At 34.8% G+C, this 144,179-nt stretch overlaps 1 protein-coding gene and 1 long non-coding RNA gene across 12 annotated transcripts; one reads left to right on the forward strand and one right to left on the reverse strand.

The window, feature by feature from the left end:
- The first annotated feature begins 13,421 nt into the window (after positions 1 to 13,421).
- LOC149558733 (uncharacterized) lies at positions 13,422 to 89,384 on the forward strand. 10 transcript variants are annotated; one of them, XR_016365062.1, is made up of 4 exons: positions 13,422 to 13,690; positions 13,828 to 13,945; positions 16,644 to 16,699; positions 88,912 to 89,384. It is a non-coding gene; the product is annotated as an uncharacterized LOC149558733 (long non-coding RNA). The 10 variants fall into 10 exon arrangements; XR_016365060.1 differs by lacking the exon at positions 16,644 to 16,699 and adding an exon at positions 37,268 to 37,382; XR_016365064.1 differs by lacking the exon at positions 16,644 to 16,699 and adding an exon at positions 41,265 to 41,317.
- Positions 16,430 to 102,213, reverse strand: HK5 (histidine kinase 5). Of its 2 annotated transcripts, XM_089832826.1 has the most exons (13): positions 102,037 to 102,213; positions 97,652 to 98,655; positions 96,416 to 96,472; positions 93,673 to 93,900; positions 91,065 to 91,158; positions 90,417 to 90,623; positions 79,285 to 79,415; positions 78,189 to 78,238; positions 70,066 to 70,439; positions 69,788 to 69,891; positions 40,720 to 41,529; positions 37,886 to 38,065; positions 16,430 to 17,215 (listed from the first exon to the last, which is right to left on the reverse strand). In XM_089832826.1, exons 2-13 carry the CDS (start codon positions 98,360 to 98,362, stop codon positions 17,090 to 17,092), a joined length of 3,072 nt encoding a protein of 1,023 aa, XP_089688952.1. In that variant the 5' UTR covers positions 98,363 to 98,655; positions 102,037 to 102,213; the 3' UTR covers positions 16,430 to 17,089. The 2 variants fall into 2 exon arrangements, with proteins under 2 accessions (XP_089688952.1, XP_089688953.1); XM_089832827.1 differs by lacking the exon at positions 102,037 to 102,213 and having other exon boundaries at positions 97,652 to 98,798.
- Positions 102,214 to 144,179: the final 41,966 nt, after the last annotated feature.

Raw genomic sequence — 144,179 nt, forward strand, 5'->3', positions numbered from 1 at the left:
TTGTCTTCAACTTGTTCTCGAATGAAGTGATGTTGAAGTGAAATATGTTTGGTTCGTGCATGATAAACTGGATTCTTTGCCAAGGCATAGTAAGCTCGTGTTTAATTCCACATGATTTCAAATAAGAGTGAAAAACATTATTCACATATTCCTTTCCATTATCAGTTCTAAGAATTTTAAGTTTAAAACCAGATTGCCTTTCAACATATAACTGAAATTCAATGAATATATCAAGAACTTGATCCTTGCTATGCAAAAAATAGATCCAAGTTCGTCTAGAAAAATCATCAACAAAGGTAAGTGCATACCGAGAACCTTGGATGGAGTTATTCTCCATGGGGCCCAATAGGTCACTATGGACAAGATGCAACTTATGAGTTGCCCACCATGATTTTCCACTTGGAAAGGGCTCCCTATGCATCTTACCACTCATACAACCTGTACAGGCAATCTTAGAAGGAATAATGTGAGACAAGCCATCAACCATATTGTGCTTTTGCATGAAAGTAATATAATCTGAATTTAAATGGCCAAGTCTTTCATGCCATATATTGAAATCAATAGAAGTATGTAACGAATATCGTGAACTAGCAAATTCATAGAATTTAAACAAATTGTCATTATCCATTTTAGCATGAGCAATCACTTTTTGAGTTTGAGGATCTATGACATAACATGTATCTTTGTAGAATTCAACTTTATAGTCCTGACATAACTGTGAAACAGAAAGCAAATTAGTTTTCAAATCAGGTACATATAATACATCATGCAATTTACCATTAGGAATAGTTACATCACCTAAACCTTCAACTTTACAAGTCTGATTATTAGCTAACTGAATAGGAATGTTAGCAATATCAGGTTGTAGAGAATCAAAAATTTCTTTATGAGAAGTTACATGTTGTGATGCACCACTGTCAACAATCCATGCTAAAGGTCTACAAAGATTAAAGCTACAAGTAAAAGCATGACGAGAATTAGAACCAATAGAGTTACCTTTTTTATGATTTGATTTTTGATTATTGTTACTATTGTTCATAGGTTTTTTATCATTTTTCTTTTTAAAACAATTATTGACAATATGACCATCTTTGCCACAATAAGAACAATGAGGTTTGGAATTGGAATGATTAGTATTACGATTGTTATTATTGTTATATTTCGCATGAAATTTATTGTTGGAATTATTTGAATTAGTATTATATTGTTTGTTGTTATTATTATTATTATTGGAACAAAAATTATTATTTGAATTTCTAGACACAAATGCATGTTCAATTGATTTAAGGGTACCAAACTGAATTAGCTTAGCTTCTTCCTGTCTTAATAAAGTTTGAAAAATAACATAAGTTAACTGAGAAGTTAAAGTAGGAATAGCAAGCTGTGCATGAATATTAGTTATAAACTGTTGAAACTGTCTAGGAAGACACTTTTTAAGAATAAGATGAATTAAACGAATGTCCTCTAATTGAACACCTAAGGCAATAATTTGGCTTTTAAGAAAGTCAAATTTTAACAAAAATTCATCCATACTCTTAAAATCTGCATACCTGAGATCTTCAAGTTGATCCTGCAACTGTATTTTGTGGTATTCATCTCCATTGTCATACTTGGTTTGCAAGATGGACCATGCATCATGAGCTTTAGAACAGTGAGCAATTAACACATATAAATCTGGAATAATGGAAATACCAATTAAACCTAAAGCTTCTTCATTTTTAGATTTCCAAGTATCTTTCTCGTCTTGGGTAGCCGCTGAACCAGGTTCAAGAGAGGGATCAGTGGCTATTTTGAAGAGGTGTTTAAAACGAAAAATGAATGAGATATGAGTTTTCCAAGAATGATAATTAGAATAACTAAGTTTTATTTCTGGAATTAAGGTTGACATTTTTATGAATAAAAAAGCCCCCCCTAATAGAAATATGACTTATACGTTAACTTGAAAACGTGATAATGGAACTGAACAAACAATAATAATAATCCTGCAACAAAACGTTAGTACAAGGATAAACCTGAAACAGAATCCTGCAGAAGCGTTATTAGGATGATAATAGCCTAAAAAAGACAACGAATCTAATTTTCTATATTTAGGATGCCTATATTAATGATATGCCAAATAAAAAACAATGATGGAATGCAACAGAATTGCATGCAAGAGGGAAAACGCTTCTAATGATAAAAATAGCACCTAAAACGTTTAAGATGCAACACTTGGAACAAGGTTAAAAAAGGAATCTTCAGAAAAAATAATAATGAAAGTGACACGTATCAAAATGCGTCACATGCATCAACTCAGGAATGCTAAAAATAAACAATATTCCTTAACAAAGCTAAGAAACTGAAACAACCTAAAAAAATGTCTTACTTTAGGGAAGACTTCTTCTCACCAGAGGAGACTACTATTTCAGTATTCTTGCAATGCATGGATCTTGCACGCAAGTATGCATGCGGTAAGATGCCTATCAATGGTCAAGAACCACCCACGGCGAAGGCTGGTACATGTAGGTTATATGTAGGTTGGAGGGTCGTCAGAACTTCGCAATCATTGAGGTTGGTTAAAAAGGTTAATCAGAGGAGGACGGTTAATTAGGGAGCGATTTGTGCTACAGCACCAAAGGCCGAATCAGCAGTAGCAGATATTCTGCGTGAATCAATGGCCTCGGACGTTTGGCCTTGCGGACTGTGCAGAGGAAGTTTATGAAGGGGAAATCAATCAACTTATTCAATCTGTCGGCCCATCTATTCAAATCGACTTATCCTCAGCTGGACTCTACGGATATGAAAATGGGCTGGCTGGGAGGGTAGAAAGATGTACAAGATTAAATTTTGTACTACAAGTTGTGCATTGGATCCGAGCGTCAGGCTGGTGGGCACTGCACTGCTGGGCATGGGCACGGGCACGGGTACAGGCACGGAGGAGCCTTGGCGCTCGCGTGTATAGAGCGCAACAGGATTGTAGATTGCCCCGCCTACGTTCAGATCTGAGCGGGGCTGCAGAGGCTTTAGATAAAATATTAAATGATAAGAAGAATCATTAGAGCAAATATATACAATATTTATAAAAAATTGCACAATTTAATATAAATAAGTGGGCTGAAGTAATACTTCTTGTTTTGGCGGCATGCCTTCCAAAACAAGAAAAAAAAATTGAAATTTTTATAAGAGAACCCTTTGGCGGCAAGCCTTCCAAAGAGGGTTAGTAAGCACTAATAAAAATGATACTCTAAAAAACTGCACACAAAAGATGTTAGAATGAGCAAAAAATTGCAACACAAACTTCTTCTCTCAATGACGTCTCCAAATAAGGTGTGCTCCAATGAATGGAAACCTTCAACACAAAACTTAAAACAAGGATTAGATAGCCAAGCTCTGATACCATGTAAGAAATGATAATATTGAGCAAGGAACGAGAAACAATCCAAGTAAGTTAAGTGTGAAACAATGTTACCATAAGATAAGCAAAATCCAAGAGCATACACCAAGATGGTTCAACAATGGAGACAAGGATTTATACGGGGAAAGCAAAGAAAACCCCTTGTGAGTATTATGAATGAAGGCAAATACCTAGAGAAGAGAGAGAGTGTGTGTTGGAGCAAAATAGCTCAATACAATAACATCAAAGTGATAAGAGTGAAGAAGAAAGGAGGAGGAGCATCTCTTATATAGAGATGAGAAAGGAGTTGCATTTGTAACTCCCATTTCTATGAATGCCACATTCATAATAGGTGTGTGCAAAGTGTCACAATCCTCTTAAGGAGGATAAACTAAATAAAGGAATAAAAAAGAGTTGTCCTTACATGTGGAATAAAGGACAAACAATGACATGTCCTCCACATGTGTACAATAGGACAAACTACATTTAGGGATCCTTGGAATATCCCAATTAATACATCCAAGGAAAGATTAACCTTTCTAAAATGCTTTAATTAAACTACTATTTAACAATCTAAATGTCATATGATTATTCAAATACCATAACTAAATCATTTACTAAATAAAACACACCACAAAATCCACATAATTGCGACCCAAGGGAAATAACCCAAATCCAAAATTAATCAATATGCACAAGGATAGAGTCATAAGTTTGGATAGCAAGTCAGACAAATACATGTCATCCTTCTCAACACAATAGTTAGGCTTAGGTTGGGATTCAAAACTAAACATTTTCTCCCCTCTCTTACCATCGAGATATTGTGATAAGACACACTAATCCTAACAATTTAGGGAAATTGATGGTTGTTACCTGCAGTAATGCATAAAAGATAAGCATGTACTCACATATATCTAACTAAATAGGTAATAATATTGAGTGCTACATAATGTAAATCCTAACTTGCAAGTGGCTATGACTCTCTTCCTCAATCGTATCAAACATAAATGTAAAATAGACACACACACACACACACATGCAAGTATGAGGTAAGTCCAACTAGTAAATCATGGGTAAAAATAACACTATATTCTAGCATAAGAATCTCACCATCATGAAGATAATAGTAAACATTATTTGAAGACACAACATAACATCGTCATGAAAATAATTCTAACCATTAGCCAAGAGCATATAAAGTATCATCATTGTAAGTAAGTAATAATCACTATCCAATGTGATTAGTTACTTTATATATCAAAGTATTAAATTTAAAATATCACTAAAAGCTAACATGATCACAAAAGGGCCTAATAAAGTTTAGCAACAAAATCTAAAATGAAGGGAAAGATACGAATATTATAATATCTCTTGATAACCAAAATTTTTATCACTTGTTAAGAACCCACTTTCACCTATTAATTGTAAAATCACATGTTAGAAAATACCAAAAGATTTATACTTTATTACATCTTGCCAAAGGCAAGATACTATTGCATCCATTCAATTTAATTTTTAATTTAAAATGACCAATCATATGATAGAATTTAAAAAGTTACAATAAAATTTCAAATGTTTACAATTTTTCTTTGTTTTCTAAGATTTTATAATTCACGTATTTCATTGTATTTCACTAATCGTATTGGCCTATCCTAATTTTGATAGGGATAAAATTTAATTTCTTTCAACCAAAATATAAAATATATGTCATGTCATGTCATTAATGACACTCTATGTCATGTATTAATAACAACTTTACCTTTTTACAATTACCACGTATTAACTAGATTTTTTCACAATATATTAAACTAGCAATCAAACCTTAGTGTGCAATAGGTACATCGTAGAAGTATGGCAGTAATTTAAGTATTTCTTCCTTTGCATGTCTCCTCTCGTCTTCTCTATATCTCCTTATCTCTTTATCACTATACCTTACCGTCTATATATATATATATATATATATATATATATATATAATTTTTATTTTTATTTTTTATTTTTTTTTTTCCTCTTTATCTCTCCCTCTTTATGCCAACCTCTATATCTCCCTTGATCTCTTTCTATCTTTACCTCTTAATTCATATTTAACTCAATCTATTTTTCTCCCACCTTCACACTTTATATTCATCCCTATCTCCATCTTCTTCTCTCACTCCATATCTAGACACGTCCCCCTCTCTCTATCCATCCACTCTTTTTAAATTATCTCCTCCCGATACTTTTAAACCTCTTCATCTCCATATTTCTACCCCATCTCCCCTCTATTTCTATCTCTATCTCTATCTCTATATCTCTATCTCTATCTCTACCTTGTTATCAATCTATCCATCTCTATCCCTATATATCTCCCCCTTTCCACCTCTCTCATTCACTCTTCATTATATGTTTATATCTTTCATATGCACTATCTCCCTCTATCTCACTTTTCCTCCTCTTCATAATCTCCATCTATCTCCTCACTCTCCTTATCTTCCCCATGCACCTCTCCCTCTTCTATCCCTATCTATCATTATCTCCCACCCCACTCTCTATATTATGCACACACATTTTCTATCCATATTTCTTTGTCCATATAGCCCTCCCTCTTGTTCTCTCTTTATATATCACTCCATATCTCTATCTTCATCTACCATCTCTATCTAATCCTTACTCTTCTATCTTTATCACTACTTTCTTCTCCATATCCCTCTCTTTTATATCTATTCTTACCTACCAAATATGTGCATTAATTGCACATGTAATTGCTACATCATAATATACAAAGAATGGTAGTAGGAATAAACACATGCCAAATCAAAGACAACTTTCATTTCCCATGACGTATTAAAATAAGACCTTTCGTGTAAGCTAAAAAGAAGGCAATTCAAATATCATAATTTTTTGCAATATAGAGTCAAAGCTTCAGCTCAACAAAAATATATAGAGAAATCATCTGCAATAGACCATTTTAACATTTGAATTTTATCGTGGGTAATTTGTTTTGTTTACCTTTAGTGCATAGGGCATCCATAAAACTATTTTTAAAGGGTTCATTGGAGTAGACACTCTACAAATATATTTTACCTAAATTACATGAGAACAAGTAACCTTAATCCAAAACTTGAATTCATGTATGATGTGTGCATGTCATGTGTATGTAAGGTGCATATAGTAGGAAGAAAATCTGAGATGTTCATATATCAATATAAATAGAAAGAGGGAGAGAGAAAGAGAGAAGTAAAGATATGAATCTATAAAGGGAGAGAGATATGAGTTGGGATATATATATATATATATATATATATATATATATAGAGAGAGAGAGAGAGAGAGAGAGAGAGAGAGAGAGAGTATGTGTGTTTTCTCTATATTATATTAATATAGAATCTTCATATTATTTGTAAAAATCAAAATAAATGGTGTAATAACAATTATTTTAAACTTTACTTTTAGTACCTTACAAGCGGGTGCTCACCACATAATTCACATGTGAGCTCTTTATTTTAAAAAAATGAGAAAAAATAATAATAACAATGATTTAGACTTTAGAACTCTAAATGAAATGAGAGGTTTATTAAGTTGGAACAAAATCATATTAATATTTTTTCCTCTTGATCCATGTTAATATATTGAGCATTAGTACACAATCCTTCTAAACTTTAATGAAACTACCATGACATTTAAAAATAATAATTAATAATTCATATTATATAAATATAATATGCAATGATGACATGTGTAAATATAACTACATGTCATTTCAAATGTTAATTTTATTTAATAAAATATATTGTATAAATATAATATATAAAATGATATAATTAATAGTATAACAAATATTATGTATAACATTTTTAAATATAATTCAATTTATACTATTATAAAGAAATAAATTTTTAAAATTATAAATTTTATTACATTTATATTTAAATATTTCTATCATAAAATTGTGTGTGTGTGTGTGTGTGTGTGTGTGTGTGTGTGTGTGTGTGTGTGTGTGTGCATATGCAAAAGAGAATTGTCTCAAAATTGCAGAAATGAATGGCAACGTTTGAACTTAGTTCTATGCATGCTTCATGTTAGGGCATATCAGTCAATGATTGATCGATAATTGGGAAACCTAGCTGACTGCAAAAGAAAAATTTTGTTGAGATTAACAAAAGACAGGTAAGACGAAAAATTATTTGAATGTCTATGATATATTCAATGGCAAGAAGAAGAAATATTTGATGGAATAAATTTAGCTTTCCTTCTTTTAGAATAAAATGCCTATGGCATAAATATGTCATTATGACAACTTTATGTCATTCATTAATAACAAATTTATCTTTTTACAATGGGTTGATTATTTTTATTTTTATTTTAAATTTTGATTTTGCATGTGCATTTTTACAATATTAAAATTAAATATAATTCAATTAATAAGAGTCATTTATTGAAATACTATTTTACAATTTTTTAATTAATAGAAAATAAATTATAGAGTTGTTTTTTTAATTTATAGATAGTCAAAAAAATTACGAATAGACCTTCTCTATTAATTAAATATTAAAGATACAAATCACAAAAAAAAGGGGCGAAGCATACAAGATAACCCCGCAAGTTCACTCGGCACGTGGCTGGATAAAACAATTATTGATCAAAAAAATATTAAAGCAGTAAAAAGAAAGCATCCAAGCTGCAAGACCAGTGCCAACCAAAGGAGGATCTTTATCATCAGAACCCCAAAAGTCCGTGGGGTTGGCAGGTGGCTCATGGGGAGCCCAACCATTAGCAGGGGCAGCAATAGCATCAAATTTTTCTTTCTTTTTTCCCTTCAGCCTAGGCAAAGAGATAGCTAAGTCCAACTGAGGGAAAGCCCATTTAGGGTCTCTATCCATAGAGGGTCATCTCGCATCGGGAGCAGCAGGAGGAGCCACTAGGGACCAGCTTGAACCTATCCTTCGTGACAGTGAGGCCGTGCAATAGTGACCACTGAAACTGCCACTGGGATAGCAGCGAGAAGGTTACAACCTGAGGATATGTGAGTGACATGTTGAACTGCTCCAACTTCTCCAGTGACTGCTTGAAGGAGTATGATCACCAGATAAAGTATCTAACAGTACCTAGGTGACCATACAAGAGGCATTACCCTAATGAGTCAAAAACTCTTGGAGATGAGCGACCTCCAACGCCACCTTATTTGTCTATAATTGAATTTGCATTTATGACATTATTAGAAATACATGCTTTAGCGTACATAGCAACATGTTTATCAAGAAAGTTGAGAGAGAATAAAACAACATTACGGTCTTTCCAGATAGTAAACAAAATTTTCATTCTGAAAGCATGCCATATCTAAAATACTTAAAAGGAAATCTGGTCGAATCTCCCAACACAACCATGTGCGAGGTGAAGGCCTCTAGGTGGAAAGACTTAAAAAATTCATGAATCTAGAGCCAATAATTCTAGGCTTGCTTGCAGAACCAAAAAATATGTAGGAAGCTTTTCGGCTAGCCACAAAAAGGACATCTAGGGTCTAAGACATCGAGATGTTTGAGCTAAGGGCCCAACGACAACCCCTGAAAAAGGAGACGCCAAGCAAAGTGACCTATTTTTGGCTCTATAATAGCTTTCCAAACTATGGAAAATCTAAGACTCCAAATCTTGTGAGAGGACTGCAAATGCCAATGCTAGTTGAGTGTTTCAACCATTGGAAGTTGGGGAACCAACCACCAATAACCCAAGTTGGGTTTATAATCGGTCAAAGGAGTGGTAGAATACCGCTTCCAGTCCTTCCACCATGGGCAAGACGAATGAATCCCAAGCTTGTGCAACATATGGGGAGGCACCGCAAAAACTAGAAGATCAATTGTCTGTCGATCTAGACAGATAAGCTTGAATTGCACCTGCAGGTCCTCCCATGAGCGAAGGCTCATAGTAACTCTAGAAAAGAGATCTTTGGGTGTCTTGATTCCCCTTCTAAATAAGCACAACATGCTAGCTCCTTGAATTTTAGCCAGAGGAACACCTTGAACAGAAAATAGAGGAGACTACCACAAGTTTTGATGGTTCATAGAGAGCCCATCTCTGAATCCATTACCTGCCCAGCGAAGCCAAGGCTTGATGGTTTCCTAGGCTTTCCAAATGCTTTTAGCAACAAAGGTGCCTTGAATTTGCACTAGTTCAGTGGTCACAAGAAGGGTTTGAAAGCCAATCCCCTTCCAAGATGGACGGTTAACCAAAAAGCCTGAAGAAATGTCATGTCGCAATAAAAATTTACAAGCCTCATCGCTAGTGAGAGCTCGAATGACCTACTTGGCACAAAGGGCAATCCCTTGCTTGCGAGTGGAAAGTAGTCCAAGACCACCAGAGTCTTTGGGTAGACAACAAAAGTCTCAGGTTACTTTGTGAAAGTTGTGATGCATAACATCAAAGGCCCAAAGGAAGTCCCTTAAGAGGTGTTCAAGCTTGAGGTATAAAGCTTTAGAAGGGGACCAACACGAGAAGCAGTAAACATGAGTAACAACCAACACTTTGGAACAAATCTAAAACTTTCTTGGAAGGGAAAGAGGTTTGGTGATCCAATAATCCAACTTCTTCTCAATCTGAGCCAAAACAACATTCCACAGCTCCACAAGGGAAGCTTGAAAAGCAAAGAGAATGCCCAAAAAATGAAAGATTTCTCCATGTTGTACCCATTTCCACCTATAGCGTTGCAAACGTTGATGGCCTAACAAGTAAGATTGTCTATAGCAAAGGGTCTTGTGCCATTGAATAACATACCCAGAAGCAAGGTAGAAAGTATCCAAGCATTGCAAGTCATTGGCAATATTGCCTTCATGTTCTAGAAGGGTGAGAAATGAGTCATCTGCAAAATGACCATTCACAAGCTACACAGCGGAATCAGGGAGAGCTATACCACACACAAGGCCCCGAGAGATAGCGTCAACAAGAAGATAGTCAAACCTTTTAGCAACCAAGACATAAAGAGAAGGCGCTAAAGGACATCATTGATAGATAGACTTGTAGAGTCTGAAGGCTTCAGATTATCAACCATTTATGGTAATACGATGAAATGTCCCTTTACTAATTTTTTATGATATTTCCAGCCTCAAATCAGAACTTTAAAATCAAACAACCAATATTACAAAGATCTGTCAATTCTCCAATAAAACCCAAATCGGGTATGTCCAAATTAGTGCCAAAAAAACTTCACAACTTCACAAATTGTTAATAAATCTGAAAATGGACATTTTTACAGAAATTTCAGCAGCATAACAGCCTACAAAATGACATTTCCAGATTTGTACAGCCCTTACACAACAGATCAGAAATGTAGAGCAAAAACTATGTTCAATCGGGCTCCCGAAATTAACACCAAAATGCCCGAAACACCAAAAAAACACTCATAAATTATCTCAGAAGTTTAATCACGACCCAATACATATATTCAGCTCTATTTTAACATCATAAAGTCTGAAATACAACAGCAAACCAAACTGATATGAAAACACTCAACTGAAAACCCAAATTCAAACCAAAAACAATCCCCGAAAACACCCAAATCGGCACTATTCCGCACAAGGGCAAACTCTGTATGAGCATGCACATGGAATGGCTTCAAACTCCCGTCCTTAGCCTTCCTGGAAACCTGCAAACTCCCGTTCTTGGGTCTCCTTCTCCACAGGTTTGGCAGCCTCTGAAGAACAACAAGAAAATTAGCAAGAATCAAGATGTAGAATGAGCCCAAAATGCCTCCAAACCCTTTTTAAAGAGGGCATAACCCTAACTCACGTCCAAGAGGGGTTAATAAAATATAATTTAATAATAATTTTTATTTATTAGTCCATTGGTTTCCAAAGATTAACCCCTTTTTTCGAAATTTCACCTTTTTGGAGCCTGCCTGCCTTAACAAAGTTTATTATTATTTTTTTTAATTATTTGAATAGGGGACATGACATACGACCAGAGGCATCTCCAAAAAGCATCTGAACTAATTGCAAAAAGACTAGGCCAAACCCCAAGGTTTGAAGCATAAAAAAATTGAAAGGCCATTCAATCCAGTCATAGGGTTTGGAAAAGTTAATATTAAGAAACAAGGTCTGTTGTTTGGACTGATGAGGCCACTCCATACCTTCCCAAACAACAATAATATTATCTAGAATATATCTAGATTTGATAAAACCAGTTTGTTCAGGACAAGCAAGCTGCAGGAGTAGATGTCAAATTTTAAGGGAAAGAGCCTTGGCAATAATCTTGTAGGAGACGTTCAACAGAGTGATGGAACTCCATTTGCATATGTCTTTGGGATCACCAGCTTTAGGTATGAATTTGATATTACCCTTATTAATTATGTTGCCTAAGGAATGAATATTATATGCTTCTTGATAGACCTGATGCAGATCAGGACCAATGTCCTCCATAAAGCTTTGTAAAATTCACAAGGGAAGCCATCACATCTAGGGGCTTTATCATCAGCCATGGAGAAGACAACTTCCTTGAGATCAACAAGTGTGAGCTTCTGCTCATAGAAGACATATTACTCTAGAGCAAGCCTATCGGGAGTGGTGGCAATGCAAGCTTGTAAGGCATGGTCATGTGCAATAGAGGGCCCTTGTGTAATGAAAACCTTCTCATACCGATGCACAAAAGTCTAAAGGATGCTAGGTAGGTCAAAAAGGACCTATTGGTCTTCCCTAGTACGCTTGATGCCCATTGAAAAGTGGTGAGCCAACACAACATTGAAAAATTCCTTAGAAGCCTAATCACCAACCTCTAGCCAATGGAGACAGGCTTTAATATGAGCTCCCCAAACAACATAATTGTGTACAATTTGTTTCTGGTGTCGAAGATTAGCAAGTCGAACCTGTAATTCTATATCAAATGGATTCATGTAGAGAGCTTCCAAGGTTGTATGAAGATCTTTAGTGGTGGCTTTATAAAATCTTGGGTGATACATGGCCAATTGTCTCCCATAAATGCAAAGAAATCATGCAGTACAGAGGATGAGATCATTCCACTATTGGATCCACCCAACAAAGGTGTGGGGCCTAGGCTCAAGGTTCCAGACTTGAAGAATCTGGGTAACAATGGGTGGATGGGACACCAAAGAAGTATTGAGAAAGAACTGAGTTTTGCAAGGATGATGTTGAGCTCTGTGCCAAGGGATAGAAAATAGGATGGGGTAATGATCTGACAAAGTCACATCTGGGAAAGGGGTGACAAGTAAAGCAAGTTCATGTGAAAAGGGGGGAAAAAAAAGACCACGTTGAAAGCATAGCCTTGTCTAGTCTCTTTAACACCCTGTCAAACCCAGATATTGTCAACTTTATACTAAATGGTCTTACAAAATTCACACATTTAATTATTGATTAGAATTCATTAAATTTCATAAGATTTCAAATTAGTGATGTTTCTATCGATATGTTTCTGAAAGCCCCCTCTATAGGGTTTCAGTCTAATCACTCACAATTTTCCTCTCCCACATTACAAAGAGATAGGAACTTTAACGCATTGTGTCACTTATTTTAGAATATGGCATCTTTTAAGATAAGATACTTTTGTAAATATCTTAAGTACTAAGTCAGAGATTGATTGATTTATTCGGAATTGATAATTGAACACTTTGAAGACACTAATAATCATGAATTTGTATGAGGAAAAAATGAAATGTAGAAAATCAATTTGTGGGAGTTCCATAGACTATATTTAGCAGGGAAATGTTTAAATTCCATACACTATCTTTTGCAGGTGGATGTTTTAAATATTTTGTTTTTATTTACACAATCGAACACCCTAGAACGTTTTTCCGGAAACCCACCCTTCAAATACTATGGGGGCAAGCAAGTTCCTGATTCTCCCCGATACTTATGGTGATGGGGAGATAAAAACCTGGGAATGTGTCCACATGTATCTTTGCTAATGATTTAGAATATCATATGTTGGTAAGCCCATACGGTCGGTGGTGGAGGGATGGCGCTTGATAAAGACCACACATCACGACATTATGAATAGACAGATAAATATAAAAATAAATCAGGATTTACATTGAATTTTGGATGGGGAGAAAATTCTATACTTCCAAAATAATGATCAACATAAATTCCAAAAACAACACTTAGGATGGTACAACCACTAAACACAAATCTCCAAGCAATTAGAGGAACTTACCTTCTCCAAGCGTGGATTCACAGACACCACCAGATTAATTCCCATATTAAGAACTTTTAGCAAAGGCAACTATTTTATGCCTTATTTTAGAGCCAAATTAAACAATACCAAGAACGAGACCATATCTTCCAATGCAGAAATTATGGGCTATAGCTCCAACTCGCAACATGTTTTCTGATATGTTTTGTAAGTCATGGGTTCGGTTGTATACTAATTTTGTAATTGATGTTTGTATTTGGCCCTAACCCGAAAGGCCTTACAGCTGGGCATATTGCATGTAATCAGTTATATTTTATGAACAAATTATTGTAATTTGATATCAGATCTTGCATTGTTATTGTGTTTCCACTGTGTTGTTATATTGTTGAGGGCTAGGACATCTCCTTTGGGTATTCTTCTACCTTGCGCTACATCAAATTGGAAGATTGCGAAGCTTGAGAGGTTAGTTTGCAAAACTATCTGATATTAGATCGTAAAGCTCAAAGTGCTTCTTCACTGTTTATTGATATAAAATTTAGAATGTATTTGACCATTTCAGAGTTCCTTATAGGGAGGCTCGTACAATTTTCAGAAATAGGGGAGCCTCTATAATGAGGTATGAATTATAGCAAAAAACGACAAAGTGCTGTATATTGTTCTAATTTGTGGAGAACATAGACTATCAGTCTGCGCAGAACTCTTGTTATCAGTTGCTGCCTCTCCCACTAGTGTTTACACCCAAAGATCTACTGTCCAAACTTTCATTGATGAATAGCTTACAGTTATTATTAATTTTCCAAATTGTTTTTTGGCGTTACTGTCATATTTGATTTCTGGGCATGAATTTAAACTCACACAATCATGCCCAGAAATCAAATATGACAGTATTTATGAATTGTGGAAATCTGATAGCTCCGTTTTTGGCGTTGTGAAGCAAGAAACAAACGTTCTTGAAAGTGAAGTTCTCCATCTTTTAAGAAGTCGCCTAAAAATGAACTAGCATATTCGGATGAGCATAAAGTATTCATCATTGTTATGGGCAATCGTAGGATTAATCAAGTACACCTTTTTCTTCCACGAGAGGTCCTATGTTATTAGATTTCCTTGCATTATCCAATTATTGTGGCCTGGTCTCGTTTAGTCTGCCGGCCATTGATGTAACTAGAATTGAACTAGTATTCCTGGATGTGCAGTGATTTGTCCTTTTAAGCGGTGCGTGGAAATGAACTGGAATACTCGGATGTACATTTCCAATAATGCAGAGTTAAAAGCGTGCTACATAAAATTGCCGCCAATGTTAGGACTATTTAAGTATATCTCTTCCTAATCCTTGTTTGCAGCCCGGTTCATGGAAGCGGGCGCCTATTAGTTTTATTTCTGTCACCAGAGGCTTATTGGTCATTAATTACCGGAAATGTTCTACAGCGAGTACCTGGATATCTATAATAGTTGTCCAGCCTGGATAGAGCTTTGGACTTTCCTCTAAGAACATTCTCAAATCCTGCATGCCCGTTCCTTGATTACAGATGAAGATACCATTGTTTTCTCCGGTCCAAGCATTGGTACCAATGGTATCCTTTCTTTGTCCCCTGCTCTAATCTTCACTGGTTCACTGCTTCATCAAGAGGTCCTCCTTTCACTGGGTTATTTGTATTTTGTGGCCAGTTTTTGTGGTTCAGGTCAGACTGCTTTACGTTTACATTTGTTTTGTTTATTTTTCTCTACTAATTTGATGCTTGTTAAAGAGTTGAGCAATTTCAAATGAATTAAACATCACAAAGAGAGTAGACAAAACAGAGTGCATATAATAAAATGACAGAGATTACACGGTTCACCAATTTGACTACATCATGTAGAAAATGTGATTGCCGTTACATCAAAAGATCAATCTTTTAATGCCAATAAAACTATTAAACTTAGAGAATCCATATGAGGCAGTTAGCCCCTTGTTATTAACCCTGAGGAAAGCGTTGCTGACCATTTTGCTAACAATTTTCACCTCAGCATTACCTGAAGGGATTCAAACCTATGACCAAGATACCACTTCTTACAAGTGTAATTGCCATTACACCAAAAATCGAACTTTCATGCCCAATACAACCACTACCACTTATAAAATCCAGAAGAGGCAATCAGTCCCTTGTTATGAACCCCAAAAAGAGTGCTGACTATTTTGTCAACACATTAATCAGCAACAATTAACTTAACCAATTTGGCCACATTAATCGGCTGCAATACAAGTTCATCATATATATAATAAGTTAACAATCTCCAATATATAGAAGTGATTTGGGGGACTATAATTGAAGAGGTGCGAAATGTGAAGGGGCAGAAAACCTTGGATTGTACGTACATAAAATACTTATATCAATATTCTCAACAACGCTTACATTAATTTTCTAAATTTTTCATTTATTTTTCAATCATGAGACTTTTTCAAGGTCATGTATGGTCTTTATAATAAATTATTTTATTTCCTTTGCTTAAAAGTAAAACTAATTGGAGCCATACAAAGTGTGTACCGTGATTTTCATACCATGATCGTGTCGTAACTCTCATATGTAAACATGATTTCCATTGGCTTCTGTCATTTGTGAACTTCAATATATAATTTCGTTCATTACCTATTTTCTTGATCTGATAAGGACAAGCAGATTCTGAACACGTCAATGTTATGGAAACACCATGTATTAAATGAGCGGCATAATTTAGCACAGATGAAGACTTTTCGGTATTATACTATTATCTTGTGGATTTATTTCATGAAAGAAACTCAGAAAGTAAAATGCATTGTTTATCCATTTATTCTTTAATCCATCAAACACGATTATGCAAGTTAAGTTGAATTATGCTGTAGGCTTGCTATTATTTGAGGATTCATATAGTTCTTGGTTAAATTTCTTCCGACTTGCTCTCAAGTTTCAATCTACAATTTGTATTTTACTATTTTGCTTTAAGACATTTTTCTTCTTCTTTTGTCAGTGTAATATGAAACACTATTTTGGTCCTCAGTTGTCCTCAACATTGCTTATCGATTTACAAAGCTCTCCATCTTTGTTCTTGTTGCATCTAATATTAAATGTTATGCAACATACAGACGTTCTAATGATTTTTACACAGCCTTTCCAATATTCACTTATCTTTTGACTTTTTGATGAAGGCATCCATCCGAGTCCAAATATGGTACATAGAACTACAGGAGCCAAAACAGAAAAGGTAGGTCTCGGACTTGCCTCATATTATCATTTGATACTCTCATGAAATTGAAAAGATTATATACAGAAACTATATTTAGAGGACACTGCACTCTAATGGTTAGGTTGGTGATTGGCATTGGACAATTGTGAAACTTGTGATTGGTATTACACATATTATCGAGAAAGAATGCTTGAATTGGAACAAGGTACACTCCGATGTGATGGGAAAAATGGACTACACTTAGCTTTTTACATGGACAATCATGGTACAATGTGACAACTTTTTAGGCCACGTGAAGGTTGAAATACATACAAAAAAGGAGACAATTTTTGTCTACTGCATATAGAGGTTGCACCAAATAAATGCAAGCGATCAGTATACTCTTATAGGCTGCTTTCAGTACTGAATCTATCCAGGGACATATTGGCAGAGTGTCTCCTTCAGTTTCTGAAATGTCACAGGTTTTGCAATGAAGGAATCCATGCCATTTGCATAGCATTCAGCAATACCTTCAGCCAAAGCATTTGCTGTCATCTGCAACAAAAAAGGAGATTTCCTCGGAATTTTAAAAACTTGAATGGTTACTGTCAATTAAGGTGGTCATCATTAAATACTGAAAATTAAATTATTTCACCAGAAAAACATATCATTTCTAATTCTAGCCAACAAGAGCTGTCTATGAGTAAGCAGTAAGTGGACATGTGAAAAGCTCCCTCTGTATAAGAAAAGCAACACTTGATGTTATAATTAGACTTAGAAAACATAAAAATGATATTAGAATAAAAAATTTATTAAAATGAAGTTAAATTGTAAAATTTATGTCACACATACAAAAGAAAGTCGGAGCAACAGAGAAAGGTAACTATAAATATAAGTTGAAGGCTTTAAGATTTAGAATTGAACGTGATCTTTAGTTGTGTTTCTTTGGGAGTAGCTTTATTTAGATAGTCTGCTATCTTAATGTTCTTAGATTTATGCCTTAGTTATTTAATTTTAGATTTCTTTTTGTGAAATTTATATTTCCATTACATTCTATTGAATCGGGAAAGAAAAAACCAAAATGTGCCACAAACGTGCAAACATGTTTTTGGTGGTGTTTAAATATGATAAACTGCAAAGAAGAGTTTATGGAGATTCCAAATGCATTTTCTGTATTTCTGCAGGTGAAAACAAACCACTCTGGAGTTTCCTACAACATAAAATTAAAGAAACAGACTGAATGAGTAAGATGAATTAAAGCTATTAATGGTTTAGCTATCTTACCATGAAGAGCAACTTATTATTTTCTAATATTGGGGCATATGATCTGATGTAAAGATTTCAAATATGGGAAAGCTTGTTTTGGTCTCAGGAATGGGGAATGAAACAGTTAATATGTTCAGATTTTTTTCCTTGAAATAACCTTTAAAAATTACTCCTTAAACCCAAGATAAAAGACAAACAGAACTAACAGTTGGATAGATTTTCATTAAATGGATAATCTTCCTCTGAATTTCAGAGGTAGAACTCTCTTATGATTTGATTGATTTTTGGGCTATGCTTTTAACTGGAAAGTAGGAATGGCAAAACCATGGTTGAAAATCTTGGCTTCAGCAATATCTCGGCCGACCCAAAAAATTCAAAATCTCGGAACCAGCAAAAACTCGACGGAAAAATCAGCAATAAATTGAAACTTTTATCAAACATACGAAAATATATAATTTCTTAAAATAATTTTAAAAACACACACATATACACCACATGTGTAAGGGAACAAATGGTACATAGAAAGAAACAGATACATTGTTGCAGCAATCGAGTACCTCACAAAGTGGGTAGAGGCACGAGCCCTACCAGACAACTTTGCACTAAGTACAACGAGATTCATCTACGAGCAGATCATTACGAGGTACAGAATCTCGATACAACTGACAAGCGACTATAGGGGACATTTTGTCAACCATGTCATCCAGCTACTCACCACGGAATTCAAAATCTACCATTTCTTGTCAAGCCTGTACTACCTGAGAGCAAATAGATAGGCAAAATTGACAAATAAAATCTTGGTTGCATGATGCAAGAGCATCCTGGGTTGCCTTGTTATCCTGCTCATTTTGTTCACTCTTCATTAACCGAGTTACCCAGTATACGCCAAGTGACTCTTCATTAACCTAGTTACCCAGTGTTCGCCAAGTGACTCTTCATTAACCTAGTTACCCAGTGTTCGCCAAGTGACTCTTCATTAACTGAGTTACCCAATGTACGCCAAGTGGCTCTTCATTAACCGAGTTACCCAGTGTACACCAAGTGACTCTTCATTAACCTAGTTACCCAGTGTATGCCAAGTGACTCTTCATTAACCTAGTTACCCAGTGTTCGCCAAGTGACTCTTCATTAATCGAGTTACCCTGTGTATGCCAAGTGACTCTTCATTAACCTCGTTACCCAGTGTTCGCCAAGTGACTCTTCATTAACCGAGTTACCCAGTGTACGCCAAGTGACTCTTCATTAACCGAGTTACCCAGTGTATGCCAAGTGACTCTTCATTAACCTAGTTACCCAGTGTTCACCAAGTGACTCTTCATTAACCCAGTTACCCAGTGTACGCCAAGCGACTCTTCATTCGCCGACTTACCCAGTGTTCGCCGAGCGTCAGCATTTGGACGTGATTTCTGCGAGTCGACTTGCGGGATTTATTTTGTTCACAACATTTATGTTAAGATATTTTCTTGGGATGTGTCCAGACTGTTGTTGGGTTGGCCTTCCTCTTATGTAATGTTCTAGAATAATTTGTAAACCATTTTGGCAAGTATATATAGAGTGTTTAAGCTTAGGTAAGTTTTGGAGAAGAAGGTTAGAGAGCAGAACTGAAAGTGCAAATTTTCCGTTGGATCTTTGAATGTGAATGTATTTGTAATTGAAGATATTTTGATGAATCAATAAAAGTACTTCACTCTTCTTCCTCCTGTGGTTACTGTTCTTTGTGTTCGCTTCCGTTGTGTTAACTCTTGCACGGTGGTTTTGATAGCTGGGTGAGCCTTTGGCCCTAGTTATTCACTCTTTGCTTGCGTCAGTTGGTATCAAAGCTTGAGGTTTGTCCTTGTGGAGATTGGATCATGTAGAACCCTGACTTGAATTTGATTGTAGGGTGGCAGATCTACGGATTTGACCTATAACTTGCAGAGGGTTACGATCTTACAGGAACCTGATTTGTAAAGATGGTTCGTGGTAGAGGAAATAATGTTGATAATGCTATACTGGATCAATTGAGACAAATTGCAGCCAGATTAGATGCTATGGAGACAACCCAGAGGAGAGGAGCGCATCTTGATGATGTAAGTGATGATGAAGCAACAACACCAAACCATAATCCAAAACTTGAAGAAGATCAAGATGAGGAAAGATTGTTGCAAATATTGTCTAGGGCAAATTCAAAGCCTACTGTAGAAGTTGTTCCTTATGATGGAAAATTGGACACCAATGTTGTGTTGAATTGGATCTTTGATATGGAGAAGTTCTTTGAGTATGAAAACACTCCTAATAATAGAAAGGTGAAGATTGTAGTCACTAGGTTGAAAGGTCATGCATCACTATGGTGGGAGCACTTGCAAACTGATAGACAAAGGAGAGGAAAGGAGAAGATCAGAACTTGGCCAAAAATGGTGAACAAGGTAAAGAACAAATTTTTTCCTGCTGATTACCAGGTTATCTTGTTGAGAAAGATGCAAAATTTGAAGCAAAAAGACATGACTATGAAAGAGTATACTGAGGAATTCTATAGACTGGACATCAAATCTGGACATGTGGATGATGATGTTGAGAAAATTGCAAGGTACATTAATGGATCGAGATCTGGAATACAAGATGAGATAAGTTTTGTGAAGTTGGAAAGTGTGGAAGAAGCATACCAGTATGCCTTGAAGGCTAAGGAGATCTTGACAAAGAAGCATGAACAAAGGCAAGGAGGTAGAGGTGGCAGATTCAAGAGAGGCAGAGGTAGAGCTTATAGTTAAGGTGGCCGATCTGAAAGTTCTGTGCAAGATAAAGGCAAATCTGAATGGAAGAATGATGACAAAGGCAAGACCGAATGGAAAAGTGGTAATTCTTACCGAGGAGGCACTAGTTCTTATTGAGGAAGAGGTAATTCCTATTCTAGAGGTGGATTTCATGGTAATTGTTTTAGATGTGGTAAAGAGGGACATAGATCTTTTGAATGTAGATCCTTTGAAAGTAGGCAAGGTAACAGAAATGTTGTGATTCAAGAAGATGATGAGGATTCACCAAGTGGACCTGAGGCTGGAGAAAATTTAATGGTGAGAAGAACCTTATGTAATAGTGGAGGTTATGAGGAACTTGTTTTAAGGAGAAGTCTTTTCAAAACAAGATGTAAGATGGCTGAAAAATGTTGTAAAATGATCATTGACAGTGGAAGTTCTACAAATCTGGCATCAAAAGAGCTGGTTACAAAGTTGCAGTTACAGAGGCTGAAACATCCCAAACCTTATCATGTTTCATGGATCAAAGATGAGCATAAGATATTGGTAAGTGAGCAATGCCTTGTGAAATTCAAAATTGGACATTACTTTGATGAAGTTTTGTGTGATATTATGCCCATGGATTGTTGTCATATTTTGTTGGGTAGACCTTGGCAATATGATAGATATGTTGTACATGATGGAAGATTGAATCAATATACTCTTTGGGTAAATGGGAAGAAACAAACATTATTGCCTTTGATCGAAAGTCCAGATGAGGTTAATTGTACTGCTGTAAAAATTTGCATGGTTAATGGAAAACAAATTTGAAAAAGAAATGAAAAAGAATCAAGTCTGTTTTGCTATAATTCCAAGAAAACCGAGTTTTGTCAATGGAGACCGAGTGCAAGAAAATAGTGTTAACTGAGTGCTAGTCAGTGGTGACCGAATGACAGATGGTAGTATTGACCGAGTGCCACAAGAAATTGCAGAGTTGTTGAATGAGTATAAAAAAATTATTGCTGATGATATTCCTGATGGTTTACCTCCAATAAGAAGTATATGTCATTGTATGGATCTAATCCCTGGACCTAGTTTGCCAAACAAAGCACCATATAGACTGACACCTGCGGAGAATGAAGAACTTAACAGACAAGTGCATGAGTTGTTGCAGAAAGGTTTGATCAGAGAAAGTTTGAGTCCATGTGCTATACCTGCTATATTAGCACCTAAAAAGAATGGAGAATGGAGAATGTGTACTGATTCCAGCGCCATTAACAAGATAACATTGAAATATAGGTTTCCTATGCCAAAGATGGATGACATAATGGATTGTTTGAGTGGAGCAAAGTATTTTACCAAGATTGATTTGAAGAGTGGCTATCATCAGATCAGAATCAAAGAAGGTGATGAATGGAAGACTGCTTTCAAGACAAAAGATGGTTTGTATGAATGGTTGGCTATGTCTTTTGGTTTGACTAATGCACCTAGTACTTTCATGAGGTTGATGAATGAAGTTCTGAAAAGATTCTTGGGTAAGTTTGTGATTGTTTATTTGGATGTTATTCTAATATTCAGCAAGACTAAGGAAGAACATCTTGAGCATATTAGACAAGTATTGCAGAGGTTGAAAGAGGAAAAGTTGCTGATTAATCTGAAAAAGTGTTCTTTTATGCAAGAGGAGATTGTGTATTTGGGATTTGTGATTTCAGCTGATGGATTGAGGATGGATCCTGAGAAGGTTAAAGCAATTTTGGAATGGCCTACACTTGAGAATGTGGACGAGGTAAGATCATTTCATGGTTTGGCTAGTTTTTATAGAAAGTTTATAAAGAATTTCATTGTTGTTTGTAATGCTATGACTGAAACAATGAGGGGAGATAAAAAGGAATTCAAGTAGACACATAGAGCTGATAAGAGTTTTGAGACTTTGAAACAAAAGGTTGTTGAATTACCTGTATTGGCTTTACCTGATTTCAACAAAGTATTTCAAGTTGAATGTGATGCAAGTGGTAATGCAATAGAAGCTGTATTAAGTCAAGAAGGTAAGCCTACTGCTTTATTTAGTGAAAAGTTGACTGATGCTAAAAAGAAGTATTTTGCGTATGATCAAAAAATTTATGCCATTGTTCAAGCATTGAAGAAGTGGAGACATTATTTGATTCCTAAAAAGTTTGTGTTGTATACTGATCATAAAGTTTTACAATACTTGAGAAGTCAACATAAATTGAATCAAAGACATATGAAGTGGGTTGAGTACTTGCAGAGTTTTACATTTGTGATCAAGCATAAGAGTGGAGTTACTAACAGAGTTGCTGATGCATTGAGTAGAAGACGTTCTTTGTTGACTGAAATGAAAGTTGAAGTTCTTGATTTTGATGAAATGAAAGAATTGTATGATGCTGATCCCGATTTTTTTGAGGCATGGAAAGAGTGCAGAGCACCAAATCTGATAGACCACATAAGTAAGTACGATGAATATTTCATTCAAGAAGGTATGTTGTTCAAAGGTATTCAGTTGTGTATTCCTAGAAGTCCTATGAGGTGGAATTTGATTAAGGAAAAGCATAGTGGTGGATTAGCTAGACATTTTGGAATTGATAAGACATTGAGTTTGCTGAAAGAGAAGTATTATTGGCCACAAATGTATAAGGATGTTCATAAATTTGTAAAGAGTTGTGGAGTTTGTCAAGTTGCAAAGGGAGTGAGTCAAAATACTGGTTTGTATACACCTATTACTGTTCCTAAGAAACCTTAGACTGACATTAGTATGGATTTTGTTCTTAGATTGCCTAAAACAGTGAAGGGGTATGATTCTATATTTGTTGTAGTGGACAGATTTTCTAAGATAGCTCATTTCATACCATGTAAGAAGACATCAGATGCTGAGCATGTTGCTGAACTTTTCTTTAAAAAGATTGTGAGATTGCATGGATTACCAAGAAGTATTATTTCAGACAGAGATAGTAAGTTTGTTAGTTATTTTTGGAAGACTTTGTGGAAGAAGATGGGTACTGAGTTGAAGTTCAGTTCTGCATTCCATCCACAAATAGGTGGACAGATAGAGGTTGTGAATAGAAGCTTGAGAAATTTGCTGAGATGTTTAGTTGGGAATAAACCAAGTAATTGGGAGATGGTATTGGCACAAGCTGAATTTGCATATAATAATTCTGTGAATAGGAGTACAGGGAAGACACCTTTTGAGATTGTTACCGGAATGCATCCTAGAGATATATCAAATTTGAGAGATGTTGCTGGTGAAGAAAAGAAAAGCGCTGCAGGAGAAGAATTTGCTGATTTTATGAAGTCTTTGCATAAAGAAGTGAAGTTGAGGTTGGAACAAAATAATCAGAAGTATAAGGAGAATGTTGATCAGTCTAGAAGACACCATGATTTTCAAATTGGTGATGAGGTGATGGTTCATCTAAAGAAAGGAAGATTCCCAGTTGGAACATACAGTAAGCTGAAGATGAAGAAATTTGGACCTTGTAAGATCTTGAAGAAATTTGATAGTGGTAATGCTTATAAAGTTGAGTTACCTGATGACATGGATATATCTCCTATATTCAATATTGCTGATTTGTATAAGTATCATGAGTCAAATGATGAAGTTGTTGTATTAGAAGATTATCCTAAGAAGCAGATTGAAGAAGTTGAACAGATATTGGATCAAAGAGTTGGCAGGAGCACCAGAGGAAAAGATTACTATGAATATTTGGTAAAGTGGAAGAACGAGCCTATTGAAGATGCTTCATGGATTTCGCAATCTGAGTTGGATTCCACTCAGATTGTGACATCTCAATGATTTAGGAGAATCATTCCTTTCAACCCCAGTTGTCTGATGCAAGAGCATCCTGGGTTGTGTTGTTATCCTGCTCATTTTGTTCACTCTTCATTAACCGAGTTACCCAGTGTATGCCAAGTGACTCTTCATTAACCAAGTTACCTAGTGTATGCCAAGTGACTCTTCATTAACCTAGTTACCCAGTGTTCGCCAAGTGACTCTTCATTAACCAAGTTACCCAGTGTTCGCCAAGTGACTCTTCATTAACCGAGTTACCCAGTGTAGGCCAAGTGACTCTTCATTAACCGAGTTACCTAGTGTAGGCCAAGTGACTCTTCATTAACCTAGTTACCTAGTGTTCACCAAGTGACTCTTCATTAACCAAGTTACCCAATGTACGCCAAGTGACTCTTCATTAACTGAGTTACCCAGTGTATGCCAAGTGACTCTTCATTAACCTAGTTACCCAGTGTTCACCAACTGACTCTTTGCTAACCAAGTTACCCAGTGTATGCCAAGTGACTCTTCATTAACCTAGTTACCCAGTGTTCGCCAAGTGACTCTTCATTAACCGAGTTACCCAGTGTACGCCAAGTGAATCTTCATTAACCGAGTTACCCAGTGTATGCCAAGTGACTCTTCACTAACCTGATCATAAAGTTTTACAATACTTGAGAAGTCAACATAAAGTTTTACACTACTTGAGAAGTCAACATAAATTGAATCAAAGACATATGAAGTGGGTTGAGTACTTGCAGAGTTTTACATTTGTGATCAAGCATAAGAGTGGAGTTACTAACAGAGTTGCTGATGCATTGAGTAGAAGACGTTCTTTGTTGACTGAAATGAAAGTTGAAGTTCTTGATTTTGATGAAATGAAAGAATTGTATGATGCTGATCCCGATTTTTTTGAGGCATGGAAAGAGTGCAGAGCACCAAATCTGATAGACCACATAAGTAAGTACGATGAATATTTCATTCAAGAAGGTATGTTGTTCAAAGGTATTCAGTTGTGTATTCCTAGAAGTCCTATGAGGTGGAATTTGATTAAGGAAAAGCATAGTGGTGGATTAGCTAGACATTTTGGAATTGATAAGACATTGAGTTTGCTGAAAGAGAAGTATTATTGGCCACAAATGTATAAGGATGTTCATAAATTTGTAAAGAGTTGTGGAGTTTGTCAAGTTGCAAAGGGAGTGAGTCAAAATACTGGTTTGTATACACCTATTACTGTTCCTAAGAAACCTTAGACTGACATTAGTATGGATTTTGTTCTTAGATTGCCTAAAACAGTGAAGGGGTATGATTCTATATTTGTTGTAGTGGACAGATTTTCTAAGATAGCTCATTTCATACCATGTAAGAAGACATCAGATGCTGAGCATGTTGCTGAACTTTTCTTTAAAAAGATTGTGAGATTGCATGGATTACCAAGAAGTATTATTTCAGACAGAGATAGTAAGTTTGTTAGTTATTTTTGGAAGACTTTGTGGAAGAAGATGGGTACTGAGTTGAAGTTCAGTTCTGCATTCCATCCACAAATAGGTGGACAGATAGAGGTTGTGAATAGAAGCTTGAGAAATTTGCTGAGATGTTTAGTTGGGAATAAACCAAGTAATTGGGAGATGGTATTGGCACAAGCTGAATTTGCATATAATAATTCTGTGAATAGGAGTACAGGGAAGACACCTTTTGAGATTGTTACCGGAATGCATCCTAGAGATATATCAAATTTGAGAGATGTTGCTGGTGAAGAAAAGAAAAGCGCTGCAGGAGAAGAATTTGCTGATTTTATGAAGTCTTTGCATAAAGAAGTGAAGTTGAGGTTGGAACAAAATAATCAGAAGTATAAGGAGAATGTTGATCAGTCTAGAAGACACCATGATTTTCAAATTGGTGATGAGGTGATGGTTCATCTAAAGAAAGGAAGATTCCCAGTTGGAACATACAGTAAGCTGAAGATGAAGAAATTTGGACCTTGTAAGATCTTGAAGAAATTTGATAGTGGTAATGCTTATAAAGTTGAGTTACCTGATGACATGGATATATCTCCTATATTCAATATTGCTGATTTGTATAAGTATCATGAGTCAAATGATGAAGTTGTTGTATTAGAAGATTATCCTAAGAAGCAGATTGAAGAAGTTGAACAGATATTGGATCAAAGAGTTGGCAGGAGCACCAGAGGAAAAGATTACTATGAATATTTGGTAAAGTGGAAGAACGAGCCTATTGAAGATGCTTCATGGATTTCGCAATCTGAGTTGGATTCCACTCAGATTGTGACATCTCAATGATTTAGGAGAATCATTCCTTTCAACCCCAGTTGTCTGATGCAAGAGCATCCTGGGTTGTGTTGTTATCCTGCTCATTTTGTTCACTCTTCATTAACCGAGTTACCCAGTGTATGCCAAGTGACTCTTCATTAACCAAGTTACCTAGTGTATGCCAAGTGACTCTTCATTAACCTAGTTACCCAGTGTTCGCCAAGTGACTCTTCATTAACCAAGTTACCCAGTGTTCGCCAAGTGACTCTTCATTAACCGAGTTACCCAGTGTAGGCCAAGTGACTCTTCATTAACCGAGTTACCTAGTGTAGGCCAAGTGACTCTTCATTAACCTAGTTACCTAGTGTTCACCAAGTGACTCTTCATTAACCAAGTTACCCAATGTACGCCAAGTGACTCTTCATTAACTGAGTTACCCAGTGTATGCCAAGTGACTCTTCATTAACCTAGTTACCCAGTGTTCACCAACTGACTCTTTGCTAACCAAGTTACCCAGTGTATGCCAAGTGACTCTTCATTAACCTAGTTACCCAGTGTTCGCCAAGTGACTCTTCATTAACCGAGTTACCCAGTGTACGCCAAGTGAATCTTCATTAACCGAGTTACCCAGTGTATGCCAAGTGACTCTTCACTAACCTAGTTACCCAATGTTCGCCAAGTGACTCTTCATTAACCGAGTTACCCAATGTACACCAAGCAACTCTTCATTCGCCAACTTACCTAGTGTTCGCCGAGCGTCAACATTTGGACGTCATTTTTGCAAGCCGACTTGCGAGATTTATTTTGTTCGCGACATTTATGTTAAGATATTTTCTTGGGATGTGTCCAGACCGTTGTTGGGTTGGCCTTCCTCTTATGTAATGTTCTAGAATAATCTATAAGCTATTTTGGCAAGTATATATAGAGTGTTTAGGCTTAGAGTTAGGTAAATTTTGGAGAAGAAGGTTAGAGAGCAAAACCGAAAGTGCGAATTTGCAGTTGGATCTTTGAATGTGAATGTATTTGTAATTGAAGATATTTTGATCAATCAATAAAAGTATCACTCTTCTTCCTCCTATGGTTCTTGTTCTTTGTGTTCGCTTCTATTGTGTTAACTCTTGCAGGGTGGTTTTAATAGTTGGGTGAACCTTTGGCCCTAGTTATTCACTCTTTGCTTGCATCATTGCAATAATATACAATTCTTGCGCAGTTGAAGGTGAAGATTGGGAGGAAAAGTTGCCATCGACGTTATGGGCATACCGTACCTCTTACAAAGTTACCATGGGACACATTGTTTCAGTTAATGTATGGTCAGGAGGTCATGGTACCAACGAAGTTCATGGTACCGAGTCTACAAATAGCGATAGAAAACAAATTGGGAGACATGGATAGTCTCAGGGAAAGGCTGTATAACCTGAATAAGCTAGATGAGCGAAGATTACAAGCACAATGGGCCACCGAAGTTTCACAATGCAAATACGACAAGCACTTGAACCTGAACAGGCTCTAACCAGGTCAACTAGTATTAAAATAAAACGGACGTAATGAAATCAAACCTGGCAAATTTAAGGTGAAATGGGTCAGACCATATAGGATTCATGAAGTGAGTGATAACAGAGCAATCAAATTATGGACATTGGATGGGAAAGAGGTGGCCAATGCAGTAAATTAATCGAAGTTAAAAATCTATCACCAGCAAAATGAAGTTCCAAGAGATAATGGCACCCGGGCGAACAATTCAGAAAGAATGTAAATAATAATAATATAATTAATACTAATAAAAATTATATTACTAGTAATAAACTATAGTCAAATAATAGAATTTTGATTGGAGAGCAAGATATTAATACCATAGAAAGTACCATACAGACATAAAGCAAGCAGAAGGCGAAGGCTAAGATACCATACGAACATGGAAAGCTAAGATATTCTATGGACATGGAGAAAGCTACGATACTGTACGATCATGGAGAAAGCTATGCTACTGTACGGACATAAAGAAAGCTAAGATATTGTATGGCTACCAAGTGCATCATATGGAGGAGAACTCATTTGGTAAACATTGTACACCGTATAGCCTTTCAGGAGAGTGGAAGTGAAAGTCGTATGACGTGTCACAGTAAAACAATACAAGGCCACAAATCACCATATGGTTTTGGATGAACCACCGTATGGACAAAAGAAACTATAGGACCTCAAGGATAAAGAGAAAAAACCACTAAACAACCTTTTGGGAAAGGGAAAAGTCACCAACATCATCAGAATATACCATACAAAGTGCCAAGGGATAAGGTGTGCACAAAGGACATAAGGAGAAGACCGTACGGCCATAAGCGCAACCACAAGGGGTCATCTAGAATGTATGAACCGTATGGTATGAATGAATTGTATGTTATTGTTATGGGCATAGAATGTGGAACATAAAGCAAAGGAGGTAATGAACAAGGTTCCTAAGCATTGAAAGCCCATAAGAAGGCACAAGAGGGAAAAGCACTGCATGGCTCACATAAAGGATAAGCTAGACCGTATGGCCAATGACTAAGAGATAGAACACATCATACGGTCAAGAGGGACATCATTATAGGCACCATGCATGCATAGGGTATTCTACCAAGTAAATAGTCTCAAACAGTAGCATAAAGAGATAGATGTCGTAGGGGTCAAGCACCACATAGAAAAGACTTCAAGAAAGAAAAGAGGTTAAAGGGGACCATACAATCTGGCAAAAGGGCGAATAGGATGTTGTACAACAAATAGAGTTACGATCGCAAGAATGATATAGGAAAGCAATCCTCATATTGACAAGTCATAATAGATACACCATAGAGAGAAGCATGTGCTTTAAGAAGGCAACGCATTTGTTTGAAAATCAATTTGTGGAGCTGTACCATTCAGTAGAAAGTTGTATGGTAAAGTTGTGACGAAGTGAAAACAACAACCCTAACCATTTTTCTTCACACAAAAGGACAAAACAAGAGATAGTTATGCAGTCAGTCAGGACGAGAGCTTGGAAGAAGTTAGACAAAGATTCAGTAACCAACATGAACATCAACAAGTGTGAAGACATTGCCATCAAGTGTTCGGGTTGCAGGAGGCACGAGCACAAGGCCAAACAAAAAGAAGGGCAAACAAACAGCACAACTGACGGCTGCACCAATGCATCTCACACCACAAAATATTTCTTTTGAAGGCCTGAATGGAGTCGAATGCAAGAAATGGTGTCAAGATGCACCTGAGGACCATCTAGTGAAGAATAACATCCGAAAGGCACAGGTAGAATGGGCGATACAAATGCCACTATTTTGCATTCAGGATTACGAGGGCTTTCTACACACGATGAGAGAGACCGATGATCAGTTCACCAGAACCAATTCATTTGCCTATCTCGGGCGTGACTTGGTAATCTCATCCAGGGCACCAGATTTCATGCGAGTATTTGGAATACCCGACCATGCACGGGGGGAATAAAATTGATAACAAACCAAAGAAGTTAAATCGAGAGGTGAAGGTGCAGCTGATACAGCTTGTATGTGGTGACTTGTCACAGGCAAACAAAGAAGCTCTGATGGACACTTTGAAGGGCAGAGGACTAAAGAAGTCCAACATTCAAGAAGGGCATTGGCATTGCCTCATGGACCTGGTGAAGTGTCGGCTCACAGGATCAAGCCGTGCATCTAACATCTCATTTCCACAAGTAGTGATGATGAAAGAGAGAGTGTACGACTAGGCCACACTACTACCAAAAAGAATGTATGAGTTCATGACGCTTCAACACAAGATATTCTATATGCCTCACTACATGATTGTGTTATTCTTGGATGCGAGAGCACAGATGATTCCTCTCGACAAGTTGGAGGTCAAGCCTGGCCCACTCGCACCAGGTGAGCCCCCTATTATGCATTGGAGGCACTTAGACACACTTGGCGGCCAGAAGGCCACGATCAGGCAAAAGCAACCTAGACAGGATGTAGGAGATATGGATAGTGGTCGGTAGGAGACATCTTCTGATGATAGTGGGACTGACAAAGAGGAGGAAGAGGATGACGAAGAGGTGGAAGTTATTAAGGCAACACCATTGCTATTTCCATGACCTACACTTTCGGCGACAACACATTTGGTTCCTATGGGTATGTACAATACACACATTCCAAGATTTGGACAGCTCAAGGAACTAGGAGTGATGACCCCTGTCACAGTAGCGACTCAGCCAACTGTAGTGGCCCCGACCATTCCGAAGGTCATGGCTATAGTTCAAATAGAGTCCCACTCATCACCGACGATAGCCTTGCCAGAGGAGGTCATGGAGTTACCAACACAAGAGATTCCTGAGAGCTCGAGGACACCACAGGTTAGACTACAGGTAGTGGGATTGGATGTGGTGGTCACGATAGACGATACATTATTGGCTACCAATGAGGGTACTACAACTTAAAACTTGAGTGTGCAGAACTTAAGTGAGCAAGACTTGAGTAGGTACTTGGGTAGGAGATTCAACATTGGACCCTTAACACCGACATCTGCCACTCTCTCACCTATGAGAGAAGTATCTCAAGCGATGGATCCTCCAACCCCACCAGAGGAGAGTCATCCTACAGTTACAGTTGAGCCACCACCCCCACCTCTAACAGGGAGTACTACGGAGAGGGATGTTAGTAGCAGTAGAATCAACAATGGCAACGTAGCACCACACATCACCAGGCCCCTTGGCAACTATAGGAGAGGATGTGGAAACGTACTTAGTAAACATGGTGACTTAAGGTCACCAAGTGGTAGTCTCAGCACAGAAACGTGCTTTGGAGGCAGTGGCATGGGAGTTAGAGCAGGTTTTGTTATTCATGCAGGTTGGCTTTCCAACGGACTTCTCAGTATGTTTCGAGGCGAGAGGATGGCTAAACGTAGAGACCCCAGAGATGTGGCAGGAGTGGACTACTAAGGAGCCTATAGTAGAGAGCAGAGTTGAGCACCTGACGTGAGAGATAGTACAAGTGTATCGAGAGGCGTACTATACGGAGGAGTGAGGCGGATTAGGTAGCAGTAGTGATGGCTCGAGAGGAGACAACTACAAGATTAGCTGTAGTAGAAGCCAATTTGGCCGCACAGCAGGCAACTTAGGAGAAGGAGAGGGCAACACTCATTGCTGAGAGGGAATCTGAGAAGGCAACATTTGTATCTCAGTTGAGGGATGCAAAGAGGGAGTTAGATGAAAGAGGTAGAGCTCCGAAACATTGTTGAGATGATGAAGAGAGCACTAGAGCTTCAGATGCTAGCCAAGGTGGATTTGGACACCCGGATGCAGTAGGTACACGAGTTGCCAACATGGCTGAATGAGTTACGGGCACAAAGGACATCTACTACACCAACCCTACCAGGGACGCATTCTTCTCTTAGTCTGTTATGAGTCTTGATGTACTTAGTAGTTTAGTTATCTCTATTGTGTCATTCAAAGATGACTTTTCTTTTGTGAGGGATGATGTTGTCAGTAAAAATATGTTATAGCCGATGGGATAAGTTAGTGTCTAAAAGAGTGTGTGACGGTTGAGTCACCACTTCGAGAGATATATGTACATCGTCCGAATGGAATTATGAAGCATCACTGTAGTCGTGATTGTGTATCTACTTATATGAATAAAGTACTACTGTATTTTGTGTTACATTCTAATCTCTTAATGCAATAACTATCCATTTCCCCTGTACGGTAAATATTGTGCACATTACGTGGTAGGGTTGTTTCTTTATGCGGTAGGTTAACTACAGAATGCTCATTCCTTCTCTATTGGTGTATCTGCCACTAATAGTTTACGTTTAAATAGTTCTTTGTTTGATCCTTGTCATGGGGTAGCGCACGTTATCTGTCTCTGCCAATATATTAACTACGAGTGTGAATACTTTTGCAACTACACATGTTCACTGTCTCCATGTGCTCGATGTTTCCTCTTTCGCAAAGTGACGAGATTCAATGTATGCGTATGAAGTCATGCTCTATGACTGACGGAATAAAATTAGATTGTGATGACAATGAACAATGAATAATTTGCACAGATCATTATATGATACCACTGTTGTACCAATTCCTTACAACTCGTGAATATGCAATTCATGAATTGACAAGATTATGCATATAAATTAATATTGAATATACTAATCAATGTCTCTCCTTTTAACCACTAGTCTGGGTAAGGGAGATATTTATTTATATCTGATTTCTAGTAGACACGTACTGTTTAATATCTGACCCTCTTATTCTCTCATTTCCACATGTCCTACAAACAAATTATATATGCATTTCACAAACCACCTTCTCTCTATGGTAATTCCAATCGAGTGTATTGTCTGAAGATATCAACAGTGAATGTTGGCCCACGTTTCACATTTTGTTGTGTTTTCAGACTTACAAGTCTGTGCTGCAGGAGATTTGTCGAAGCTTCTGTTGTGTCATCTTCACATGCGTCTATGTTTTCTCTATTGTATTGACTTACTGCTTTCATGGTGGCTTATTAGATAGATTCTTACATTTGCAGCCTGACTCTCATACCATGTTGAGGTTTCAGATCTCTGCAAATGTATTTGCACTGCCATGCTTGGTATGTGTTTTCCAAGGACAGTGATCTTTCACTTAAATTGTGGATGAGACATGGACAAAGATGTCCCTTCATTATTATTTAATTAAAATAATAATTGATTATTTTAACCCCACACACACACACACACATATATCTTCAATTGGTCTCATCAGTTTATCCAACTAAAGTGAACAAACATTAGCAAACACTAGTGAGTCTACTATCAGTTAAAATCAAATCCACAAGAAAGGACCATCTTAGCCATAGAGTGCCTTGAAAGGAGAGATTCCAATGGATATGTGGTGAGTGGTGTTGTAACAATATTCCCCCAACTGTAAACACTTAATCCATGTTCTTTGTCCTGTAACATTGTTCCACAAATAGCTCTCGACACACTTATTAACTATTTTTGTTTGTCCATTTGTTTGTGGATGGTAGCTAGTGCGAAGTGTTAACTCTATCTATGTCCAATGAAAGAGATCATGCACAAACAAACTAAGAAATCTGTTGTCTCCATCAGTCATAATTGTCTTTGGCAAGCCATGAAGTTTGAAAATCTCTTTGAAGAACAATTCTACTACTTGTGGGGCTTTAAATTATGAAGATACAACATGAAAGTGAGCATATTTTGTAAGACTATCTATCACCACATATAGACAATCCTTACCTTAAGACTTTAAGCAAAGCTGTGATAAAATCCATCAATATACTTTCCCATTTCTGATTTGGGATGTGTAAAATCTGTAACAATCCCACTAGAAAAAATGCTCCACCTTCTTTTTCTGACACCCTTTGCATTCCCTTACATGCTGCATTACATCCTTCTTTAGCCCTTTCCAAGAGAAATATTCTCTTGTTTGTATGTTTTGTAGAAATTCAGATGGCCTACTAATGGATTCATGGCAAGCATTCAAGATTCTTATCTTCATTTTGGAATCAGCTATGAGATACAACTGTCCTTTGTATAGAATCAGCTCATCAACCACCTTGAACCTCTCATCTTGCACCATTTCCAACAACTCTTTAATTTCCTTGGGATGATGGTAGGGAGTGACCATTACTAGTTTTGCTCCTCCTTCAAGCTCAATGATATGTTGAAAAATCTGTTAGGAAGCAATCCTGGTGGCATGTCCTTGAACACTCTACTATGTTTATCTAAAATAGTTTAAATCTGCTCATTAGCAGTCCCTTCATTCGTAGCAGCATTTTTGTTTGTTAGAACACATTCTGCTGCCCGTGCTACCTGCCTTATACAAAAAACTCCCTCCATTCATTTAGGTGATATCTCCATTGTTCCATTGCAGATCAATCCATGTAATGATACCCTTCTCCCATTATGTTGGAAGAAGATTTCCTTCTTCCAATGGCGGGTACCATATTTATCAATTTTATGCAACAATTGGCACCCCAAAGAAACTATCTACATGTACATATTAATCAAATAGAAGTCATTACACAATCTATTATTATCAATCACCCATTGTCAGTTCCATTTGAGGAACCTTTCGAGTGCAACAGAGAATAGTTCTGCTGGCCACCTTTATGTCAAATCCCTCATTGGAATTGCATTCAGTCCCAAGTTCCTTACTACCTCCTTATTATTAATCACCCATTGTTAGTTCCATTTGAGGAACCTTTTGAGTGCAAGTGAGAGTAGTTCCGCTGGCCACCTTTATGTCAAATCCCTCAATTGGAATTGTATTCAGTCCCAAGCTCCTTACTACCTCCTGATTAATGTAATTATAAGTGACCCCACTATCAATAAGACAATTACCATTTGTCCTTTCAAAACCTCTTTTATGTGGAAAGCTCTATAGCTTGGTTCCCTTGTGAGGACAGCAAGCGTGCCTTGTGTGGAGTCTTCTTGATTTTTTGCTTCATTTTCAGAATCGACCACATCACGACCAGCGTCTTCATCAGAAATAACTTCAATATAATGGATCTGTCCTCCAAACAATGACACCTTGGCTGCCCTGATTCCTTACAAGTTAAACACAATTTCCTTCTTACTAATTCGTTCCTACTCACATCCGCTAGCTTGGTGTTTGCTGCATGTTTCTTGGGAGGAGTTATTGGTTTTTTTTATTTGCATAGTGGTGCTGTCCTCTTGCTGTTGAAGCTTTCCTCAGCCTCTGAATTTTCCAAATCAATTGGTCATTTCAGAGCTTCCTGGAAGGTTGTCGGGTTTAGGACCTCAGGTAATCATTTAAGTTTAGAGCCTTAGGGAATCCTTTAGGTTTAGAGCCTTAGGTAACAACTATAGAACCTATTTAACACTAGCACATGCGTATCACTCGAGATCATAGAAGGCATATAGTTCATCTTATTGCTTATATTTATTATGGTAAAATGGGTCATGATTCTATCCATTGATAAATTCTTCATAGAGAATTATGTGGGAAATGCAATCACAATTCTTGTACTTCTTGATTTCCTACATACATATACACACAACTAGTAAAAAATAATATTGAATGTGTTATTCCACTCAAGTGGAAATAAATCTATTAAACACTAAAAAGCTCTTATATTCATTATAAATCACAAGCAAAAGCAATGGGATTTGTCACTTTACAGTTTGAACTCTAATACATGTGATAATCTGGGTCATAATTTCCTTAAGATGTGCACCTCTTCTTAAGATGGGAACCAACACTCAAGGAATATCTCCTTAAGATGGACTCCTCTCCTAAAATGAGCATCTCCTATTAAGATCCTTGTGTTCACAATTTCTTAATCAATGCTCAAAATCTAAAATGCTAAAGTGTTTCTAAGATATTCCATTTAGCTTAAGGATGTCAACTGTTCTAGACAGCACTTCAAGGCCTAAAAAATGCAAAACAAAAAATGTACAAAAAATCCCAAAACATTTGGCAACCAACATATAATATATGCATAATGAGTTCCACTCTATAGAAAATTCTTCTCACCATTTGGGGAAAACAACAAATCATTCCCCTTGTTCAAGAGGTAAGATAAAAAGTACTCAAGTGACCTACAAGAAGGTAGAAAAAATTGTATGCTTGAAAAACATTTTATAGATGTTGATTTTCATCAGGTTTCCAAAGGAAATCTAGGAAGCGTAGGAGGAGGTATACTATTGCAAGACAACAAATTGAATATCTTATATGGAAGTTTCCTTTTCTTTGGCAACAAGATGAATGAGGTTCAGTGTGAGGCACTATGAGTTGACCTAGGAGGTATCTTTTTTTTCTTGATTATTTTTAAGTGTTAACGGAAGGGATCCCATGATTATCATGCTGTTTCTATTATGATATGTAAGGCATTGGCTGTGGAAGTTGACAATGATTTCACCGTGACCATCTTTGCTGACTTGACTCTGCACAATTTAAGGCACTCTATAGATATGGTTCTAGCATTGAGATTCCTGTCTCTTCTAGTGCTGCTCACCCTCTTGTTTGTGGGACTCATGGTTTGTACATGTGTGTTAAGAATTTTGTTGTGGAGTGTGTTGATGCTGCTATGAGATATGATAATGGATATAATTGAGTGTGGTTGTATCCCTTTTTCCTCGTCCTATAGGGGCTCTTTTCAGCCTGCAAGTCTATAGTACACTGTCTTCACTTTGATAGTTTATATGTCCCATGAGATGTGACAAATAAATATAATTGAGTGTGGTTGTATCCCTTTTTGCTTGTCAGCATGCAAGCCTATAGTACACTATCTTCACCTTGATAGTTTATATGTCCCTTATTATTTTGTTAGCTCACTGAATGTTTTAGCATATAGCTATATTGGTACTCTATTTGAGTAATGTATCTAGTGTCTGTAAGCTGTTTATCTTCAATTGTGTGGCCCCTATTGAAAACCTAGATAATATTACTCGAGAAAACAACAGATCATTCCCTACAAGTATGCTGTTTTCATTTGATATGGGTCTCTTTGGGTTTATCTTTATTGTCATTTAATTATAGTTTATCTAATTAGAATTCTAGTATTATCTCTATGCTATTGTAATTAATCGCTTCTATCCATAACACATTTAAGTTCCTACAATTTAGGGTACTGTCCACTAGATACCGATCAGACCGGAATCAGTACATGAAGCTCAGTTACTAAGAAGATGGTGATAAGGGAGCCCCACCCAAACTTGGAGCTTTTATTTCTTTTACATCAGTAATGTTTCTTACAATGTTTTCAAGCTTTACCATATGAATCTTTTTATATTTTCATTTAAATATATATGTATGCAGACACACTCCTGTATATGCATTTGTATAAGTATAATTTTAGTAATTTAGCACACCCCTTAAAGCTTCTTTTTGGAAAAAAAAAAGGTTTCACTGTATGAGTATTGTGGCTCCAGGTCCCAGTATTCTTGCATTTTATGGAACATTGTATAAACTTCACAATTTTCAAACAAATCATTTTTCCATCTTACTTATAACCAATTTAAAAAGTTCTGTTTTCATTTCATCAAGGCTAAGCAGCTATACCACAGGAAGAGGCGAGTTGCAATCATGTTGAAAGCAACATCTTTGAGCTGAAACTTAATACAACTCCTGATAAAACATGGTAACAAATTTACTTTCGGAAGTAAATGTGCTTGGACCGAAAAAGATAAAGGTGTTTTATTTGCCACAAGAAATTCATTGAGAATTGAAATGGGTTTCACTTACTGCTATTATTGGGACTGTCTTCCTGGGAAAAGGTGATTTTTGACCATTCATATGAATATTCATCAAACAATCAGCTCTACCAACTCTGCCTACTTCAGAAGCATCCTGATTTCCATTCAGCTCCCATTTGCGGATCAACCGAGTGGCTTCCAAGCCATCCATTATAGGCATACATACATCCTATAGGAATCAGTATCAAACATAAATTCAGACATTTGTTGATATGTCAGAGATTGCAAGAAAGAAAATCTAAGTAGTTAATGACAGCATTTTGTTTTTATCTATGTAAAATGAAAAATAAAATAGGTAGCCTATGAATAGAACTTCTGGTCTTTTTATTACCTAAAGAAAGTTCTATGTAGGGGATGGTTTCAAGCTTTTACATCAATAGATTCAGTCAGAGAAAAGATAAACGTTCAATAATCACTCAAAGGTTGCTAGCATTAACAAATGATAAAATATTTTGCACAAATTTGACATCACCACATTTAGACAACAAATAAAAGATTAATATATTTAGGTAAATATGCAACTTCAAAAGAGATAAGAAAACCGCTAGTTTAAAGATTCGGCATTCACAAGAAATATAAGTTGGAGGCACATTATGTTATGGCCCAAAATATACATGAGCATTCTTCCACACAACGGCCACCTGCATTTTTAAGATAAACAAAAGTGTCCTCATCCCAAAACTCTGAAAGACTATCAATTTGAATCAAGAAAACAATAATTCTGAGAAGGCAATAAGACCAAGAGTTTGGAACAATAGAAACACACTAGATGTGATGCTTGGCGAGTTGAGAAACCAATGGGGTCACGAAGAAAACAATAGGGGCTCCTAGATGGCTTACAAAAATGGACAACAACTTGTCAATAGAAGTCAATGAGAGGCCACATAAAATGCTTGAAAACCAAAGCGGCCAAAGCAAACTTGACAATGTTGATGTTGAAATCGATGCATTCAAAAGTCCTATACAACTTGCTAGATGAGTTATAATATAGCCTATATATATGTAAATATGAAGACTACTTGTCACAGTTACATGCCATTACGATTTTGAAAACTCCATACAATGTTATAGTAACACTACAGCAAATAGATACAGATTTATTAAATTATATATTCAGCATCCATTCTACTATTTTTCATCTACTGATGGTCATAGCTCAGTTTTTTATCTGTTGTAAATTTATCTTGTTAAATTAGTTGAAGGTACTTTTAAATATTACCCTTGCTTAAATTTTGCTATTTTATGTTTTAGGTGAAGCTAAAATCATATAATATGTAAGAGAACATAATCTAATTTGTTTCGCATTTTGATTATTCAGTTTTATGAATATCTAGTACAGATTACAAGTACAAATTTCATGGTTTTAAATATTGACAGTCCTGGCATAGCATGCATTGATCTCTGGGAGAATGTATAAATTTGTGCATTTAATGCATTATGCCCTTATATAACAACTATGTATGCCCCTCAAAAGTACAATATAACTATGGAATGATGACTCCCTTGGGAATATATTTGTTTTGCTATGGTTGACTCTAGTTTATTGTTTTCTCTTGTATGAGCCACTATCAATATGATTGACAAAATGAGTCCTGGACCGAGAATTGGTTTAAGAAATTGTCCGTAGCCTTTTGAAAGATATGAGAACTTCAAAAGGAATTTATTACCTTTCGTATCAATTTAGAGTGACTTATACATTCTTCCTACAATCGATTATAAGAAAGATCTTAAAAGGCCATCTTAACCTTATAAAGATGCTTGCAACACATAATGAATATGGTTTAAGAAATATATTTGTTTTGCTATGGTTGACTCTAGTTTATTGTTTTCTCTTGTATGAGCCACTATCAATATGATTGACAAAATGAGTCCTGGACCGAGAATTGGTTTAAGAAATTGTCCGTAGCCTTTTGAAAGATATGAGAACTTCAAAAGGAATTTATTACCTTTGGTATCAATTTAGAGTGACTTATACATTCCTCCTACAATCGATTATAAGAAAGATCTTAAAAGGCCATCTTAACCTTATAGAGATGCTTGCAACACATATTGAATGATGCCTAGCTATTATAGGCTTGGTGACAATGATGAAATTAATCTTCACTCTTAAGAGTTGAGAAGGATTTGAGTAGGCTACTACGTCATGTTGATGACATATATGTATATTTGTACTCTTTTGCATTTCACCATGTGTCACAAGGATATGTAAGATACAGCAATTTAATACCTTGGTTTCAATTTAATAGGGAAAAAAAACATACAGAAGACACACTGAAGAAAGAAAAAATCTGAAATAAAATAGTTTATATACATTGTATGTATTAAGAGTCAAGACACTTTAAACTTCAGACATCACAATTTCTAGGCAAATATTAGTTCCGGTGTTAAGAACACAAAATCTGTTTATTATATTTAAGGCACTGTATTACTACTAACTCCATGCAAATCTATGATTCACTCTGACACAGAGTAACCACTCTTTTAGGGACATGGTTCTTCTGTAGAAATTTCGCCTTAGGACATTCTACTAAGAATAACACATTGCAGAGTAAGGACATGGCTGCTCAGACATTTAACAAAGGAAAACAAACAGTTACATTATTCTTATGAAAGCACTAAAACGTTCAAAACAAATAAGATTTAGCTGAAGAATGACAACAGACCGGCATACAAATAAGAAAGCAGCCGGCAGACTATGTAATCTCTCCTATAAAGTGTGTCATTTTAAAGCAATACGTAGGTGTGGCTTATAGTTTACAGGCCATGATCTGAAATATTTACTTATCCTTGACAAGAACATGATCACATCAAAAGAGAGCTTACCATCAAAACAAGATCATAATTATTTGTTTTCACTGCTTGTACTGCTTCTGCTCCATTTGAAACAACATCAAGGCTATGACCTAGCCGCTTCATCATGGATTGCGTAACCATAACATTAACCTTATTATCTTCAACAAGAAGAATCTTGGGTTTACATTGCATCTGCCTTGCATCTGAAATATTTTCTGGTGGCTTTTGGTTAGGCCTTTCCATCTTCCCATGATTCTCATGTGCTAAATTTGAAAGCTCCAAATCCTGAGATTCCTGAGAGTGTCTCAAAGTAGTGTCATGTTCAGTTGTCATTGGCGGGTGTGTGATTTGAAGATGCTGATTATCATCATTTGATGGGCAATCATTGACTGCTTTGTTGGCATTTCCTATGCCAGTTAAAGAGTTGCTTCCAAGCTCTGAGTGCTGCTTGTCAACATCATGGTTTAAACTTAAATTCTGATTTGAACATGGAGTAGATTCCCCTATGGGAAACATGTAGCCTGTGCGTATACCATTCATCTTATTGGTGTGATTTGAGTCTATTTTACCTGCAGATAAAACTTTGGACCTCGGAGTGGCATCACCTGATGAGAATAAAGAACCCAGTGTACGTGGTTTAAAATTAAAATAAGCTCTTTTATCATCTTCATCTGTAATGTTGCTTGTTTCACATTCAGAAAGAGGCATGTCATATAGTAGATCATTATCCATTTCATCACAGGTCCTCTTTTTCGGCACTTTACAAGGTACCACAAAAGAAAATGTTGAACCACAATGTTCCTTACTTGTTACAGTCAGACGACCCCCCATCAATTCCACCTGTGCAGGCAACATTTTTAGCCACTAGGATACATCTAGTCTTTACTTTCTAGTAACATGTAAAATTCAATTCTAATGTGTATAATAAGTGCATGATAAAAAACTTATTTTTTGTTTGTTCTTTCTCAGAGAAAATTAACATGTAATATTTCTAAAGACCAATTGCCAATTGCTGAAAAGAAAAAATTATACTGTACTCATTAACATCAAAATTAATGTTTTTACATTTTATCAATTTCATTAATAACAACTAGATTGTACAATCACTCATTAACAAATTAAATATAGACCTTGCACAAGGAAAAAAATAGACATTTTAGAAGAAAAACAAAAGGTGTTCTGTTGTTGGGAATTGTTTAAAACTAAAAGCAAGCATGATAGCACATTGTAATTTATGATTCCCAAGTCTTTACCATTAAATCATTGGTCATTGTCTCATTTGCCAGTGGGGAATGCTTTTATTATTTGAAATCTCCATACTGAAACTGTTGACGTTTGTAAGTTAATGCAAAATTTTACTGAAGCAGAATAATTCCTAGGGCCAATAAGTGCTTGAATGGCTGCAACCTATCTCATATTCTAATGTTTAAGGAAAAAAATCCACCACCCATAGTCAATTCATGAGCATTTTCAGGTTTTAGAACTAAGAAGCGTTCCATTGAGTCTCCTGATGGGGGAATGGGTTTCAGGGATGGATAAATATAGTAGCTGAAAAGTTAGTTGTAAAAATGTGTAAGGAATAAGTATAAGAACTGTAAATGAAACTTTGCCAAACTAGTAAAGTCTACACTAATAAACATTAAAAAGATGTAAATGATTGCATTGAAATTTTAAAATTTGAACATGGACAATGGTGAGGCAGAATTTGGAACTTCAGGAACAAAGTGCAAACCAAGAATAAATATAAGAATCACAAATGAAAATTTGGCATACTAAGCGAAATTTGAAAGTTCAAAGCTAATAAATATAAACAGGGAAACAATCACATAAACAATAGGAATGGTGGGTGGAGGTTGGGGTCAAGAGGTATTGCACCTTGTGGGGGTCTTGATTGTGGTTTTGACTATAAATATGCAGAGATTCGCAACAAGGGATTTCTATTATGTAAATTTTTACAACTATGATATGTCATTGGCCTGTTACTTTCTCTGACTTATACTTTGATAGGGGTGTGAGGGCAACCAAAACAAGGATGAGGTAGCACCCCCTGTATTAAATTTTTTATCAGACTGATAGCAATTTTAAACTTTACAATTTTACCTCTGTAGTGATATCAAAGACAATGTGTTTAATGATTAATCTCTCCCAATGAATAATTTTCTGTATATTTCCAGTTATAGTTGCAGAGAAGAACGTTGAGGCAGAACAGGCATCAAACATTGACAGGCATTAATTTAGACAAGACCTGGATAGTGCAGGAAGCATTGATTCTAATATACAGAAACACAGAACTGAACAACATCCAAATCCAGCAAGCAATTACTGATGCGGCCTTTAAGTCGACATCTCATAAATATGTATATAAATACAAATATTTATATACAGATATATATCAGCCATATGCAAGTTAAGTTCTTCAATACGTAGACAGCTGCAAATAAATAATCTTCAGTATTGATTGTTGTTTGACTGTAAGTATTTATGTGTGTATGGTGAATTTAATTGGAGACTTTATAATATATGAACATGCAGCCATTCGAATAACCAACAATGCCCTTTCGATAGGTACCCATTCAACAAGCTTACCTTGTCATATTAATCACACTTAATAATACGTCATTTGTTTTGACTAGTAATTTGCATCAATTAAATTTTCTTGTTAACCTTTGTTTGACTAATCTTAATCCTTCCATCAATGTATCCAGAGGATTACAGGTATCATGTTTACACAGAAATGATGATAGCGAATGTACAGATTGATGACATTCAGAGTGACATCAATTCTTTATAAGGAGAAAGATTTTTTATAAGTTATAAATAATAATAGATAGCTTATTAAATAATCATCTGAGACACTATAGAGATTCTGATTCATTAGCCTCCCCAAGCTAACTTCAACACTCCCTCTTAGCTGGGGGGTATATCCATTTTAGATTAAGTCACAATTAATACACCATTATGACTTATTCATGATTATCTCTTTACTTAATATATACCATTATGGATATCCTCAAATATCACTTCAAGTGATATCCATGGACCATTATGGATTTTAGACATCTTCTTTGTAATGTCCACCATTATGACATGTCCTTAGATATCACCTCATGTGATATCCACTAATATCGTGATCCTTAAACATTATAAGATATCTATCATCATGGATGTTAGATATCTTCTCTGTAATGTCCACCATTATGGCATGTCCTCATATATCACCTCATGTGATATCCACCAATGTGGCTAGCCTTCAACATTACTTCATGAAACGTCAACCATCATTGTGAGATCATCACCTCACAAAGATAATTATCACACAGATACAAAGAAGTCAATAGTTTACAATTGAAACATCTTTAACAACAGATACATGAGTGTGTGTGTGTATGTTTGTGTACACACACATATATATACAAAAGTACAAATAAATGAATGAAGTAGAGATTTCATTTCAGTTAGTGCTTCATTCTCTATGAAGTAGAGATTTCATTTCAGTTAGGACTTCATTCTCTACCATACCAAGCTTACCTCAAAAGTACATAAACTTAATTTAGGAGAGAGTTTTGGTGAGAATGTCTATCATTTGTTCTTCAGTACTAATTTATAGCAATTGAATGGCATTCCTCTCCATCATGTCGCTAAAATAGTGATACTTGATCTCCACGTGCTTTGTTATGCAATGAAACTTAGGATTAACAAAAAACTTTATACAACTTTGACTATCACAATGAATAATTGTAGGCTCTTAGGGTTTTCCAACAATCTTGCAAGAAGCTTTTGAAGCCACACTACTTCTCAAGCTCCCACATATATTCAACTTCTGTGGAGCTTTGTGCCACTGAAGATTGTTTCTTGTTGCAACAAGAAGTCATAGTAGAGCCTAACTTGGAAAAACAACTAGAAACATTCTTACTATCATCAACGCATCTTGCCCAATCTGTTTCAGTGTAGCTGTGCAGCTTAAAGTTTATGTCAACAGAATATCTAAGGCTGAATCCAATTGTGCCTTGCAAGAATCTAACAATATGTTTTGCTGCAACTAGATGTATTTGATTTGGTTCACACATGAATTGACTAAGCGTACTTATTGCATAACAAATATTTGGTCGAGTGTTGACTAGGTACATAAAGGACTGAATCATCTATTTGCATATTGTAGAGTTCACCATTCTAAATCGATTGTAGCTTCCTTTAACTTATACAAATTTGTTTCCATGGGTGTGGACAAGGGTTTACAATCCATCATACCAAATCTCTTTAGAATGTCAATGGTGTACTTTCCTTGACTTAGCTTGATCTCATTAGATTTCTGCCCAACTTCAACTCAAATTAAGAGGCTATCTTCTTACATTCGATAATAAAATGATCTACTCTAGTGATAAGTAAATCATCAACATAAAGTACTAATATTAACGTTTCCCTATTAATTACTTTGAAGTACAAGTTTAAGTCTGCATCATTCTTGGAGAAACCCAAGCTCTTCATGTAGCGGTTAATCCTTTTGAACCAAGCACGTAGAGCCTGCTTAAGGCCATACAATGCCTTCTTTAACTTGCAAACATGAGATTCCTTCTCATGTACAACAAATCCTTCAGGTTGTTCGACATATACTTCTTCCTTAATTATGCCATTTAAAAAAATTGTCATTACATCCATTTGATGAATCTTCCATTCTTTGGATGTTGCAATGGTGATGATGGTTCCGACTAAAGTGTATCGAGCCACAAGAGCAAAAGATTCTTCTTAATCAATTCCTTCCTTTTGAGAGAATCCTTTAGCCATAAACCTAGCCTTGTATTTCTCAATATTCCATCAACAACATGTTTGATCTTAAAAAGCCATTTAAAAGAAACAACTGATTTTTCTTCTAGTCTAGGTACTGTGTCCCAAACATTATTCTTTAAGATTGATTGGTACTCTTTAGTCATTGTATCCTTCCAAACTTGTTGACTAATGGCTTTTGCAACCCTAGTTGGTTTTGAGTTAATTATTTGACTCATTAATGCAGCACTTTCCCTAAATGTTCCTTTAGGAGCTGCAAAAGTTTCAGCCTCTAGTATTATTTTTCTTGCCCAAAGAGGTATTTTCTAGTTTACAACAATATGTTTATCATCTTCTTTAGATTCATGATTCTCCCCTTAAATCTCAGGAGTATGGTCTTCTTCCATGTTTGTGGAAATTCTTGATCTTCACTATCCATCTCTCTTCGTTCCCGATACACCCGACAAACGGATACAAGTAGAGAATTGAACAACTTCACTTGAGGAAGATCTTTTCACACTGGGTAATGCAGTTGTCCAAAGTAGGGTGGTTGTCCGAAGTAGTACGATTGTGCAAAACAAAGCGGGTGCTTAGAACAACACGGATACTCAGAACAACACGGGTACACAGCAAGTACCACAAAATTAGAAGAAAGTAGCAATGGCAGGACCAAAGGAAAAATTGTCGAAGTTCAATGGTGATGGGACAACCGATCCAATTAGACATTGTAAAACATGTGAAATGATCTAGATGGCGAACAACGTACCAAACCAAGATGACTACATCTGACAATTTCCGGCGATCCTACGGAGTGTAGCGATTGATTGGTTTTCAGATGTCGATTCTCAAAAATTAACTACATGGTCGAACGTCGAGAAAGAATTCATAGCAAAATTCCGACTACTAAGGGATGATAACGAAATAGTGGCAAAAATATTCAGTACAAAATAGGGAAAAAATGAAACAATCCGTGCATATGCAAGAAAGCTGAAGGAGCTGGTGGGGGAAATGGAAAGCCAACCAATGGACGGATTAAAGAAAAGATGGTTTATTGAAGGGCTACGACCGACACTAAAGAAAAAGATGAAAATTGCACCTCCAACATCGTATATAAATGCGTATAATCGGGCAATAGATCTAGAGAGTGAGCAGAAAACGAGCAAAAAGAAAAAACACAAATCGTCAAACTTAGACGATTCATCTTCCGAAAGTGGCAACAGCGACGAAGAATCAAGTAAGAAGGTTCGAGCATTGTAGAAGGATATGTTATGGATGATGTAGTTCAAAAATCTGACAAAAATCTTCACTTGATGAAAAGGGAATTGTGGTGTACAGACTGTAAGGAGGGGAGCCACACAAAGGGCTCCTCTCGAAAAAACAATTTTGCGATATCTACCAAATTGCGGACATTCCACCAAGGAATGCTCGTTTAATATGAAGAAAAAGGTGTTGTCCTGCATTTTGTCACCACAAAATGTAGGTAACAGTACGAAACTTTTTCAAACTTAGTTTCGCATTTCTCTGAGTTTAGTTCGTTATTTAGTTGGTTAGTATTGATCAACCAATCAACACCAATTGATATAATGAATCCTTTTACTGAAGGTCTTCGTTAAGTCTTTTTCGTTTTGCTTTCTGTCAAACCTTTGCTTGATTCTTGAGGCCTTCATTGTCCTTTTCTTTTCTTTTGTGTTTGTGTTTGCTTATTTTTAATCCTTTGATTTTGCTCATGTCATGCCTTTCATTTTTCTCTTCGATTCGGTCTAACTTAGAGGTCAATTGGAGTTGTCAATCAAGAGATATGGTCATTTTAAGTTCCCCATAAGTGGACCTTTTTCATGCTATGACATGAAAAGTGGAGTTTTCATGCTTATGCATCTAAAGTGTGAGTTGCATTTTAAAATATGCATGGCACCTAAAAAGGTCCTATTTTGACTTGATGCATATTTTAAAACATGGCATGCACCTAAAAAGGTCTGATTTTGAAGGAAAGCATGTTTTAAAATATGCTATGCATCCTAAAAAGTCCAGTTTTGAAAGGAAAGCATGCATTTGGCCTCCAAGAACCCAATTTTGCTCATAAGTTGAGATTTTCTTGGTGGAATCGCATGAAATCTTCTCCATTGAAGACGTTTTTCCTTGGCAATGATTTTATTTGCATCAAGAATGGATTTGACATGCTGAAAATTGTTTTTGGAGATCAATCCTAGGGCATGTTTTTGAAAAACAACTCCAAATACCTTCATTTTTGTGCATAACTTGAGTTTTTCTCAATAGATGTGTATGAGATTTGTTCCATTTGAAACATTTTTGGATGGCAATAAGTTTCCTTGCTTCTAAAATGGATTCATTTACCTCAAAAATGTTTTTGAAACCTTCATAATGGATCACATTTTTGAAGAAATTTGCAAAAAAATCCATTTTCAATGCATGTTTTTCCTCCCAACCAAATCGTTTTGGCATTTTTTGGGGATTACATGGCAATGAAGTTCACATTTTGAGGTTTAATGATCAAAACATTTTGATCTTGCAACATGAAGGAAAACGTTTTTTGCCAAAAATGTCTTGCAAGCATGAATCTTCAAAAACATTGGATCTTGGAGTGTTTTTAGGGCACGTTTTGGCATCTTCTAACAAGAATTCCTTGTTTGCCGCCCTCTTCCATTCAAATTTGCAAAGTTGGAAAAGGTCTTGCCATTTTTGAAGAATTTTTCAAACATTGGAGCATCTTTTTCCTTCATATTTGGCACTTAATCTTCATGTAAGTGGACTTTTTCTTCCTTGCTATTTAATTCATGCTTATCTTGTTCATTTTATGCATGAAATTACTTGATGGTTGCCATTTGTGAAAATCTTTGCCATGGAAAGTGCATTTTTCCTTTAAATATTGTTAGTGATAGGATCCATTAAATCTGATCTATAACTTGTAATAGCACTTATAGATATTTATATGTTTTCCAAGTTATTATATGAATGAATATATATATGAAATAAAGAGCATGTCTCTTGAAGAGACATGTCTCTTTAATATATTAACATACTTTAGTTATAGTTATAATACAAGTAATATATTCTCAATATATTATAATGGTTTTATATATATATATATATATATATATATATATATATATATAAGTTAAATTATTCCATATATAATATCTGCCATATAATATTTATATATCTCATATATATAATATAATTTATCCGACAGAATTATAACATTAACACTCCCTCTTAATGAAGAAGGATAAAACACATAGATATTATACCATAGGTAATATTTCAAAAATAATACATATAGGAAATCTTTGATCAGAAGATTTCTAGAATATGATATCATGAAAGTATTGGCCTATTAGAATATCAACATATGATATTCACCAATTACTATTTGATATCATATTTGGTAACATGAGCATTGGCCTATCAGAATATCAATCAAATGATATTCACCAAATACTCCGAGTAATGGCCTATCAGAACATCAACTAAATGATATCCACTAAGTACTCAATGTGATAATGGCCTATCAAAATATCAAGGCATGATATACACCAAATACCAAAAATATATCTATACAAACAACTTGTAGATAATCAAATTAATGATATCAACCGCCTAGTTGTTGATTTACAAGAGAAAGCCCTTGCATGAAACACTTTCACAAAAAATGAATCATGCTACAAGTTATTGTAAGGACGTCACTTTACAACAACTTCTCCTAATACAAGTGGTAATCATTTAGAAGTCGTCACTTCTTCATGATGTACACAGGGGATAGGCTCATACATTTATGACATCAAAAGTTTCCATGAATACTGTCATGAGGTGTTGTCACAACATTCACCATAAAACATGTCAGAGAATAAGGTTTCTCCCTTGTGTTTGATATCACCTTTTCTGACCTCTTAGCAAAAGGTTCTTTCTGATGAAGTGTCAAACTTCCACTGAATCTGTTATCATCCTTCTAACCTCTTGGTAGCAAGTCATATAATGCTTCCCTAGTTCAATAGGTATCCTGATAATATAAGGTCTTCCAGCCTACAAACATGAGACTTTATCCCATGAATCATAGTCCTATAGCTGTTATAGTTTCTGACTAGTGGAGAATCCATCAACACCTTTTCTGACCTCTTAGCAAAAGGTTCTTTCTGATGAAGTGTCAAACTTCCTCTGAATCTGTTATCATCCTTCTAACCTCTTGGTAGCAAGTCATGTAATGCTTCCCTAGTTCAATAGGTATCCTGATAGTATAAGGTCTTCCAGCCTACAAACATGAGACTTTATCCCATGAATCATAGTCCTATAGCTGTTATAGTTTCTGACTAGTGGAGAATCCATCAACAAGGTCTACTCCTTCTGAACCAAGATCATCAGAAGTTTGATTTAAGCATTTTATTTTCTACTCCCTCTCTTTCTCCAAGGTTGTCTCTAGTGAACTATCAGACTCCTTCTCATAATGTCAATCATCAAGGATATTCGCTTCAAGAGACTCAAATTATCCAACCTGATCGTCAGATGATTAATGAATCCTAAATCACAGCTTCTTTGAAGCTACTATCATAAGATTGAGTCTACACAATATTTGGTAGCATGCCTAATGTACCAATCTTCTTTTCCTGCAAGAACATCCTCAGAGACAAAGGAAAAGATCAAGGCAAATAGCTCTTTATAGTAATTATAAAAATACAAAGTAAGAGAGAGACTACAATGAGTAGATACATGCAATACCCGAGGATAATAAATACTTATCTGCAATAATAATATAAGTTGCTCCAATGAAGGTCCATATGCATCAAATCAGGAAATGCCTCCATGTAAGAATTAAACAATTTGAGTACGTCTTTTCTGCTCCCATATAAGGACGGTTCAAATGGGAATAGAACATTGGTTATCATTTCCCCTTACAATGTTGGATTCCCATTTTTATATTATTGAACATATTTTGCATCTCATCTATATCTTCTTACAATTTTGACTAAACCACAAACTCTCTTCATCATATTCCCTTTGCATTTTGGAAGTGATGAGCCCAAACAATACCAAGAATTTTATTTTCCATTGGCTCTCTAGCACGCGATTTGGGATCTAATGTAGATTTTCACTCTCTCAAACATTCTTCACTTTATAATAAGCTCACCTCTCTTATGGACCATCCCCCCCCTTCCCTTGTGCTTGGGCGGGATTTCGACGATGTTGTGGATTGTTCCAAGGAGAACATTCTGCAATACCTTGATAAATGCGAGGGAGAGTTATATGACAATGTCTTATGTGTGCCCGATCGCATTCTTCCTTCCATGGCGGATAGTTTGACTCTTCCCATTTCCGCGGGTAACATTGAAATGTGCTCCTCATTCATTTAGACTCCATGGTGGATTGTTGAGTTTGCATGTATCTCATTGTATATGGTTTATATTGAACGTGCATGTATATATGTCGTTCTTGATGTGAGGATGACATTTATTTTGTGTTGTGTGTGCCACATCTGTCCATGCCCATGGAGGTCTGTCAAACCATGAAAATTTCCCTTTTGCAAGAGAATTAGATAATAAAATTCAATTGAAAGCAGATAAACAGAAAAATGGAATTGCTCCTCTGTCCATGCTAGGTTCATTGTTCACGTCACTCCACTATGAGTTAGAAGCTACACAGCTAGATCAGTATCTCACTATGGAAGACACCTTTGATCTCCCAATATATGAAATGTTTCCTTTCAATGATGAACTTGCGAGCCCTAACCCAATATATCATTTAAGAAATATTGTTCCTGCATGGCATGTAACCCACTTGGTAACACTTCTCTTTCTCGGTCAACAATCTATTTTGTTTTCCCGACTTCGTTATTGGCAAATGCTAGGTCCATTTTGTGTGAACAAAGAATATGCTGCACTCCAAAGCCAAACGCCACATATAATTGTGATCTCGTCATGCACTTGGATGAATTGATCGAGACTTGAGACATTCTCTAAATATGATCTTTGTGCTCTGGTCAATGTTATCCGTCTGATGCCCTATTTGACTGCGTATCACCTTAATTCCCGAGCATTTGATACAGTTTATGACACGTTGTGTTTGGTACATTTTATGAAACATGTTACTTTCTAAATGTTTGATGCCAACGTCAATATGATTATACTGGTTTGTGTTCATGTTTAACTACTGTCCGCTGTAACTATGTCTTCCACCTACATATATTGGGTATGCTATCCAAAGTATATCTTTAATTCATGCATTCAGCATATCTTCTTTGATTAGAAATATATGTTACAGAAGTATTTTGCTTGAAACTATTCCTCATGTTGAATTAACCAAACCAAAACAATTTCCATCCCTTTCCATCAACCATGAAATATTTCTGAAATCTCACAGGCCTGGTTGGGAACCTGCTTTGATACCATGTTAGTGATAGGATCCATTAAATCTGATCTATAACTTGTAATAGCACTTATAGATATTTATATGTTTTCCAAGTTATTATATGAATGAATATATATATGAAATAAAGAGCATGTCTCTTGAAGAGACATGTCTCTTTAATATATTAACATACTTTAGTTATAGTTATAATACAAGTAATATATTCTCAATATACTATAATGGTTATATATATATAACATAATTTAAATTATTCCATATATAATATCTGCCATTTAATATTTATATATCTCATATATATAATATAATTTATCCGACAGAATTATAACATTAACAAATATGATGTTTTTATTCATTTTCATGTTTTTGGTTCTTTCCCAAGTCCCAATTTCGAATTTGAGTTTTGAAGTGCATTGCATCTTAGCATGGTTGAGTTATATTCCGAAGGTACATTGTTTCTTCTTCTTTTTTGTGTTTTGTGTTTGTTTGCCAGTTTTCTCCACTTGGAGAAATTGCAAGTTCTTTCCCAAGAACTTGTTTTTGCTTCATTACATGCGAAAGCATTGTCATATTCCACATTCCATTTCATGTCACAATGCTTCATCTCTCACTCAATGAAATGCGATTACATGTTTTTCATTTCATTCGCCATCTGCACATGCATATAATCCCATTTTCTACTTTCATTTTCACACATCTCACTTTTTGCTTCCATTCACACAACACTATTACATGAAATGTCTTACGTGTAATTGCATCCAAAAGGTCTGATTATGATTAAAAGTCACATTTTGAAAAGTCAAAAAAAATGTCATTTTCACTTCACATGTACTTTGACTTCTCTTTTTCATCAAAAGTGACTATAAATTCATTATTTCACTTCCATTTTCCATTTTCATCTCTTCATACGCATTTGCGCTTTCGTGAGCAAATAAACATTTCCGCATCTTTCCATGCTTTCCATTTTGACCTCCATTCGCACATACATGTGAAGTGTATCACTCATCCGCATTTGCATCTCATTTCACACTCCACCTCCCGTTACATGTTGCATTTACATGTATTCATTTTCATGCAATAATACCTTGAAAACGCTGTCACTTTTGAAATCAGCAATTTTTAAATGCACACATTTCCATGCGTTTCACCTTCACGCATTCTCATTCCATTCCATTTCATTTCATCTTCTATTTTCTCACTTTCATTTCATTTCATTCCGCTTTCCACTCCATGGCATATGCATATGCTTTCTCTTTGAAGTTACTTTGATGGATTTGTGAAGTCTCCAATCCATTTCTGAATCTTCACTACTCATTCGAAATTCACTTGTATGGAGATCCCTTCTGATGTTGTATTTATGTTTTGGGATTTTTGTGTTGCAACGCAAGCACAAAAGATGTCCTCACCATCCAAATCCAAAGGCAAAATGAAATATCAATATGATAAAGAATTGGCTCATGCAACTCCTTCAATCATATCTATTTTAGATAACATGTTGGACACTAAGATTGGTCATGTTGATGTGGCTGATTTTCTACAAAGAGTTGAAGCTTCGACTAGTCATGAAATGAAGCGCATTAGGAGAAGCAACATTCATTTGGTATCCACATTTCCTATGGCAGCTATAGAACCTAACTTCTTTTATGGATGTGCATGGCATTTTACTCCCAAGACGAAAACTATCAAAGATGCTGACGGCAAGGTTATCATTAGCCTAGATCCTGAGGTTATAGAACAAATCTTCAAGGTTGCACATAAATCAGAATGTGCTGATTTGACTAAAGAATCATCATTGGCCATTTGGAATGAGCAAAAGAATAATTATCAGAGGTATGTCAACCTTTACTGGTTAGACAATAAAAGAAGTAATTTCTCCAGATGGCCAAAGACTGTTCATCAGTCAAATTTCAAACAAGAGTATAAGGATCTCATTATCCTTCTCAGTCAGATTTGTGGCCTTAAAGATTCTACTAATTTTGAGCCATGGATGTATAAGTACATGTTTTAGATTATGGAGAATAAAGAACACATCTTTTGCGAAGAACTTATTAGTACTGCACTTTGCCAACAAATATGCCATGTGGGAACATCAGTACCTCTTTACATGAATTCTTATCTAGTTTACATCGCTGCTTCTATGGGATCTTTCTCTGGTCTTTCTACCAAAGGAGATCGTCTTCAAGTTCCTATTTGATATTACAATGACCAAATCACTTTGGAAAATAGTAAATTCCACTACATAAGAGTCCAAGATGCCTTTTTCAGACATTTCTGATGCTTGTTTGATAAGCAATTGATTATCAAAAGAGTATCTAATGCAGCATGGGAGAAGGTGAACCAATACGGCTGTATTTTTCTTCAGTTTCCCACTTTCACATACTTGATAGTTGGATATTTCAAGGGAGAGCCTTATACCTTACCTAGGTATGCTACAGATCGAATCATCCTGATGGAGTTAGCTAGACAGCTCGTGGACATGCAGGTGATCAGCATGCTTCACATAGGCCTGGTTTTGGCATTACAGCTAAGCCTTTGGCTATTGGCAATTATTCAATCATTTTTGTGTCTAAAGCAAAGAATATGGAAGCAAAGTTGCAATCGATCACCTTGAAGAAATTCAAGGCTAGATTTGATTTTGACTGTCGAGAGAGAATTCTCAGATGAAAAGAGCCTACACTCATGTTCATCGCATTGAAGACATCTGGATAGACATGAGGACAGAACTTGACATTATGAAGATGGATTACTGCAAAATAACCTTGCAACAAATAATTGATCTTAACATGTTGGAAATCCCTTCAGATTTCCAAGTTGAAGATGATGGCGACATTCTTGATCCGGAGTTTCATCAAGCTGACTTTGATAAGAAATGTCATTTTCCTATCCAATGGAAACAAAAGAAAGGTACATCTATCATGAATAGATTTCAATCCATCCTAGTAAACACTAATAAATGGTTAAAAAATAAAGGCCTTAAAAGAGTAAATCCTAAGATGCACTTGGATTGTGGAAGTTTTGGTCCTCCTAGCAGGAAATCACAATTGGAGATTACAGGAAAAGATGGTGCCTCATCTTCTGATGCCAAGGGTGCCCTCAAATTCAAATTGAAGGGCGGAAAAGAAACAAAATCAACTAAAGTTCTTGAGCCAATTCAAGAATCAGTAGCAGAATCAGAAGAAGAATTGGAAACAAAATCTGATAAAGGAGACTCAGATGAAGGGGAAATCACGATCATATCTCCTCCAAAGCCTACACAAGTCTGTACGTCTTCTATACATGAAGAACCCTTTTTGCATGAGGTTGATGATGATGTGTATTCTTTTTCCACTATTTTCACTTCTTTCATTCCAGTGTTGGAGGTTAATATCATGGCTCTTCCTATTTCTTTTACTGCTCCTCCCGTCCCTGCACATGAACAGTATGATCACTTAGCAAATGTGTTTGAAGATTTTTTTCGACTCTTGCCAGTGGTCAAGTTTCCCAACTTGATACATCTTTGACAGGGTTTGAACTCTTCATGACAGAGTCTTCTCAACATGTTCCTATGCCTTCAACGATACAGACTGAATCTTGCTCAGTCACTACGGATATACAATCAAGATCAATGCCAATGGTCTCCACTATGCCTACTTCTGCAGGTGAAAGTTTCAGCCTGCCTGCATGGTTGAGTAAAATAACCACAAAGAAAAGGAAAGTGGTTGTTCCTCTTGACAATCTTCATGTCAAGAAGACTAAATCCAAATCTTTGAAAGATAAGATTGTTTCCAAAATTTTGGTTGATTCTGATAAAACCAAACTTTTTGAGGTTGTTGAGCTCTTGGTAGATAAACCTGTTGAGGAACTTACTCGTTCTGACTACAAGATTACTAAGGTTCAAGTTGGAAAGCAATCACGTTTGGGTTGTTTGCAAGATGCTCAAGATGCATTGGCCAATGTATCAAAAAGCAATCATGAGCTGTGGGAAAAGAAGAATCGGCTGAAACAGGAGATTTCTCGTTTGAATGAGGTTATCCAAAAACAATCTTCTCAAAGTGTTGTTGATTATGTCTCCAACATCTAAAGACAGAAAGCTAATTGAAGTTGCTAAGTCTTGGATACAAGAAATCATTTCTAAAGGAGTTCGAGCCATCACAGAGACATTTGCAGTTCTTAGGCGTGTCAAAGAGATGAATGAAATGGAGCAAAACTTAATTTCTTCTTTGACTCTGGAAGCAGATAACTTAAAAGAAATCCTTGACGATTGGGATGAAATGGTGAAATTTAATTGGATGCCTTGGTTTCATGTGACATTCTTCCATCATGTGAGATGTTCTTCAGATTTCAAGGGCTCATTGGTTACAAGGAGGAGACATTAAGGAAGTTGATCACAAAGTTGTAGGTGGCTTTTGCAGATTGTCAAGCAGTTGAGACAAATGTTACTTGTGATTTGGAACAGATGGGATGTCATGTTACTGATGAATCTGATAATCTTAGTGCAACAGAGATAGTAAATTCAGAATATACCAACAGGCTCAATGCTGATGTAGATTCGAAAGATTTTGGTTCACATGCGATGAACAAGTTTGTTTTGTATAAATCCTTCACAAAACACTTGTTAGATACTACAGCAGTAAATTCCAAAATTGTGCAATCAGCATATGCAAATGCAGTAAGAGTTGAAGCCATATCGAAGACTATGGAAATTGCTGATCTTCCCACAGTGCGTGACATCACTGTCAAATTCAAGGCACTGAGAAGCAATCTCTAAGATTGTTGTTTTGTTTTTATTTCATCTTAGTAGTTGTAAAGAACACATTACATGAAAAAACATAATTACATGTAATGCAAGTTACATGTATGTAAAAGGATGTAATGCGAGTTGCATATGCAGTTGCATGTAACCCTATATTTTCTCCTGTAGTTAGACTAGGTCAAAGTTGGTTGAGTTGCTCCCACTTTTTTCTCCATCTTTTTCTCACCTCATGTGCCTATATAAAAGAGTGCCCCCTCGTAAATTATCATTATCTTTATGCAAAAGAGCTCTGGAGAAATTATGCCACTAGAACTTTGTTTGTGTAAGCACTATTTTGAGAGAAAGTGAATAAAAAGGAGCACTTGAGACTTTACTCTGATTAAGTGAGATTGTTATTTGTATAAATTGTAAGCTTTGTCTATAATTCATCCAAGTTGTCTTTGATTCATGTTATCTTGTGTTATTGGTAGTTGTATCTTGTGAATTGAATAGAAAAGAGTTAAGAAATAATTGAAACCAGAGCTTTGACCGGGAGCAATTGGGAAAGTATTTAGCTAGAAGCTTTGTCTATAGCTTATATTTTCTTCTTAATTCACAAAATAGATAAGCATTCTTACTTTTAGGAGTCGTTGTGCCCTAATTGTAAAGCTTTTCATATAGAAGTAGGATTGGACTTAGAGCCAAACTGGTACATTTTCAACTAGCCTTTGAGTTAGTGAAGGTTTATCGGTATCACTGTTTCCAGCACTTGATAGAAGTGTAGTTAGAGATTCACCCTGCCCATTACTCGCTCCACAAGTAAGTGGATTCTCTCTTGAAAGTTAAGAAGAAAGGATATTGGTAACACTTTTTTACAAAATCTCTCGACTTCTTGCTTACCTTGAGTTGATCCAACGAACGGTGAGATGAGGGAGCCTTCCCTTTAAGGTAGGAGAGACTCTGTCTCACACGCTGTGGTTGGTCATCTTATTTTGCAAATGGATTTTTTCCTAGAACTGTCAGTTGCAAAATATCCACCCAACAGAAGGGACACCAACAAGTATTACTGACGCAGGAAGTGTCCACCGTAGGAGCAGGAACGAACACGAACAATGATGCAACCTCAAGAGGGTACCAAAACAATAACCAATGCGGACGAGGCGATTATAATAATAATAATAACAATGGGGGCCGAAGTCTAAAACAGTATGACTCGAGTGGGTAGCCGATGATACAATGTCGTGCGTGCAACCTTTGGAGGCACTTCGTCGGAGACTATACCACGAAGGAAATGCCACAACTGTTATGCAGATGGTGTAGCCCAAGAGACCAAGAGGATTCAAAATGCCCTAAGCAAGAGGGTGAACTTGTTAAGCATCGAAACATGTGATGAGGAGACACTAGCCATCACTCACAAGCAAGCAAAGAAGGCAATGTACCCAGATGTAGAGGAAGAAAAGAAGAGGTTGCAGCAAGCACGAATGGAATTGAAAAAACAAATGGAAGATGAAAAATTACAAACAAAAGATACTGCCGGCACCTTGAAGAGGAACTTGGTAGAACAAAATATTATAAGGCAAGTAATGAAAACGGAAGTTCCTATGAAATTGAATGACCTTCTTACAATGCCTCAGTTACAAATGACAATATTGAACATAACACCACTCCCGAAAGCAACGGAAGAGGCAGGAAGGATGGCAGCAGAACGACTACAACAGACCCAATGCTACTGGCACTCACAATGGGAAGACATCCTGCAGTAGTAGAGATGGGTATCTTGGGAACCATACTCACAGACACAATCATCGATGGAGGGTCAAGAGCGAATGTATTACCAGAAGACATATGGATGAAGTTCGGACAACCTACGTTGTGGCCACCTACATTTCAACTTCCAACTGTCGATCAGCACGGGATCAAGCCTTTAGGGACCGTGATGGCGCAGCCTGTAACCATCGAAACACAGCCATTCTTATTAGATTTCATGGTCATCCCGCAAAAAAGAAAAGGGTGTGACGCCATCCTCGGATGGGGTTGGCTAGTACAACCGAAGGTGAAACATGATTGGAAACAGAATACCCTATCCATGGAAGGCGGAGGCCAGAGAGTTGTAATCGACTTCCAAAGGCGAAGGTGGAAGCAGTGGAGAAGGACATTGGTGCCCAACAGCAACCTACGGTGGGGCGAGAGACTGCGGTTGGAGAGGTTGTGGAGACATTTCTGGTTGATGTAGTAACTAGTGCTCACCAAGCGGTGGCCTCTGCATAGACGCTTGCCTTGGACTCTATGGTAAAAGAGCTAGAGAGCATCATATCCTTCATGAGAGTGGGATGTCTAGCAGCCTTTACAATTTGTTTTAAGGAGCGCGGATGGCCAAGTGTGGAGACTGCAGAGATGCGCCAGGATCGGGCCACTACGAGGGAGACGAGAATAGAGAGCTACATTGAGAGTCTGATTGAGGTAGTTCGTATACAAAGGGATGCTTATTATACCCTTCGGAGGAGCTAGATAGACCAGACAGCCACAAAGAGGGCTCGAGAGAAGTCAGCTGCCAGGGCAGCAATAATGAAAACGGAATTAGATGCAAAAAGCGGCCTGGAAATCCGAGCAGGCAACACTCTTGGCTCGACAAAGTCAACTACAACAGGTGGCAGCAAAGAAAGAGAAGGTGGTAATAAAGGAGGAGCAAGTGGCAGAGGGAAAGGAGAAAGAGCTTGGAGAGATTGCCAAAATGATGCAGTCAGCATTGGAGCTTCAGATGAAGGCTGAAGTAGATTTGAAAGTATGGACAACGCAAGTGCATAAGCTATGAGCAGGGCTAAACAAGCTTAGAGCACGGACGGCTACTACACCAGGGACGCATCCCTCTTCTTAGTGTCAAAATCTTGATGTAATTAATTGTTTTGGTTGTAATTTGAGTTTTGTTGTAAGAGTGGTCTTTATTTTATTGTTTGGAGACGACTTTTCTTTTTGGGGGATGATGTTGTTTAAATTCTATATTGTAGCCAACGGGTAGAATTGTATCTGAAAGAGCATGTGACAGTTGAGTCACCCCTTCGGGAAAGTATATGTACATAGTCCAAAAGGGACTATTTAGACATCATAATAATCATCATTGTAAGCATTGTACTTGGAGTGCATATTACATATATGAATAAAGTATCTGTTTTGTGTTACATCTTAACCTACTGAATGCGATAAGTATCCGTTCACCTTGTACGGTAAGCATTCTTCAATCAGCAAACCAACATCTCTACAATTCTTTGTATTGTCCATTGTGTCCATTGTAACTTGAACATGTCTAGGTCCCACTATTTCAATGTTGGCGATGAGAATATCAACAATAAATTGCCCATCTTCTCCTTGCCCCTCACAAATGTTGGTTTTCAAAAACACTGCCTCTTTATGGGACACTACTATGACATTGATCAAGGCACAATTTTTTAATCTTTACACCCATATGAAACATTGATACACCTTCCTTAATCCATGAATCCTACAAGGGATTCAAAGCATCTTCAACCCCCATGACCTGTATTTCAAATAAGGTGTCATGCACCTTCTCATAACCCGAGCTTATACACCCTCTCAAAAAAGCTTCATTAACACTTTTCAACATCTTTTAACAATTTAGGGATCGAACAACATTAATAGCCAATCTATCTGCATATGCACGTTGCTACATATTGGTCGGCAATGTCTTGACGCTCTAATTTTAAAATGCGCTTTTCAAAAGTCCTTTCTTTTGCATAAAAATGGGACTTCACTTTTAAGCTCAATTATAGTAAAAAATGGGGGGTCTTCTACCACAATAATCAGATTAGATGGGGGCTGCGTTCCCTTCAGGACAGATTTAATCTACATGCTTATCTCTCTTCTTTTTCATGCTTCCTACTATATTTTAACATTGTCTCTTGTTGTATAGGCACACCAATTTTTCCAAGGCATTTTTGATGCCTCTTAATGGGTATTCAACACAAATAGCATACTACTCGAAACTATGAACTATTATGTTCTATATCACATCCCTAACATTTCCAACGATATCCCCCACCTCGTGAAAGCAGTCATATAATATCATTGTATTTCCATAAAGAAAAAATTGAAGTTTTTTTTTGTCGTTCATTTGTGCCTATGGAGGAAGAAGTAGATGCCATTCTAGTTCTTATGGCAAGAAAATTAACGAATAGATTCAAAACAAAAACAAAAGAACAAAAAAGAAATAGGTAAAGCAAAAAAATATTGTTTCATGTTTGTGAAACAAAAATGGATGGAAAAATGTACTTCTTTCAGCCAATGAAAGCTTGCAAATGAGTAGGAATGAAGCTGCCACACTTGATCAAGACTCAAAAATCAGTCTGCATCCCTCTGTTTGATGCTAGAAGCCAAACTTTTGCTCAACGTGCAAGAGAAAAATACCCGCTTGTTGAACAAATGAGCAAAAATAACCTAAGTGTTTTAAAACTCACTTTTAGAGTTTCATTTCACTTTTTACAAGTCGTGTCCTTCAAAATCAATTTGAATTTTAGAAAAAAAAAAAAGGATAAAACAGGGGTGCCTAAGCACCTTGGCTTTGCTTTGGACGAACTAGTGCACCTTGCCAGACCCACAAGTATACTGGAACAGAAACTATCTTTTGATTTCTTGAATGTGTTGTGTAAGATTTGAGAAAAAATGCTCCAAGTTCTTTAAGACGACTTAAAATGTACTTGTTATAAATTTAGTGTATCTCAATTATCGTGTCAATACTAGGACATGGTTATAACTCTGCAAGTTGTTTTATGACTTGGAACTTGACATGGTCGAAACACTTAGCAAAAACCAGATAATACTTGAAACAAATATCTTTTATGAGATTTTTAAAATTTTCAATTGGATTTCAATAATTTTCAGACTTGACCAAATCTAACAATTGAGACCCACGAGTGTCAGCTGTCAAACTAGACCAAGTCTGTGATTCAAGGCTACAAATTTGTCGAGCCTGGCTTGGACTCAAAATCTACAAGTCCTTGCTGAGATTCACCAAGCATGACCCAGACAAGGATCCAAGAGTCCTTATTGAGTTTTGCTGAATCTCCAACACCGTGATCATTAGGGCACCAGAGTTTATTTTGGATGCACATATTTTAAAATCCTTGGTTCAAAACAAGTCTCAGCTCATTAGACACAGTCAATTCTTGATGGGGACACAACCCAACAACCAGAATAGACACAATAGAAAGGGGAAATTATATTAACTGAGAGAATAAGCTGGTACAAACAGTGCAGAGAAAATAAACTCAAAACATGCCCTGCGGGCTTACAATAGCATAAATCTGGAGAATATTTCTCCTTTTAGCACCTCCTCTCAAGCTCCAATCCGAACTGCCTTTTACAATGCCAGAAATCTCCTTAAATAGACCCCGGAGGGTTAAGGACTAGGAGTACATTCTAGAAAGTGCTAGTAGGCATCCACCGACAAAATAGAAGGTTTCGGAAGCTGCGTTAGAAGTCGGTGCAATTCTAGAAGAATCCAGAAACAGTAGCCGAACTTCCGGGAGGCATAACTTTTGAACCGTAACTCCGATTGACGAACCGTTTACATTTTCGGAAAGCTCTCGAAGCGCTCTATAGCCCTATGGACAAGCTTTGCTCGTCCCCCATTTTTCGACCCTTTTCGAGGTCATTTAATGCCCCAAACCTGACTTTGAAGCATTCTTAGGGGGTCTCCAAAACCCGAAAAACTGCAATAACTTTCAAACCGTGGGGCCTTTTGACCTGATTCTTTTTCTGGAATGCTCTAAATCTTGATTACATTCATCTGGCCAAGTCGCACCTTCTAGGTCACCAAAATGATGGTCAAATTGCATGCTCCTATTTTTTCGGGATTTTTAAATGCACTGATAGTTGAACTATGAGAGTTGGAACCTTTATTTGAGCCAAATGGGTATCCAAAAATGCAAAGACATAAAATAGAAACTAAGTCTAAGTACATTTTTTTTGGGTGACACAGGATTGCCCTTATACCTCTAGATGCTCCTGCATCAATTCTATGGGATGATGCAGCAAACTCGCTAAAGCCTGAATTACACTCAGATGTGCTAGTCCTCACCTAGATTCATCAAGCTTGACTCAAACTCAGATGTGGGAATCTCCACAACTATATCAACCCTGTGGTCTTAAGTGCACCCAAATTTTAATCAGGTGTACACAACTAGAAAAACCTCGGTTCGAAATCATTTTCATACACATTCAAGGTTTACAATCCTAGCAACATCAATTTTATTCAAAGATTTGATTTCTATTTTGTTGTTTCTCAACCAATGCTTGTTGCAGGATATCACATTTTCTTAAAGAAGCATATATGATGTCAATTTTGTTGAAACCAAACTAATGATTACTCAAAAGGGAACAAAATGTTTGCTAGATGTATGGATTTTCATCTGGAGGCATGTGAGTGCATAATCATAAGCTATTATATTATCCATCACTACTTGATAAATATACATGTATATGATTTAGTTACCTTGGAACTACCTTAAAAAAGTCACAGAAGGGCTAATTCATAGAGGGCATGTTGGGCAATTGCAACATAAGGGATAAATTCAATTCACTGTAGTCCTGTTTACAGTTGCAATATGAAAACAAGACATTTGTTTTCCACACCATATGCTATCTAATAGCTTATCTTCAAATGTATAGTCAACAACCAATAGAAGATTTCACTACCATATCATGTTATTTTGTAAGAACACCTACTGGTTCCAACTCCAAATCACATCACAAAACATACCCAAACTTCACAAACTAGGCACTGCCATTTCTATCAACACTTTGTTGAACATTACAGACTGAAATATTCATTAACTTGCTAATTCTTATTTCAGATTTTCAAAGAAAGATATAAGGAAACTGATCATTCATTTAGTCAAACACTTGTCTGCCAATATTCAGATAACTCACAGAACATACAGAGGCATTTTTGTCTAACACTTTGCATACCACCCCAAAAGGGAAATCGCTATTCTATTTGAATTGCAAATTTTCTGTTCCAGAATTGTTATAATCAGAAGGCAATGCAGATTGATGTTTCCAAATTTCACAAAAATACTTTAATAGAGGAAATCGAATGGTTCCAGATTTGGATTAAAATTTCAATTATAAAGAAACTTGTAATAGTTATTGTTATTGAAGATCTCAATACTGATTTGTGTATGCAGCTGACAATTCAATATTGATAAATACTGAATATTAATATGTAATTATGAATCCTACGTTTGCAGTCACCGAACTCCAAAGGGCAGTGCATTAATTGATCTCAATGTCTCTCTTGGATGTTTGGCTAGGTATAAGTATTGTTTCAAAAGTCACAACGCCAATAAGCATGTCATGAGAGAACATGTCTCCTGTCCGCTCATGACATTACTGTTGGTATAAACAGTTATTAGCCTTATTAATGTTTAACCACAACATGATTTATATCAAGTCACAGATCTACATAAACATAAATGGATCATTTTCTCAATCCTATTATGTCTTAATATGAATGTATCCGATCATTGCCTGATCGATATTGTGCAAGAGATCATTATGCGATCACCTAGAGATAATAATGTTCTGATCGCTCAGATTTTCATACTTAGGTTGATCAGTTAATGCAAGGATGATTCTAATGAATTTTATGGCAAGATAGTTTACTGTACAAGTATAATTGTGTGTGTGCATGTATACTAGTTCATATGATGAACCGGTATACATACATGAACACACATATGAACTGGTATACATTCATGCATACAGTTTGCCAGTTTATCCTTGAATTATGACCGACGCTATCATGTTTTGACACTTCCTCTTCGCTTCGGAAGATAACTAAGTATGAACTAATTTAGATATCACCTAACTCGCGATATGAAGGAGTATACAAAACATCAAGTCACATTACATTCGTCTATCCTAGTTATGGTACGTGCACTAACATCACGACCAATGATGTCTACCATAACATATCATGACAATATCCACAAATATTACGTCACATTATATCCACCATGATTATCTCATTAAGAACATATTGACACACAATCGATATCAAGTCAGCATGATATCTATCAATAAGTCCAATGGATATTAACTATCAAGACATTTCTATGAATATCAAGTCAACATGATGTTCATCGTTTTGGTGAACATTGTGAAATTGTCACTTACAATGTTGAATACAACTGTACATTGTCTGAAAGATCGTCACCTTTCAGTAATGTACACAGGGGGGCCATAAAGTCATGGTCACACATATGACAAAAGAGTTTACACAGAGTCACCACAGGTTCTCTTACAGGTTGTCATGGCATCATCCACATGACATCCACCATGAACCATATCAGAGGGTGGATCTATCACAGCTACTCCTACAGGATGGAACAAGGGTTCCACTTTAAGCTTCTCTCTCACAGAAGAATCCAATAAAGTACATTTCAAGAAATCACTAACGCCAGGACTCCCTCTTAGCAAGGGCTTCATTCTTCACAACTCCACGCTAGTCTCCATGTGCACAAACTTTACTTTGGTAAGAGACTTGGTGGAAATATCAGCTGTTCATTCTATAGTGATAATGTACCTTGTCTAGAAACCACCTTCATGGGCTACTCCCTCTGAGTCACTATGATCAAAGATCCACATGGCTGATCTTCTAGCAACTTCTATTCGGATCACAACATTATTCGAAGGAGTGGTCTCTCGTACACAAACTTACTGCTCTAATTTCATAGTAACATGAGTGAATGTAATAAACTATGGATTTATCCCTAGTTTTGGCAACACCAACATTCATTATAATGTGGCTTCTACCTAAAGATCTAGTTACATACATCAACCTCCTAACCTCTTTGTCCAAGGTTGCCTCTAATGAAATGTCAAACTCTCTCTTGTTATAGAAGGATACTCATAATCCCAATCATCTTAGGAATCTTGCTTCAAGAGTCTCTTATTATGACATGATTCATATGTGGCTGAAGGTGCTAGCTCCAAGACCACTTGGGAGCTACTATCAAGTCCTAGATCAAATAGTTATATGACCATCTTGATATTTGAACAAAATCCCATCGCAGTCTGCTTCTTCTCATTAGAGCCCTTTGTCTTTACTTAGTTTCATAATCTCGGATGTTATCACCTGCAAAAATGTTTCAACAACATTCCTAATGCACCAATTTTCTCATCCTGCAAGAAACATCCTCAAGGAACAAAGAGAAGAACAAGGCAAATTGCTCATATAGTACATATATGAATACAAATAAGAGGTTGACTACAACAGGAAAATAAAAGTAATACTCAAGATATAATAATCAGAAAATATTTATCTACACATCCTTGACACAAGTTGTTTCAATGAAGGTCCATATGCATCAAATCAGAAAGTGCCTCCATATAAGCATTTGTCAAATAATGGGAATGAAACATTGGTTATTATTCCCCCCTACAATGTAAAATTCTCATTCTTATATCATTGAAGAATTATGCATCACATCAGTTATTGTAAACTTTTTTCTATTTCTAATATATCTCTGAACCTTAGTGTATTATGGGAGGAAGCCATGGAAACAATCAGGCTAAGCTTTCATCTTTGTGCATCTATAACCTTCAAGCGACAAAATACTATAACAACACTAGCAAAGGTATGATTTGTCAGGAAAAGATGTTTCTCCATGACCGTTCTACGCATACCCTGTTATCATGGCATTCCAAGAATCTAATTTGTATTCTTCTCATGGTGGCACTTCTTAGAGGCCTCACTTGTGATGAAGCTAATTAACTCAGAAATGCATTCCTGAATGGTCTCCTTAGTTCCTTCAAGATCTTTGTGTTGGTCAGCCAAGCATGCTTCATTATTTTCCCAAAAATTGTTATGGGCTAGAATATGTCATGCTCACGTACTTCATGTACTACCATGTTGTCAGCAATTATTGATCTTGTTTGCAGAGAAATAGAGGAATGTGTGTTATGGACCCAATCTCAAATGTGACAAATTAGCCAACCAATAGTTATTGTTAAACCTTTGCAAAAAGTTTTCTTATCATTTTCTCCCTCTTTAAGAGTGAAAGTCATTTCATCAAGTAGTGGCCAATCAATTAGAGGTTCTCTTCCACTGAACCAACAGATCTCTTAACTTATATATAGTTCATAACTTCATACACTTAGTTGCACCCTTCTATTAATTACTACTCAAAGTAGCATCGCTTAATTTTATGTTTTAAGTTCCTTTATTTCTTCAGATTATACAAATCAAATGTAACATTATCTAATTAATATAGTTCATACAACTTTCATATTTTCAACCAAGGATACCTGACCATTTATACGTTTGCAAAGACTTTAGTTTTTAAACGATTATTGGCAAACAGATCACTCCACCTGTACTCCACTTTGCAACTTATTCAAACTGAATACTGCCAAAAGTATATTAACAGAATTTGATTAAAAATAAACAAACCGACGTCTTCCACTGAATCTACATAGTTAATAAAAACAATATTTACAAAACTGTATTTTCTGTGATAGAATAACCTGGCAAATCAATGGAAGATTTCTTATAGAATTCGATGACCTGGAAGAAGTGCCGCTAGTTGGAACATACAATATTATTCGCAGGTTTATCTTCATTTGTTTCCAGATAAAATTCAAACAAATATATACACTCACAGGTTTGTTTGCTTTTATTTCCAGTCAAAAAACTGAAGACCCGCTTTGTATTAAAACACTGTTTCAATTTTGCTGTCATCAGGACCTGCTTGAGTGCCTGCCAGTAAAACAAATTCAGTATTATAAAATGCATACATGTCCTCTAATATTAAATTTCTGTGTTGAAATCTTTGATCTCTCTCCCAAGATTTGCTCTGATACCATATTGAAGATCTCAATACTGATTTGTGTATGCAGCTGACAATTCAATATGGATAAATACTGAATATTAATATGTGATTATGAATCTCATGTTTGCAGTCACTGAACTCCAAAGGGCAGAGCATTAATTGATCTCAATGTCTCTCTTGGATGTTCGGCTAGGTATAAATATTGTTTCAAAAGTCACAAAGCCAATAGGCATGTCATGAGAGGGCATGTCTCATGTTCGCTCATGACATGACGGTTGGTATAAATAGTTATTAACCTTGTACTAATCAGTTCAGTTAATGTTTAACCAAAACATGATTTATATCAAGTCAATGATCTGCATAAACATAAATGGATCATTTGCTCGATCTTAATGTGAATCCATCTGATCATTGTCTGATTGATATTATGCAAGAGATCATTATTCAATCACCAAGAGATAATAATAATCTGGTAGCTCAGATTTTCATACTTAGGTTGATCGGCTAATGCAAGGAGGATCCTAATGAATTTTATGGCAACATAATTTATTCTCTAAGTGTGTGTATGCATGTATACCAGTTCATATGATGAACTGGTATACATACATACACACACATATGCATACAGTTTGCCAGTTTATCCTTGAATTCTGACTGACGCTATCATGTTTCAACAATTGTTGAAATCAAGCTCTTGAGATTAGCCTGCCAAACATACATAATTGATTTGTCACCAAACAGCAAGTACTTGAGATGGCATGAGCACCTGATGTTTACAGCCCTCTGTCTTAAATCAGCATTCCTAGATTGATCATTTCCATGAGAAAGTATCATTCATAAAACTGCTAACACTGTTGAAACCCATGGCCACGTGCTAATATTCGTGCAATTCCATTCCCAGCTAGCTGCAGCACCCTTCCAGGTCTTGTTGTGTATTTTATTATTTCCCAGCTGGCTCTACAATGGGGGTCCAAATGCTCATGCATTGAGGGAACAAGGCCAGCTATTTGTAGCAGTTTGAATGTCCTGAAAGTGATCCCACCATATACAGCCTAAGTGCTTTCTTCAACAACAGATACTACACTTTTGTCCAATCCACTCAGCTCGTGCCTAAATCTTCATTACAGTTGATGTCCCAAAGGTGTCGTTCATTAACAATTTCCAGACTACACAGAAGCATTATTATTTGTCCAAACTTCTGCTAATAATTCCAATAGGGAATTCTGAAATGAACTCCCATCTCAATGGAATATTGGGGTTTCTTCTTACCTCATATTCCAAGGGGTTTTGTCCTCCGAATGACCATTCAATGATTCCCAGAAACAATGGAGAAGTAATATCAATAGGATAATTGCCATAGCATGCCCAAATGAGAGTACAACCTTTTTTTATAGAGCCACTTTAGGCAGTTGATACATCTCCACTAAGTAGTGTGGGATAAAAGTCACTTTATTTTTATATTGTCAATTTATAAATTCACTCTATAATATAATGTTATTTAATAACGTAAAGTAACTTTAGCAAGGTCAAGCCCATTAAATATTATTTTATTTTCTCCATTTCTCCACAAATAAAGTTGTGACTGGAATTGTTTCCCTTTTCAAAAATTCATTAGCCTATCGGAATGAGAAAACAGGCTAACCAGTGCCTTATGGGTTTGCTGAGATGAAAGGGACATTAAATATTTCTTGTGTTCTATTCTTTGGCATTTCAAATAATTGTTGTAAAGAATCACACATGGTATCAACAATCATAATCGTTAAAGCATTTATACATTTTACATTATTTTTATGCCATGAGCTATTAGCTGAAACATTCTTATGCAAAATATATCAATTAATTCCATAGTAAAGAAAATAAAACCATCTTAAGATACACATTCTTGGCAAAGCTCGACTAATTGACCCATAAGATTCTCTGACTGCTCCAAGTAACGCTATAGACAAATGTAAGGTCTAAACATATCGAAAGAAATCAATTCTTTTAACCAGGTTAATTCCGATCATGGTTATATAAGTATGTTATATTTCTATAACTTGAACTTTGAAAATATAGTTCTATTGATTCAATTCATTTGGAACTGTATCTCTCAGCCTATAACTTGTAAGCTAGGAGGTTATCATCAACGAATTTTGAATAACTTGCAATATGACAAGTTGTCAAATGCTTTGGTGATGTATCTCTTAGTATATATGCAAAACCATCAGGCATCAGCAAGTGTAACTAGTCTGAAGCTCATTATTAGATTAAGATGATCATAAAAAATGCTACTGACACATCCTTTTCATACATAGCTTTGTCAATTAAAAAAAAAATTACAATTTAAACAGCAAAAGAGTTTAGAATTGTGACAGAATATATGTAAACAGCTGAAAGAGAAAATTACAAAATGATACCAGTAACTTACCAGTTGTTTGCAAATAGCAAGACCAAGTCCAGTTCCACCATATTTTCGAGCATGAGCTGTACTTACTTGCATGTACTTTTTAAACAGGGCTGGCAATGCTTTTTCTGGATTACATATAAAAGATTCATTAAGAAACTAACCAAATCAAAACATTTTGAAGATTTGAAATGGTTGGGCTCAGAAATGACCAAGAGTTTATGCAAGAGATTTTTCAACCAGAATATAAATACTTCAACGGATAGCCTAAAAACTATAATGTGAAGCATTTTTAGTTATACCTGGAATTCCAATCCCAGAGTCATACACGTCACAATGCAGCCAAACAATTTTCTCCTCATCATTAGAATCAATATATTCATCTTCATCTGTTGATGACAAGGGTCTTGTTTCTGATTTTACCATTTGGTTCTGTGTGTCTCTACACTGCTTAGAATCTATTGCACAAGCCACATCATTGGATGACCTGTCTCCACCCAAACCGCCATTTCGCGACAAGGAAATGCCATTTTTCTGTGTGTTTGTATCTGTGTTAGAATACGAAGAGAAATCTCCACAATCCTTTCTATCTTTCTGGCTCTCTGCAAAGGATGGCTGGGATGTCACCTGTAATGTTATACCTACTTTTCCTTCATGTGTAAACTTGATAGCATTGCTGCAAGTTATGGAAACGGCACAGGAGTTTCATTAAATAAATGTATCAATAACATTTCAACAAAATATAAACAAATCCATGTGTTTTTGTTTTCTATTAAAATTGACAGAAAAGTCAAATAGTTGAAAAGTTTGCTGACAAAAATATTATTAAAAGCAAGTCTTCTCATCGTTGCTGAAACTGATCTTTTCTATTTCAGAACTAAGAAAAAACGGATTTAGATCTTATTTCAGGATAACTAACAGAAATCATATCGTATAATATATGTTGAGGTACAATCAATATATGACATGATATGCTTTAGTTGGATAGAAAGTGGAATTATAATGCCCCAAATTTAATGCAGTCACTAACACATAAGAATGCCTCGTGGAATATAGCTTTAGTTGCGGGTGGAGCAAACTTTAGTGTAAAACCTTGTCAAATGTTAAAATAACCATACCGTGCTTCAGATTTATCAAAATTTGTACTGTGACTATTTTGATGCTAGAACTTATGTTGGTTTCAACACTTTGGATGTTGAGTTTTTCAAAATAAGGGTTTTTCCAATGTGTATCATTCTCTTTTTTGTGTTCTTTCTTTCATTCTTCTTATGTGCAGTTTATTCTAGAATGCTGCTAGAATTTACAAATCATTTATATTGCTGTGACAATTTTTCTTGTAGGGGTAATTTAGAATTACGCTATGTTACCAATTTGGATGCGGATTCCAGAAGCAGATACGGAATGTGGGGATTTTTTATTTATTTTTGGATGCGGATGCTAGGGGAAATGTGTATATATATATTTATTTATTTATTTATTTTTAAATATATATATATATATAATATATGCAAAGAAATGCAAGAAATATGCAAAAACAAATCATTTGATAGTGTGACTACAATACTTAACCCTTTATCAAAATTCAAGATATTTCAAAATTCATATGATATATCAATATGTGCTTGTCCAACATTAGAGTTTAGTCTTACACAATAAGTTCAAATAGGTCATGTTCAAGATTCTAAGAAAATAAAAACTTAGTTAATGATTGAAGATTCAATCAACTTGCATCAGACTCTGAATCATAGGGATTCACCAAAAAATCCACATTCTCATCATTATCTCCTACTGTTGAAAGATCATTTGAACCAAACATGGTTCCACTTATGCTAGATGCACCATGTGCCATGCTATCATCATCACCATCTTTGACTATAATAATATCATAAGTGTTGCATCCAAGTCCGCACACTCAAGGGCTACATCCCAAAGCTTTGTTGCCCCTTGTAATGATCATTCTTATGTGACAAAAAACACAAGTTGGTGTGGACAAAGACCAAGTCCTCAGCTTTCTTGGAGCCCAACTGATTGCACTTCACTAAATGCACAAAGGAGTATGTACTCCAATTCCTTTCAGTAACAAAAGAACTAGCAACCTAGATAGTTGTCACAAAACATACAAACGAAAAGCAAAATAATTTTAAAGAATGTGTAGAACACTAAATACTAGAGTGCAAGTATGTTTTAAACTTTTAAAACAAAACAAAATAAAAAACTTACTTGTGATAGGACCTTGATTGCAAGAGGTTGAAGATGCTTGAAAGGTTGACCATACATGTACCACCATGTGATAGCTCTCATTCTATTTTGCTCCTTTAGTGCAAATGGAGAATATTCTAGAGTGCAAGTGTGTTTTAAACTTTTAAAACAAAACAATATTAAAAACTTACCTATGATAGGACCTTGATTGCAAGAGGTTGAAGATGCTTGAAAGGTTGACCATACATGTACCACCATGTGATAGCTCCCATTCTATTATGGTCATTTAGAGCAAATGGAGAATGCTTTAACCCTGAAGCAAACAGCCCAAATTCTACCCTCACTTTTTCATGCATTTCTTCCACTAGGAAGAGTCTTGTAAGAGCTTTGTGGCACCCCTCAACAACCTCCTCATCCGCAAATGGTGCAACTCTACCCGGCATACCAATTACCTCCTCACTATAGTACCTAGCAGATAAGGCATATGCAAGGAGGTGCAATTGGATAGTCATCTTATTCTAGCGATGGTGGATAATTGCTTGCACTTGTTTGCATAAGGCTTCGCTTTGTGTGGGGTCACTCTCATGTGCTTGTATAGAATGTTTTACCTTCTCAACCATGGTGTCCATGCCATCATACACATCCCCCAAGCAAGGTGTATCTGTATCAGCAAAACAAAGCATAGTCATGAAGGATTTGGTGAAATCCAATACATATGTCATACGAGCCCACCAACTCTCATTCAAGATCAAATCCCTAATACATTGTGCTCTTTCTAAATTTGAGGCCTTCCATATGCCCCATTGATTACCGATGACCATTTGGCCCAATGCATCTTTTACCTTGAGGAGTTGTCTCATAACAATTGCACTTCCAATAGTATGAGCCACCTCTTGCAACCTGTGATATCCATGTTGTATGTCTCCACAAAGGAGGACCAATATCAAATTTGAAATTATTAGTTTTCAGTTATGATTACTTTTCTTAAAAGACTCTTTTTCTTTGCTTGATTCTCCATTCATATTGTTGGTTTTTCGCTTGTTAACTAACTTTTTGTGTAAATTTCATTCAACATTCTATTGAAACTACAATTAGCTATGCTGCTATTAATGATGTGCCCGTACCCATCTCATCTTGTACGATGGATATGTAATTTGAAAAAATATAAAATCAAAGAGAAAATAAATGGATCTTTTGAAAAGGGCTCCTGAGCCTTGGGAGCAATTTTAGGAGCATAAGGTTGTTGAGAAAACTCACTTGAAGAACCCATAACAATCAAATGATGATGTTTTGTCTTTCCATTATGAAGCATGGCCTAGAGTTTTGCATTTTACATTCGAACAATTAGATATGACATGGTTTGTTTCACAACACGTATTATGTATCAAAATGAAAGCATTGCATAATCTACTAGTTGTTTCCACATAAAGTTCTCCACTTTAAGCAAAAGACCATGGAGTTCTTCCAAAATATCCAACTCAACTTGAATTCAAACAAAATTGGTATAGGAGAAAAATAAATCTTCCTAATTATTCACATAAATCTCTCAAGGGAGTTCCCAATGTCCTCTAAGAAAGATCCGAACCAAAAGTGAAGAGTAAGGTTTCATAGGCTAAATCATACCAGCACCACCTTGACAAATTCCTTCAAAAAGTTGAAGTTTGGATATTATGGCTTCATGAGGAGAATTCCTCTCCCAAAATTAGATCCTAATCTCAAGGATAAAATTTCTATCATTGTTGGATTCAAACATCGCAATGAAAAACACTAGTGCATAAGGGTGAATTTCTGCCTTGCTCTCACTGAGAGACTTTTAATTACTAGTCATCTGTTTATGGGTTTCAATTTTCGGGAGAAGGAAGAATTATTTATTACAGATCACATAAATCTGCCAAGGGAGTTCCCAATATCTTCCAAGATCCAAACCAAAAGTGACGCGGGAGGCTTTGTAGCCTAAATCATACCAGCACCACCTTGAAAGATTCCATCAAGAAGTTCTAATTTGGATACCATGGCTGCATGAGAAGTGTTAATCCCCTAGAACCAGATCCAAATTTTAAGGATAAACTATCTCCCTATTGGATTCGAACATTGCAATGACAAATCCTTGTGCATAGAGGAAAATTTCTACTTTGCTCTCTATGAGAGGACTCTAATTACTAGTCATCCATTTGGAAATGTCCCCTATTAGAAATAGGATTTAATGATGAACAATAATAATAAATTTTAGTTACAAGTGAATAAATAATAAAATTTAAATTTAAAAATATAAAAGAAAAAAAATATATATAGCATAATTAAACTTTAGGAAGTTCATGAAGGGTCAAAAGGCATGAAATGAAAAGTTGTCTCCCTCAAATATGAAATATGAAAAGTTGTGCCTCCCTCAAACATGAAATATAAAAAGGGAGAAGAGAACTTTATTTGAAATGGGTAATAGGAAGGAAGAGAAATGGGAAGGTTTGATTCAAGAAAGAATTAATGGAAGAGAAAAAGGAATAAGAAAAAAAGTGTCTCCTTCAAAAGGCAAAGTAATGGAAGGTTGTGACTTTTTCGAAGGGCAGCCATGATGAAAGGTTGTGACTCTTTCAAAAGGGATGTAATTATTAAAGGGTGCTACTCTTGCAAAGGGAAATAATGATAAAGGGTTGCGACTCTCTCAAAAGCTTGTAATTGTGAAAGGTCGGGACTCACACAAAGGGCAGAAATGGTGATTGGAAGATGTGGAGGGGAGAAGGTTTTATCTGATGGGGACAACCAAGGGAGATCAATGTGCAGAATAATATATTATTCTCAAAGGCATTAACAAAAAGAGGTGACTCAATTCTTAAGAAAGGTGGTGATCCTTTCACCAATAAAGTACAAAGCATATTTCATTTCAATCATTGAAGGAGTATTTATCAACAATAATTCTTCTTTCACTGATCATTAATCCTTCAAGCAATCAAGCAAACAATTAATCAGCAAGATCAAGCAAACAATCATTTCTTCATCTTGAGATCAAGAAAATATATATAATTCAGCACTTAAGCATCACTCTATCAAATCAACATTCATCTCATCATCATCAATCAATATATCAAACTAGCATTCATTATATCATCACCCTTTAATTATCCAATCACAACTCACCAATACCTTGAATCATCAAATCAAAGAAATTCATTTAATAAATCAATCATTTAACAACCATTGAAGGGACCAGATCTGACTTACAGAAATATTATGCAGATATATAGAATTTGAATATTGTATCTTTAATTTGTTATGAATGATTAAAATTTATGCAATAAATTGTATTTATAGATATTGATTTTTATGTACTAAATACAATCTACTTATATCGATATTGTTTACAATAATATATAGATAGATAGATATCAAATGTAAAGTTGAAGGAAGTTAGGGAGATGTGGTTTATTGGCTCCCCCAAACTAATTATGCCACCACAAGGGATGGAATTGGTCATAGTTGGACAATTCCACCCTCTTACGGGCTAAGAGGCGAACTGATGACCCTAAGGGACAAAAATAAACAACACAATCTAACTGGTCATAGTTGGATCGCCTCCATGATTTTCTTCAGATTGCTATTTAATCATTGTATAAATCTAAAAGATATTTTCTATACACACACACACACACACACACACACACACTAAGTAGAAATAACAAACAAACCGAAATATATAATAATACGAAATGGAAAAAAATAAACAACACAATCTAAATATTAGCCTGCAACTGAAAGTTGCAACCACAAGGAATATGATCAACAGTACCATATAAGACAAGAGATGTAGACAGAGTCACATTTCCATGGATGTCTGTCAGGAATTATCACAAAGCATATATATGTATATATACCTTTACTGACCAGTATGTATCTGCGACTACAGCACGGGTAGATAATCGATTAAATGATTATCATTAAGCTTGCACCAATCAATGGTTACGAGTAGCAATTACACAAAAAGCTTGTATCGTAGTGTTTGGTCCCCATTTTGACAAAGACTTAACTTTATCAAACCAGTGGTGAAAATAAAATTCCTGAATGAAAATCTATGAAGCTGACAGTATTCCAAGATATAAAGTGCTGGCAATAAGTGACATTCAAACAGGAGATATTGGCAGAATTAATAAACCATGGGCCCCAACACATTCTGCTGACTCAACAATGAAATGTATATATCTAATACCAAAGTGCGTGACAGATATATCCATGGGTAATAAACTATATTGAGTGCTCCGTGATGACTATAACTTATGAATTTAAACTTTAGCAGCATCAATGAATTATATTTTCCTTAGAATTCATATATTTGGCTTGTTCTGAACTGTATTGAAGTATTTTGGTGCTGGAAGTCATTCCACTTCAGCGTGGACCTTGTGTTGAGAAGACTCTTGAATTTACCATGGTTAATAGCACTTAACATATTGTGATGTCTTCTTGATCGGGAATGATTAGAATGTGGTCCCTGCAAGTCTAAGAGTTGCATAAACAAACTGAGAATTGTCTGAGGACTGATGGAAATATATGATGGAGCCTGGTTGTAAAGCACCAACTATTCCCTACATAGATATGACTGATAGGGAGACAAGAACTATACCGCTTGGATTTATTTGAAGTGCCACACATAGCATTTGATTAGAGAATATCATTGAATATGATATGATATAAGGGAATAAAAGCTTATAACATGCAATGAAGCTTGTGAGTCTGGTATATACATAATCCGAATTACAAGAGAAAAGAAGAAATATAAAAGAATATATATGTATCATTCTATTCAATAAGGTAATGAAATAGTGATGAGAGATTAAAGATAATAAGTATTACTATTCATCAGATGATGATAATTAGTGAGTTATATTATACGTTGGACTAATAAAGTTTGATTCCAATGGGGACATTACATTTAATTTGGTGATTGGCTTAAGCAATTATCCATTTCGCCTATTGCCATAGTGTGTGATAAATTCCTCTGAAAAACAGACCATTTTAAACACAACCTCCATAGTGAAACTGGTCTCTGACTAACTTATGATAAATATTGTGATACCAATGAAGTGAGGATGAACATCTTCTTCTTTGAACTTTCCCTTCCCTCAAGTTTCAAAATTTAACCACCCTTCTGGACCACAGCCTACAAGAATTAAATTAAGGTCCCCTTCATTTCCACTATTTTAACACAAAATTGATATTATAGAAAGTATATATTCTAATTTCTCTTTCTTCCATATGTCATAAATGATTATTTTCTTATTTCTATTTTTTTTAAGAGCATTTCATTATAAAGAGTTGTCAAGAATGGAAAAACAAGGGGGAAAAGATCAACTGCAGCATCACTGACAAGTTCAAGGACATCACTAGGGAAATAAACATTTTAAGAATAAAACTACATGGTAGACACAAATGATGTCAGTGATAGCCACATCAATATATAGCACAGCAGTGCAAAAGACCAAATTTAATGTATAATTGACCATTATGCTTTGTTGGGTTCTAAAGACAAATTGTGTCTGAAAGGACATTGAAATTTATTCTCAATATTTATTTTGTTAGAGATCAAATTTTGTTGATTGAAGTACATCAATATCATAAATTGATCCTCACAGATATCATGGCATGCATTTCAGTAAAAACAATTGGCAAACTTCAGTTTTCCCATAATCACTTTCTTATTTGGTAATATGTCATCACTTGAATGGAAACTTTGGTAAGAACAAAACAATACTACAATCTCAATGCAATCAGTATAAATATTTTTCCATTTTAAAATCCCATAAATCTTCATTGATTGTGTCCTCTTATATTTTCCTTTAGTCATTGATTGGTAGCATTATTCCCTTTCTTTGATAATGTCAGAAAATTAATACTGTAATTGATACTTATGCGTATGGGGTGATTTCTTTTAGTAATAGTGATATTGCTCAAAACTGACATTTTTGCAAAATTTAATGAGGTTTTACGAAACTCATTCCACAATTCCAGCACTTTTTATTAATTGTTCAGTGGTCACATATTGAAACAGCGATGACTCAGATGATATTTGATAATTTTCCACTGATATGAGCAAAAAGTGTACCATCCTTCATCAAATATGCTTGCAAGGCATGGATTTAAGGCACTACCACAAACACAACTTCCTTTTACGACTAGAATTTCAAAATGGTCAAGTTGAATGAGAACCATTTAAATACAACTGAATTTTGAAAGTTCATACCTAATCAAGTTGGTCAAAATTTGACGTATCCTTAGAACATCACCAATAACCTGTTCACAAAGATCAACATATTATATTCCAGTGTTTGCAGGAACAAAAACATCTGATTCTTTTTAGGTATAAGTCACTCTATACCAGTAAAAAATGCTCAACCACACCAAAAGGTTCGCACAAATTTAAATAACAACTTCCAAAATTTAGGAGGCAAAATTGCCTCTGTTTTACACAAATATGAATTAAAAACAAAACAAAAAATGAGCCATTATATATGAATAATATAGAAATCAGATTTAATTAAAAACAAAATAGGAAGCACCATTGATTTTTAAACATTATAGTACATAATCTATTGTAGAAGGATCAAATACATACAGGTTAATATATGGCACAATATTGGAAGGGTACATTATATAATAATGTTCTCTTCCATGACTTGTATATACTACAGATATTCTTAATTGCACAAACATGGATCTAGCCCATCTCTTAGTGAAGTGCATCAGGCGGTGACAAGTTTACTGAACTTTTCATGAGAATAAAGCAATTGATTACCCCTGGATATTTCACTTATGGCTTTTATACTCTCTTGTCAGCTTGGGAAGTTAACCTGTAACAAGGAATTATAGCTGAAACTGGAAAAGTCTAGCCATGAACAAAGCTTGGTAGTCCATAGTGGAGTGAGCATCAGCCACAGTAATAGCCAATAAACTTGGTCATAATTAGTTGATAATTGAAAATTGAAACAACTTTAAGGCATATTCCTCCCTTACTGTTTTAAGAATTGGAGACAAACTTAACAATAACACAAGAATCACAATATGAAAATGCAATTTTTGAAACCTGATTATCAAGTTGAAACAAAAAAATGCAACAGCTATCTGTTAAATGATCGTACTCAATTCTATATATTCTTACAGAAGACCCAATATGTCAAAAAAGTGATGAAATTTGAAGTTTTGAAATGTTGCACCTGCTTTTTTGACAAGAAATTTCTATTCCTTTTATTAATAATCCTGTCCAGACGGAAATGCAACACTTCATTCTTTCGGAATCTTAAAAAAAAAACTCTTTCACAACCTCAAACCAATAAGCTCACCTCTGATGGCACCTCTTCTGTCACAAGACCTTCCAGGGTTAGCTCCTTTTGCAAAGACGCTGCAGCAGTCTGGAGTACATGTCTTACAACTTCTCTTGGCCTGAAATTTGTAGCTTCCAACTTCATAGCTCCTTGAAAGATCAAATCAAATGAAAGATCTTTTAAAATGGAAATAATCAACAGAAGGCTCTAGACATGATCAATCAATATTTATTAAGATTATTCTCTATGCATTTCAGATGTATGCACCCATGACAAATGAATTGAACATGCTTGATTTGAAGAACAATGCTCACTAATTACTTGTCCACGTGGAAAACTACTTATACACTGATTTGACCTTTTTACTCTCTTTTTTTACCTGTACGTTTTCTTTTAATTCACTGTAATCAAATATATTTTCATGTCTTTTTTATTCTCCATCAAATTTGAGTATGCTGTTAATTAAATATTTCAGATCCATATTTTTATGTCAGCGCATCTGTAAAAAAAAGCTTTATTGATATGTATTCATTTACTCTGCTTTTATCACTACAAAGCACATGAACGATTATGCTAGATGCAATGTACCTAAAGACCCCTATTACAACATTTGGGCTACTGTTTTTATGGTAAGGTTGCATGTGAAAGGTAACAATCATGCACTGTAATTACCATGCTCCTTTATACATGACTGATAGGTTAACACATTTCGGCTCACACGTTTTGAGTGTACTTTCTATGTGACACAGGAATATATGGTTGAGTTGAAATGCGTGTGTACAATTTGATGATGATTTCCCCATTCTCCTGATATTGCAATATGTGAAATTGTTAAAATGAAGTTCATGTATTCTGTAAAATAGCTGCCTATGCATATGCAATGAATAAGTATTTCCCATTCAAATCTTTATAAGGAACATTGCAGAGCTATGGTTCTGACACAGTTGCTAGTTCATCTGTGTTTCACCTGTGTGAAACCATTATCTTTACTCCTCATTAGCCAACCATGGTATCTATCATTAACTTGCAGTTATACTCAATCAGGAAAACTAAAATTTAAAAAAGATGGGAGCGGGAAAATAGAATGGAGGAGCAAGCTTTCAGATAATTCATAATTGCAGAGAACACTGCAACAGTTTTTGAGAGTCAAATGCATATTGAGAGGTGCTGAGGCATCTGATGCTGACTAGACAAGTCTGCCAGGATTATTTTTGCAATGAAAATTTTATACCTTTTTACTAGAAGGGAGCATAACAAACTAACAAACAAGGAGATAATGATATTCATGTCCAACAAGAGACCAAGCAAGGGTCTAAGGGAATGGGAGATACAACAGGGATGGAAAGCAATCCAGCAGGAACACCAAATGGTGACCGAGAAAAAGCAACAAGAAAGCAAAGAAAGGGAGAAAGGCATCAATACATCTAAACATATAAGCAACATTTACTACAGATTGTATCATTTATAAAAAAAAGAATGATTAATTTTATCAGAAATCAACAATCCATTTGAAAATGCATGATATGTTTCTGTTTTCGATTGTGCATTTTTTTTAGCATCGATGTTTTGGATCACACTCTGTGATCCATCATCAGGATGAGAGAATGCAAGAATAGAATGACAAGAGAACGCAAGAATAGAATGACATAATTTTGTCATTCTATTCTTGCATTCTCTCATCTTGATGATGGATCACAAAGTGTGATCCAAAACGTTGATGCTTAAAAAACATACACAATTGAAATCAGAGACATATCATGCAAAATGAATAATTGCTTTGAATTCATATTAGCGGTGTCATAGGTTTGGCTTTGGAGGAGAAGATTTATTTATAGATGAGCAAAATTTTAGAATAAAAATGAGGTTTAGTCATTAAGCAATATTAATGACTAACAAAGCAAGCAAATTTTGAAGCAAAAGATGTTTAAAAAAACTCTCCTAGGGCAACTGACCTGAACTCTAATGCCAACACCCAAATTTTCTTGAGGATAAAATCTAAAAAGCATTTCCTTCCCAAGAACAGTTCAAAGTTCAGATAAAAGATTACTATCTGAGATTATTGAATCAAAACACCAGACCCAAAAAATCAATTGTCACACACCAAAGATCTGACTGCAACTGCCATCAATCATCATCCATAGAAGTTAGATCAGCGACTGAGGAATGCTGCTCATGTTAATCAGTAACAGAGTAGGTCATCAAGACCGCCATCCAACTACACATAGTAACTCTACAGCACATTTGGTTCTCGTTTTTCAAGTTTTCATCATGTCCTTTGTTTCCAGATCACCCATAACTGCTTCCAACATTAGGGTGACTGCTTTCTGAGCCCACAAATATCCCATACCAACACATCTTTGATAGATCGCAAATACTTACAAGTAGACTTTAAGACCGCATGAAGAGATCTTATAAAATGTTAAAGATCCAAGTACTGCTGGGTTTGGTGAATTTTTTATATATTTTATCAACTGAATTTTTCCTTAGGGTTATGAAGACTCCGTTAAAAGGTGATGAGAGGTCATTAGATCCTAGTGCAGAAACCTAAAGGTGAAAGGATGTACAGAATGTATGAAATAAGAGGAAGAGCACCAGCCCAATATTTTACTTGTGCTTCATCTGAAACATATTTTCATGAACTGAACTTTTCCTTTGGGAAAGTGAAGGGATATTTTCTGAGGAATTTTTCAGGTTATGCAGACTTCTTTGGATGGTGATTAGAGGCTACTAGATCCTAGAGCAGAAACCTAAAGTTGAAATGCTGTTTTGAGTCATCTGAAACAGAACGAATGAAAATTTGATATCAATGGAGGACTACCTGTCCACAAATTTGATCCCACTGTTTCCAAGATAGCTCATGGCCTCTCAAGACCAACCTCAGGCTGTCTGGCCTGTAACGCATACTAGCCAACTCCTTGTGCCCACCCCAATCAATAAAATCCAACCTCGATGGCTGTCACAAGCATCTATTAGCATCATCAGGCCATAAGCTTAAAAATCAGTGTTTTATTTCAAATAATTTCAGATTAAAATAAGCACTCCCAAGGACACCTGGAATCAGAAACGGTCATATCTGGATCATTCATGGATACAAAACCTTGCAGATTGATCCAAGGTTTTGCTTTTCTGCCAAGAATTATCTAGGTATCTGTTACATCCCAATTTTTTACCTAACTTGAAATATAGCCATTGAGGTTCGCATGAAGTCAGCTGGCAATTTAATTTGTTATATCTGGTGAAATGTTAAGATAGGTAGTCATTATGATTTCAAGTGAAGATGACATGTTAGTTGATCGTTAATCACGAATTCATGGAATTAAGAAGATGGTTAACTGTTGTGATCTAAGTCACAAGGTTCGAGTTCGAGTTCGATAACTATGAAATTCGGATGAAGTTCGACAATCAAAAAAAATTGGAAAAAAATTCGACATTAAATTCACCTTATGTAACTTTCAAAAAAATATAAGAATATATTATTTATTAATTATATGTTTGAGTTTCATGCAAAGAACTTTTCAAGATAAAACTACAAAATAAAACATATCTCCATGTCCAACAATATATCCAATAAATCATCAAAATAGTTTGACATTACAAAATAGAGATAAATAATCATTATAATAATTATAATTTCCAAAAATAAGTATAATATTATAATATAAATATTTACAATTATAAAAATTATAATATTTCAGTATATAATAGTAAATATACAATGTTTAATATATGAAAAAATAACAATTGTAAAATTTATAAAATTTATAAATATATAATATTTAAAATTTATTAAATTTGTATCATAACAATTTTAATTGAAGTAACATGGATTAATAAAAAATAGCAATATAATTAAAATGTCTATAGATCTAATGGAAATAATTTAATTGTAATAATATTATAAATCTAATTACAGTAACTTCAATGACAATAATTTATATTCATGCTAAAAAATAAAATATGAAATGACAATCTCATTATAATAAACCTAAACCTAAAAACACAAAAATAAAATCTTGAGTTTATAACTATTAAAATCTTAGATGGAGGCGAAAGACGCAAGTTGCAGTGGCAAGTCGTTAGAGGAGACTAAGGAGTTGCAGAGACGAGGGGAGTTGTCCAATAGATTTGAATCAGCGATCTGAATCCAAAAATAGATACCCACAGTTTTGGTTAACAACCAGACACGGATGAAAGAGTTGCCTCCAATGCTAAGAAAAACAAAGATGAAAGTTTGGCCACCGGTGCTCAAAAAAACAGTCTAAAGCCCTAGCCATTGCTGCTCACGAAAACACAGATAAAAGCCCTAGCTATCGTTGCTCGTAAGTTGTTGGTGCATTCTCAGTTTGCACATGGCTTTATTTATAATGAAAACTTGGTCAAAAATCCTAAAATATGGGGTGATAAAATAGTGTTTTTCAAGACTACATGAGCATTTTCCTTGTCTGTACGAATTTTGGACGAATTTATTTTGGTTTTTTGTGATTCACCGAATTTCAAATCTAAAGCCGAAAATTCGGCGAACCCTGTAACTTAGGTTGTAATTATTTAAATAATTTATTATGATAATATAATTTAACGGTGGAGAAATTCCTTGTAGGGAGCATGTTAGTGGGGTGGAAGCATTGTCAGAACAGAATTAGGCAAGAGCATCACCATCACTGAGCAAAAGGGTAGAGGACCTAGCGACTTGGAACAGAATACATCTGCGGGACCCACATGAGTTATTTAATAAATAATTTAATTAATTGAGTTAAAATATAAAACATATCTTAAACGATTTTAATTCATCTTTCGTCATATTATTGTTAATGATTATTTATATACATGCATATAATATAAAATTGATTTGGCATCATTATAATTTAATAATTTAAATAAGTGATTATAATAATGTTCAAAATATAATAATGTTTGGAATTATAATATTCAAACTATAATTTTTTACTTTTAACCGATTAACACTTGGCATGAAAATTGATTTAATATTTGACGATTTGAATTGTATAATCTTTCAACTTTATTTTTCCAACTTTTTTATTTATCTTTCCTTCTTTTTGTCTTAATCGATTTTAATGCTTTGGCAATTTGAATTGTCTTTCCAACTTCTCTTAACTCCTTATTCTTTTCCCTCTTTATTTCTTTTTTGTATATTTTTATATTTGTGATGCATTCGAATTTATGGAGGAACCAAAAAGTCTTCTTGTAACTATTGGAAGCCAAAGAGCCAAGTTATTCTTTTATATTGGAGTCTCATGATCGTATCAGCTATCTATTTTTTATTTCTTTTTTCCTCCTTCATAATTCTTTGCTAAGTGTGGCTCTCAAACGACTGAGATCAATTTCCGACTGGTATTGCTGCTCATACCGTTCTTCTCCATATTTTCCTTCACATACCTTGCCGCAGAAATCCAAATGAGAAGTGGGGTCCTTTCTCTCGTCCACAGAGCATTCCAGGATATAACCAGAGGTGTCATGTAAGACTACTACCGTAACATAATTAATTTTGTAGTCTTTCTTATGATATGTTGGATGTAATTCATACAGAGTACAACTCTTATACTGCTGAATTCCTTTCAGTAATTTCTTTCCATATTATTACACTAGTCGTATATCTTTTGTGCCATTGATACATAGAATCCATAACACCGATACCATTCGGAAGTTCTTATTTTCTTATTCCGGTCGAAAGTCATGAAAACCATCTGCTGGTACCACCAAACTTGTTGTAATTCCATATTGCTATGCCAATCGAGTAACATGATTTGCATAAAAGCCTAATACTGATGTTAGTTTATTATAGACAGAATCGAGTAAGACTTAAAATAGATTTTTAATTCATATAGTCTCTCTTTTCTCATTGTTGTACCAAAAGTTGGTGCTCTGCTTTGTACATTTACCTTTAATGATAGTTCATGACAGTACAATACTAATTTTTATTGTCCCATACCTGTTACATATGAATGCATCAGTTTTTGTTATTGTCATGTTATGTAGGGTTGTTTAAACAATTTCCAACACCAGGTAAAGTATTCTTGATTTGTTTTTCACTAAGTATAATATCTATTTTTCAGTCAGTACATAATGATAGGTCAGAGAAAGAATCAAATATGTTCCAACTCTTTTCTTTTCTGATTGGATATCCATCCTTAGCCAGCTAGGCATAATAGTTGAGAACTATATATATATTCTAGTTGTTGGTTTCCTAAAGTACATAAGAGATCAAACTTCAAGTATCCTTGAGAACACATCATTTATGAATTCAAATAGTAGTGTTTAAAAACCTGATTGTTTAAGTGAATCAACTTCAATGCGCATGCTATCACAATTTCCCAAACAAATTCGGAATACTATTAACACCGAGGAATTCACTGGCAGAGAAGCCATGTAATGGTGAAGAGATGGAGTTAATCTGCATGAATGCGGAAGAGAAATCAGTTATGATTAAATTAATTAATTAAAAATTCAATTTTGAAATCTTTAAAAAGCATAATTATGTAATTACAGATTGTGAAATGCTGGATACATGTATAATTGATAGAACCGGTTGTTCTGAGAATACCTAACACCTGGGACTCACTCAGATGTGTAGCCAAGAAAAAGGGTGGTGAGGTGAAAGAGAGGAATCGGTAATAATACAAAACAATATCAGATATGACATAACAATGTTTATCATTTTTAATATGAATTAATTAATAGCTCATGCATATTCCTGTTATTGTGAGACCCTATTGCCAAGTCGTATGTTGAGTTAAATACCAGGATGCCCAGTGGATGGCAAGATGACCCCTGTCTGTTCCGAGTAGGTAGGGCCTTTCTCGTTAGAGATCGTGTGGGGATAAAATTTGGTCTGAGGTTGGGTGGTTAAGCCCTTAACAATGTTTCATCTTTCCACAAGTTACTGGACGCGCATCAGACAAAGATAAGCCATACATTCAATTGGTTGTCAGAAACAGGTATTATCACTTTTATGATTATTATGCAAGAAGGTAAGATTAATTGAGTTTATTTCATTGTTACACCTAGATGCAATAGATAGAATTATGGGTTGTTTTCATTTATATGAATATCGGATATAAGCATATTTCTAATCTTGAATTCCTACAGCAGTTAAGTAATCAGAAGCCCTAAATGATTGAGTGATAGCTGGAACACTAAATGATACAACGATATCAGAAGCCCTAATTGAATCCCTGAAATCGGAAGCCCTATTTGAATCAGTGGTATCGGAAGCCCTATTTGAATCAATGGTAGAGAAAACCCTAACTGAATCTGTGGTAGCGGAAGCCCTAAGTGATATAGCAGTATCAGAAGCCCAAAATGTACCGATGGTAAACGATGCCCTAATTGATACAGTGGTATGTGATGCTCTAATTTTAAATATAGTGGTATTTAATTGTAATCATCATTTGATTTTGAGATAGCGGTTTTTAGATGATAGTCGTCACGTGAAATTGTTATAGTGTATTTGTGAACTAACCCGAGTGGTTGCAAAAGCATCCCTAGTTTGATTTCGATCTCAGTTTTCCGAGGTATGTGGTTTTCAATTTCTATAGTAATTTCAATTGATGGTGTTTTCAGCTCTTCGTTAAGAAGTTTTGTCTAACTGATTTTAACGGTAAATCTTATTCACATGAATATGAATGATATAACTGTCTTCCTATGAAATGAAGTGATAACTGTATTTTTCTTTCAGTATGTTAATTGTTATTTAAGACCCAGGAAAACAGGTTGTTATAGTATCCATGGACACACATGTGTGATTTTGGATGAAAAAAACCTCAATTAGATGAATCCAAGTGATTTTACAAGGTTTTTGACTTTTTTTTTTCTTTTTCTTTTTTGTTTTATGCTTTCCTCATGTATTATTTTCATGTTTGATTATATTGAAGGTTTGATACAAACAATAAAATAATGCATGAGGAAAACATAAAACAAAAAATAAAAACAAAATATAAGTTTAAAACCTTGTCAAATCACTTGGATTCATCTAGGACTCAGGTTTTCTCATCCAGAATCACACAGACATGTCCATGGACATACCTAGACAATTCTTGGCAGAAAAGCAGAACCTCGGATCAATCCGCAAGGTTTTTTACCCGTGAATGATCCAGATATGATCCATTTCTGATTCTAGGTGTTTTGGGGAGTGATGTCATAACACAACTAATTATTACAGTATTTCTCAAATGCAATATGTTGGAACTTGGTAACCACAAGCTTATGGTAACTAAAGGACTTTGGGAAAGAGCATGGCATTTAGGTCCTTGCAAATAATTGTTTTATTTATAATAATTAATAAAATAAAGAAGTTGGTATTTTTAGTTGAGTACACTCACAACTCTAATGACTTGCTTAGCTTGCTCAAGATTAGTTAGGAGGTTGAAACCACCAAGGAGTAAAATATTTAAACAATATATGAGGTAAAGTGAGAAGGTACTCTTTAGAGCATAAAGAATTCGCATGCACCAAATTGACACTAGCTATATCACAACATGCAAGATGCAACTTGTTTCTAGATAATATATTAGTACACTGCTGTTAGGACTAGACGTTGAAAGCCTACACAGTCCTCATTAAGCATTATATATTTTGTGTCGTAATTTGTGGCCCTTATGGAGTAGAATCTACTCTTGCAAGATCCCTGTACGGTACATCTGACAACTTGGATTGCATGATATGGCATGCAAGAGAGCATCTCTGTCATTTAACTATGTGTACAAGCATTTGTAGCATCATACATATAAGAGAATCCACAGAGCATGAAGGTAAACATCGTAAGAATATTGATAGAGAGAATTCCATAGGAGACTGGGTGGAGTATCTTTGACTGCTATTTAGCATAGTTTAGAAATCAGGAATAAAAATTGCCTAAATCACAAGCACTCATGGGTCAAATAAGGTCCACAAATAACTTTCCCAAAGGCTCATCACTAAGTTTTGAGCATATAATTGCCAAAAACTTGTGAGACCAAGTCAAAAGCTTGGCCAATGATTGAATAAGACCTCGATTGGAGATGTGCGCCCTACAAACCTTTTCTCTGTTTTAAAAAGAACAATTTTTTATTTATTTTGGGCACATATTTTCCACAGCTGAAAATTGTCATAAATCACAAGTACTCATGGGTCAGATAAGGTCCACAAATAACTTGCACAAAGGCTTATCACCGAGTTTTGGGCAAATACTTGCCAAAAACTTAGTAAAAATTTGTGAGACCAAAGTCAAAAGCTTGGCCAATAATTGAATAAAACAGTCCTTTAAAAAAAATCACCTTCCGCATTGATTTTTGAACATTTGAGTGTGCATAATGAAGGATTGTGTGGACTTCAAGGCATTGATTGGAGATTTGCACCCTATGAACCTTTTCTCTGTTTTAAAAAGAACAAATTTTTATTTATTTTGGGCCCATATTTTTCACAGCTAAAAATCATCAGACATTGAATATGTATTTACTTATCATATGACACAATGATGTGACTTGAACTCTCTTTTTTATTAAATTGAGAAAAAATATTTATGACCTTTGTAAATTTAGTTTTATGCATGTTTTTAAGGATTATTTTATAAATTTATGTGTTTTCTAATGTTTGGAAAATTTGCAAAGTTCTTGTATATGTTTTTGCTGAATCCAAGAATATGTTATATAGACTGCATAAGACCATCTCAGAAGATGTTTGAATGGACCAAATTGGAGCACTCAAGTTTGAAGAGCGGGCTCAAAGCTATATTCTATTGGTGGAGTTTGTCTTGGAGAGCACATGGGTCCAGCCTGGACTAGTTGGACCAAGACTCTGCTGACAGTTTGTGAAACCATGTGTTGTTGCCTGAATCTTCTTCGCCTAAATATTGGACGCTTGGGATGGATTTTGTGTGTTCTTTGTGATTGTAGGGTCATGATGTTTTGCCTCCAAATATTAGAGATCTCCATGCTATTTCTATGAAAGCATTGTAATCCTCATTTGAAGAGGCTATAATCAGCGCGCTCTTGTTTTTTTAGCTTTTTATCAAATGAGTTTTCCTTGGCTATCCTCTATTGTGGGTTTTCCTACTCCATTGAAATTATTTGTTATTGTTCTCTATTTTCAATAATTTCTTACTGGACTTGAATTTGTTTTCTTAACTATTACCAGCATTTTCCTTATGTACATCGTTTTTACTAGGTGTTATTGCATGTGGCAATGACACTTATGCACATGTCATATTGCAATTTTTAATGATGCTTGTTTAAAAACAAATTGATTGTCTTTTTGTGGTGTTTGTTCATGGGAAAAAATGAATATAACAAGGAGTGGCGTTCCATTATTTTAAAATAATGATATGGCATTATAGTAGTCCTCAAGGATGACTATATTTTCGATCAGTTAACACTTCAATGCTTTTACACATTTTAATCCTTGTTATATTTTCTCTTTGTACTATAAAATCCTTTGGAATTTCATAAGAAAAAAAAAATATTTTTAAAAATCTTGATTTTTTTAATGCAAAAAGTTGAAAAATTACATAGTGTATTTATTTAGTTCTTTAAGCTTTTAACATGAAGAGGTTTTTACAATCATTCATAGAATTAGAGAGATGCAGATTTTGGATTTGATTGTGTGCCATATTTTTGCATCAACGTTTCGAATCGCACTTAGCGATCCATCATCGGGATGAGAAGAGCTAGAGGAGAGGAAAAATATGATGGATTACTGACTGTGATTCGAATCGTTGATGCAAAATTATGACACACAATCAAATCCAGAATCTGCATCTCTCTAATACTTTAAGCTTTTGTCAACCACCTATCAGCACTTTTGGAAAAACTTGTTTAATTTATATGATAAAGCTAATAAACCTCCATAAAAAGATACCCAATTTTCATAGGATGCAGTCTCTGAGATTGGTACACATTTACATACAGGAGACAAGCACTGACGGTCAAAGTATGAGTTTCAAGCTACAAAGACTTTCTTTGGCAATAACTGGTGTTATTTGTTTTTCATGACTGTTTAAAAAAGGCATTAAAAAAATAAAGCTGAATATAAAAAATTCACCAACTGAAGATTACAAGTATACCTATCTCAGAACCATTCTTTACTGCAAGAACATTTCAGATAAGCACTCAAGGACAGAGATTAGCAAATAATCTACATAAATGTCAAAGGTTCCCAACCTGATTCAACTTTGGACAGGTCAAGAATGTCATTTATAAGTTGAAGAACCAAATCCCCAGAGGATATCATGACACCCAGCAACTGCCGCTGTTCTGCGTCTAATTTGGTTGTTGAAAGTATTTCAGCCATACCAACAACACCAGTTAATGGTGACCGTATCTCATGAGACATGGTTGCTAACATTTGTTTTGCCCTCATGGTTTGCTCTGCAGAGAAAAATTATACAAAAACCATTCAATTTTAAACAACAAAGTGTTCAACATCTTTCTTGTACAGATAATGATACCATATTATAAAGTTGAGACAATAAATAAAAACATTACTCTTCATCCTAAGTATTCTAGATCTTTCGAATTTGAAATAATTTGCCTTTGTAATGCCTCCTACATTCAATTCTCCATCTTTATGCATGGATGTTATTTTAAATGGATTAAGCTACACTGAATGAATCTTTCACTTATTATAATTGAAATGATAGGCATTAAATAGGAAAATGATGAGCTCTCTAATTCATGGATGGCTAATACCTCAAAAATGCTTTCACAACTTACTATACAGAACTGAATAATCTATAGATCTCTCATTTAGCAGTCATGATGACCTAATAAAAGTAAAACCTATCTCTCAACTCCACTCCACATATTTACCAGTTATATCTATGGTTTTGTTGAGTTCCGTCTCCATAGCATTTCGCACTGCTATTTCCTCTCGAAGCTTTGCCAACTTCTCTCTCTTTGTAACCTGCAAAAATTGCCCATACAAAGAACATTTATCAGTGACTTGGAGAACTGTGGCCTAACATAGCAGCTAATCCTTTCTATTGGTTCCAAGTGCCATAAAGTTTTGAAAAGGTAATACTGATTTTAATAGCAGAAATCGCTTGAAATTATTTACTTCACTAATCAAATTATATCTTTCAACATCATTTCTACTTGAAGCCAGCTATAAAAGTAGAAAACAAATGTGTTGTAATGACAAGAAAACCCTGCAGTAAAGAAATACAGGTTATGAAGCCTCTGCACCTATCTTCATTTTTATCATCCACGGTTAAAATTTTCTTGTTAGTTCTTTCTCAAGGCCTTTGTTGTTGGTTGATTATCTGTATTTTACATTATCTAGATCATAGTATGCATATATACTGGTCTTGTATAAGTATTGAATGTCCTCTACCAATGGAGGATTGTCTATAAGATAATGTGATTATATTCAAATATAAGATTATATCATATATTTCAATCTTAAAACTAATGCTCATTCTACCTGTTGCAACGATAAATTTCCCGTGATCCAGCAAGTAATTAATAGCATGACTTACATAAAACTGTAAACAAGCCGAGTTAAGAGACTTAACCAAAACTTGGCACCTTAAATTAGTTCAAACTCGATTAGTTTGCCAGATACATGGCATGTTGCAGGAAACTTGTTAGTTCATAAAAGACTCGTCTTATAATTCACATTTCAAACATATAGGCTAGATGGCTGTTAGGCATAAAATCATCTCATTAGTTTCAGCTATCTGAAAGTATCTGCATTTTCTTTCCAGTTCAACATCAGAAACATAAGAAACTACATGAAATAAATGACTTTCCAATTGGGAAAGAGGCAGAGGGTGAAATTGAGCAGTGGATTTTCTAATTATCACCATCCTCCCCATACTAACAAATGCTTATAGATAGCATTATTTGAAAGATTATCATCTAAAAGGAAACCAGAATGGTGAACCGATCAGCCCAAGACCTTGCATACAAATTCTAAAGGAAATTGAAACCATTTTTTTATTTTGCGGCAATATTTTTGCCATTTTCCATTGAACCTAATTCTGTAATTGTTATTCTGCTAGGTTACGAGAAAGAAACTTTCAGCAGCCTTGTTGCTTAATATCGATCTGGAATTGGACCATGTATATCAGTAATTCCACAATTTTTTATATGTACAAGTAATGGATGGGACTGTATTGTGTCCAGTCAGACAGAGTTGTATTCATAATACAAGATGCAGATTACCCAGATAGACACAATTGTATGGAGATATTGTTTTCCTAAATACACATGTATCTATATGACATTAACAGCATTACCTATTCTAAAGCCTTTATAAAACTCAGTGTCCTGGAAACTTAGCAATTTTGTTGAATGCAAAAACTACTAGCAGGTGACATACCTTTGCTCCGTATACCTTACTTCAATTATTTTCTTTTGTTTTTCAAAAAAAGGCTCAAGAGCTCTGTATTAGTCTATGTAGATTTAATAAAAACCAAGGCAACTCATGAAGAAAACAAGTTGGCAAGCTGTCCATTAGGCAAAGCAAAGAGTATATCCCTGAAGAGCAATATCAGCTTTGATTGTAAAAGGAACTAAATCTCTGAGCATCTATCCTGAAATATGTGTAGCCAAGAGACTAATAATATTGAAAATACCAGCATCTAGAGTACTATAGTAACTGTAAGAATGTAAATGCTGCAAATACATAAGGACGCTTTATAACTCTACAATCTTTCCTTCAGGAGAAACAGGTCCATTATCTGGGGCCTGCAACATGTCCTTCTGCTTTGATTCAGGTTTCTTCCTTGCTTACATGATTCAAACAGGTCCACTAGCTGGGGCCTGCAACAGATCCTTTTGCTTTGGATCAGGTTCTGTCCTTCCTTCCATTGATTCTCCTATGATTTGAAACAGGGGAATCTTCTGATTTTTTTAAAAGCAGAGCTGTTGCTGATAACAGTGTCTCATCAACTGTTGGATACCTTCTTCTTCCTTAGTGATATAGTTGTACAATACGAAAAATGCATTCCAACTGAAGACTTTGATTCTCACCACTCTATTTTTCTAGCCAGATACAAGATAGTTCTCTCCAGTTTAATGTTTACTCACTTACGCTTTAAAATTTGAAGTTAGCTGTCTTAACTTAAATATGAGTAAAGCAAGCCATATTTTCTTTAATCTCGTAGCAGTTTCAAGATGCATGTCATTGTTAATGTTCTTGTCCTCTTTTCGCTACTTTTAAAAGGAGAATTTTGAACTTTTATGGTTGTATCATATGCAATCTCTCAATATAATAATATGTGCTCAAATAAACTATATCAGGATAGTAATAGCTCTCTTAGCTGCACTTGATTTTTTTATGTTTCAAGTTCAACTGATTCAGCCAAGAAATGTTTTCTAAACGAAGTGGAGGAGCCACTACTGGGATGAAGATTAAATCGTGATAACAGCTAAGAATATAACAAGATTGGAAGTCCAAGGAACAATAAATTACCTGTTCAGTAATATCCATTCCCATATAATTGACTCCAATCGTCTCTCCAGTTTTGCTGAAAACAGGCTCTACATAGATTAAGAAAGTCTTTGATCCAAACAACTCTGTTTCAAATGTAATTTCCCGCTTCGCTGGTAATCCACGTTGTAAAACTTCTGCCTTGAAATCTTGAGATTCTTTTACACCAGCCCCTGTAAATATCTCAACATCTGTTCTCCCTATAATGTCCTGTGAACAAAGAATTCTCCCAACAAACAACTTGCATGTCAGATTATTTTCCAACAAGTGAAAAAGAAAACAACTTGGTGCCAAATACTCCTTTACATGAAGCTGAACTAGAAAATTTGAAATGCAAAGAAAAAGTGTCAGTGAAGCATTGCAAGCTAAGTATTTTGAAATAGTTTTTAGACATTCAACAGTTCTGGGTTGGGACCTTTATGTATGTGTATGTGTCTATATGTGTGTGTGTGTCAAAAATGTAGTGTATTTATTTATTTTGTCTTCATTGCATAACAAATAAAGTCTAATATATTGACATGAAAATCTAACAAAAACCAGCATGTTCTTTTCTTCTTGAATAATTTCAATGTAAGAACAGCATCACACCCACAAAGGTTTTCAGCTGAGATTCAGGGGGCACCTTCACTTGGAGGTTGGAATTTAAGCTTTAAAAGGTCATTAAAGAGGAAGTTCAAAATATTGGATGTGCAAGGCTTCTTAGAAATGTTAGACAACAAACAGTTTCTAGAAGAAACTGCATGAAAAAAATGAGGTTACCTCGAAGATGGATCACAAGGTTTGGCCCAAAACATTGAATTTAACATTGTCAAAAAATGTCATTAGTGTGCTTTAATGTAAGTGTTAAAAGTGTGTGCTTTCATAAACATTCACGAGAATAGGAAGAGCAAATGAAAATGGACTGATGAGTCATCTTATATTGCAAGTGATTATGATTTTAAATAAATTTATTACAAGTTAATAAAGGAAAGGATATTATACAATGGCCCTTCAAAAATTGAAACTTCATTAATTTTTGTCTTTTTAAATCCTATTGCTTATGCTGCTTCTGCACACCATATTCTATCATGATAGCAAAGCCATGAAGGCTCACCTGTCACCCAGTCTCAATATTCAATTTGAAGAATTTGTTGTGTAAATCCTAGATTTGTGTCCATAGATAATTTTCTTTCAGCTCCAGGATTCTTTATATTTGTTCACATTCCAGTTATTGAAGAACCATTGGTGGAACTTGAAATGTATTTCTATCCTAAGATCACTGTTTCCCAGTTTCTGTGATGTGGGGATGGATAGTAAGTGTTTAGAAGCTGTCCCCAATCAAAATTTTATAAGAACTTCTGTACACAATACAGAAAAATCTTGGTGGGCATTTCAGTAATATCCCTGAGGTTCATGTATCTTTCTGGAAATGAGGTTCCTGTATCTTTCTGGAAACTCCTAGCAATCCCAAAGATAGCTAGGATTTCCAAAGAGGAGGATTACAGCTAGTACTCTAGAACAGTCAACATGTTATTAAGATCCACAAAAATCCGAATACCCTTATTGTAAAAGAATTTTCATGAAAAAGTAGAAATAGTAGTCTACATCAAAGTTTTAGCTATAAGGCTCATCATGAACCCGGCAACCCAAAACAGGACTCAGACTAGGGACTCGGCATGGACTCCACTAGGACTTGGAAAAAAAAAGTAGTTTTACAAGATACAAAAATAAATTAAAGTGTTTAGAAAGCTTAGACCATCAATTTGTCACAATGCAAAGATTACACGTATCATAAAATCTTCTCACATTTCATATTTGAAATTTCATAATTTACACTGGGGCTTTGGGAGTGAAGACACTAATGGGTTTGAAAGGAAGCAATAGCTGCAGAAGGTGTTAGATGTGAGAAAAAACAAACGATAGAGGGGGTGCAGGGCCCCCAGAATATTGTTTTTGGGGATGGTTGAAAATGAATGACTTTGAGCCAAAATATGAAAGGAAAAAAGTTAAAAACTCAATTTTTGCATTTTTTAACATGCGCGGATAGATATTAGAGTCTGATGTCAAAACCTGCTATGTCCCAGCCCAAAATTCACACGAGTAATCACAAAAACTCATGTGGAATTGCCTTGCCAGTTCATGGCAAGTTGACTCCACAAGCATTGGGACTCACAAGTCTCGCAAGTACAGCAAAGTTGTAAATCACTAATCCAACAATCATACAGATCTCTAAAAATTTGCATATAGTTTGTTGGTTTTGGACCAGAGAATATGGAACTAACTTTCTCAATTGCCTTTTCTATATTCATTAGGGTTTGGCAATATGCTAAAATTACATCAGTATGATCTCTTTTGAGGAAGAAGAAGAAAATGTATTGTTTTGAGTATGATACAAATAGATTATTTTCTTTACTTATGTTTTAAATTAAATTGTACCTGAGATCAAGATATCATATATTTATTGTCGTAAGTTTAATGATGGGAATATAATTGTGTGCAGATGTCCAAACTATATATACAATGCTGCTGTAGAAAATTAATGAATAACAATAATGGCATAAGCAGCACACACTATACTTTAATAAAAGTGGTGTTTCTGCAGTGCGTCATTATACAAGAAGCATAGATCGAGGCAAACAATTGAATAGAACCATAAATTAACATGGAAAATTACAAATAAGAAAATAAAAAAGAAGAAGATTGAACTGGAATCAACTTGTATATTAGTTTAAACAACAAACTTTACCTCTTCGTGGAGACTTGGAAAATGATTGTAGATAAAACGGTAGCGCAACTCCTTGTCCTAGTTGGTGATAAGCCACAAGGAACAAAGAAAAATAATAAAATTTAGAACCCCCTTTAAATTCAAACTGCTATTCAGTAAAAAGAAGCAGAACAAAATGAATTTTAGCTATCTATTAAAAAATAGCGCTCTTTCCTTTTTGTATCGCACAACATGTGGGAGACAAATAATTGTCTTCCAAATCGATAGTCCCACATTTCCATAATTTATTAAAGAATGTGGTAATCATACGTGTATCAAATTTAGTAATTCAAAAATTGAAGCTCACATGGACATTCATTCCTGTATACTGCATAAAATGCACTGTTTATATAGCTTTGCTCTAGATCAAAATATATTAGATAATATTTTCAATATATACGTCACAATATGGACAACTTTGCATGTGAAAACTTCTTTAGGGCTTGATTTCAATAAAAAATCCCAAGCCAAAGTTTCCAACAGTAATCTACAGCTAGTACCAAAAATTTACAAATTTGTTAGAAGGTTGAAAATTATATTATAGACATGTATTTTACTATATTTATTGTATAAGACACAATTCTCTTAGGCAGAATTTTAATGTGAACAGTTCTGAGACCTCTGTCCCCTTGTGCTAAAGAGATTGTAACAAATATCACATGTGGGACTGGACTCTTTAGAAGAGATTTGAGAACAATATAGATTTAGGTTCGTTGAATATTCTCCCTTTTTAGTTGTAATTTGACTTTCCCTTATTTCTTCATCAAATGGTCCAATAGTGACTAACAAATTGAACAACGAAGAAGTTTTGATTACAGTTGACACAAAAGCAAGTAGAAGTTGCTTTTAAAAATTGTCAAGAAATGTTAAAAACCATTGGGCTGATTTATCTGTGTCATAAATTGAAATAACCAAATAATTATAATTCAAATTTAATGTCAAAATTTTAATACCAATTAATATTAATTGAATTTTACATAAGACGCTTGTAAATTTATTTATTTTAAAGTTCAGGTCTCAGTGCATATTTACTAAAATAGAACTCTCGTAGCAACAAAGTTCAACAAAACATAAAATAGATTTTAGCGTTATATGATAATGATCAATTCTTATTAAAAAAATGTTAAGGCAATTCAACATTCAAAGCTTTGCCGTATTACAACAGGTTTTAGTAAATATTGTGGGAAACAAACAAAATATAATATTGGTGACAGATACCTGATGGCCAATGACAACTGGTGCATTCTGCAGAATGAAATGCAAGAAATTGTCTGCTCTTCTTAAAATCTGAGATAATTCTTCTACTGGTGAAGTTTCCTTTGCCAAAACTCTTAGATTTTCTTGTAGTTTCTCCTGAAGTTTGTTCTCTCTTTGAAGGCTTTCATCAAGTAATTTTTCCAATTTTTTGGCCCGCTCCTTCCAATACTCTATAGAATCATGTTCAACATCTATTTTCCATTTATTTTTGCAAATTAAAATGTCTTTGTTAAATCTTGGAGTTGCATCTCCAAATGTGTAGTCATCTTGAAGAATAGAAATTACCCTCTTGTCTCCAGCACAGTTATCTCCTTCAAACATATGCTCCTCCAAAATTTTGAGTTCCTTAAGTTCAGCTTCTTGCTTCTGCTTGTTTAACATATCAATTTGTTCATTGAGAAGACGAAAGGCATTGGCCTGTTTATGCTCCCACTCCTTCACAAGGTAAGACAATTGTGAAGACCCTTTCTCAGTGAAATCAGTCAATTCCATGAGACGTTTGAAATCCACAATAGATGGTTCCTCCACAATTGAGACTTCATCCAACATATCTTGATCTGCGGCTGGTTTGTCTATTTTAAACTGCTTGTCCGATTCTTTCCCTAAATTTTCTGGCCACATTGATGATAAAATTTCATCAACCATATCTGAAGAGTAGTCCTCTTCTTCCATATCGCAATCCTTGAAGAAATTTTAAAACCACTTCAGCGTGAAACTACTCCTTTGAAGTAGAATTACCATTCATTTCACATACATTATGATATTCTGATATGCAAAGAAAAGGAACAACTCCAGCCATTCAAAATATTTTTACAAGTCCTATTTTCTCAGTTGTTCCCTGATGGCCTAGTTTTTTGTGCTGGTTATGGGCCGATACTATGCAGCATGCTGTATAAAGTCCCAGTACATTTAAGCCTTAAACACCATCCCATGAAAAAAACCAATTGAATCCATAAGCTTGTGTCCTGTACAGAAGAAAGTTGAACAACTGGTTAAAATTTGAGCAATATGTATAACTAAGTTCCTAAAGCAGAAAAAATGACTGAAATACCATTAACAATCACATTATGATTGAAACAATCTATTTGCCATCCCCAAGGCCTTTACCATGCTGCCCAAGATAAAGCAATAACTCCACAACTCAAATAATTGGCACCAAGGAACAATACAGAAAACAAATAGGCAAATGTAGTTAAATTTGCATGATTAGAGAAAAAACCTCAAGTATTGCTTGATATAAGAAAAAGAAAATAACCCCAAATGCCTTTCAGAATTTGGTTAATTATAATGCCATAAAGCGTGCATCAAAGAACGCTTCAATGAAATACTATGTGCAGAGAGCTAGCCTAGTCAAACCAAGATAATTTCCAATTTCTAAATATGCATGCTGATTAATATTGGTATTCTTGCAGAATCGTAAGTTCCCTTTCCAAAGATGAAACTGTAAAATTCAAGACTGGTAAAAAACATAACGACAGATGGGAGCAACCAAATTAAAATTATTATGAGTAAAGAAGACCAGAACTGACATTGTATATAAATTTTAAATTCACTATAGTGAAGCTCTGAAAAGTGTTACTTCTAAAATTGCATAAAGTAGCCCGAAATTCTGACATTAGTGTGCTTCGATCATACCTCAAGTAAGCATTATATTCTTTTTATGAAACTTGCAATATTCTGATCCAAACCAGAGGTTTGGAAATGACCACACCTCTTCGAAATGACTCTTGTTCATAAACACTATAACAGACACAAAATTTGACATTTTATGAGCTCATTCATCTTTTAACGTCTAGTTATCTTAGTAAACAAGGATCTCATCTGTAAGAAACATGGCTTGAAACAGTTGCACAGAACACAAAAATACCCAGTCAGATTAACTAAAAAATAAGTTCCTATCTTCAATACACTTGATTCTTACATCGAAATGCCAAAAGAATCTAAGAGTGCACATAAAAATAAAATCAAAATGCAAAAAACCTATAAATTACAAAGAAAGAGACAAATAGTAAATACCGTATTCAAGCATACCCATATAATTCTCAAGAGATGTATAACTTTTAAGAATATTTTACATGACTCAATGTGAAATTTCATCAAATAGCAATTGTCAATTGTAATAATTATACATCTCATTCTGAGGATAAAGGCTCTGATCAAGAACTGTGATGGCATATGGCTGTCAGACAAACGTATGAACGGTGATAAACGCAATGAAGATGTTGCACAATTCTATAACGAATCTCAAGGTGAATTCTTTGAAAAATTCAGGCATACTCAATGCTATTGCTTGTCTCACAATACTTATCAGCGCACAATGAATAAGGTTAATTCTTAAATCTCAAGGCCAGTTTATTGCTCTGCTTTGAAACGAGCATCATAAAAGCTCTGGCAGTTTTAGAGAATGCCCGTGAAATAGAGAAGTTGCTCATTATACAAGAAAAATGACTTTTTAAATTAATCAGCACCATAGAGACTAGATTTTGCGTTTCTACTAGACATAATTTTTTACACTTACCCTAAACTATGAACAGGAAAATCTGGTTAATCTCCAAATCAAATACTTACAGAGACATAAAGTTGCCATTATCATAGGCTATCTGCAGAGGAAAGAACCATGTTTCTATAATTGACCTTCTATCTATGAGCTTAACAATGCTCCGACTCTGTTTTCATCAATGCCATTATGCAAGAAAATGACATATGTTTTTGTCCCTCACATGATGCCAAATTTGAAAACCATAGATGCATAGAATGATTGGTTCGGAAAACACAGAGTAAGGCTTATCGTCTCGTGATTATACTTGGTTTAGTCTCTCAAAGCTGTAACGACTGTAGAAGAATCCAATAAAATGCAGCAAAATGCATTTGATACCCTACCATGAGCTTGCTACGATGAAAAGACAACGGCATCTAATCAGAGATTGGCACAATTGCTGATTCTTGTTAAACTTTAAGCCTCTATCCACGCTTTCAGTACAGCAAAAAGATTATCTTATGGCTTTAGTAACAAAAATGTCCTTTTCCTGCTTACAGATTTGCCTCCGAATCATCATTCCTTCTAGCTATGTATCAGGGAGAGGAAGAAATCAAACTATTGTTGTACGAAAACCAACTATAAATAATATATGCACACCTTAGCCAGCATTTGCAATGTGTACATTGGGTTAACGCTATCTGTCACAAATTTGAAGATGTGGTCAAGAGAAGCACTGAAATGTTGCAGTCGAAAGACTTTGGAAGCCCAAATATTCAGGAATGCCCGTAAGCCTTGTTTGCAAAAACCGAGTAACTTAAAAGAGATGAAGCATTTTTAAATCTAATATTTTAGGAAAACCAGAAATCATCTATAAGGCCTTTCAATTGTTAGGACTGCCTGAAGCAGTCATAAGGTTTTTAAGAATTAGCGTATCCAAGAAAATAGCACCATAAGAGTGTTTGTACAAACTACCATAAAATCATTATGATCTCCTTAGAACCCATGCAAATTCTCAACCTTTCAGCAAATTGCGAAGTCTAAGAGTTGTTCATTCTCAGATTCAGAAAGGTCCTAACCGCAGAATCCCCTACTTCAACGAACGCTAATAAAGCTAAAAGACTTCGGAATTTTCTCATTCTTACAACATCAGATGAACTGCTCACCTCCAGCAGAGAAATACTCTAATGAATTCAACAAAATCAAAGGCAAAAGAAAGACAAGAATTAACCCATAATCCACCTGTACTGAATAACTACTTATACTAGCGCACTCCTTTCAAAACAATTTTCAATGACTAGATTCTTAGGATTCTATAATTCCCAGCATTTTTCTTCGCAAACTGGGACTTTCCCATGGAAATGCCATACATAAGATGGCATCTCATATCTTGCATAGAGAGACTCTAATGAATTGCATTCAAGTGGTAACTGAACAGAAAGAGAAGGCATAAATAAGGCAAGAATTAACCCACGGTGCACCTGTAACTAGAAGGCTACTAAGGATAGTCTACTCCATTCAAAACGATTCCCAAGGCCTGGATTAAATTTTGACAATCTAATCCCCTGCATTCATCTCCAAAGATTGGAATTGCCTCGTACTTACCACATGTTAGATAGGCTTCTCATCTCGAGCCGAGAGCTACTCTAATAATTGCACTCATGCACCAGCTGCAAAAAGAAACAAGACTAAAGAAAGCCAAGAAATAACAGTCTATCCTTCAAGAAAGCTGCTTAAAACAGCCCATCCTTCCAAAAACATTTTTCTTCAACTCCTGGAATTTTGCCCTGCTGTCTAATTCTCGTTATTCATCAAAACAAAACCCAGTCGCAAATTAGGAGAGCAGTTTTATAAGGAGCCCAAATCATACCATCATAAATTCTGTGCAAAATTGGAGGCAGCATATTGAAAAAGCTTCTGGTGCGCCGGGAAGCAGCAATCAAAAAGGGTACCAAAAGAATGAAAAGTCTAGTGGTAGCCTGCTTGTCCACATTTAATTCTTCTACGGACCAAACAGCAGACTGCCATGTGAAAAAGAGAAAAGAAAGGCAAAATCATTTAGTCCTATTATAATGAACCTATAAAGTCGCATGTGCATCTGAGCAGCCCACTAAGCAGCAATACATCTAAACTCCATTTCATTTCCTATGAATCCAATAAAATTCAATTTCCGTTGAATTGAATTGAAATAAAATGAATCGCAATTCCCAATGCCATTTAAAAAACTCAGCGCCATTAAAAAATGTTTGCATCACAAGCCATCAATAAGGAAACATTTCTTAAAAGCTTAAGACTATTTAAAAAACTGTCTTTACCGTCTGCAACCCGGCGAATAGAAGTTAAAAAAACATGGGTGTTTTTCTTTCCTCCCGTGGTGGCGCAGACACAAACAGAAATTTAAAGTAGTATTGAAAAAAGAAATGATTTTTCCTACGCCGAAGCCTCGTGGAAGCACCATTGCTAAGCACCTGGAGTTCGGTTATTAATATTTCTAAAAATGGGACTTGTTAAAATTACTGGATGAGTCCAATTTGCATGCATTCCGGACATTGTCCAGGCTGTAGATGGTGATAATCGGACAGGAATTATTATTTAAATCCATATTCGAAACCATTCCCAAGTGCAGATTTTTTTTTTTAAAACTATATACACAGTTTTCATGGCCCATTAAATTTCTCTTTCAACCAGAATACACTAAAATCATTGAAGTCAGCCCTGAGCAAAAATTTCGTCTCTCTTTCAGGGTTCTCTTCGGAACCGAAAAGGATTTTTACGAGGGAAATTGTTGTTTTTTTAATAATTTTTGCGGGAAAAACCATTGATTTACTATTTATAATTTAAAAGATTGTAAATATGCGTGTTATCTTAAATCTTATTTACTTCAACCACAGGTTTCACGTTTCAAGGATGAAATAACAATTCTTAAAATTGTATGTGGTTTTTTTCCTTCATCTTTTACTTTCATTTCGACTAGGTTAGGTCTTACTCTAATTATTAGTGCAATAGTATTGTTTGTTGCATTAGTTTCTAAGAAAGATATAATATTTTAATGTGTTGTAATTGTTAATTTCTATGGAAATTATCCTTGGAGAAATCTCAAGATTAATTTCTATGGAAACTATCTTTGGAGAAATCTTAAGATTCTTTAGATGATAAAGTGTGTAAGTTTGGAATCTGTAATATGTGAAGAGTAAGAGAATATGTTAGAGAACATTGAAAACATAGCTATATAATGTACTATAAAAAGTATGTTTGATTAATTAAAAATAGTAATGTACAAGAGGATTGTAAGTACAATCAATAGTTTCAAATGTAACATTTGGGAATGCACATGACTCCCTTGGTTATAAAAGTTAAAGATCTTAATTATGTTTTGGAAGGAGTTACTCTTGAAGAGAAGCACGTGGGTATAACTTTGACTAATTAGACCAAGAAGTGATTACATGTTTTGGGAAACGATTGGTGGTTTTTTAGATTTTGTTGGTTTATGTATTGAAGGCTTTAGGTGGAGTTGCATGAATTTTTTTACTGTAGGTACATATTGTCGATAGGATCAAGGACTTGAGTTAGATCTCTATTAATTTCAGAGATGTTTTTTTTCTTTTGATATAAAATAGGCAATGTCATTAGATTATTGATAAGAAAGTTACAATTGATAACAATGGTGGCCCTATTATGTAACAAACCAAACAAAATGTCACCTTACCTATATCGACCACACATTGTAAATATCCAGCTATTTTATACAAAATCAGGGTACAACAGACCTAAAACTTGCATTGACTACAAACCCATACATAACCAGTTTCACACTTACGTACAAAAGACATAACATAATATACATAACAAGCTAGATATCTTCTTGGAATTACAAACTTAGGATCCAGAAACTATAGCCCTTCCAAACTTACCTTTATTGCTTCTCTATTTGTTCTAGAAGTCTTTGATAAACATAAGTGTAGTCTCAATTGGGGGGGGAGTAGAGAAGTGTTGATATCTGATTGAAAAGATCATTGATAAGGAGATTGTTGAAGAAGATTGTGTTTCAATCATTATTTTGTCACTGATTTCAAACCTGCTATTTGCTAGCAAGACAATTGCTTATATGTTTCAAGTACTATCACTTAGTTGATTGATGAGGAGGATTTGATCAACAAGATGTAACAAAAGTACCTAGAGGAAAGGTTGAGTTACGATTATGTAATGAAGTACAAGGATCAATTAAGACAGTGATAACATAATGTATTGATGATCTACTTGAGGTTACAAAATGGTTGGCTACACTTAAAAAGTTTAGAAGAATAAGTTAAACAAAATTCATTTTCCAAGCTTGACCAAGTGGACAGTAGGTGCTGAGCAAAGTTAGTTCAAGCCACACAAAAAGTTAGTTGGAGCTGAGTGAAAGCAAAGTCTAGTGGATGTCGAGCAAGACAGTAGATGTCGAGTAAATTTTAGTTGATGTCGAGCACCAATAAAATCTAGTTGATGCCGAGTGATTTTATAGTTGATGTTTAGTGATGCAATATGTGTCAAGCATCAGAAGATTGATAATGTTGAGCTATTGCATTATGACAAAGACCGAAGATTCGCCAAATAAAAGTCGACAAGTTTGTTTTCTTGGAACTTGTGAATCAAGAGAAAGATAAGATTGATGAGCTAGTGGCACAGAATCTTATGTAAACCATTTTGGAGGCGAATTCAAATGGATTCTAAGAGAAGTTTCTAGAGAGGAGAAGTTTCTAGATACATTGTATCTTACCTAATCCATCCAAAACCCTAATTTAGATGATGGATGATGAGCGAGAAAATATTCTAATTTCATGTATATAGGAATGTCTAGTCATGAAGCAAAAGAGAGAGAATTAGAGAGTCTAATGTGAGAAGTTGAGAAGGAGAAGGAAAAGGGGTTTTGCTTCATCAAGTGACCTAAGAGAAGAGTCTGCAATGGCGTACTAAGCAACAAGGCTTAAGAAGATGAATGCTTGAAGGGTGAACAAGCTATTAGAGCTACAAAGAATGGAAGCCAAGCAAAATTGAGGACAAAACAAAGATCAATAATCTGCAAGTGAAGTTGTATTAGATCAAAGCTTTACTGTTACTTTCTAACAATTGTATCAGTTTAGGGTAAATCCTTTGGGGTAAGGTTGACTTAACAATCATTGGAAAATCCTTTAACAAGGTGGCATTCCAAGTGAATGGCCTAAAGTCCTCTAACAAGGCTCACTTTTAACAAGGTGATTGAAATCCCTTAACCAGGTCACATTTAACAGTGTGCATTGTAACCTTTAACAGGGTTTGCCTTTTGATGCAGGAGCATCCAGAGGTATAAGGGCAATCCTATGTCACCCAAAAAAAAGTACTTAGACTTAGTTTCTATTTCATGTGTTTTCATTTTTGGATACCCATTTGGGTCAAATAAAGGTTCCAATTCTCACAGTTCCACTATTAGTGTTTTGGGTTAGAGTTTTTAATCACCTTGGGATACGTGTAAATGTCAAAAAATAGGAGTATGTAATTGAGCCATCATTTTGGTGAACTAGAAGGTGTAAATTGGTCAGATGATTGTTATTGTAGTTTAGAGCATTCCAGAAAAAGAATCAAGTCAAAATGCCCCACAGTTTGAAAGTTATCACAGTTTTTCTATTTCTGGAGACCTCCTAAGAATGCTTCAAAGTCAGGTTAGGGGCATTAAATGACCTCGAACAGGGCCAAAAAAGGGGATGAGAAAAGCTCCTCCATATGGATATAGAGCGCTTTGAGAGCTTTTCGAAAATGTAAACAGTTTGTCAATCGGAGCTACGGTTCAAAAGTTATGCCTCCCGAAAGTTCGATTACCGTTTCTGGATTCTTCTAATTTTGTGCCGACTTCTAATGCGACTTTTGGAGCCTTCTATTTGGTCGGTGGATGCCAACTAGCACTTTCTAGAATGTATTCCTAATCCTTAACCCTTCGGGGTCTATTTAAGAACATTTCTGGCATTGTAAAAGGTAGTTCGAAGTGGAGTTTGAGAGGAGGTACTGAAAGGAGAAATTATCTCCAGATTTATACTATTGTAAGCCCATAGGGCATGTTTTGGAGCCTGTTTCTTTGCACTAAGTGTACTAGCATATTTTCATAGTTAAATAAATTTTTCCTTTCCTGTTGTGTCCATTTTGTACTTGGGTTGTGTCCCCATCACCTTTAACAGGGTATCACTTCAAAAGAATGAAAAAGGAGTAGCATGTTACTGGTGGTTTTTTTCAAATTGGGTTTTCACGTTAAATCATTGTGTCAAATGTGTTGATGAATGTGTTGTGTTGCATGCTTTATATTTCTGCAAAATTGACTTGACATTAACATATAAGTTTTAGTTGATACACAATGAATGCTTGCATGAGTATGAATGTTTTATGGGTTCACTGAATTGTGAGAAAAGTTTTATTTGTACATCTAGACCTTAAATAACTGATTCACCCCCCTTCCTAGTTATTCTAAAAGAATTTCAACAATTGGCATCAGAGCCATCTACTTAAGAGGATTAGTTTTAAGGTACTAGAAGCACAAAGATCAAGATGTCAAAAAAGAAGTACCCAAGCTCAACATAGATAACTTTCCTGCATGGAAAAGTTTGATGAAACTAGACCTTGGAGGACTTGGAGATCACTCACAATCTTCCATTACAATGAAACATGTTGATCCAATAGGAGCCCTAACTATTGAAGATATGAGGAAAAAGAAATAACACAATTAGGTGATGTTAGAGATTGCCTGTACCCTAAGCTATGTCGAATTTAATGATATCAAAGGTCTTGACAATGCAAAGAAAATGTGGGATGCCCTAGCCACCATCTATGGAGGACACAAAAATGTTCAAAGAGCCAAATCAGAGAGTCTCAGAGGTAATTTTGATGACATGAGAATGGAAGAAGGTGAGAATATTGCTCAAGATGTTGCTAGGATAAAAGAAGTTGTTATTGCAATAAAAGGTGCTAGTGGTAAAATAGATGGTGATGATGTGCTAAGTAAAGTCTTGAAGACATTACTACATATTTATGCCATTAGAGTTTTTCCAATCCAAGAGTTAAGATGTATACCATGAAATGATCTAACCCTTCAAGGTCTAGTAGGTAGACTCACTACTTTTGAGCTATCTAATTTTGACAACTACAAACCAGAAAGTATTGAATCAGCTTTCAAAGAAAAATTGTTATTGAAGGATTTTGAGGAGGTAGAGCAAAAAAAGAAGAAAAGAAATATAAAATATGCATCCAATGACAGCAGCACAGATGAGGAAGACATTGAACAATTGGAAGCATTACTGGCAAGAAGATTTCACAGAGGAAAAAGCAAGTTCAAAGGTAAGTTACCCATCATTTGTTTCAATTGCAATGAAGTTGGTCATATTGCTGCAAGATGTACATAGAAGAAGAACTATAGAGAAGGAAATAAGCACAAAAATGAGAGAGAAGATGATGGTAGAGACTACAAAGACAAAGGAAAGAAATCACGCTACATTGCTAATGAACATGATTATGATGAACATGATGATGAAGTGATATATATTGCAATGAAGGATGAATCTAATGAGGATGAGGCAACTGCACTTGTGACTTGTCTGAACAAGAATGATAAATGGATCATTGACAGTGGATGCTTGCATCACATGATTGGAGACAAAATTAAGTCTGTTACCTTAACTTATTATGATGGAAATAGTGTAAGATTTGGTGATGATGCACCATGTTTGATAAAAGGAAAAGGGTCTATCAAACTCACAGACAAGATTTCATGTGACAATGCTTACTATGTTGAAGGATTGAATTATAACTTGTTAAATGTGTCACAATTGAATAATTTGGGATGCAAAGTTGAGTTTGAAAATAAAACTGCCAAGATATATGACACAAATGGAAACTTGATTGGAAGAGGTGATCAAACTAGAAGTAATTTGTTCTATCTGGATATAGAGGATGTTACTTGTCTTATTGCAAAATTTGATAATGTATGGCTTTGGCACAAGAGATTATGTCATGTTAATTTTGATAATCTAATTAGTATTAGTAACATAAAAAGAGTTAGAGATTTGCCTAAGTTGAAGAAACCTGATAATATAATATGCAAACAATGTCAGCTAGGCAAAATGACAAAGTCAAGCTTTAAGAGTAAAACTTATACCTCTAAAGAAATACTAGAAATTGTTCATACTAACTTGTGTGGACCTATTGAAGTGAAAAGCTATAGAGGAGATAAGTACATAATGCTATTTGTTGATGATTACTCTAGGATGATGACAATCATGTTTCTAAGACAGAAATCTGATGCTTTTTAAATGTTTAAGTGGTACTTGGAAAGAGTTAAAAAAGAAATAGGTAAAAGTTTGAAATGCTTGAGTTTAGACAAAGGAGGACAATTCACTTCAAAAGAGTTTGAGATGTTCTGCAATGACAGAGGAATCAAAAGACGGACATCTGCACCTAGAACCCCTCCACAAAATGGAATTGCTAAAAGAAGAAACAGGTCTATAATGGACTATGCCAGAACACTTATGATGGAGAAGAATGTTGCTCTAAAATATTGGAGAGAAGCTGTAAGTACTGTTGTATATACCGTGAACCATGTGCAAGTCAAGAAAGGTACTCATTTAACACCTTTTGAAGTATGGTATGGATATCCACCTAATGTGAAATACTTTAAGGTATTTGGAAGCAAATGTTATATTCTTAAAGATGTTACAAGTGGAAAGTTTGATGTAAAAAGTGAAGAAGATATATTCCTTGGTTACTCCATAAGAAGTAAAGCTTACAAGTGTTTAATATTAACACTAAAAAAATTGTGGAAAGTGCAAATGTGAATTTTGATGAGTTTACAAAAGTACATGAGGCTAAACCTATGAAAGAACCAGAAGAATATAGATCAATTGTATACTTCTATGAAGGAATGCCTATTGAAGAAGATACTACAATTCAAGTTGCAAACCAACAACAAGTCTCAATAACTATCAAGTCACAACCTGTGAATGCCAAGTTGCATTCAGAAACTGAGCTACATTCAGATGCTGAGTTACAGAATGAAGAAAATGCACATTTTGATTCTAAGATCAATATACATGAAAGAGATGTTGAAATACCTAACAAAGATGTACATGGTGACACTGAAGCTGAGAGACAAAATGTAGTTACAAAAACTGAACCAAGATTGTCCAAGTATGTCAAAAGACATCATCCTGTAGATCAAATCATTGGAGACAAAGATGCAAGGTCAATGACAAGAAATAGATTGAGAAGTGAATCATGTTTGTTAAGCATGAAAGAACCTAAGATAGTAAAAAATGCAGTGGAAGATGATGACTGGTACAAGGCTATGGAAGAAGAAATTCAAAAAATAGAGAAGAACAAAACATGGAGTCTAGTTCCTAGACCAGAAGACAAGAATGTGATTGGTACCAAATGGGTATTCAGAAACAAGCTAGATGAGAATGGTGAAGTGACATGGAATAAAGAAAGACTAGTTTGCAAAGGATATGCACAGGCAGAAGGAATTGACTATGGTGAGACATTTGCCCCTATTGCAAGAATGGAAGGAGTGAGAATTCAACTTGCTTATGTTGCATACAAAGGTTTCAAATTTTATTAGATGGATATTAAATCTACATTTCTAAATGGCATACTAGAAGAGAAAGTCTACATAGAATAGCCATAAGGTTTTGTTGATAAAAATAACAAGAACATGGTATGTAGACTACACAAAGCCTTGTATGGATTGAAACAAGCACCAAGAGCATGGTATGAGAGACTTCATAATTATCTTGTGAAGATTGGATTTGAAAGGAATGGTGGATAACAACAATTTGTAAATGAAGACATAAGGACAAAGGTATACTGTTATCTGAAATATTTGTTGATGATATCATATTTGGAGGACAAGATGCTTTAGGTTAAGACTTTGCAAATCAGATGAAGCAAGAATTTTAAATGTTAATGTTTGGAGAGATCAAATTCTTTGTGGGATTACAAGTACATCAGATGAAATATGGTGTATATATCACTCAGTCAAAATATGTCAAAGAGATATTGAAGACATTTGGACTAGAGGATTCCAAACCAGTAAGTACACCTACGGTGACTGGACTCAAGCTATCAAAGAATGATGATTTAGTTGAGGTGAATCAAGCATTATATAGATCCATGATTGAAAAATTGCAATATGTAGTACAATAGACCTGATATTGCATTAGTTGTGGGAATAGTTGCAAGATACTATACTAATCCCAGAGAGAATCACTTGATGGATGGGAAAAGAATAATGAGATACTTGAAAGGAACATAAGAGTATGGTTTATACTATAAGAAGAATGAAAAGTGTGAACTGAGAGCCTACACTAATGCTGATTGGGCCAGAAACATTGATGACAGAAAGAGCACCAGTGGAGGAGCATTATTCTTAAGTAAAAGATTAGTTACATGGACTAGCAAGAAGCAGAGTTGTACTTCCCAATCTATTGTTGAAGCATAATATGTTGTTGTTGCTATTAACCACACAAACATTGTATGGATCAAACAACTACTTAAGGGAATGAAGGAAGAAATCATAGAACCAAAGACACTTTATTGTGATAATACAAGTGCTATCAATATATCAAAGAATCCTATGATGCATACAAAGACAAAGCACATTGCAATCAAGTATCATTATGTAAGAGAATTGGTTCAAGATAAAGAGGTGAAGATGGAATATGTTAACACAAAGGAGCAAATTGTTGATATCTTCACAAAAATATTACCTAAAGATGCTTATGAGTATCTAAGAGGTAAACTAGGGGTGATATCCCTATCAAAGACTATGTAAGAGATAGAGAGAGTACCCTGCATCAAACAAGCTGACATTCATTTAATACAAATTGATGCAGTGGATCTTACTTTAGGAACTTCCTAAAGCAATCATAGAACTGGAACTATATATCTATCACAAGCAAGGTGACAGAGGGAGAAATTGAAGAACCTACAAAAGCCTATATCTGCATATATTAAAGATGCCAAGTGTTTAGTATATGTCTTTGACATTTTTGTCAAAGAGGGAGAAAGTATATTAAACTGATCAAGTGCAAGGAGGAATAATGGAGAAAGTACATCATCAGAAGATCAAGAAAGAAAGATGGAGAAATAACAAAAATTGATTAGAGAGGGAGAAAGCAATCAAAGGAAGGATTAGAACAAAGAGGTAGACATTGATTGGAGAATTAAAAGACCATTATCAAAGGGAGTTATATTTTGTAACATAATCAAAAGATGAAAGTTGTTGATAGAGAGAGAAATTTAAATACAAGTTTACTTTTTGGTATTATCTTACTGTTTTAACCTAGTTAGTTTAATTAAACAAGATGTTCATCATTCAATTGACTTGGTTTATCAGTTTGATTTGCCATCAATGCCAAAGCGGGAGATTGTTGATATCTGATTGAAAAGATCATTGATAAGAAGGAGATTGTTGAAGAAGACTATGTATTTCATTCATTGTTTTGTCACTAATGTCAAACTTGCTATTTGTTGGCAAGACAATTGCTTATATGTTTCAAGTACTATCATTTAGTTGATTGATGAGGAGGATTTGATCAACAAGATGTAACAAAAGTACCTAGAGGAAAAGTTGAGTTATGATTATGTAATGAAGTACAAGGATTAGTTAAGATAGTGATAACATAATGTATTGATGATCTACTTGAGGTTACAAAATGGCTAGCTACACTTAGAAAGTTTAGAAGAATAAGTTAAACAAAGTTAATTTTCCAAGCTTGACCAAGTGGATAGTAGGTGCTGAAAAAAGTTAGTTCAAGTCGAGCAAAAAGTCAGTTGGAGCCAAGTGAAAGAAAATTCTAGTGGATGCCAAGCAAGATAGTAGATGCCAAGTGAATTTATCTGATGCCAAGCACTAGTAAAATCAAGTTGATGCCAAGTGATTTTATAGTTGATGTCCAGTGACGCAGTATGTGCCGAGCATCAGAAGATTGATAATGCTGAGTTGTTGCATTATGACAAAGATCAAAGATTTTCTAAATAAAAGTCGACAAATTTGTTTTCTTGGAACTTGTGAATTAGGAAAAAGATAAGATTGATGAGCTGGTGGCACATAATCTTATGTAAACAATTTTGGAGGCGGATTCAAATGGATTCTAAGAGAAGTTTCTAGAGAGGACAAGATATTGGGTAGATACATTTAGAGGATGGATGATGAGTAGGAAAATGTTCTAATTTCCTATATAGAGGAATGTCTGGTCATGGAACAAAAGAGAGGGTTAGAGAGTTTGGTGCAAGAAGTTGAGAAGGAGAAAGAAAAAGGGGTTTTGCTTCATCAAGTGACCCAAGAGAAGAGTCTGCAATGATGTACTAAGAAATAAGGCTTAAGAAGATGAATGCTTGAAGAGCGAACAAGTTGTCAGAGCTGCAAAGAATGGAAACCAAACAAAATTGAGGACTAAACAAAGATTTGTAATCTGCAAGTGAAGTTGTAAGTTGTATCAAACCAAAACTCTACTGTTACTTTCTAACAATTGTATCTGTCTAGGATAAATCCTTTGGAGTAAGGTTGACTTAACAGTCATTAAAAAATTCTTTAACAGGGTGGCATTCCAAGTGAATGGCCTAAAGTCCTCTAACAAGGCTCACTTTTAACAAGGTGATTGAAATCCCTTAACCGGGTCACATTTAACAGTGTGCATCATAACCTTTAACAGGGTTGGCCTTTAATAGGGCATCACTTTAGAAGAGCGAAAAAAGGAGTAGCATGTTATTGGTGGTTTTTCCCAAATTGGGTTTTCATGTTAAATCATTGTGTCAAATGTCTTGATGAATGTGTTGTGTTTCATGCTTTATATTTCTGCAAAATTGACTTGATAGTAATATATAAGTTTTAGTTGATATACAATGAATTCATGCATGGGTATGAATGTTTTATGGGTTCACTAAATTGTGAGAAATTTTTTATTTGTACATTTGGACCTTGAATAACTGATTCACCCCCCCTCTTAGTTATTCTAAAGGAATTCTAACAGAAAGTTGTGCATAAAATGAAGAAGGGACTTGATTTCATCCTATGCCTAGCTAGGTTCACCCTTGGTTGCTTGACATTCTTTTGAGGCCATTATTTGTATTTGTTTTAATAAAAACTCAAATACTTGTCACATTAGTTTTAAAGTATGACATAGTATTGCGTTAGAATTAGATGTGATTCACCTTGCAAGTTTTAATAAAGATAATAATATTTTAATATGTTATAATTTTTAGGCTCCATGGAATAGGAATCCACCCTTGGAGAAATCAAAATATTCTTTAGATGAGAGATTGTATCACTTTGTAATTGTAATATGATAAGTGTGAGAGAACATTGAAAACACGGTTACATAACAAACTACAAAAAACATGTTTGATTAATTAAAAATAGCAATGTGTAAGAGGGTTGTAAATATAATCAATAGTCTCAATGTAGAACTTGGGAGTGCATATGACTCCCTTTGTTATGAAAGTCAAATATTTTAGTTATGTTTTGAAGGAGATATTCTTGGAGAGCAACACATGGGTATAAGTTGGACTAATTGGACCAAAAAGTGACTAGAGGTTTTGGGAATTTTTAGGTAGTTTTTAAGATTTTGTTGGTTTATGTATTGAATAATTGAGGTGGACTTGCATGAATTATTTTATTGTAGGTACATATTGTTAGTAGAATCTAAAAGGAAGAGTTAAATCTATATTATTTTCATATATACTTTTTCTTTTTATAGATAATAGGCAATGGCATTATATTAATGATAAAAAAAAAAACTATAATTGATAACAATGGTTGCCATGTTTTGTAATAGCCAAGTATAATGCCACCCTAACTATATTGACGATACACTACTAATCTCCAACTATTTCATACAAAATTAGGGCATCACATACGTGAAGCCTACAATGACTACAAACCCATACATAACCAATTTCAAACTTACACACAATGACAAACCCAACACATCTTAACCATTCTAGCTATAAGTATCATGGAGATACTACAAAATTCCATTCATATAGACATAATACATATATAACAACCTAGATATCTTATTGGAACTATAAACCTAGGATCCATACACTATAGCCCTTTCAGGCTTATCTTCTTTGTTTTTCTTTTTGTTCTAGAAGTCTTATCCACATCAGAATAGTCTCGGTGCATGTAGGGGGGGGATGCACCAATTGAAGAAGGAGCTCAGTTTTATCCTATGTATGACATTTGGACTTTGTTTTTATGCAGTTGGTCCATAGATTGCACAATTTGGACTAGGTCTACAAAACAACCTTAATTGGGCAATTTTTTAGGCACTTGAAATGAAATTTGAGAGTGACCTAGTTGAGATCTCTCAAATTCTCTTCCAATAACTTGATTAATAAATACCCTCACATTCATATAATGAATGCAATAATAAAAACATAGAAACAAGTCATAGGAAACATGAAGATAAAAAATACAAACTTTCATTCACATAATCATTTCTCCTTGCTCTCTCTTTATTAGCTTCATCTCGATGATGGATCATGGAGTGTGATTCGAAATGTTGATGCAAAATTATAAACACAATCAAACCCATAAATTCTTGCAATAATTCAATGTAAATATCGCAATCATCACAAGCATCAGAAATACATATAAAAATAACATAATATTGACATTACACATATGCATTCATCAAAACTCCCAATAGATATCAAAATGCACCAATGATGCAAGAAAACATAAATTAATTCCCTTAGATTAGAGTCTACCTTTGGTCATGCATAGAATCTAGAGGAAGACCCAATCTGGTAGCAATCCCCTCCAAAAACAATCCATTCCAAGAGAAATCAAACTTTCTTTCTCCCAAGTTCACAAGTTACTTACACAAAGTGAATGCAAATTAAATCTCTTTCAATCCTATAGGAAAATAATTAAACATAAACATTAACCATGTTAGAAATTTTTTCAGCACTCCCCTCAAGATTCGTGATAGGGGTTTAATCGCTTCCTATGTACTATAAGTTGAGTGGTTGTATTAGACATTGACAAGTCAGTCTTTTGGTGCAACGATAACCCCACTCTAACTAGTGGTATCAAAGCTTGGTCACATGTTCGAATCCTCAGACCCTTGGGTAGCACTAAAGGGGAGATTGTTAGAAAGTTGTTCAATGCTCCCCTTGAGATTCGTGACAATGGCTTAACTGCCTCATGTGTATTATAAGTTGAGTGGTTGTATCAGGCATTGAAAGATCGATCTTTTGGTGCAACAGAAACCCCACTTTAACAAACCAATCTCTACATTTTTTTGAAAACTTTAGTCCCCCATTCTCTCCTCGAAAAACTCCCAGAAGACCTAAAAAAATTCCATATTAAATTTCCTTGGGGGGAGTGATATGATTTGATTTTGCTTGTAGAGGGAGTTATATTAAATCCAGAAGCAAAATCAAATCATTAGAAATGGGAGTTATATGGTTAGCAACCACCTTTCATAACCAATATTATAAACTAGTTAATTAGAGGATATGGAAATTACATATCTCATTCATTACCATAATTTATAATATAAATTTCTAGTATTACTAGCACTTGCACCAAAAGGAGGTGCAATGGTTACATCGATAGTCAATATATGTCGAATAATATAATATATGGCATATAATTTAATTGTAGAGTTGAGACTATCCTCATAAGTCTCCTAAAATAATGATTATGATCATACCTAGGATTGTAGATAGAACTCAAAACTTAAACAAACTCTAAGCTTAATATAACACACATCAATTGGAACCATAATATTAAACCTTAGTCTAACACTAATTGAACCCTAAACCTAACACTATCTTTAACCCAAACTCCAAATTGAATTCTAATCAAACTCTAATGCTAGTTCTAACCCAAATTTAATTACAATTCTAAACTCCAAGCTTGATCTTACAATAGTAATGATATAACTTAACAATCTATGCTTTGTGTAATATTTTCAAGGGTACATAAAAGTTGGAGAACAAGTTGATAAACCTAAATTAATGTATTGAGGTTGAAGGGAGGAAAACATAGTGTATTCTTATTCCCCTTATGCTTATCCTTCTTCTATTTGTTATTATTCTCCTTCTGTTGTTCCTTCTCCTTCTCCCCCTCCATCTTCTCCATCTTCTACTCCATCTCCTTCTTCATTGTCTTCTCCTTATTTTGTTGCTTCTCCTTCTTCTCCTCCTTTTCTTTCATCATCTTCTCCTTCTAGTTATATTCCTTTTTCCCCTTATTTTTCTTCTCCGCCTTCTTCTCTTTCTCCTCCTCCTCCTCCTCCTCTTTCTTTTTCCCCTCCTCCTCCTTTTCATTCTTCTTCTTCAACATTAATGTAGTAGGGGTTGAAGGGAGTGAACACCAAGTGTATTGTCTTCCTCTCACTCTTATTTTTTCTTCTTCTCCTTCTTCTCTTATGCTTTTGCATCTCCTTCTTCTTTCGTTATCTTTTTCTTCTCTCAAAGTGAATAAATTTGATCTATAATTTAATATTTTGATTAGATTGAGAATATTAATTAACAAAAATGATAATTCTCTACTTTTATACTTGAGAGGTTAACTTTTTGACATGCTAATTCTCACTATTTGTTTCATCCAATATACTATTTGTTGACTTGTCATTTTTCACGATGCTTAATGATAGGAATCCTTTCGAACTTCTCTCTTGAAAAGCTAATCTGGGAATCAACTCCAAGGTTCCAAGTGATCTTGTGACCTACTAGAATCCACTTAGTTGAAGATAAATGTGTTTGTTCACAAAGAGGCCTTTTCTAGTTCAAACCAATTTAAGATAAAATGACCAACTTGCTTGTTGTTTCAAAATTAACCACAAAAGGGATATATTTTTTGGTATTTTCTATTTTTTAATGAATACAATCTAACAATGCAACTATATGAATTCCTAATTTAACCAAGGGTTAGAAAAACAAATAATGAAGATAAGGTAACAAGAAGTTTAAGCAAATGATTTGAAAAATAAATCCCTAATGAACATAAGCCACAAAAATAACACGTCTACGAGTTAAGCCTTTGAAATTTTTTTGGTTGTGTGATTTTTAATTCTGGTATTTTGTACAAGTCTAAAAAAATTTGTTGATATACTTAGTTTGAGAAGAGATCACCCTCGTTATTCCTGCATAGCTTTTTGTCTTGCATGAGGGTATTTTTTGTTGCCTTGCAATCTAATGAAAAGTGAAACATCGTACGGTTATTGACTCAATTACATTCCATAAACATACATTCACAAAATATAACATACTCAGAAAAGAATCACTACACTCCAAATGCGAGCACTAATAGAATATATTATTGCATCAAAATAATGGTGATGACCTAGAATTCATATTACATTCCTGAATTTATAAGAATTCTTCTTCTCAATTTGTGTTGAGAGTGAGAGATCTCTTTATGCAAACATATGCTTCTAAACTAATAAAACAAATCTATTTATGTACAAACTGATTCTCTAACTGGTGCCATGTAGGACTCCACCCTTGTTTATATCATTTAATGGGTGCATGAGCCGTTACATGTCTTTAAACAAAGAAAGCATGAGAAAATAATAAGAAGAAATCCATTAGATGATGTAGGAGTATCTCGAGATGCTAAAAATAGAAGCTCCATCTTTACTAGGTGTTTGTAGAAGTTAATCTGCCATTAGAATGCATTTCTAATGCATAGAAAGCTCTAAATTTAGAACTAGTAGTTGATTGCCAGTGCACCTCAAAAGAAGTGCACCTTGGGACAAGTACACCAAGGCACCTGCACACCTTGGGAGAAATTTGTGCAAGGTGCTTAATTCACCAAAAAATCAAAGTTCTTGGTTTTGAAAACAATTTCTAGGTTTTTCTTAAATGGGGTTTTAGATCACTTTTGTGTACTTACTTTGATCCTTTTGATGATTTATGCCCTCTTTATAGCCAAAAACTTTCATAAACTTGAACTCCTACTTCTAAAATCCCAAGACACTTGTGTTGAATCTTGTCATTAATAGTTGCATAAGATGAGGAACCTATTCTGGTTCATGTATCCAACCTCTATATCTTTGATCTTTAGTGTAAATTGCTTGATTCTTTATTCTCTCCGACTACCCAATCCTTCCTAGTCAGAGACCAAGTGATCGAGATTATCCAAAATGATCAAATGTTTAGACCTTTTCCATATTTTTCCACAAGTTTTCCTAGGTCCTCTTAACTAGCTTTTTCGAAGGTCTTCTACTCAAAATTTCAAGTTTAAACTTTCATTGGTCCCTAAAACTGGGTAGTTGAAGGCCCATTATTTTAGGGACTAAAATTAGATTTTAAGTTATTTTTTCCAATGGTATAAATGGTTTTGAATTCCAAGCTCTAGGTCAAAAGTTATGACCCCGACAAGTTAAGGATGCCTTTTTATCTGCACAAAGAAGCAAACATTAGTTTGGAGAGTTAAAGATATTAATCCTAAACAAACCCAACTGACAAAAAAACCTAACTTAGAACATTAAAACATCACGAAAACACTCAAAAACCCCATTTTAGTCTCTAATAAGAAAAAAAAATGCATGTGGCACACCTCAGAGGTGTGCTAGGTGCACTTAATCCTTTATCTAGCCTTTTAAATATGAGAGTGCACACCAGCACACCTCATGGGGTGCACTTGGTGTGCACTTCATGAGTCATTTTAATACACTTAGGAGTACAAAGGTGCAAAACTGAATGCCTTTATAGGTGTTTTAATATTGTTCTTTCTGTGAGTGCAGGTGGAGATGTGAGGATAAGGCGCATCCCTGCACCTAGATAGTTTTGCCAGTGTAGTTCAGAGAACTCAAAATTGGAAGAATGTAGTATGGAGGAAGGGGGGGTCCAAAGCTTAACACACCTCTTAGAGATGAACAACTGTGCACTTCGAAGAGGCAAGTGCTTTCCCCTATGTGCCTTAGGTAACTTAGCACGCTAACGCACCTGGTGAGGTGCACTAGGTGCGCTAGTGCACATCTTTTTATGCAAAAAAGAATGACTTTTCTCCTTCAAAACACAGTTTTCAGGAATCTGGGTTTTTGGGTAGAAACCCTAATTTAGGTAAAAACTGTTGGAATACTTTAGAATAACTGAGAGGGGGGTGAATCAGTTATCCAAGGTATTCCAATAATTAGTATCAGAGCCATTTGCTTAAGAGAACCAGTTTGAAAGTACTAGAAGCACAAAGATTGAGATGTCTAAAAGAGAAGTACCTAAGCTCAATAAAGATAATTTTCCTGCACAAAAAAGTTTGATGAAGCTACACCTTGGAGGACTTGGAGATCATGTATAATCTACCATTTCTATGGAACATGTTGATCCTGCTAGTGTCCCAACTGCTAAAGATATGAGGAAGAAGAAAGAACACAACCAGGCGATGCTAGAGATTGCCTCTACCCTAAGCTATACCAAATCTAATGATATCAAAGGTCTTGATAGTGCAAAGAAAATGTGGGATGCCATAGCTACCATCTATGGAGGAGACATAAATATTCTTAGAGCCAAAGCTGAAATCCTCAAGGGTAAGTTTGATGATATGAGAATGGAAGAAGGTGAGAATATTGTTCAATAAGTTGAAAGGATAAAAGAAGTTGTTAATATAATAAGAGTAGCTACTAGTAAGATAGATGATGATACTATAACAAGAAAAGTTTTGAGAGCACTATTACCTATATATGCTATTAGAGTCTCTGCAATTCAAGAACTAAGATGTATTCTAGGGAATAAGCTATCACTTGAAGGTCTGGTAGGTAGACTCACTACTTTTGAGCTATCTAACTTTGATAATTACAAACTTGAAAAGATTAATTTTGCTTTCAAAGATAAAGTTTCATTAAGGAACCTAATGAGAGGAAGAAGAAGAAAAAGAAGAAGTATGTGTTTACTGACAATGATATAGATGAGAAGGATGTTGAATAGCTTGAAGCACTACTGGCAAGAAGATTCCATAAAGGTAAAGGCAAGTTCAAAGGTAAGTTATCCATCATTTGTTTCAATTGCAATGAGGTTGGTCATATTGCTACTAGATGTCTAGAGAAGAAGAACTACAGAGGTGATGATAAATACAAGAGTAGAAGAGATGAAGACAACAATGATTACAAAGATAAAGGTAAGAAGTTTTGCTACATTGCTGAAGAGAGTGATTATGATGAGCATGATGATGAGGTGGTATATGTTGCAATGAAGGATGAGTTTGACGAAGATGAGGCAACCGCAGTTGTGACTTGTGAGAACAAAAATGATAGATAGATCATTGATAGTGGACGCTCACATTACATGACTGGAGACAAAAGCAAGTTCATTACCCTAAATTGTTATGATGGAAATACTGTAAGATTTGGTAACAATGCACCATGTCTGATAAAAGGAAAAGGTTCTATCAAACTCATAGATAAGATTTCATGTGACAATGCTTACTATGTTGAAGGACTAAACTATAATATTGTTGAGTGTGTCACAATTGAACAATCTGGGATGTAAGGTTGAATTTGAAAATAAGATTGCTAAGATATATGACACAAATGGGAAACTGATTAGAAAAGGTGATCAAACTAGAAGTAATCTATTCTATCTTGACATGGACGATGGTACTTGTCTTGTTGTAAAATTTGATGATGTATGGCTATGGCACAACAGGTTATGTCATGTTAACTTTGATAACCTGGTTAGTATCAGTAACATGAAGAAAGTTAGAGGTTTACCTAAGTTGAAGAAGCTTGATAATGTAATGTGCAAACAATGTCAGTTGGGCAAAATGATAAAGTCAAGTTTTAAAAGTAAAACTTATACCTCTAAAGGAATATTAGAAATTGTTCATTCTAACTTGTGTGGACCAATTGAAGTGCAAAGCTACAAGGGAGATAAGTACATAATGTTGTTTGTTGATGATTATTTTAGGATGATGATAGTTATGCTTTTGAAATAGAAATCTGATGCCTTTCAAATGTTTAAGTGGTACTTGGCAAGAGTTGAAAAGGAAACAAGTAAAAGTCTAAAATGTTTGAGATCTGACAGAGGAGGAGAATTCACATCAAATAAATTTGAGATGTTATATAATGATAGAGAAAATTAGAAGACAAACATCTACCCCTAGAACCCCTCCACAAAATGGAATAGTTGAAAGAAGAAATAAATCTATTATGGATTGTGTTAGAACTCTCATGATAGAGAAGAATGTTGCTCTGAAATACTGGAGGGAAGCTGTAAGTACAACTGTCTATATTGTGAACCATATACAAATCAAGAAAGGTATTCATTCAACACCTTTTAAACTATGGTATGGATATCCACCCAATGTATAATACTTTAAGGTATTTGGAAGTAAGTGTTACATTCTTAAAGATGTTAGGAATGACAAATTTGATGCAAAAAGTGAAGAAGGTATATTCCTAGGATACTCTACAAGAAGTAAAGCTTATATGTGTTTGAATACTAACACTAACAAAATTGTGGAAAGTGCAAACGTGAACTTTGATGAATATACAAAGGTATATGCAGCTGAATCTATAAAAAAGCCAAAAGAATACCAATCATTTGTATACTTCTATGAAGGAATTCTTATTGAAGAAGATGCTGCAAATCAAGTTTCAAATCAAGAACAAGTTACAGTGACTACCAAGTCACACCCTATAAATGTTGAGTTGCATTTAGGAACCAAGTTACATTTAGACACTGAGTTACATAATGAAGTGGATGCAAATTTTGATTCTGAGATACAGAATGAAGTGGATGAAGGTGAGATACTTGACAGAGATAGACATAGTGATTCCAAAGTTGAAAGACAAAATGAAGAAACAAGAGCTCAACTAAGATAGTCTAAGTATGTTAAAAGACATCATCCTTATGCTCAAATCATAGGAGATAAAGATGCTAGAATAATGATAAGAAATAGATTGAGAAGTGAAACATGTTTGCTAAGCTTGAAGGAACCCAAAATAGTAAAAGATGCGCTAGAAGATGTTGACTAGCACAAAGCCATGGAAGAAGAGATTGAACAAATAGAGAAGAACAAAACATGGAGTCTAGTTCCTATACCAGAAGACAAAAATGTGATTGGTACCAAGTGGGTATTCAGAAACAAGCTAGATGAAAATGGTAAAGTCACAAGGAATAAAGCAAGATTAGTTTATAAAGGATATGCACAAGAAGAAGGAATTGACTATGGAGAGACATTTTCCCCTATTGCTAGATTGGAAGGAGTAAGAATTCTACTTGCTTATGTTGCATATAAAGGTTTCAAAGTTTATCAGATGGATGTTAAATCTGCATTTTTGAATGACATATTAGAGGAAGAAGTTTACATAGAACAACCAGAAGGTTTTGTTGATGTTAACAATAAGAACATGGTCTGTAGACTGTACAAAGCTCTATATGGTTTGAAACAAGCACCAAGATCATGGCATGAGAGACTTCATAATTATCTTGTGAAGACTGGATTTGAAAGGACTGATGATAACAACAATCCATACATAAAGACAAAAAAAGGCAAAGGTATTTTGTTATCTAAAATATTTGTTGATGATATCATATTTGGAGGTCAAGATGCTTTATGTAAGGATTTTGCAAATCAAATGAAGCAAAAATTTGAAATATCTATGTTTGGAGAGATCAAATTTTATGTGGATTTGCAAGTATATTAGATGAAATATGGTATATACATCACTCAGTCAACGTATGTCAAGGAAATATTGAAAACTTTTGGATTAGAGGATTCTAAACCAATAGGTACACCTATGGTGATAGGACAAAAATTGTCAAAGAATGATGATTCTACTGAGGTGAAACAAACAATGTATAGGTCTATGATTGGCTAATTGCAATATGTAGTACATAGTAGACTGATATTGCATTACATGTAGGGATAGTTACAAGATTTTATACTAATCCCAGGGAGAACCATTTAATGGATGTAAAGAGAATAATGAGATATTTGAAAGGAACATAAGAGTTTGGTCTATACTACAAGAAGAAAGAAAAAATTGAATTGAGAGCCTACACTGATGTTGATTGGGTTGGAAACATTGATGATAGAAATAGCACCAGTGGAGGAGCATTTTTCTTAGGCAAGAGACTAGTTACATGGACTAGTAAGAAACAAGGTTGTACTTCACAATCTACTGCTGAAGCTGAATATGTTGTTGCTACTGTAAATTGCACAAACATTGTATGGATTAAACAACTACTCAAAGGAATGGAGGAAGAAATCATAGAACCAGTGATAATTTATTGTGATAATACAAGTGTTATCAACATATCAAAGAATCCAGTGATGCACACAAAGACAAAGCACATTGCAATCAAGTATTATTACTTGAGAGAGTTAGTTCAAGACAAAGCGGTGAAGATGGAAAATGCTAACACAAAGGAGTAAATTGCTGATATCTTCACAGAACCATTACCTAAGGATGCTCATGAGTATCTAAGAGGTAAATTAGGGGTGATACCCCTATCAAAGGCTATCTAAGGAACAAGAGGAGTGCCCTGCATCAAACAAGCTGATATTCATATGTTACTCATTGATGCAAATGATCTTACTTTATGAGCTACCTAAAGTAATCACATAACTAGAACTTTAAATTAATCACAAGCAAGGTGATAGAGGGATAAATTGAAGAAATTACAAAAGCCTATATCTTCATGTTTAAGATGACAAGTTTTTGGCATATGCCTTTGGCATTGTTGTCAAAGAGGGAGATATTCTACTAATCAAAGAGCCAGAATGTATAGGGAGATAGATCGTGCCAATATCAGTATGATTAATGAGAAAGAGAACAATTTAAGAAAGAGGGAGAAATCCCAATCTACCTAGTTAGAGGTAGTTATAAGAAAGAGTGAATTTTGTAACCTAATTAGAAGATGGAAGTTGTTGATAGAGGGAGATATCAATACAAATTTTCTTTTTGGTATTGTCTTACTGTTTTAACCTAGTCAGTTTGGTTGAACAATGTTGTTTACCATTTTGTTGATTTGATTGATCAATTTGGTTTGCCATCAATGCCAAAGAGGAAGATTGTTGAGATCTGATTGAAAAGATCATTGTTGAGAGAGATTATTGAAAGAGGGAGATTGTTGAAGAAGATTATGTGTTTTAATCATTGTTTTGTCATTGATGTCAAACCTACTATTCACTGGTAAGACAATTACTTATAAGATTCAAGTACTATCACTTAGTTGATTGATGAAGAGGATTTAATTAGTAAGAGGTAACAATAGCACCTAGAGGAAAGGTTGAGTTATGATTATGTAATGAAGTACAAGGATTAGTTAAGACAGTGATGACATGCTGTAATAATATTCTACTTAAGGTTACAAAGGCTAGTTACACTTAGAAATTTTAGAAGAACAAGATACACAAAGTTTGTCTGGCAAGCTTGACCGAGTGGACAGTAGGTGCCGAGAAAAGTTAGTACAAGCCGAGCAAAAAATTAGTTGGAGCCAACTAAAAGTTCATTCTAGTGTATGCTAAGAAAAATAGTTGATGCCAAGTAAAGTTTAGTTGATGCCGAGCATTAGTAAACTTTAGTAGATGTTGAGTAATTTCATAGTGGATGCTGAGCAATGTGGTATGTGTCGAGCATCAAAAGATTGATAATGTTTAGCTGCTGCATTATTTAAAAGATCAACTATTCAATGAATTTGAGCTGACAAGTTTGTTTTCTTGGATTTTATGAACTAGGTGGATAAGGTTGATGAGCTAGTTGCATAGAATTTGAGGTAAACCATTCTTAGGAAAATTCAAATAGATTCTAGGAGAAGTTTTTAGAAAAGATATGAGATATGGGGTAGATACACTATATCCTACCTAATCCATCTGAACCCTAAATTAGATGATGGAAAATGAGTGAGAAAATATCTTAATTTCCTATTTATGGGAATGTATTGTCATGAAGCAAAGTTGTCATGTTCGTGAACTTAAGGGAGATGAGGAGTCAAGGGTTTTTCTTCATCAAGTGACCTAAGAGAAGAGTTTGCAATGACATATTAAGAAATAAGGCTTAAGGAGATGAATTCTTGAAGGGTGAACAAGCTATCAGAGCTACAAAGTATGAAGGCCAAGTAAAATTGAGGACTAGATAGAGATCTGTAATTTGTAAGAGAAGTTGTAAGTTGTTTTAGTTCAAAGCTCTACTATTACTTTCTAAAAATTGTATCAATCTAGGGTAAATCTTTTGGATTAAGGTTGACCTAACAATCATTTGTAAATCCTTTAATCGGGTGACATTCCAAGTGAATGGCCTAGAGTCCTCTAACAAGGCTCACTCCTAATAGGGTGAATGAAATCCTTTAACAAGGTCACATTTAACAATGTGTATTGTAACTTTTAATAGGGTTGGCCTTTCCTTGGGCATCACTTCAGAAGAGTGAAAAATATTAGCATGTTACTAATAGTTTTTTCCAAATTGGGTTTCCATGTAAATCATTGTGTAAAGTGTGTTGATGAATCTACTATGTTTCATGCTTTACAGTTCTGCAAGTTGATTTGATAGTAATCTACAAGTTTTAGTGATTGCATAATCTTATGGATGCATGCATGAGTATGAATGTTTTATTGGTTCACTAAGCTGTGAAAAGTTTTATTTATACATCTGAACCTTGGACAATTGGTTGACCCCCTTCCCCCCTCTTAGTTATTCTAAAGTATTCCAACAAAAATACTATGCAAAAATCTCAAAAGACTCATACCCTGGACTAGGGATCCAAAAGCTAAAAAATAAAGTAGGGGGTCCCCATTTCTAAGTGAAATGGGGTGTGCGTTGTGAAACCATAACAAATAGCCTCGACAAAAAAGAAAGAAATGAAAAAGGCATTTCTTCATCACCAAATATTCCTCAGATATGTGTCTAACATCAACTAAATCTTGAATACTCCGAGCGTATTTCGAGTCACCTTGTAGTCAAAACCTCAAAATCTTGAATCTCCAAGTTCCATGTGTGTTCAATGTATTCATTTTCTTTCACATCTCAGAATGTAATCTATCAAAAACCTCTGACAACTTGGAAATAATCTTCCACCCCTTCTAGTCCATTCATCAGGAATCCTCGCGAAAGTTGTTTATCAATTCCTTGTCTGACCAGATGAGAGAATCAGTCTTGAGGGCTCTTAACAGGTTATCACTTTTCATTTGAAGTCTCAAGTAATCTTCTGAATATTTGCTTCACATATCTCACATGTTGCCATTTGATTCTTTGATAAAGTAATTGTTATGATACTAGATAGCTTATTTGGAATGCATATCCCTATAGTCAAATTACCTTTTTTAGACTTTGTAGAATCTTTCATTCTTAACACCTTTTTCTATTTTATTTTCTTTCTATACCCTGACCACGCTTAAACTGTGTGGCCAAAACATTGATGTTGTTTCTTAGATTCAATCTTTAGTGAACATCCCTTGCATTCCTCTTTTAAGAACCTTTTAGAAACTCTCACGCCAAACAATGATCTTAGCAATTCCTTTGAGAAGACTCTTCTATTTGAACTAGTAGGGTTTGGACTATCTGTTGCTGCCATTGACCTTGGTTCAAAAACACCTAAGGTAGTCGATCTTTAACTTTGCAAAGTGCTGAAAACTTGTTGATCTGTAATTCTGAATTCAAGACTGAAAGTCCTCTATTATTACAAGTAACATCTATTCCTCAGTTGGCATACAAAACAAAATCATTAAAGTGTTTTGACAAAGAAATACCTCTTCCCAAAGGTCGAAACCAAAAAGTGGTTTAATGAGATACGTTAAGATAAAATTTTGAGTGCACCTAACCGCTAGACTGATAGAACTTTCAAAGAAAAAGAAACAAAAAGACTCGACTCAAAGAAAACTAAAACCTAGCTAGAAAGACTAAAAAGACTAAGAAAAAAAAATAAAAATAAAAATAAAAACTTATATACAAAAAACCTTGAATAATAAGAATGTGGGGTGGTTATCAGTAGATTTCTCATTATGTGCAATAGTAATGAACCACCCCATATTGTTCTAAATTTTTTTGACTTGTCTTTGTACTTCAAAAAAAAATTTGGGCAATCTTGGTTCAAGTTTCAGGCATAAATCACACAAAATCAAAAGTTGTGGTAACTCTCCATGACCATGATTAATCCATAAACAAGTTCTCTTACCTTTAGCATCATATTCAAATTGAAAATTATTGAACTAAGAGGGATAATGGAAATATATCACTTGATCTAGCGAGTCTCCCACCATTGGGGTACACACACACATTGTAATATCTCCTTCTGGTGGTCTTATCTCATGGTACACAACTTCACGTCCACATGGAAATACTTTAGGTTCCTTCAGACTAGAAAAATCAATCATCAACCCTCCTTTCAAATTATAGGATTTATTAATATCATCAATCAAGATGTTTTCTACCTCATATCCCAAAGAAGCCTGTTTAGAATCGTACTTTCCCTCCATTGCAATCTCCTACGCTAACAAGAAATTAGGACAACTTTCTTCTAAATGGAACCCAAATCGATGGATTCTACATGACTCAGTATTGCATGGCTTGATATATGTGTAGACTACCCACAAATAGACATTTCCTCAATCAAGCTTGAGACCAATTTGAGCACTTTATCCATCTCTTCTAATGACGTATCTTGTTTTGAGGAAGGTATCTTATCATTATCCAATGGAGAATCAATATCACAGTAGGAAGCACTGGTATCTTTTTATTGATGATTTCTTGATTCAAAAATCTTACCAACCTTAGGATCTTCTACATTTCCATCAGTTTTTGCAACTTAATGGAGTTTTGGAACTTCAAATTTTTCTACATCCTCAAATTTTTTTGGCATATCCACACTTATTGCAACATCAACACTTGGAAGAATTTCTTCATTGAATGGGAACACAAACTCCTCTTGATCATCTTCATCATTTTGTCCTCCTATAGATTTATCATATGATTCAAACATCATTGCACTAAATGGAAAAGGTTGTTCCTCCATGATTTGGGGAGGCTGATCTGAAACATCATTGTGCCCATATCCATTTTCACTTGGACTCATACCTGTAATACTATTATTCTCATTGTTGATGTTATTGTAAAGGCCAAAATTTCTACTCTAATTTTGAGAATTATTATTTTGGGCAACAAGTTGTCTTGGATGATCACCTTTATTTTTGATGAGTTTATTGGATAAAAGATACATCGTCTTCTTCATGGCCTTAAACTCTCTAGCCATATCATTTTCTACTTTAGCAAATGTCGCTTCCTTCCACTCAAAGAAAGTAGTCTTTTGAGACTCATACCCTGAATATGTAATATTTGGCATTGGAGCAGTAGTAACCTACTTCGTGAATGCAATAGCCTCTTTGAAGACCTTGTCAATGGTATCAATGTCTCTAGGTGGAGCCTTCTTATAAAAATAGAAGTTAATGAATCCATTGTTCCAAAATAGATCTGGATGGCAACCTCTTGTGATACAGTGTATGGAAATTGCATTTTTTGATACATCCTATAGAAGTGATGATTAAACTGTGAAATAGTCTCGCGGGGATCCCTCTTAATTGAGATGAACTGATGATGTAGGATAAGTAGATCAATATAGATCTTGAATTGTTCTAGAAATTTTCTCTCAAAAGAGTTCTAATCCCTTATTGATGCTGGTGGCAGATTGAGGTACCAATTGAATGTCATTTCTCCAAAAGTGTAAGGAAAAAGGTGACATACCAGATCCATATGCTGAATCTAGTTTCAATTAAAAATCTCCTTGAAAATTTTAATATGGTCTTCTAATATTTGTGATTCTCCATAGATGAATCGTGGTCAAAACTTTTTAGGATTTTTCGGCAAGTCATGCAATGGACCAATTAGATTCAAAGGTGAACTTTGGGCATTGAAGAAAGATATGGTGCATAATGATGAGAATGTGTGAAGTAGAATGTATAGTGGATGATGATTAAGGAATATGTAATGCAAATGGGTGGAGTTCTTGGTATCTCTTTATCATTGTGATGCTTGTGAAAGTGACTGAGTTCTAGGAACTTGTGTTTATTCTGGAAAAGCACACCTCTGAAGAAGCACACTTTCTCAAAACAAAGCACTTGTGAACCTCCTAAAATTTCACAGACTTAGTTTTTTTTTTCAAAATTGTAGAATATTCAAACAACAACTTCAGTTTTTCGAGCCAAATGGTTTTTAGGCCCTCCTTCTAGTGCCACTTATGTTGAGTTGTCATTTTGTACAATGCTTAACGATAGGAATCCTTTTGAACTCCTCTCTTGACAAGCTAATCTGGGGATCAACTCCAATGTTTTGGGTGATCTTGTGATCTACTGGAATCTGCTCAGTTGAAGATAAATGTGTTTGTTTACAAAGAGGCCTTTGCTGGTTCGAACCAATTTCAGATAAAATGACCAACCTGCTTGCTATTTCAAAATTAACCACAAAAGAAATCTGTGTTGGAAATATAAGAGGAGTAACTAAGAGGGTAGGGGTGAATCAGTTACTGCTAAGATAAATCCCATATCCCTTAGATGTTAGTACAAAAATGCAAACTGAAAAAATTGAATACTGTTGAAGCTTGGTAAACACACACAGAATGATGTAACTTGGTAGTAACTAAATTAGCTCAGTAAGTGCTTAACATATAAAATTTTAGATGTTTTCTGTGATTACCATTACTTTAACTGAGTTGCAAACATATGAAAGAAACTAAAATGAACATATATGACACTAGGATTTAACATGGAAACCCAATTTGGGAAAAACCACCAATTGCAACTAGTTACTATTTTTCACTCTTCTAAAGTGAGCCTTGTTAGGAGCCAACCTTGTTAAACGTTACAAAACACACTGTTAGGTTAGGAGTGGCCTTGTTAGAGGTCTTTGAGAAAATTCAATAGAACTACCAACTTGTTAGAGGATTTGCAAATAGCTGTTAAGTCAATTCTGTTAAGAGATTTAGATCACTACTACAATGGTTAGAGAGTAACAATGAAATGACCTAATTAAATGCAACTGATTTGTTGATTATAGATCTCTATTTTGGCTTATACTTGATCCTTGCTAATTGAATAAGGCTTTGCTACTCCACCAGGATATTCTACTTATCCTTCAAATTTGCTTCCTCTTCTCATCACTAGCTTGTCAATCACATCATCATCTATCACACTTTGAAATCACAACTTGACCTTATACTTATATCTTCAACTTTGTCAAGTTATCTCAAATACAACTTAGAATAAACAATATCATCAGCTTAGTCAGCTGGAATCAATAGATAAGTCAATTAAGCTTAATACAACAAAATAAGAAAATCCTTTGTTAGCTGACTTAGCTCAGTAGAAACTGACTTAGAATTGATTTCCTTTGTTAACCAATAGAAGCTTGGTTAACACTACAAACTTGTAAAAATCCTTTAGCAACCAAGTGAGCTCAGTTAGCACTGGTTCCATCTAACTTTCCTTCATTACTCGAGTGAGCTCGATTAACGCTTGCTTTCTGCAACTTTTCCTTTGACGCCCGATTGAACTTTGTAGACACTTTCTTCTAAACTAGGCACATGCAGGAATGCTTGGTAAACACTAAGAACTATCTTTACTACCCAAGTGAGCTCAGAATATACTGACTGATAATGATGTGGCATTTATGTAACATCAAAGACAACACACAATTAATCAATTGTATCCAACAATCTCCCTCTTTGGCATTGATGGCAACACAACATGTCATAACACAATGAAATTTTGGATTTAGATTAAGGACTCCCTTTGTTAGTATGAGCTCTTCCTTTCACTAGATTATGTCTACAAAAATTTCTACCAAGTTCATTTAGAATATTCTCCCTCTTTCATCAAACTTCTTCTTTGGAAAACTTCTCCCTCTTTGGTTCCTTTATTCTAGTTCCAAAAATTTCTCAGAGATATGATAGTAAAATTCTCCCTCTTTGACAACACATACCAAAGACAATAAGTTTGAAAATACCAATGTATCTTAAGCACTAATTCATCTACAATATACCCTTGCTAATTTTGCACCAACTGATTAATTTTCAATAGGTTTTGGTTAATGCATTCATTAGACTTCATTTAGTGAATTTTAGATAGTTGAATGGCCCTAGCTTACCTCTTAGATATAGAAATGCATCCTTAGGTAATGGTTTGATGAATATATCTATAATATATTCCTTTGTATTCACATATTCCAATATAATTCTTTATCTTACACCAACTCTCTTAAGAAATGATATTTTATAGCAATGTGTTTTGTTTTGGAACGCATTACTGGATTCTTTGATATGTTGATTGCATTGGTGTTATCACATTATATAACTAATGGGTCTTTGATTTCTATCTTCATTCCTTCCAACAATTGTTTGAACCAAACAATGTTAGAACAATTGACTACTATTGCTACATATTATGCCTCTGCTATGAATTGAGATGTACAATTTTACTTCTTACTTATCCAAGATACTATTCTTTTACCAAGAAATAATGCTCTACCACTAGTGCTTTTTTTGTCATCAAGACTTCCTACCCAGTCAACATTAGTAAATACTTTTAGGTCCAAATTTCCTCCAAGTTTGTACCATAAACCATAGTCTTCAGTACCTTTCAGATATCTCATGATTCTTTTGATTGCATCATATGATTTTCCTTGGGATTTGTTGAGAATCTTGCCACTATTCCAATTGCTATAGCAATATCAAGCCTTGTGTGCACTACATATTATAATTTTCTAATCATTGATCTATATGTGGTCTTATCTACTTCTTTAGAATCATCATTTTTGGAGAGCTTATGTCCAGTAGACATAGGTGTCCCAACTAGTCTTGAATCTTCCATTCTAAATTTCTTCAGCATATCCTTGATATACTTAGATTGAGTGATGTAGATACCGTTCTTGTTCTATTGTATTTGCAATCCAACAAAGAATTTTATCTCACTAAACATGAAAATCTCAAAATCTTTATTCATTTCTTTTGAAAATGCTTTGCACAAGTCATCGTTTCCTGTGAATAGAGTATCATCAACAAACATTTCTGCCAACACAATCTTCTTGTTTGGTCCTTCTTTGATATACAAACTATTGTTATCATTTTCTCTTTGAAAACCAATCTGTACCAAGTAATTATGGAGTCTTTCATACTAAGCTCTAGGAGCTTGCTTAAGACCATATAATGTTTTGTGTAACTTGCAAACCATGTCTCTTTTTCTAGGATCTACAAAACCTTCTGGTTATTCAATGTAGACTTCTTCATCAAGAATTTCATTCAAGAATGTAGATTTGACATCCATTTGATATACTTTAAATCCTCTATGTGCTACATATGCTAGTAAGGTTTTGACACCTTTTAGTCTTGCCACAAGAGCAAAAGTCTAACCATAGTCAATACCTTCTTCTTGAGAATAACCTTTGCACACTAATCTTGCTTTGTTTCTTGAAACTTTTCCATCTTCATTTAGCTTATTTCTAAATACCCACTTTGTACCAATTACATTTTTATCCTTGGGTCTAGGAACAAGAGTCCAAATTTTGTTCTTTTCTATCTATTCTATCTCTTCATTCATTGCTTCAATCCAACTTTCATTTTTTAGAGCATCTTTAACACTTCTAAGTTCAAATTCAGAAAGTAACCATGTATCTTTTAATTTGCCTCTTGTCATTGTTCCATTTGATTTGTCTCCAATTTGATCTGATTAGTGCATGATGCCTTTTGACATATCTTGCTAACACAAGCTCTTTGGTCTTTGAATGAGTTCCACCATATTCATCTTGAATTTTAGTTTCAAGCTTGGGTCCTTCTATTTGTGGCTTGGGTCCATCAAGCTCGATTTGAACTAGCTCAGTAGCCTTTGAATGTAACTTGGGTCCTTCATACTGTAGCTCAGATTGCATTGTTTGCAACTTGGTGACTATTAGTGTTTTTGGGGACTCGGGAGATGAAACTTCTTTTCTCTTAGATAGATTTGGTAGGGTATCAGGTTCATAGTAAACAAGTCTCCTATAATCTTCTGGCTCCTTGTTGCTTTCTTCTTCACTCTTTTCTACAAACTCATCAATTCTTACATGTGCACTTTCTATAATTTTGTGACTAGACAAATTCAAACATTTGTATGCTTTACTTCTGTAGGAGTATCCTAGAAATATGACTTCATCACCTTTTACATCAAATTTTCCTTTTCCAGATTTTTTCAATATATAACATTTGCTGCCAAATTCTTTCAAGTAACTTACATTAGGTTTGCAGCCATACCATAGCTAATAAGGTGTTTTGTTTGAATCTTTCTTCAACTAAACTCTGTTCAAGGTATGAACTGCACTATTGATAGCTTCCTTCCAGTATTTGAGACCAACATTCTTTTCAATCATCAGGGTTCTTGCACAATCTGTGATAGATCTATTTCTTCCTTCAGCTATACCATTTTGTTGTGGTGTATCGAGGGTTGATACTTGTCTTTTGATTCCTCTTTCAATGTAGAAATTATTGAATTCATGGGAGATGAATTCACCACCTTTGTCTAATCTTAAGCATTTCAACCTTTTTCCAATTTCCTTTTCCACTCTTTCCAGATACCACTTGAATTTTTGAAAGGCTTATAATTTTTCTTTGAGATACATTACTGTCATCATTCTAGAATAGTCATCAACAAAAAGAATGAATTTTTGTTCTCCACTATAGCTTTCTATTCTAACAGGTCCCCATAAATTTGTATGAACAATTTCCAAGACTTCTTCTAACTACTAGTCTTTGCTCTTGAAGCTAGTCTTTCCCAGCTTACCAATTCGACAATTCTTGCATAGACCCACGTCAGGCTTCTTCAAACTAGGAATACCTCTTACTCTTCTATGTTTTCTTATCTTGATTAGATTATCAAAGTTCACATGACATAGCCTTTTGTGCCATAACCAACTTTCTTCTACTTGAGCAATAAAACATGAACAATCACTGAGATCAAGATAAAATAGATTACCTTTTTTTTGCTTGCTAGATCCAACCAGATTTCCTTTTCCATCCAGCAGTTTGGTCTATCCATTCATGAATTCTACCTTGAATCCAATGTTGTTCAATTGTGCCACACTCAGTAGATTAGCTTTAGTCCTTCAACCCAATAAGCATTTTCATATACGAGTTCATTATTCAACAAGATACATCCTTTTCCTCTTATGTTACAAGGTTCATTGTTTCCAAATCTTGCACTACCTCCATTATAATATTTCATGTGCTCAAATTTTGTTTTATCTCCAATCATATGATGTGAGAAGCCACTATCAATAATCCATATATCATTTTTGCTAATATGAGAGATAAGTGCCATCTTATCTCCTTCATCATTAGATTCATCTTTTATAGCAATATATACCATTCCATCTTCACTATTATCAGAATCTTTATCTATAAAACAAGATTTCTTACCTTTGTCCTTGAAATTCTTGTAGTTCTTGGAGTCCTTCTTGACTTTATGCTTATTTATTTTCTTCTCAACCTTGATTTCCTTATTTGTACACCTAGCAGCAATGTGACCAACTTCTTCACAAGAAAAGTAGATCAGAGAAACTTTACCTTTGTACTTTCCTCTCCCTTTGGAATACTTCCTTGCAAGTAGGGCTTCAACAACTTCAAAATCACTGTTTGAACTTTCTTCTAATGATCCATCTTCTTCACTTCCTGATTGACTAGACTTTGATTTCTTATCCTTTTCTTTGAGTGAGAGTTTTTCTTTGAATGCATATTCAATATTCTTTGAAGTAGGAACATAGTTATCATACTTATCTAATTCAAAAGATGTCAACCTTCTTGCTAGAGCATCCAAGCCTAATTTTTTATTTGGATCACATCTCATTTCTTGAATAGTAGACACTCTAATTGCATAAGTAGGAAGACGAGTTCTGAGCACTTTATTTACAATAGTTTCCTCCTTAATGTCTCTTCCAGATGCTTTGATTGAACTTACACTAGCCTTGATTCTTTCCACATATTTTGCAATGTTTTCATCTTCTCTAATTCTCATTTGATCAAATTTTCCTCTAAGGCAATCTACTTTGGCTCTTCTTACATTTTCATCTCCTCCATATATATCTTTTAGTTTGTTTCACATTTCATAAGCAGTTTTGCAATCTTTTACCTCATCAAATTCACCATAACTGAGAGCAGATGCAATATCAATCATCATTATATTATGATCCTTCTTTTCAACAATAGCTTCAACTGATAATGTTCCAGTGGGAGTCTTAAATTCAGCATCAAGATACTTGCAACTTGAATCACTAATGGTATCCAAATGGAACCTCATAAGTCCTTGCCAAGTTGCAAAGTTGTCTCTGTTCAACTTGGGAATCTCTTTTTTGTAAGACATCTCGATCTTTAGCTTAGGTCCTTGAAACCTTCTTTGCAAACACCAAAAGCTTTGATACTAATTGTTGGAAATATAAGAGGAGTAATTGAGAGGGAGGGGTGAATCAGTTAATACTAAAATAAATTCCAGATCCCTTAGATGTTAGTACAAAAAAGTAAACTAAAAAATTGAATATTGTTGAAGCTTGGTAAACACACACAGAATGTTGTAACTCGATAGTAACTTAATTAGCTCGATAAATGCTTAACATATAAACTTTTAGACATTGTCTATGATTACCATTACTTTAACTAAGTTGCAAACATATAAAAGAAAATAACATGAACACATATGACACCGAGATTTAATGTGGAAACCCAATTTGGGAAAAACCACCAATTGCAACTAATTACTATTTTTCACTCTTCTAAAGTGAGCCCTGCTAGGAGCTAACCCTATTAAAGGTTACAAAACACACTGTTAGGTGTGACCCTATTAAACGATTTAATCATCCTGTTAGGAGTGGCCTTGTTGGAGGTCTTTGAGACAATTCAATAGAACTGCCAACTTGTTAGAGGATTTGCAAATAACTATTAAGCCAACTTTGTTAAGAGATTTAGATCATTGCTACAAGGGTGACCTAATTGAAGGCAATTGATTTGCTGATTACAAATCTCTATTCTATCTTGTACTTGATCCTTCCTAATCAAATAAGGCTTTATTGCTCCACTGGGATATTTTGCTTATCCTTCAAATTTGCTTCCTCTTCTCATCATTAGCTCTTCAATCACATCATCATCTATCACACTTTGAAATCACAACTTGACCTTATACTTATATCTTCCACTTTCTCAAGTCGACTCAAATATAACTTAGAATAAAAAATATTCATCACCTTAGTCAGCTGGAATCAATAGATAAATCAATTAAGCTTAATACAAAAAAATAAGAAAATCCTTTGTTAGCCAACCCTGCTCGATAGAAACTGACTCAGGAATGATTTCCTTTGTTAAGCAATAAAAGCTTGGTTAATACTACAAACTTGCAAAAATTCTTTAGCAACCGAGTGAGCTTGGTTAGCACTGGTTCCATCCAACTTTCCTTCATTACCTGAGTGAGCTTGGTTAACACTCTCTTTCTACAACTTTTCCTTTGATGCCTGAGTGAACTCATTAGACACTGTCTTCTAAACTAGGCACACACATGAATGCTCGGTAGACACTGAGAACTATCTTAACTACTTGAGTGAGCTCAACATATACTGACTGATAATGATATGACATTTGTGTAACATCAAAGACAACACACAATTAATCAATTGTATGCAACAATATGTTTTTTGGTATTTTCTATTTTTTAATGAATGCAATCTAACAATGCAACTATATGAATTACTAATTTAACCAAGGGTGAGCAAAGCAAGTAATGAAGATAGGGTAACAACAAGTTTAAGCAAATGACTTGAAAAGTAAATTCCTAATGGACATAAGCAATAGGAAAAACACGTCTATGAGTTAAGCCTTTGAAAAGATCGGTAGGTAACCAATAAAAATAAGAGCAATGCTTCCTTAATTCCACTAATGTAATCATCGATGGGAATTCAATAACTATAAGATGTGTCACTTTTCATTGGATCGCAAGGCCATGGAAAATGCACTCATGCAAGACAAAAAACTATGTAAGAATAATGAGGGTGATCTCTTCTTGAACTAAGTACGTCAGGAAAATTTGTAGACCCATAGAAAACACTAGAATTAAAAGATTGCACAACCAAAATAATGCAATAAAACTATTGGATCAATTACATTCCATGAACATACATTCACAAAATATAACACACTTAGGCAAGAATCACTACACTCCAAATGCGAGTACCAATACCATATATTATTGCATCAAAATAACAACAACGATCTGGAATTCATATTAAATTCCTAAATTTATAAGAAATCTTCTCCTTAATTTGTGTTGAGAGTGATAGATCTCTTTATGCAAACATATTCTTCTAAACTAATAAAACAAATCTATTTATGTACAAATTGACTCTTTAACTGGTGCTAAGTAAGATTCTACCCTTGTTTATATCATTTAATGGGTGCATGAGCCTTTACATATCTTTAAACAAAGAAATCATGAGAAAATAAGAAGAAGAAAGCCAATAGATAATGTAGGAGTCTTTGGAGATGCCAAAAATAGAAGCTCCATCTTCACTAGGTGTTTGTAGAAGTTAAACTACTGTCGAAATGCATTTTTGATGCATGGAAAGCTCTAAATTTAGAACTGGTAGTTGACTGTTGGTGCACCTTAGAAGCATACCTTGGGAGAAGTGCACTTGTGCACCTTGCGCACTAGCACACCTGCACACCTTGGGAGAAATTTGTGCAAGGTGCTTAATTCACCAATAAATCAAAGTTCTTAGTTTTGAAAACGATTTCTGGGTTTTGCTCAAATGGGGTTTTAGATCACTTTTGTGTACTTACTTTGATACTTTTGGTGATTTATACTATCTTTATAGCCAAAAACTTTCATATACTCGAACTCCTTCTGCTTCTAAAATCCTAAAGCACCTATGTTGAATTGTGCCATTTATAGTTGCATAAGATGAGGAACCTGTTTTGGTTCATGTATCTAACCTTTGTATCTTTGATCTTCAATGTAAATTGCTTGATTCTTTCTTCTCTCCTACTGCTCAATCCTTCCCAGTCAGAGACCAAGTGATCTAGATTATCCAAAACGATCAAATGCCTGAACCTTTTCCATATTTTTTCACAAGTTTTCCTAGGTCCTCTTAACTAGTTTTTTCAGAGGTCTTCTACTCAAAATTTCAAGTTGAAATTTTCATCGATCCCTAAAATTGGATAGCTGAAGGCTCATTGTTTTAGGGACTAAAATTAGATTTTTAGTTCTTCTTTGCAATGGTGTAAATGGTTTTGAATTCTAAGCTCTAGGTCAAAAGTTATGACCCTTACAAGTTAAGAATGCCTTTTTATATGCACAAAGAAGAAAATATTAGTCTAGAGAGTTGAAAATATTAATCCTAAAGAAACCCTAAATGAGAAAAAAAACCTAACCCAAAACATTAAAACATCACAAAAATACTCAAAAAACCCATTTTAGCCTCTGATAAGCAAAAAAGAGTGCACTTGGCACACCTCAGAGGTGCGCCAGGCTTACATAATCCCTTGTCTAGCCTTTTAAATATGAGAGTGCGCACCAGCGCACCTCATGGGGTGTACTTGGTGCATACTTCATGAGTCATTTAATACACTTAGGAGTACAAAGGTGTGCAGCTGCGCACCTTTATAAGTGTTTTAATTTTGTTCTTTTTGTGAGTGCAAGTGGAGATGTGAGGATAAGGCACAACACCACACTTGGACAACTATGCTAGTGCAGTTCAGAGAGCTTGAAATTAGAAGAATGAAGTATAGAGGAAGGGGGAGTCTGGAGCTTAATTCGCCTCTTGGAGGTGCATAGCTGCACACTTCCAATAGGGAAGTGATTTCCCCTATGTGCCTTAGGTATCTTAGCACACTAGCGCACCTGGTGAGGTGCGCTAGGAATCTGGGTTTTTGGGTAAAAGCCTCGACTTAGGTAAAAAGACTATGCAAATGTAATGCCCTGCCAAGGGATCCAAAGAATTAATTTAGAATTTCACTAAGTTTGGTAACCTTTTTTTTTTTTTTTTAACATGAAAGTAAATACCACATATAACTTGTACATAATAACGGAAGCAATAGCAATGTCCATCTAAAAGTAAACATAACATACATAACCAATTTCATTCTTTAAGAATCCCTTAACGTTGAGTTACATCTAAACTAAGTAACATACATGAATCCATCTAGTACAACATCCCCATGAATAATAATGATAAGTCCAATGTTCATACATTACATTTTCAAATGCTCAATCATCCACTATACATGTCACAGGGTATGAAGGCTTAAAAGAATATACATATGTGAAATAAGGTACATCATCCTATTCCAATCCATGATACATCAACGTAGAGATAATCACATGATACATCATCATAGAAGACATATACATCCATCATAAAGATCAAACAAAATAAACTAAGTGCACGATTCCTCCCAATCTTAAATAGCATCATTAGACTATCATGGATCCTAGCCATCCCTCCGTGCGTAACATTCCAAAGCACCGAAGAGATCATCGGTATTATCATAGTAGGAATGTCACTCCTAAAACATCCTACTAACATGTAAAGTAAAGCATAGGATACCATTATCTAACATATGCAAATCATCAATGTAAGGAACATACCAGCAAATACATCCATCACAAGGTATATCATCTGTCATAATGATCCAAGAACATAATGAAGATAAATACCAACCAAGAATACTCCACCCACGGTGTCTCGAACGGATCTCAAATGATAAGAGTGGAAAATACACTACCACCCGACCGCGTGGTACCTAAGTGGTCCACTCCCACCGTGCTGAGGAGATAATCTCAAGTCCCATACAGGCTATCCAAAAACACATAGCACAAATCTCTAGAAGTCTAGGAATCTTAAAAGTATACTAACTCAAAGGTTTCATCACACAAAATTGACATCTAATTCCCAGAGGCACACAATGACATGTAGGAAACCTACTATGCAAGCGGGAAAGTGTCATCGCAATTATCACTTACAAGTTACCCTGGCAGTTAGCTAAACTCCACGGGTCCATACTGATCTCATGCGGCCACTAGTATCCTCTCATACTGACGAGGCATACTATGAAATGCACGGTTGCAACCATGCGTTCTCACTACTCCCATCCTAGCCTATACAAGCACTCAAGGCATGGGTGAGAACCAAAACAATTATCTTTTTAGGTTCATTTAATCCCCATTTAGTGTGTAAATGTTATCACTTATTAACAAAACTTACAATGAGTTACCCTAGCAGCCACTTAGGGCCCCAGCCCTCATTGCAAGCCACTTCCCAACACTACAAGTAGATTACCTACCCTAAGCTCATGGAATCATAAATCACCACAGTCTTGTACAATCGACTGTAAAGAAAATCCAAAAGATAATCCATAAAAATAATCATCAAATAACCATGATAAAAGCATCAAAAATCCATAATAAGAAGAATCATCAAATCTCCAAGATAAGAATCATCAAATCTCCATGAGCATCTGAAAAAGCATCCATAGAAAATCATAACCACAATAGTTCTCTATTGGCAACTGAAGGCATCACTGATAATTATAATAATCATTGGTTCTCAATAACCAAAATATATCTCAAAATAAATCACCATATCCATTGGTTCTCAACAAGCAACCAATAATATCTCAAAATCATACTGATCGAAGACTCTAAAATGGTTGAGTCAAACATATCACAACATGACATCATCAAGAAATAAATCCACATTCCAGTCCCATCATGGCGACTAGAAAATAAACCAAGGATAACTGATCGATGGCTCAAAAATGATTAGTTCAAGTGTTTCATACAAATACATCTCAGCTTCACATATGAAGACTGATGAACAATAACAATCAGTAAACATTTCATAGAGCATACGATCACATTACCATGGTTGAGCTTATAAAGATCGAGACCAAATAAAATCAACATGCCATCACATCTCATAACCCCCGAGCCTCTGGTAACAACCTAGGACTGGTCAACACTAGTTAACCCAAAACTCAAAACAAGAAGCATATAAAATACACGATGCAAACACATGTTTTGGTTTTGCTATATTACATAGTTGAATCAAGTGTAGAGGTTTCCAGTTTTTTGTTTGCAAGTATATTTTCAAGTGTCTTAAGTTTCGTCATTTGACCTACAAGTCAACCCATTTGTTCCCTCGATAGCATTATTCTTCCATTAATTAAAAATAATACTTTAAGAATAACTTAAAGATAAATATTCACTAAACTGATTATCATTGACCTTTAATTGTTCTCTTGATTTAACTATGATCTATATTCTAATTGATTAACTCTTCTTTAAGGTTACTTCAACTTTTCGAGATAATCAAAGATCATTATTCGCTCATAAAAGAACCAATTATCAATCTTCGAATAAGAAGATTATAACTTAATTAAAATGATCAATCTAATCCACTAATTAACCTAGGTGCACAATTCCATGATCCATTAACATTTTAATGGTTAAAACTCAATTATCTCTAACACTTAAGCCTCTTAATTATAATCATTATTAAATTGTCACTAATAACCGTTAAAATATCTAAGTCATTATTCAAGTTATTAGAATAAGACTTATCAACTTTGATATCAATTTTTTTTTACAATCTTGTTAAAAGAATTATATCAATTAAATCTCTATTACATAATTTAATTATTAATTAAATCTAATTTAAGTCTAGTTAATTGATTTAATTAATAGTTGCATAACCATAGCATTGTTCCAATTAATATCAGTTAACTAATAACTAACTAGAATTTTGTAAGATTAAGGTCAACTATAATCTAGTACACAAATATTCATATTCATAGTTCAATAATAATAACTTGTTAACATTTAATAACAAGCTATGTTGAGAATGTTATCTATAATGACCACATTCGTCATTCTTTTCAAATAACTCTCTATCACACAACTTAATTATTAATATCATGGTTATGATATCAACTCAATGAATATCAATTGATCAATTATACTTCAAATCACAAAAACTAATATCTTTTTACAAAACTTTAATCATTAAATAATCTCCACTAGATTCACTCTAATCGGATTAGTTGATAACTAATTAAACCATTTATACTATTATTTATTAATAGTTTGTTAGATCCAACCAACATTAATAAATAATAAACTCATCAAACTATATTTCCATAAGCCCCATTAGTTAATATTTAACTAACTTTTAACGCATATCAATAATTTATAACCAATATAATAATTCAAAACGTAGCTATGTTATAACAATGTTATAATGTAACTATGACTCCTTGTCAATATAATAATTCTTATTTGAATCTAAATCCAATATCATTAAAATTTGAGTCTCTTAATAATCATCATTAAACACTTTTATAAATTACCACCTCTTAACTATATATTAAATAGTATTTAATATACATTAAATAATTAATATTAAAAGTCATCCATTCTCTATTGAATTCAATATCTCTATCCATCAGCTCTATCCACAAACTTTCCATTAAAAATTTCCATTAATTCATTTAGAACATTCTTATTAGTCTTTAGACCAATTAAATAATTATTAAATTCTAATTATATTACTTTGATATATTATTTTTGTGAAGTTTAAGCATAAAGAACTCTTGGTTATGGAAAATGAAGAAATATCTGTCTTTGAATAAAACAGTCCCAGTACGACGGCCATATCTCCCTAATGAACTGTTGGATTGGGCTGAAATTTAAATATGTTGGAGAGGGTCAAGTTGTGCCGATTCTAACTGGAGCGATCAAATAAATTTGATCACGATAAAAAGTTATGAATGACTGAATTCGGGTCTATCCAAGGGGCAGCGACATGACAATTTTATGATGAATTAAGAATTTCCTGTTAAAATAATTGTTCTCTAAATTTAACCATAAAAGAGTTTGTTCATATGCATCTAAAAATATAATTGATAGAAAGATTACATCTAATCATTTGAATTTTCACCATAAATTTTTTATTTTAATTTCAAATCTTATCTTTCTAATTTAATATAAATTCGAACCCAAATCCGATTAAAATCTAATTTCTTTCTCATTTGGAACTAGGGTTTTTCTATTGTTTTCTTCTCATCCAAATAAAATATCTAGATTCCGATTTCAAATAGTAGATTCAATCACAGAGAGTATTCAGACACATAAAACAAATATGATGAAGATAGGAAGAGAAAGAGTGCAAAGGGAATATGAGAATATCACGAGTGCACCTGGACACTGATGCTAATTTGCCATGCCTCAGAAGTCCATAGAAAATTCCTTCCTTCTCCATCATTCGCAATTCTTCCAAGAATCCAAGCCGATCGAATCCTCCAAGTGATTAGAAGTGCTAGAAGGAGCATAGAAGCAAGTAGAAAATATATGAGCATATGAATCTTCTCCACTGCATGTAAGCTTTGAAGCTTCTATTTTAGCTTGTAGCTCGTGGCTTCCATTAAGCTTGTAGCTTCCATTAAGCTTTTTATTTAAGCTTCTATGAATGCCTGAATATTAAGAGCTCTCAAGAAACCTTTGGAATGCTTCTTGAAACCGCTGAAAGGTGTCACCAACTAAGCATGAGTCTTTTCCAATCCTTTTTGATGAGTCATAGAATTGTAGACACCTTGTGCTTAATTGATGCACTAACCCCCGTGTTGTTGACACATGTTAATTCCCATGCAAGCTTATAACTCCAATTTACTTTACTTTTTTCAATTTAATTTATTTATTTATTAAGTCTCACACACTAACTTTAATACCTCCACTTTTCAATCTTAATATATTTATATTTTAATCATATGAGATTTAGAATCTTTTAATAATTTAAAATATATTTTTCACTTTTAAATTTTATTTTTCAAAACTTTATTGCTAAAATATTTATTAGCTTTAATAATAATATTATTTAGTCATTTATTTAAAAATGAGCTCCAAATATATTATTATTAAAATAAATATTGTCACATTCCAAATTTAATATTATAACTTTTATCTTCCAATTTAATTATTTTATTTAATTAATTTCTCAATTAATTAAATAAAATAAATAT

The sequence above is a fragment of the Cupressus sempervirens genome, chromosome 5 (assembly GCF_028749045.1).
Source record: "Cupressus sempervirens isolate cs-2001-9-10 chromosome 5, ASM2874904v1, whole genome shotgun sequence".
In the NCBI taxonomy this organism is placed as follows: domain Eukaryota; kingdom Viridiplantae; phylum Streptophyta; class Pinopsida; order Cupressales; family Cupressaceae; genus Cupressus; species Cupressus sempervirens.

What these genes read in the sequence shown, in the direction of transcription:
- HK5 (XM_089832826.1), bottom strand. Translation starts at nt 98,362, where the DNA reads ATGGAAGAAGAGGACTACTCTTCAGATATGGTTGATGAAATTTTATCA. An exon ending in TTCCAAGTCTCCACGAAGAG is followed by an intron (nt 93,901 to 96,415) that starts GTAAAGTTTGTT and finishes CTTTGTTCACAG; the next exon opens with GACATTATAGGGAGAACAGA. An exon ending in AGACAGTCCCAATAATAGCA is followed by an intron (nt 17,216 to 37,885) that starts GTAAGTGAAACC and finishes TTTTTGTTGCAG; the next exon opens with ATGACAGCAAATGCTTTGGC.